Genomic DNA, 144,179 nt, shown 5'->3' on the forward strand with positions numbered 1-144,179 from the left:
TCGCCTTCTAAATCCGGCCTGCGGAAGGTCCAGGGATCAGCGTTTTCTTACATGAGTAGAATGTGTCCTTTTATTTAAAATGCATCTCTGGGTTATTTGTGGGGCATAGGAATTCATTCATATTTTTTTCCCCTTCAAAATATAGTCCGGCCCCCCACAAGGTCTGAGGGACAGTGGATCGGCCCCCTGCTGAAAAAGTTTGCTGACCCCTGTTCTAGATGGAAGTGGGTGAACGAGTATTTATTTTTAAACACAAGGATTCTTTGAAGTCCATACACTCACTTTGTGGCAAATGGTTAGCTAGGGATTGACTGTTATAGGTATTATTGGTGGGAATGGTTGGGGGCAACTGTATGTGAGATAGTGCTGAGTGTATATTCGGGAGATGTTACTGTGGAGGAAATAAATAAATAAATAAATAAATAAATAAATAAAGCTGAAGATTACTAAAATAGGGGGAACTGGTTAAATGGGAAGATATTGGAATCTTTTGAAGGTGCAGAAGGAAAAAGGGGAAGTCTTTTGCTTTTAGTGGCAATGGGGTTCCTGTTTTGCAGCCAAGCCCTCCCTTTTTTTGGGGGGGGAAACTGATCTCCATTAAATCTGGAGTTATCACACAGAGAATCATGCTCGGAGGCCTCTAGCTTCATGCTGCATTTGGGCAAAATTGTGTGAACTTGCTTTCCACCTACATGCTGGGGCAGGGTGGATTTTGCTGATAACGCCGTGCAATTCTTCTTGCTTCCATAAATATGCCAACTTTTAATTTATTTTTCTGGGTTTTTGTGTTTTGAGAAAGGGATGCAACACTAATGAAGGAAAGAAGAATTTCCCCCTATTAAATGCTACTTTAGTACATAATAGGGAAAGACAACTAAAAGGTAAAGGGTTAAAAACACAAACACACACACACACACACACACACACACACACACACCTTCCAGGTTTCTCATTCAGCCCACCAACACAGCCCTGATTCCAAACCTCCTGTTAATCTTCATTTCCTAGGCAGGGTGAGACTGCTGCCTTAGCTCAGCGTAGGTGAGAAATTCAGTTCAGTTCACATTTAGCTTCCTAATTCACAGTCTCCGCCCACCCCCCAAAAGAAAATACGAGAAACCAAATCAATGCCATCCTTTGAAATTCACACTTCTCCGAATTTTGCCAGGTGAAGTATACACAAATGCATCCTGTTGGAGGGGAATGCTTTGCAAGAATAAAAAAATAAAAAGTATATATTGGACAAAATTGCATACAGACTTGTATACGGAGATAATCTTACAGCTGAAATTTCAGGATGACTTCTTCGTTTAATGCAAACGGTTGTGGAAATGTGAAGAAGTGAAATTAAGACAGGGTAAATTAGAAATTGGATAAACTTAAATTGACAAATTCACCCACTCCAAGCCTGAGAATCTCCTGCAGTGGACACAACAGAGAGAGGCCAGTGGTTTGGCCAGTGCTCTCCATTGCTGCTTACAGCATGGGATACCTATCAGAATGTCCCCTAGGCAGTAGAGCAGTGGTGGGGGTCCTTTGCCCTTCTGAATGTTAATAGATTATAGCTCTCATCTTCCCTGACCCTTGACCACGGTGGCTGGAGCTGATTGGAGTTGGAGTCCAATATTTCCATGGGGGGAACAGGTTCCCCATGTCTGTAGTAAGCTTCCAGAGTGAGCCCCACCTCCCCTCAGGCTGGCCACTGTCCCCAAGTCAGGCTAAAACTGTTTGGGTGAATGAAGCATCCATCGTGCCTGGCTACTAACTCGCAATGCCCCTGTTTTCTGAGTGCAGATGCTCATTCTAGGGCCAAGTCAAAAGTCAGGACCACCTCCCAGTGTGGTGTAGTGGTTAAGAGCAGTGGACTCGTAATCTGGTGAACCGGGTTCGCTTCCCCGCTCCTCCACATGCAGCTGCTGGGTGACCTTGGGCCAGTCACACTTCTCTGAAGTCTCTCAGCCCCACTCACCTCACAGAGTGTTTGTTGTGGGGGAGGAAGGGAAAGGAGATTGTTAGCCGCTTTGAGACTCCTTAGGGTAATGATAAAGCGGGATATCAAATCCAAACTCTTCTTCTGCTTCTTCTCCCCCCACCCCAAAGGCCATGTTTCTGAGAGCTCTTTGGCGCTTCTTGCAAACTTGTTCAATTATTCCTTAATACATTCTTTCTTAATGCAGTGGTACCTCGGGTTACAGACACTTCAGGTCACAGACTCCGCTAACCCAGAAATAGTACCTTGGGTTAAGAACCTTGCTTCAGGATGAGAACAGAAATTGCGCAGTGGCGGCGCAGCAGCAGCAGGAGGCCCCATTAGCTAAAGAGGTGCTTCAGGTTAAGAACAGTTTCAGGTTAAGAACGGACCTCCGGAACGAATTAAGTTCTTAACCCGAGGTACCACTATACAGTAACTTTAGACTTGCTTCACATACTTCTTGCCCTCTTCCATCCTCACAATGTTATGAAGAAGCCAAATAGCACCCTGATTATGGAAGCAGTTCTTCTAGAGCAGAGGTGGGGATCCCCCCTGCCTGTGTTTCTAAGGGTCATAATTTGGCCCAGGAGGCAGTTTTTCCACACCTCTCCCCAGAGCTGACCTTGTATGTGACTCCCAGCCCAGCAGGAAATAGGTGATCTGAGTGGGGCTTGAAGTTACTGCCAAATAGTTGATCGGAACTGTTGCCAATCCCTGCTTGGATTGGCTGGTATCTTCATGCTGCAGAGGGGAAATGACATCATAGCGATTTCAGCACCGCCCACCTGTCAAAGTGGTCTGCCAAAGGTGGGGGAGCTGAGAATCTGGCCCACCAGGCTGAATAGATCCCCACCCTCCCACTAGAGTAGAGGTTCGTCCCGACTTCAGTAGCCAGTGGAAGAATTTTTTTTCCCTTAGAGCTTTGGATGCTGAGGAACTGTCCGGCATAGTGACAAAGCGTGTTCTCCCTAACAGAGAGCACGTGTTGCGGTTGGGGGAACAGGCCACCCTGCCGTGACTAGGCAGATTTGGTGAGGAACCCTAGCCTTTAAGGGGTTAATTGGGTTGCTGGGGATTTTTGATTGTTGCCAATTCAGAGGAGGGGTCAGAGGCTTTAAATATAGGGGCCAGACGATGAGACGTCCTCTTGGCCATTTTGCACCGGATCACCTGCCCTCCCTCCCTTTAATAGGGTGGTTTTCTTGATCGCTTGACCTTGCTATGCCTGTCATGGGGTTGTCTGCCGTTGGGGCAAAGGCCTGGTAGGAATTTTGCCATCTGGCTGATTGGCTGGTGCCATTTGGTTTTTGCCTACTGCGTAGCAAATCGTCACAACTTGTAAGGTTGGCGGTTAGGCATTGGTTAAATTGGTACTTGGAGGGATAAGCACCTATCCTTCCAAATGATGCGGAAAGGGAATTCCGTTAAAGGAATCCAGGGGCTTGCCATTCTTTTCGTCCTTGTCCGTGGTGCCGGACTTGGGCCGTGCAAGCCCCACAGGAACATGAGGGTGAGAACTGAGGGTCTGATTCCCAGCTTCATTTCTCACCCAATACTTGTTTCCCACGCTGGCTTCCGTTGGTGTCCGGAAGGGCCAGCTCTGTCCTTGAGGGCAAGGACACATAGTCATAACCAATGCCTAAGCAACCACTCACATTTTTTGTATTTGAATAAAGTTGTGGCCAAAATTATGCCAAAAACCTTAAACAAAAATTGATGTGTGAAGTGTGAATTATTTTGGGGGGTGGCACTGTGGGACTCAACACGCAAACTGGCAGATGGATGATATTTTATTATGTTTTATGATTTGCTATTGTACTTCATTGTTCACTGATATTTCTGTGCCCTATTGCTGTAACCCACCCTCAGGTCTAACGTTGAAAAAAAATTATATAACAATCTGATTGTTAACATTGCATCATGACATCAGTATGAGCTCCCTGCTTATGTAGGATTGCCCAGGTAATTAATTGTGCAAGGGAGAAGCACCCGCTAGGCCGGAATAATAATAACAAACAAAGTTAGAAAGAAGTAAATATTTCTACAGTCTAACCAGGTAGACTACTTGGCAGAACACTACTGACCTGAACAAAAATTGACAGCATTAAGCAGTGCCCTCCAGTTACAATCAAATCATATAAAATCAATGAAAATTAAACAGAAGTTTCAAGGTGGATTATAGTTTAGCTCTTGGAATAAATATATTTTTTTCTGAGCTGGGGGGAAGCGTGTTTGCCAGAAGATGTATAATGCAGAACACCTCACAACCTGAAATTAAAACTACAGTATATTGTTTGACTAATAGGGGGGAAAACAAGTTGATATATTGCAGGACTGGCAGCTAATGACACCAGTGGTATATTACCCAGAGATTACTGATGCCAGGGGTGGAATAGAGAATAACACAGAAAAGTGAAGAGAGCAGAGAAGACGAATTGAATGCCAGCGTATGCTAAGCAGCAACAATAGGCAGCTGTTCAGTCCTGAGTGAAGCTGAGAAAGAAAACCCATGGGCTGATCGAAGCCTCAAAGGAAGACTACAACCATGCAGAAAAAGAAGGAAAGAATGCCACAACAACCATGCTCTCTCATACCCTTTTGCAAAACACAAATTAGATGCATCCATCATGCTCCCTGCTCTCATGATTAATTGAAAAACTGTCAAACTTTCCATGGTTGCTTGGGTAACTGCATGTCAGCAGGTATTCTGGTTGAGTCCTATTTGCATTAGATATCATGGGACCATCGTGAAGAAGGAACCAGTGCCATGGTGGTACAGTTAAAAGAAAGAATACTTTGGGTTATAGACTCCGCACAACATGTCCCCATGAGCATGTTAGGATTTTTGAGAGAGGGCTATGAAACCTGCCCCCTCCAGTCATTTCTCTCCCCTGGATAAGCTCATGCCCTGAGAGGCAGAAAAGGAATTAACCTGAGCTTGGCAAAGCACATAGAAGTGGGAAAGAGGGGAACTCCTCCAACTTCCTCCTTCAGCTCTATGTACTTTCAAGGGAGGGAGGAGCTAAACATCAACACCACCTCCAGACCCTCCAAGCACCCCTCTTTTCCAGGGGTGTCCCTGATTTAGAGAAGTCATCCTGGTTTCTGATTTGATCCCGGAATGTCCACTTTTCCTTGTTGTTTAGTCGTTTAGTCGTGTCCGACTCTCCGTGACCCCCTGGACCAGAGCACGCCAGGCACTCCTGTCTTCCACTGCCTCCTGCAGTTTGGTCAGACTCATGCTGGTAGCTTCGAGAACACTGTCCAACCATCTCGTCCTCTGTCGTCCCCTTCTCCTTGTGCCCTCCATCTTTCCCAGCATCAGGGTCTTTTCCAGGGAGTCTTCTCTTCTCAGGAGGTGGCCAAAGTATTGGAGTCTCAGCTTCAGGATCTGTCCTTCCAGTGAGCACTCAGGGCTGATTTCCTTCAGAATGGAGAGGTTTGATCTTCTTGCAGTCCATGGGACTCTCCAGAGTCTCCTCCAGCACCATAATTCAAAAGCATCAATTCTTTGGCAATCAGCCTTCTTTATGGTCCAGCTCTCACTTCCGTACATCACTACTGGGGAAACCAGAGCTTTAACTATACGGACCTTTGTTGGCAAGGTGATGTCTCTGCTTTTTAAAAAGCAGAGACACTTTTCCTCAGGATGTCCATATTTTCATTGCAGAAATGTTGGAGGTTATGGAATTATCCAAACCCCAAGCTGTCTGAAGGCAATCCTGTGTAGGGAAGTTTTTGTTAATGTTTAATGTTTTATTAGGTTTTATATACCTTGGAAGCTGCCCAGATTGGCTAGGGCAACCCAGTAAGATGTGTGGGGTATAAATAGCAAAGTTATCATTATGGAATAGGATGTCCCTATTTTCATCGGAGAAATGTTGGGAGGGTTTGCACCTCATGACCAAGGGAGCAGTCCTTGGAGGTGCAATTGTCTCCACCATGCTGGTGAAGCACGTTGCTTGGCTACATACCTTCCCACATTTCTGAGATGGAAATAGAAACACCCCAATATTTCTCCGACAAAAATAGGGACGTCCTAAATAACTCATATACAGTGGACACTCGGGTTGCGAATGTGATCTGTGCGGGAGGCACATTCGAAACCCGCGTTCGCAACCCGAAATCGCTGCATCTGTGCACGCATGGGTTGTGACTCAGTGCTTCTGCGCACGCGCAAAGTGTGATTTAGTGTTTCTGCGCATGCGCAAGCACCGAAACCCAGAAGTAACCCGTTCTAGTACTTCCGGGTTCGACGCAGTGCGCAACCCGAAAATGCGTAACCTGAAGTGTCCGTAACCCGAGGTATGACTGTATCATCAGGCCCAGTCCTTGTGCATTTGAAGCGGAACTAAAGGCAGAATTCACCCAGCAAGACCAAATCTCCTAGCCACTCACACCAGTGATCAAACCTAACCTGGAATTTAGCAATTGCAATAATATTTGCAATGAGGGACCTGCTCTGCATTTTGCTGTAAGAAGGATTCCTTGGCTGTGTCCATGTCCCTCTTCTGATCAAAGTTGGGTGGCAGCAGCAACATGCAGGGGGAATTCCTGCTTGATATCCCTTAGGTCACTGGGTTCAAGGCCTGCCAGGAGAGTGAGTGCTGACGGACACTCTGCAAGGTAGTGAATGCACACGTGAATGGAGTTGTTCGTTCCCTTCATCGGAGCTAAGAGGCAGCCTTTTGTGCACCAGAGCACAGCACAGCTACTGGCGAGGCACAAGTAAACAAGTCTTTGTAGAATGCATACAAGGCCATCCATGAAGCAAATGGAAATGATTAATGGTGATCAAAGAAAGAAAAACACATATTGAGGCAAGTTCCAACAACTGAGCTTTCTGCAGGGAATTTGAATAAGCGCCAGTGCTCTCTCGGTGCTAATAAACCAGTCTGTGTTTGAAATTCTAGGCCAGATCCTCATCTGATATAAGTCAGCAGCATGCTTTCTTTAGGGTGCTTTGAAATGTAGGCCCCGCTCTAAGTGATTAGAGGTGATTCTCACAATTCGGGAGAACAAAGAGGGACATCTTTCTGCAGACTGTGGTCACATCCACACAGTACCCTTAAAGCACATGGTTCTCCCTCTCCCCCCCCCCCCCCCAAGAATCCTGGGAGCTATAGAGTTATGATTCCTGGCACCTTTAACAAACTACAGTTCCCGGGGGGTTTTGGGGGGGGGGGAGTGTTGAATGCAAGGGGTGAACGTGGCCTGTATTCTATCAAACTGGAGGGGGTGGTGGATTGCATAGAACACCATGCAGCTCAGAAAACTATTATTTCTCTTCTTTGCCGGCCTAGTGTCAACACCCAGTAAGCATATAGTTAAGCTGATCCAGTTGGCATGGCGTACTGAGAAGCCATTTTGGCACAGAAGCGGTATATAAATTAAATAAGAAGAAGAATACATAGATTATTTTATTTTATTTTATTTTATTTTATTTTATTTTATTTTATTTTATTTTATTTTATTTTATTTTATTTTATTTTATTTTATTTTATTTTATTTTATTTTATTTTTTTATTTGGCTTTCCCTTCCCAAAAACTTCTAAGTTTAGCAATCATGGACAGTCATGTTATGGATCTGTAACAGGAACAGATGGGCAGTTCCTGATTGTTCAGGGTGGTAAAAACAAAAGGGGGTTGTGAGGAGCTCTGAAAGGATCTCTCCAAACTGGGTGGACAACAATTAATATGGCAAACATAGCCATCGCGGCTAGTAACCATTGGTAGCCTTGTCCTCCAAGCATTTGTCTAATCCTCTTTAAAGTCACCCAAGTTGATAAGCCATCATGTGGGAGTGAGTTCCATAGTTTAACTACGTGCTTCTGATTCCAACCAGCCGCTGCCGCCGCCATGGCCAGTGGTTGAGGATGATAGGAGATGTAAAGGTAAAGGTAAAGGGACCCCTGACCATTAGGTCCAGTCGTGGCCGACCCTGGGGTTGCGGAGCTCATCTCACTTTATTGGCTGAGGGAGCCGGCGTACAGATGTGGCCAGCATGACTAAGCTGCTTCTGGCGAACCAGGGCAGCACATGGAAATGCCGTTTACCTTCCCGCCAGAGCGGTACCTATTTATCTACTTGCACTTTGACGTACTTTCGAACTGCTAGGTTGGCAGGAGCAGGGACTGAGCAATGGGAGCTCACCCCGTCACGGGGATTCGAACCGCCGACCTTCTGATTGGAAAGTCCTAGGCTCTGTGGTTTAACTCACAGCGCCACCCACGTCCCTGATAGGAGATGTAGTCCAGCAACATCTCAAGGACCACTGCTTCCCCACCCCGCCATACTAGTTTCGAAGTAACACTTACTCAGAAGTAGGTTCCATTGTGCTGGTGGTGCTTACTCGCCAGCAAGTGTGCGTAGGACTGCAGCCTTAACCTGCAGAGACCAAATTTCTCTTTAGCAATGAATGCGAGCACACCTGTGCTTCTGCATCCACACACCAATGCTCCACAGGTGACTCCCAGAATGCCTCTGAACATCTCAAGTGCATTCCTGATGATCAGCAATCAAACACAGCTTGATTAGAGATGATATGAAAAGCCGCCGAGATCTGCTGAGTGTCGCAGTGCACAGGATATTACAGCTTCGGCTGTTACCCAGCAGAGGTCACTACAGAATGGGCAATGCAGATGAAACGGTTTGCACAATAAACTGTTGTTGGGCTTTGCCCTCTTCCGAGTGCCTCAAACCTCTTGCCTCTAGCTCCACTTGTATGGTCAGTTACTGGGAAGTGAAGTCCCACTGAGGCCAGTGGAGACTTTATCCAAGGAAACGAAGTTCAGATCACAGCTTTGGCTATTAAAGTTAGCTCAGATTAAATCCACACGGCTATACAAATCATTTGAAACATTTACAATCTACATAAACCTATTAACTGAAGCAAATAATAAATGCAGCATGCGTAACGTATCACATAACTGAACGCAAAGCTTTTGTAACAAGAAAGCCATATTATCCCTTTTTGCAATTAGCAAATATGGGCAAACTTCACCACAGCTGAGAGAGAGGGGAGAAGTTCATAACTGGCTATTTCAACTCGACCCTCAAAGGTTTCCACACTACTGCAACACAGGACTTCTCTGAAGCATTGCAGATTTAAATTGAGCTAGGGAAACAGGCAGGATTCTGGATCAACAACAACAACAACAACAACAACAACACATCCACCAAAGGCATCAGTGTGGGATGGAGGAGAAATTCAGTTTCATACCTACCAAGTACCTGGCAAGTGCCCCAGAAAAAAGGATATCAAGTTTTTTCATGGGAAATCGTGACAGCCATTTGGAATGTGCTTTCACCCTGGAAAAAAACACTTTTTTCAGGGGGAAAGCAAGGCAAGGGTCACATGACTCACGGGGGGAGGGTCGAATAATTTTGAACCCTCCAACATTTCTCCAGTGAAAATAGGGGTGTCCTAAGGAAAAATGGGACATTCTGGGATCAAATCAGAAACCGGGATGGCTTCTCTAAATCCAGGACTTTCCCTGGAAAATAGAACCCTTGGAGGGTCTGGAAAAGCAACCGGCAGGGTCAGAGTTAAGCCCCCCTTTCGCTGCTTTGCTGAAAACAACCCTCTCCCCAAGCATCTACTATCAAGAAGAAACAGCCTTTTCTCTAAAATAAGTAGCCATTCCACGTCAATGTATATGATATGTAGTCTGGCCCTCACATATTTCTCTTTCTTGGGGAATGCGCGTTATGTCAGACTTTGCTCTGCCGCTAACTGTGGAGCAGACACAAATTCCTAAGATTTCCTCCCCAGTCCTGCAAAATCTATGCTTACTGCCCTTACCTAAAAGAGTAAAGGCTTTCGTTGAACGCCTATGTGTTTGCTAGTTGCTTTTGGTCAAAGGCAGAGGCCTTCATCAGAGGGATATATGTTTCCTCAGACAATAGTTCTGACAGCACGTTAAACATAAATACCGAGGTGTGTTGTCCCCCCCCCCTTCAAAATGTTGCTTCTGATGTGGTCCTTAACTGACATGCTCAGCTGAGGGCATCAGTTACAGCCGGATCCACCCAGAACATTTTACAGCGGCAAAATTGTGCACGTATCTTAAGGAAGGTTGTGAATCTAATTTAACTGCCGGGTTGCTAATAAAGCATAGAATGTAGGCTGACAATTATTGTTATTTTTGTTTTGTTTTTAGATTCCCTCCCCTCTTAACAATTGCATCAAGCGCTACTCATCTTCAGAGGCAAACCCGTCAAAATAATCTTACTTCTTTAAAAAAAAATATTTATTAAAGTTTTAAAGATTACAAAAAGAAAAAGGAAACACACCAAGTTAAACACAAACTTGTAAAAAACAGAAAAATAGAAAAATAAAAACAATTAAAAAAAGAACAAAAAAAAAAACCACAACAAACCTTCCCATAACTTATCTTTCATTTGCTTGTTTCCTTGTCCTCCTCACACCTCCCTTTTTTGTATTCTAGTTTGGTTAGCTATTTCAACAAATCCTTTCCATCCTTCCCAATTTTTATCCTATAATTTATCTTAATAAAATGTAACTTTACCTTTCCTTCTTTCATCCATTAACAGTCTATTTTTACTTAGTCCTTTATAATATTTCTGCTAAAGCCACATAACTTCATTCCAGCCTCCTTCTAACATTCCTTAATTTTACAATGTTTCTGTAAATAAACTTTAAATTTCTTCCAATCTTCTTCCACCGACTCTTCTCCCTGGTCTCGGATTCTGCCAGTCATTTCCGCCAGTTCCATGTAGTCCATCAATCTTACTTAAGTGACCTGCCCTTTGGTTTCACTCTGGGGGTGACTTAGCTGGATATGCAATATAGACTATGGAACTCATTGCCACAGGAGGCAGTGACGGCACCCAGCTTGAGTGGTTTTAAAAGAGGATTAGACAAATTCATGGAAGACAAGGTTTCCAGTGGCTACAGTAACTGCCACAGCAGCTATGATTATTCCTTCACTGTCTCTCCATTACCAGTTGTCAGGATTTCACAAGGCCAGCCAGCTGTGGAAGAGGTTTCCTTTTTAAATTTGCAATATTACTTGCGATTCTTTTAACAACCGGGAGTAGGAAAAACCACTGCAAACCGGTCAGAGATCTACTGGTAGATCTAAAATAAAATGTAGTTTATTGTTCAGAATGTGTGTGTGTGTGTGTGTGTGGTGTTGTTGTTGTTGTTTTAAAAAATGCTAGTTATGGTGAAAATGCCGAGAAGGCCTACTTGCAGATCTCAAGACACTTGACTAAAGTGGGGTATCACCTTGGTGACCAAACAATGAGCCGATTCCATGTTCCCACAGGTCATAACCAAACACCTGCCTTTTCTTCTCAAGTGTTTCATGTTGAAATCTCAAACCGGAGTTGAGACGGAGATCCTGAGAAAGGTACACTTTGGACAAAGAGAGGCATAATATCGCAAGAAAACAAAATAACACCCAGACCAAAAAAAAAACCGGACCTCCGTGGTTTTCAGATCACATTCCCAGGCCACAAAAGAGGGGAGGGGATTAATATCCAGAGATTTTCAAGAAGTCATGTGGTCCAGTGGGGGCAACATCAGCAACAAGTAGCGGCAGAGCTGCTTGGATGCTACAGCACAACATAACATCGTTCTGGGCGCCTCAGGATATTGTAGAGCTGGAGAAAGGGGTAACCAAGGGGGTGGAGAGACTCCCTAATAATAATAATAATAATAATAATAATATAAAAAAATTATTTATACCCCACCCTCCCCTGCCAGAGCTGGGCTCAGGGCGGCTAACACCAGTAAAATTACAGTAAAAAGATAATAGGGGAAAAATCAATTTAAAATACAGGTTAAAAATGCAATTTAAAATGCAGCCTCATTTTAAAAGTAGCCCATAGATCAAAACCATAAGGGGAGGGAAACATAAGGGTCAGACTGAGTCCAAACCAAAGGCCAGGCGGAACAGCTCGGTCTTGCAGGCCCTGCAGAAAGATGTCAAGTCCCGCAGGGCCCTAGTCTCTTGTGACAGAACGTTCCACGAAGTCGGGGCCAGTACTGAAAAGGCCCTGGCCCTAGTTGAGACCAATCTAACCATCTTGCGACTTGGGACTTCCAAAGTGTTGTCCATTTGTGGACGTTAAGGTCCTCTGCGGGGCATACCAGGAAAGGCGGTCCCGTAGGTACGTGGGTCCTAGGGTCCTGTGAAGAAAGATTGCAGCATTTGGGACTTTAGTTTGTTATGGGTGGGACAAGGATAACTGTGACTTTAAAGATGAATGGGAACCCATTACAAAGTATTGGAAGACACAACAAAGCGAACTGGACTCATTGGCTGGTTTTGAATAAACATTCACAAACTTTTTATTGATAATAATCAGCTAAATAGTTTGAGGATATATACAACTATGTAACATGCAGAAAACAGCATTTCTAGAGAAATCAAAGACTGGAACTGAGGGAAGTGGGGGGGTGGGGGGAGGGAGGAAAAAATGGGGGGAAGGATGATATGTTTCTGGATAATATGTTTTGTTTAAATTTTGAATAAAAAGTTATTTTAAAAAAACAGTTTGTTATGGGTAATAAAAGTTGTTAGGAGTAAAATTGTAGAGTACAATTCTCAGCACCCTTGACAAACTACAGCTTCCGGGATTCTTTTAGGGGAAACCAGGACTGTTAAAAGGGCTATAAGAATGTTATAAATGTATGGTGTGGATCACAGAATCGCAAAGCTGGAAGGGACCCCAAGGGCCATCTAGTCCAGCCCTCTGCAATGCAGGAATCTCAGCTAAAGCATCCATGACAGATGGCCATCCAACCTCTGCTTTAGTACCTCAAACGAAGGAGAGTCCATGACCTCTCCTTCTGAGATGTGACCCGAGTTTCCCATACTGATTCACGAATAAACGGCCAACGGCAGGCCTGCTTAGTCATGCAGATTGCTGTCGTTGCTGTTCATGTAGACAAGCCTCAAGAGGCTTGTATGGCATGTCAGCCTGCAAGCTGCAAGCCTCCTTGCTGTGCCCGAAAGGCTTTCTCTAAGAAATTAGTCAGGTTGATGGCACTTTTTTTTTTCTTTCTACTTGAATTGCTATGATAACAAGCCCTGCTAAGAGGCAGGTTAATTATTGATTGGATTAACGGGCAGTGGAAAAGATGCGGCCCTTGCAAAGGAACAACTGCCCGTTCCATTCCGCGTTGCCGCTGTTGTCACCCGCCAGTTACGGTGCTTGATTTGAGGGCCAACCCCATGCAAAGAGTTGCTAACAACACCTTATTTCCAATTCAAATGGGCTGAGGCCGTAGCGACTGCCTTGTCCGGTGCTGACTGCGAGCAAGGGGAAGCAAGCGCCGGTTTGTTCGCGGACCCCAGCGTGCCTGGGTCAGCAAATGACTTTAAGAAAACATTGCTTTATTGCTGCAGCCAGAGTCACCTGGGTTTGGCAAGGATGGGGCCGTGTTTCGAGAATGACCTCCCTGCTAACTCCAGGCCTAATGGCCAACAGCGTCGCGCCTCCTGCGGCAGTCAGGAAACAAGAACTTTTCTTGTTATTTATTTATTTACTTGCTGAAGTTTCCAAAGAGTGTGCATAAAGTTTGCAAAAAATGAAAAAGAAAAAGAAAAATCACAGCTGATAAAGTCGATTAAAAGCAATCATAAAAACAGAAGGCTTTCTTAAAATGCCTGCTGAAATAATAAAAATAGTGTATGAACTGAAGAAGAACGTGCTGGATCAGGTCATAGAGAACCATCTAGTCTAGCGTTTCCCAAACTTGGGTGTCCAACTACAATTCCCATCACCCCTGACCGCTAGCTCTGCTAGCTATGGATGATGGGAGTTGTAGTCCAAAAACAGCTGGAAACCCAACTTTGGGGAACCCTGCTCTAGTCCACGGTCCTGTTCTCACAGTGGCCAATGACATGCCTACGGGAAGCCCATAAGAAGATATTGGATTTGATATCCCGCTTTATCACTACCTGAAGGACTCTCAAAGCGGCTAACATTCTCCTTTCCCTTCCACCCCCACAACAAACACTCTGTGAGGTGAGTGGGGCTGAGAGATTTCAGAGAAGTGTGACTAGCCCAAGGTCACCCAGCAGCCGCATGTGGAGGAGCAGGGAAGCGAACCCGGTTCACTAGATTACGAGTCCACCGCTCTTAACCACTACACCACACTGGCTCAGCACTCTCCTTGCCCGAGATTCCCAGGAACTGGAATTAACTGTGATAACTCGCTTGCCTGCATGGAGAGATGACTGTACGGGAGTGTAAGAAGATGTGATGGCCTGGGATTCGGACTTGGAGGCTGAACCTGAGGAATCACAGCCTGCACAGGATTCCCCGCCTCCAGAACCAGCTGGGCCGGGGCTGTGGCTTGAGCCTGAAGGGTCCTCACCTGTGCTGGATCCTCAGGTGCAGGCACCAGCTGAGTCTGCTCTGGCTCCTGAGGGGGTGGAGGACCCATTGCCTGCAGGTGCTCCACTCCCATCCCCGTCAGAAGAACCTGAGGTTGCCTCTGGGTCCAGTAACCCTCCATCCTCTCCTGAGCTGCAGAGGCTCAGGGCAGAGCAGTGGAGGGAACTAAGTTCCAGCAGGAGGAGTGCTCGCCTCCAGGCCAGGAGAGGTGAGTCACCTGTGGACCGGGGCCACCCTATGCTTCGGGGCAGATAAAAGCCAGCCAGCCCCAGTCCCAAGTTGCCGGAGCAACGTTGTTGGTAGCCAGTTCCTGCCTGAACCCTGTCCTGCCGGATCTCCTGACCTTGCCCAACTCCCTGCCTTGGACCTAGCTTCAGCTTTGACGGACGGCCTCAATACTGCACCCTTGACCTTGGACTGGACTTGGACCTTGCCTCACGGAAACCCACGGGACCAGCACAGAAGATCAGTCCAATGACCCACCTCCAGCATCCTGCCCTTGCAGTCTCCAAGAACACATGAAGCTGCCTCATACTGAGTCAGAGCATTGATCAGCATTGCCTACACTGACTGACATCAGTTCTCCAGACTCTGCAGACAGGGGTCTTTTCCAGCCCCACCGGGAGTTCCAATCTGGGACTTTCTGCCTACAAAGCAGGTGTTCTGCCACTGAACTATAACCCTTCTGATCCCTACTGGATCAGACCAAGAGACCAGCATCCCCTCCTCACAGTGGCCAACCACACAGATGCCTTTGTGAAGCCCAGAAGCAGACCTTAGCTGCAACAGTGCTTTCCCACTTACGACTATGGAAATTACCATCTCTTGCAGCCAGTTGAATATGGGTAAGCTGGTTTCCAGGCTAGGAACTGAGACATCCCAAAGTAGATGTCAGGGAAGAAGTGGAATTTGACAACCCCAAGGACAAAACCCATGGTGGGACAGATCTTCATGAGACAAGACTGAAGTCTGTTCCATCCTATTTCTGTATGGGAAATGAAGGACATATTCATATACAGTCATACCTCGGGTTGAATGTGCTTCGGGTTGAGCGCGTTCGAGTTGCGCTCCGCCGCAACCCGGAAGTAACAGAGTGCGTTACTACCGGGTTTCGCCGCTTGCACATGCGCAGATGCTCAAAATGACATCACACGCATGCGCGGAAGCGGCAAAACGCGTCATGCGCAGACGCGCTGTCGCGGCTTACGTTGCGTTCAGGAGGCGAACGGGGCCCCGGAACAGATCCCATTCACATGTCGAGGTACCACTGTAAATACTTTAAAAGCTGGGTGAGGACAAAAGTGGGTGAACCAGGGCTAGTAGAGGGTGCAGTTGGGGAAAGAGGGGGGGCCTGGAAAAAGTCCCAAGGACCAGATAGAGAAGCTTGGAGGGCCACACCTGCCCCTGGGTCTAAGGTCCCCCCATCCTTGCCTTATTAGGATCTTTTGTTGTTGTTGACATCCGTCTGTCTCAAGAGACACCTCCAGGGATGAAGTTGAATGGCTGTGAGCTCCCTGGGGCACAAGGACAGGCAGTGTGTCTGGGGGTCCTGGGCTCCATACACAAGACCCATCTCTTGGCCTCACTGATGTGGTCCAAAGGAAAGCAGAGCAAGATGTTTGACACCAGCTTGGCTGCAGGAGTTACTGGAAAGAAGAGTTCAAGGGGCCATCCCACTATCTTACGGACTCCACTCCAGATTTGTGTAGGTTTTACGCCTTAGCCTGAAGATTTCCCACAAAGCAGCGGAGGTTTAGGATAAGAGTTTTTTTCCTTCTACTAGATGGGGATGGGCTCCCTTCCCTGGTTGATGAGCCCCATCTGCTTCTGTAATAGTAACAGTCTGAAAAAGGAAGGAAGGAAAGAAGGAAGGAAGGAAGGAAGGAAGGAAGGAAGGAAGGAAGGAAAGAATCAAGTATAAAATAACTCTTGTTATTCAAAAAGGTTTTTCTTCCTGTGGTAGAAGTTGTTTGCCGCAGGTCAGGTTGCTGTGACCCACATTATTCTTATGATCAACTCTTAAAACCTTTTGAAAAATGACCTTGTCTAGAAGGATGAAAACCAAAGACAGGTTTCTTGGCTTCCGTGTAATAAAGGGACTTCATAAAAGTCAAGGTTTCCTATTACAAAAAAAGTCGACATCCCAAAAGGGGGAAATGGCATAACTCAGAAAACAAAGCCTTTGAGATCCAATTGCATGTATTATTCAGAGATTTTACCTGAATTCAGGGATGACTCAGGCTCTGTTGAGCAAGCAGTTAACAAGTTGGGAGTTCTTAACGGATGAAGGTCTCTTAAATGCATTCTTAGATCTTGGTGTGATATTGACACCCTTAGGTGAGGTAAGGCTTGATGGAAACATGTTGGTGTGGTGGTTCTTTAGCAGTATCTAAATTTTGTTAAATAAAATAAAAATGAGTGAAATTTGCAGACAGAGTTATGTATGTTTGAAATATTTTCTACCTGGCATAAATGTTTTTTTGGAGAAGAATATCCCGTATACTAGATCAAAGCAGTCATTTTTTTAAAAACTGCTAATAGCTTAGCTTTAAATACCATGACTTTTATTAAATGTTTGCCAAATGTACTTGGACAAAGCTATTAACTCGGAACTATTAAGCATTTTAGAGCTTTGTTTCTTTTCATTTTTTTATTTCATCATTTCTTATTTATGAAGTATATGTGCTTAAGGTACAGAAACTATGCAAACAAACAAAGAAACCAAAAGTCCATGCCTCTGGGCTTAGAATTAAAAAATTCCAGTGAACAGCAAAGTTCAGGGCTGTGTGCCATATTGTGTTAGTCAAAATTGCACAACCCAGGAAGGAGTGAGAAATGTTACGAAGGGCTGCCACATGGAAGATGGAGCAAGCTTGTTTTCTGCTGCTTCAGAGGGTAGAATCCAAATTGATGGATTCAAATTATAAGGAAGTAGGTTCCGCCTAAACATCGGGAAGAACTTCCTGACAATAAGAGCTGTTTGACAGCGGAATGGACACCTTCGGGAAGTGGCGGACTCTCCTTCCTTGGAGGTTTTCAAGCAGAGTTTGGATGGCCATCTGACATGAATTCTTTAGCTGTGATACCTGTATCGCAGGGAGTTGGACTAGACCAGGGGTCAGCAAACTTTTTCAGCAGGGGGCCGGTCCACTGTCCCTCAGACCTTGTGGGGGGCCGGACTATATTTTGTTGGGGGAGAGAAATGAATGAATTCCTATGCCCCACAAATAACCCAGAGATGCATTTTAAATAAAAGCACACATTCTACTCAAGTAAAAACACCAGGGAGGCCCCACAAATAACCCAGAGATGCATTTTAAATAAAAGGACACATTCTACTCATGTAAAAACATGCTGATTCCAGACCGTCTATGGGTCAGATTTAGAAGTTGATTTGGTCGGATCTGGTCCCCGGGCCTTAGTTTGTCTGCCCATGGACTAGACCCTTGAAGGTCCTTCCAACTCTGTGATTTTATGATCCAGTTAACCAACGCATCCAGAGTTTTCATGGCTTCTCCTGATTTGGAAGTTATTTATTTATTTATTTTATTTCTTAAATTTCTATATAATCCTTCGTCTGAAGATTATAGGGTGGGACGTGGGTGGCGCTGTGGGTTAAACCACAGAGCCTAGGGCTTGCCGATCAGAAGGTCGGCGGCTTGAATCCCCACGACGGGGTGAGCTCCCATTGCTCTGTCCCAGCTCCTGCCAACCTAGCAGTTTGAAAGCACATCAAAGTGCAAGTAGATAAATAGGTACTGCTCCGGTGAGAAGGTAAACGGTGTTTCCGTGCACTGCTCTGATTTGCCAGAAGCGGCTTAGTCATGCTGGCCATATGATCCGGAAGCTGTACGCTGGCTCCCTCGGCCAATAAAGCGAGATTAGCGCTGCAACCCCAGAGTAGTACGCGACTGGACCTAATGGTCGTGGTCCCTTTACCTTTACCTTTAGAAAGGCACAAAAATACATAACATAGTAACAAACAAACAAACCCTCTTCTGTTTCAAAAGGCCATAGTTTATTTAATTAGCGAAGGGCCTGGGAGAAGCAGAACATTTTCAACTCCTACTATACTCCAGTCAACGCAACTTGTGCACAAGGATAAGAGCAGATATACTTAAAGTACATCAGGATATAACATATACATAAACGTTTCTAACAAACCATTTCACAGCACCTTTTTGAAGTCCACCTCCTCCTTTCCCATTTCAGTGGGGTAGGAGAGCTGAAAATAATACCAATATACTTCACACAACATATGTGTGTTATGGAGAAGTAGAGCTGTTTGGTTGCTGTTGTGTGCTTTATTATTTAAACAGAAGAAGAGGTGGAAATACCCCAAGAAAAGGTCCAGATGAATCATCCAAAGCTGTAAAAGTATCACCGGAAATATCCTGACCATGATGTATTTTAAAGAGAAATAATAATGAACCGATGCCATTAAAAAGAAAAAAGAAAAACCCTGTCACCTTGTTCTTTTCCTTCCTCCTGTAAACCATACAAGATGAGTAAGGCACAGTCTAGACAAATAGTAAATCACGATGAAGAAGATCTTCCTTTTCGCCACTGTGAAAACAAGTGCGTGGACTAGAGGGGCCTGATTCAACAAGGCTCTTATGTTCCTGTGTCGAAGTGAACATGTGTGAAAATACCGTACGTTTCTGTGTATAAGGCTATGTTAGTTTTATCAAAAATCATGTCCAAAATTAGGGGTCATCTTATACATGGGTAGTGCGCTTTGGGGCCGTGGGATTGGTTGTTATCGGTGGTGAGAGTCAATGTTGGTCTGGCAGGTGAGCGATTTTTGGCATTTTCCCCTAATAAAAGCTCAACAACTCTGCCTCCTCCCCGCAGAAAGCTCAACAACTTCGTGAAATCTCTCCCCCCCCCCAATTTTCTAAATTTTGAGTCCCCCAAAATAGGGGGCGTGTTATACACTGAAAAGTATGGTAATTGAAAAATGTGTGATCTCTCTGAAGCTTGTCTCAGATTGACTTGGAAATTAGCTAAGCTTTTCTGGTGGAGATTATTTTTCTTTCTTTTCTTTTGATAGCTCAAATAATTTCTCTGAGCCAGTCCAAGGGCTCAGGGAAATCGCATTAAAAGAGCGCAGGAAAAGGCAACGATGGCAAAATCCTATGGAGGTTCCATGGAAGGTGAGCTTCATCCCCACGAGATTTTGCCCCTAAAGTATCTTCATTTTAATATCATGGAACCGCGTTGTTTTATCACTTTAAGGAGGGAAGTGAGAGGATGCTAAAATGTGACACTGTAGCCTCCAAATTATGTACAGTCGTGCCTTAGAAGCCAAACGGAATCCGTTCCGGAAGTCGGTTTGACTTCCAAAAAGTTCGACATCCAAGGAGCTTCCTGCAGCCAATCAGAAGCTGCACTAGATGTTCAGCTTCCGAAAACCGTTTGAAAACTGGAACACTCACTTCCGGGTTTCGATCGTTTGGGAGCCAAAACGTTTGACTAGCAAGGCGTTCTGGGATGTGGGTGGCACTGTGGTCTATACCACAGAGCCTAGGGCTTGCCTATCAGAAGGTCAGCGGTTCGAATCCCTGCGACAGGGTGAGCTCCCGTTTCTCGGTCCCAGTTCCTGCCCACCTAGCAGTTCAAAAGCACGTCAAACTGCAAGTAGACAAATAGGCACCGCGGAAAGGTAAACGGTGTTTCCGTGCGCTGCTCTAGTTTCGCCAGAAGCGGCTTAGTCATGCTGGCCACATGACCCGGAAAAACTGTCAGCGGACAAACGTCAGCTCCCTCGGCCAGTAAAGCGAGATGAGCGCCGCAACCCCAGAGTTATTCGTGACTGAACTTAACTGTCAGGGGTCCTTTTCCTTTACGTTTTTGGCTTCCAAGGTACAACTGTATTGTGGAATTGCTTTGAGGTGCTTTCAAGGGAGTGATTCAAAAATGAAATAAATAAATAATACATTATCATTTCATTTTTTTCTTTTTCTTTTTTGCCTCTCACACTCCCCCTTTCTTTGCCTTTCCACCCCCAAACATTCAATGAATTCAAATTTCGAAAGAAGAATCTTGATGTGGCCTCTGCAACAGCTCTTTCGCCGTCAAGCCCTCATCCAAAGAAGTCATGATTGTGGGGGCTCAGAGAAATACATTGTTTTAAAGAAAATTGATATGTGATTTCCCTCCACCTATTTTATTCCCCCCTCCCAAACCTAAAAAGATGCAGCTCGACTTTCACAAAAACAATTGGCTAATAACTCAGTCAACAATATTCTTATCCCAAACAGTAGTTATCAGCCGAGACAGCTGTTATGATCTTTCACTGGGATACTTTAAAAAGCTAACAGCCCAATTCAATAACTTATTGTTTGGGTAGCCGTGTTTGTTTAGAAGTAAATCACTCATAAATGTGTAATTTCCTGCCCATACGTAATGGCGCTTGGTGACAGGAAGGCATTTGGAGCAGACTGAAAAGCCGAGATATGCCATTCTCAAAACTGACTGCCAAGCCTTGACTCCATCCTCATTGGTACAGACAGCATTTTCTCACCCAAATTTGCACCTAAAGCTGGCACGCTGACAATTTAGGTAGGCCCCTGTTTGTTTCGGGGAAGGGGCTTGGATGCTGGAGCAACATGAGATAAGCAACGTTCCTGAGCGCGACACCCATCAGCTGCCTTTTGCAATGACGCAAAAAAAATAAGCCTTTCTCTTCTTTTTTAATTCCAAAGTTTTAAGTGATTCCCTCCCAATGTGCAGAGGATAATAAACTCCTTTGCATCACATTCCCTTCCCAACACAAAGGCTAGCGGTAAAAACAAAAATACGCGGTCAAAAAGCGAGCCACATCTCTCCAGCGATGTTTTAAGGTGTTTGCAAAAGCTGTGTGAGCGTTTTCCTCTGGAACATGGGACTCAGGCAAGACTGCTCCTGTCGAGAACGCTTACAGGAAGGGAAGGGAAGGTGGCAAGCAGGCCAAGTTTGCAAGACCTGTGACCTCAGGAGATAGCCCCATAAATTCTACATGCCCCTAGGAGTTGCAGTACGGAAAAGGCCGTCCTGAACCATCCTGAGGTCAGCAGCCAGTCTACTTATCCTCACACACACAAAACCCCACTACCCTCTCTCTTATTTGCATACTTGAAAATTTCCAAACTCTATAAACTGGCCCAAGCTGGGGTTTACAAACTTTATCTCCGGTGGGCAGACATTTTGCTACTTCAGATAACAATGAGCCACAAAGATAAGAGAGTTGTTAGGAATTTGGTAGGAAAAGAAATGGAGTGAATGGCTTTGCATTGCCATTTCCACATCAATAACTGTATCCAAAGAGACAGACTTCCTTACTTTGACTCACCTTATCATAGAATCTTAGAGCTGGAAGGGGCCCCAAGGGCCATCTAGTCCAACCCCCTGCAATGCAGGAATCTCAGCTACAGCATCCATGACAGATGGCCATCCAACCGCTGCTTAAACACCTCCAAGGAAGGAGAGGACTTCTGATCCTGGTATCTTTTACATTGGGAAGATACCATTCTATCAGGGGTGGGGAACATCTGTGGCCCTGCAGATGTTGCTGGACTACAGTTCCCATTATCCTTGACTATTGACTGTGCTGGCAGGGGCTGATGGGAGTTGTAGTCCAACAACATCTGGAGTTCCTCCTGCTCCCCATCCTTGTGTTATATGGTGGTAAGCTGGCTTATTGGGGAACAGGGTATTATTATTTATTAAATTTGTATACTGTTGTTGATCCAAAAATTGAAAACCCCCCACAAAATACATAATAAAAACAAGAAGAAAAACAAACCAACAGCCCCCCCAACTCATTTAAAAAGGTAAAGAGGTAAAGGTAAAGGGACCCCTGACCATTAAGTCCAGTCGCGAACGACTCTGGGGTTGCGGCGCTCATCTCGCTTTACTGGCCGAGGGAGCTGACGTTTGTCCGCAGGCAGTTTTTCTGGATCATGTGGCCAGCATGACTGAGCCGCTTCTGGCGAACCAGAGCAGTGCACGGAAATGCTGTTTACCTTCCCGCTGGAGCGGTCCCTGTTTATCTACTTGCACTTTGACGTGCTTTCAAACTGCTAGGTTGGCGGGAGCTGGGACCGAGCAGTGGGAGCACACCCCGTTGTGGGGATTCAAACCGCTGACCTTCCAATTGGTAAGCCCTAGGCTCAGTGATTTTAGACCACAGCCCACCCGCGTCCCTATTTAAAAAGGTATCAGATGTTAATCAGCGAAAGGCTTGGTTGAAGATGAATGTTTCCACCTAGTACCTAAAGGTGTATAATGAAGGTGCCAGCTGAACTTCCTTGTGGAGAACATTCCATAGATGGGGAGCCACAACAGAAAATCCAATTCTCATGTTGCCACCTTCCGGACCTCTTGTGAAAGAGGCACATGAAGAAGAAGGGCCTCATATGATGATCTCATGATCCAAGTAGGTTCAAACGGGGAGAGGCGGTCCTGATCCATTTAAGGCCTTATAGGACAAAACCAGCATTTTGACAGTTGGGTCAGGATTGGTTTAATAAGTTCAAACAGCCTTGCCCCAGTGAGCAACCTAGGTAGGATTAGCTGGGTTTTTGGTTGCCTTCCTTCTAACTCTGCAATTATTCCATGGAGGTTGAGAGAATCGTGCAACTGAGATGGCTGCTCTTTCCGTGCCAGCTTTTCAAACTGCACTTCCTTTTCATATTTCCTGAGCAACTCGCGTAAAAGACAGCCTGGTTGTGGCTGTTTTTCAAACTCCCCCACCTCCCCGCTACGGCCAGGAAACCCTCTGACAGCCAGAAGGAAAATAAAATATCCCGGGGCTGCACATTTTTGTGACTTTAGTGTGTTGCTGGCTGCTTAATTTGGATAAAGAATGCCAAACCTTGGCATGGCATTTGCATCATTCCACATTCCAAGTTTGGCATCCGATTTGCCTTGCAATACCAGAACACAGGTTGTGTCCAGGCCCACGGCAGGCAGCCAATTGCTCCTTGCAGGTCAAAGGTGGGACATACAGGTGAGGGAAATCCCTGTTGTTTCCCCCCCTCCCCAAGACCTGGTAATGATGAGGTCATGGTGGCTTTTTTCTTGTTAACTATCTGAGGGCCGCCTTCCACTATGGGGAACCTTCTGGGGGCCACATGCAAGTCCAGAGGCAGAGTGGGTGGAGCAACTGATGCAGGCTAGCTTCTGCATATACGCAGAGACTCGTCTCTCACCTCCATCCAGGCCAGTTAGAGGAGTTAAAGGACAGAAATGCTCAAGGAGAGCATGAAGCAAGGCCGGTGGGGAGGGGGTGCCCTCGGGATAGAGGGTGTGGCTGGGGCAAGTACCAAGGGCCAGAGAGATATGCCTCGAGGGCAGAATTTGGCCCCCAAGCCAGAGGTACCCCAGCCCTGGAGTACATGAAAAAAAAGGCGTTTACGAAAATAGGAAGGTGCCTTATACCGAGTCTGACCTATCTTCCTAGTTCAGTATTGTCTGCACTGGCTTTGCAGTACAGTGGTACCTCAGATTAAGTACTTAATTCGTTCCAGAGGTCCGTACTTAACCTGAAACTGTTCTTAACCTGAAGCACCAGTTTAGCTAATGGGGCCTCCCGCCGCTGGAGCACAATTTCTGTTTTCATCCTGAAGCAAAGTTCTTAACCCGAGGTACTATTTCTGGGTTAGCGGAGTCTGTAACCTGAAGCGTATGTAACCTGAAGCATCTGTAACCCGAGGTACCATTGTACAGTGTACAATGTACAGATACGAACGGATCCTTTCCGGAGCCCTGTTCACACCCTGAAGTAAACACAACCTGTGTCTGTGTGTCTGTGCGGGTCGCAATTCGCCGCTTCCATGCATGCATGATGTCATTTAGACCGTCTGCGCATGCGCGAGCAGTGAAACCCGGAAGTAATGCGCTCCGTTACTTCCGAGTCGCTGTGGAGCGCAATCCGAAAGCGCTCAACCTGAAGCAACTTCAACCCAGGGTTTCAGACAGGGAGATGCCTGGGTTTGAACCTATGACCTTCTGCATTCAAAGAAGACACTCTACCCCTGAGCTACTGCCCTTTCCTTAAGGCACTTGAGTTGCCCATCCAAGTTGAATAGGAATGAAGCAGAGACAATAAGAACATACAAAGATACTCTCAAATGAATCAGGCTGTCACAGGTCTGTCGCTTGACTTAGTGCTGTCCATTCTGAGCAGCAGTGATCCTCTAATCCTTTTTCATGCCCCGGATCCTTAGCACAGGATCTGCCACAGATTGGAAGTGGAACGTTCTTCATTCAAAGCATAGGCTCGGTCATCAAACTAAGTCTCCCCTGTTCCAGCAGAGTAGCATCTGGAAGTGGGAGGTGTGTGTCACAATCTTTCCTTGGTTGTGTGCTTTTGTACCCAGCACCACTTCCTGTCCTTGCACATGGCAGCTTATCAGAACTTCTTATTTCCTATTTCCCTCCTTCCTCCCCATGCGTATTTTAATTTCCCATCCCCCTCCATCCTCTCCATGCGCTTCCTCTGTCCACCTGTCCTTTTTACCAATGCATTCCCAAATGAAAACTCCATGGGGAAATGGTGCAAATTGCAGAAAACCATGCAAATTTGGGGGTGGGGGAACAACACACAAACGATTCTCATACAAACACACATTTTGGGGAAGAGTATAGTAAACCCAGACCCTATGGCCTATAATAATCAGATCCCCTGGATGACATAGATGGCGATGATGTTTTTTTTTTACGAGTTGCATAGTTCACATCTAAATATATCCCCCTTTTTGTCAGCACTTCCTCTCCGCTGGAGGAAGAGGAGCCTGTCTATTGATTTCCGCTTGAGTGATGCTGTTGCTAAAATTAAAAGAAAACTCCTTTTGTATGGGAATCCAGCCCCTCCAGTTGCACTCAGGTGCAGCTCCTTCTCAAACAAAAGAATAATAAAGAAAAGGCATGACTAGTAGGCAACCTTGTCACTCAGGAGCAGAGGAAGAACTACAAGGCAATCACACATTTCCTCTGTTTCCTCAAGGACAAAAAAAAAAGGAACATCTGTCAGATTATAGGTAACAGGATCTCGCTTATTCTCACTCATATTTTCTTAAAGAACAGGCTTATTAGAACGTAGGGAAAGAGTGAAGTGGATAATTGCTTTAGTTATAGAGTGAGTGGGGGAACCTCCACCATGTGGCACTGAATGTAGCCCTCCATCCCTTTACATCAGGCCCTTGGAACCTCCCCAGGCCACCCACCCCCCACATTAGGTAAAGGTAAAGGGACCCCTGACCATTAGGTCCAGTCGTGGCCGACTCTGGGGTTGCGGTGCTCATCTCACTTTATTGGCCGAGGGAGCCGGCGTACAGCTTCCAGGTCATGTGGCCAGCATGACTAAACCGCTTCTGGCGAACCAGAGCAGCACACGGAAACGCTGTTTACCTTCCTGCCGGAGCGGTACCTATTTATCTACTTGCACTTTGACATGCTTTCAAACTGCTAGGTTGACAGGATCAGGGAACGAGCAATGGGAGCTCACCCCGTCGTGGGGATTCGAACCGCCGACCTTCTGATCAACAAGTCCTAGGCTCTGTGGTTTAACCCACAGCGCCACCCGCGTCCCTACCCCCCACATTACACAACTTAAAACAGGCATGGCTTTCTCCAAAGGAACTTGGGAACTTTAGTCTGTTAAGGGTGCTGGGAAATATAGTTCTGGGAGGGGTCTCCTAACAACTGTCAGCACACTTATCAAACTCCAGTTCCCAGGTTCTTTTTGGTGGGGGTGGGGGAATGCTATGACTGCTAAAAGTGACATGAGAGTGCTTTTAACAGTATGGCTGGATGCCTACTTTGCTCTGAATTGGGGTAGCTTCCACGGATAGAAGCAACCTTAAGAGATCAGTAGTTTTTGCAAAAAGCATCACTTGGACTGCAAACTTCACTCTTGGCTGCTCAAGTGACGACTGCGGTTAAACACCCATTATCTAACATCACTGAAGGGTTTTTTTTCTTTTTTTTTCCAAAAAGCAACATGCTTACTGTTGCTCCCCTACAGAGATGGGGACCTCTGTCCACAAGGCCTCCAATGCTGTTCGCAGAACTTTTCCTCTCCTATTTTGGTAAGGGAAAAAACCGTGCTGGGAAAAAAATCTAAAATCCAAGGCAGAGGAGAGGTGGTAACGTAACTAGTGGTTTTTGTCCCCCCCCCCCTTTTACCCGCCTGATGCACGAGCCAAGAAGTCTGCCTTTTCCTTTCTTTGCGAATGAGCTAGATAAGAATTTTCTCCAACGCTACCCTCAGTTCTTTTCTCTTCCCAGGATTCTCTTTCTCTCCTCCCTAGAGAATCTTTCTGTCTTTCACACATGGGCTCTGGTTACTGCTGCAGCAACACACACACACACACACACCCCAAGTTCCAGAGGTCCCGATGGGGACTCGTAAAAACGCGTTTACTGTTAGCTGGAGGGCTGCGTTTCTGCACATAGTATGCGTTTTCCAAGAAACCCCTTATTGTTTCCCGCTTAAAGAGTCTCCTGTTTACAGCACAGAGTGCTTAGTTCTTCGTGGAGAAATTTACAGCCTATTGTTGCACATGCCATTGTACCGAGGAGGGAATAATGAAAGGGGTGGGGTGGCGACATGCAGCAAATCTTGGACACCAGCTTTAAACTGCTGGTGGCATAGTGGAGATGCACATGGAAGACTTCTTCTGCCGGGACTTACACCTCCGGCAGGACTTGAGGCAAAGATTCAGCTGTACACCAGAAGTGACAATCTTTTTGGCCCACTCTTGGCCAGTCCTTGCTAGCATCGGGCATGGGCAAAAGTAGGTGTAGTCACAACACACTTAAGCCTAATGCAAACACACACAGACATTCAAATTTAAGTTTGCACAGGCCTTCCCTTGATCTCTCGACTTGAGTCTCCTGTTTCATAGGGTTGCGCCTTTTTAATTGCAGGTATTTATATTTCATGATTGCGCAATTGGCTTTTATACCTGTGAACTGATTAGACACCTATTTTAGCATGAAGCATTATGTATGTTGTTGTTTAGTCGTTTAGTCGTGTCCGGCTCTTTGTGACCCCATGGACCAGAGCACGCCAGGCACTCCTGTCTTCCACTGCCTCCCGCAGTTTGGTCAAACTCATGCTGGTAGCTTTGAGAACACTATCCAACCATCTCATCCTCTGTCCTCCCCTTCTCCTTGTGCCCTCCATCTTTCCCAGCATCAGGGTCTTTTCCAGGGAGTCTTCTCTTCTCATGAGGTGGCCAAAGTATTGGAGCCGCAGCTTCAGGATCTGTCCTTCCAGTGAGCACTCAGGGCTGATTTCCTTCAGAATGGATCGGTTTGATCTTCTTGCAGTCCATGGGACTCTCAAGAGTCTCCTCCAGCACCATAATTCAAAAGCATCAATTCTTTGGCGATCAGCCTTCTTGATGGTCCAGCTTTCACTTCCATTATGTATACAAACAAATAATGCACAAGTATGATGCACATGCAGGGCACACACACAGACACACACACACCCATGCCGATCAGTTGAGGAAGGAGCTTTGCACCCCCTCTTCACTCACTAAATGATGGCTCTGACAGCTCGGGGGGGGGGTGTTGGAAAATTCCATTCTACCTTTAGTTGCAGACATGGAACTGTTGCATGTCACATGTCTGTTTACATACCAGCACAGCTTGCTGGGAACTTCCGTTGTGTGTATAGCTTTTGCTTTTCCCTGTCTCTCTGAGAAGAAGACAAAGAGGCAGACGACATGTTTCTTTGTCCTGATTTATGATTAATAAATCCGTAGTTGTAGTATGCTCCCACAAGCCTCACGCCTATTCTGTGTGTGCAGTTCGCTCTGATGCCATAGTGTGCCCTGGCTTTGAAGCCTGGGTCGCTGATTTACATCGGGTCAGAGGCCGATGGGTCTTTGCAGTGGGACGGCTGGAAGGAGATGACCCAGCTGCGGCTAGCCTGTTGACCTTGCGACCCTCTGCATGCCAACAACTTGCACCCACATGGGCACACTGGGTTCTGTATGCTTTAGTGCTTTTTTCTGTCTTTTTACCCCAGCTGCCAAAGGTGGTGAGGTCTGCCCTACTCCCCACCGACCCCCCAAATATTGCTTGACATGTGGGCAGATCCCAAACCAAAGCTTGACTAGCCCTTCTGTGTGCGCAACACACTCATCTAGCTCAGCCAAGGGAGGCTACTGCCGAGTGACCAGTCAGATGGACACCCTTCAGAGTAGGTTCATAGAGGAGTCACTGGATGGGGAACCTGTGGCACTCCAGGTGTTGCTGAACTCCAACTCCCATCAGCCCTGTCCAGCAGGGCAAGGGATCAGGGATGATAGGAGCTGTAGTCTAACAACATCTGGAGGACCACAAATTCCCTGCCTGTGATCTAAGCAACTCCGGGATTTGCCAAGAGTTTGGGCCTAACACTGCCTCAGCTCTGATAGACGTTAGATTGTGATAGGCCTCCAAATCTCTGAGGCAGAGCTGGGTCCTAGGGGGGGGTTATTTAGTGGTGGTCAGCTGCCATTTAAATTCCCCACAATGCCTTGGAGTAATGCTAGACTAGAATGCATTGTGGGAAATTAAAATAGCAGCTCCCAGACCAGTCTTCCCAAGGAAACTGAGGAACATGGTTTGCATTGCATTTAAACTAAGAGATACCATTTTTGTTTTAATCCACAGAGAGAATTACTGCCCATCTTAGCTGAAGGAAATAGCCCATTGGCCAAGCAAAATTCAAGGCATTGGGGCGGGGGAATGAATTCTCCTATTATAAAATGGGAACTCGATGCATGTTAATTTTAAAGTCCCTCACTGCAACTCTTTCCAATAATTTGCAAGCAGTGAGAATTGTGTAGAAAGAGAGATCTGGGGATTTCTCCAAGCTCTTATATCTAATGTAACAAATTTGATGTTAGATAGCACTGCCTTTTCATTTAAGATATCTTTGAAATTAAGAAAGGAATTAAATTTCTGGGTAATTAAAACTAAACTGTCTTTCAACTTGCCTTTCAGTCATTCCCGCATCCCACTCTTGAGAAGCTTCACATCTGCCAGCGGTTGGAGGTCTAATGTGCAATTTAATACTTTAATTATTTTGTAACTGCAAGATCAAAGGAAGCGAGTTTTTTATTACAGTGATATTTCAGTTTATAAATTAACCACTTAACATCAGGGTTTTTAAAAAATGTATCAGGCGAATGTTGTTATGCTGGCTAGGGGGTGGTGTTTAAAATCAGTGGTCACTTTAATGAGAAATCTGTGCAGGACCTCCTAGTCTTAAGTCACTTTTTTCATTTTGCTGACATGGACCATGGGTTACAGCCAACTAAGTTTTACTCAGAGTAGACGCATTGAAAGCAATGAGCCAAAGTTGGGCATGTCCATTGATTCCAATAGGCCAACTCTGAGTAAATTGGCTACAACCCAGATTTGGGGGGGCGGGGGCAGAGAAGAACTCAGTTTCATTTTAACAACCAATCACTAGAGCAATAACTATCAACTTAAAGATTTGCAAAATATTTCAAGTTCATGTCACACACACACACACACACACACACACACACACAAACAAACACATACAAACACGCTTCTTCTTTGGCGATCACTCGTAGCCTAGTAAGATTGTCTTCCATAAACACGGTTTTAACAATGAGTCCGTAAGTGACTGTGGAAGCCAATTCTGGACCCACACATCCTTCCACAGTGAGGACATTGGTTCCTGGGCAGGAGTTGATCACGGTGTGGATTTGCTAAGCATGCCTTCCTCTTAGCACGTTTCTCGCTTGCGTTCTGAGTTCGAGTGTCTTCAAAGTCCATGACACCTTTGGTAAAGGCTATTCTACAACTGGAGCGCTCGCAGGCCAGTGTTTCCCAATTGTTGGTGTTTATACTACATTTTTAAAGATTTGCCTTGAGACAGTCTTTGAACCTCTTTTGTTGACCACCAGCATTACGCTTTCCATTTTAAAGTTGAGAATAGAGTACTTGCTTTGGAAGGTGATCATCAGGCATCCGCACAAAATGACCAGTCCAACAAAGCTGATGTTGAAAAATCATTGCTTCAACACTGGTGATCTTTGCTTCATCCAGTACACTGGCATTAGTTCGCCTGTCTTCCCAAGTGATGTGTAAGATTTTTCGGAGACACCGTTGATGGAATCTTTTGAGTAGTTTGAGATGGCGTTTATAAGTGGTCCATGTTTCACAAGCATATAGTAAGGTTATGGTAAGGTTATAGTATAGTAAGGTTACAATAGATTTGTAAACAAGCATTTTGGTTTCCCTGCAAATGTCCAGGTCCTCAAATACATACATACCCACCCACACCCACACACCCCACTCCCTGCACTCAGCAGCTCTCCTCCATTTGGCTTTACTTGAAAAAAGAATGTGGCTATATTCTTATGGGAAAGGGCAGACCTCATTCTTTTATACATGAACACAATGGCAGGATACAGGAGGCACCATAGACTATCAAGGACACAATTTTAATCAAATTGCCTAGCACCAAAAATTAACTCCCATGCCAATAGTGCATGACATGTTTGTGTGTTAGTTCCCATCCACATTTTAACGAAGCAAACCAACTGTTCTCTGCGGCTGAACAGGTTTTATAGGTTTAAATCTGCATATGGGCACCAACGAGATTTTTCTCATGACACTCAATATAAATAAACTTAAACCTGTGTGGCAAACTGTTGTTGCTATTATTATTAATATTAAATTCCATTATATATTATCCACCCTTCACTAAGAAAACCCAGGGCAGGTCACAAGAATGTAAAATACAACTTTAAAAACCGTTTAAAACAAATTGCAATCAGAAGTTGCATTACTTTACACTGAAGGTATTTAAACAAAAGTGTACAGTGAGACCTATTCAGGCCACAGTTGTTAAAATACAATCCTATACATGTCTACTCTAAAGCCCTACTGAGCTCAACAGGACCTACTCCCAGGTTATGCAAAGGACTGCATCCATTGTTAGTACATTTGCAATCTACGCATCTCAAAGCGTCACCAGTCCTTCTAGTAGCAAATACAGTTGATAACTCAAGCGGACCCTGTGCGAAAATAGCTTTTAAGCTCTCCACCTTGCTTGGGGGGGCAAGGCTCGCTCAGCGTGCCAACTTTGTGATGCTCTTGCAAGATCTCGCAGGGACACCTGAGGTCCCACAAGATAGGAAAAGCTTCACCAGTTGGCATCTGCCTGTCTTGCAACTGTGGCCCTGCAGATACCATTGGATTCCAACTTCCAACAGCTTCAGCCAGCTGTTGGGCCTCCAACAGCCAGAGCACTTTCCCCCTGCGGAATATCCTCATTTTGAGGATATTAAGAAGTTGGCACCGATCCTCATTTTGAGGATATTAAGAAGTTGGCACTTGGATGGTTTTAAAAGAGGATTAGACAGATTCATGGAGGAGACGGCTATCAATGGCTACTAACTACAATGGCTCTGCTCTTCCTTCATGGTCAAAGGCAGTAATCCTTCTGAATACCAGCTGTTGGAAATGGAAGGAGGGGAGACGCTCTTGTGCCCAGGCAGCCCTGCTTGAGGGTTTTCCACAGACATCTGGGTGGCTAATGTGAGAACAGGATGTTGACTAGATGGGACATTAGCCTGGCTCTTCTTATGTCCTTACGTTCCAGCTAGTCGCTTGCAACCTTATTGTAAGCCCAAGGTTAAAAAAACAACAGGGGTTCCAATCTGAGTGACTTCCATGCAGGCAAAAGGTGGCATCTAACCAGGTTCTACTCAGAGCAGAACTAAGAAAATGACTGGGTCTAATTTAGTCATATCTATTCATTTCAATAAGGGACGCGGGGTGGCGCTGTGGGTTAAACCACAGAGCCTAGGACTTGCTGATCAGAAGGTAAGCGGTTCGAATCCCTGCGACAGGGTGAGCTCCCGTTGCTCGGTCCCAGCTCCTGCCAACCTAGCAGTTCGAAAGCACGAAGTGCAAGTAGATAAATAGGTACTGCTCAGGCGGGAAGGTAAACAGCGTTTCCGTGCGCTGCTCTGGTTCACCAGAAGCAGCTTAGTCCTGCTGGTCACATGACCCGGAAGCTGTACGCCGGCTCCCTCAGCCAATAAAGCGAGATGAGCACCGCAACCCCAGAGTCGGTCACGACTGGACCTAATGGTCAGGGGTCCCTTTACCTTTACTCATTTCAATGAGTGGTATTCAACTAATGTGTCCCATCTTTTCATGGATGCTTGGGGCTCCTCCTAACTCTTCTATGATTCTATGATTCCAAGTCCAAGGATTTCCCCTGGTGCAATGAAACTTGCCCCCATCTCCACTCCTTTGTGCTCCCAACACCTTCCCCCAATCTGCTCCAGTGGGTCAGGGGAACTCCAAGAACAGTTTCGGGGGGCCTGTGGTGAGGGGGAAGGCGAGAGGGGGAAGGCTCTGTCATGCAAACAGAAACCCTTGCACTGGCAGAACGTTTGTGCCGTGCTACGTTGGATGCAACCCGGCGGGTCTCCTCTGGTGTTTGAATCTGACCCATTGAAAGCAAGAGTTTTAGGTTAGTTATAACATGAGTTCGCTGAGTACGACCCAAAGGAGGTTGCCATCTCTGCAAAAGTTGTCCCTGTATGACTTTTGGAGTTAAACAATAAGTCCTACAGGCAATGGTGGCAGTTGTTGTTTTTACCCCTTAAGGAAGCGTGCCTTAAGCAGGAACAGGGAACGAATGATTCAGGCAGCTCTGGTGAAAAGCTGCAGTAGCGGAAGGGAGAAGCACTGCAAGGGACATTCCTGTGTCCAAGGTAAACACCGGGCTGCTGCCTGAGCAGATGGGCTGGGCTGGGCTGGGCAGGCAGAGGAGGAGGAGGAAGACTGACTCACTGGCTCCACACGCTCACACAGGTGCAGCCAGGAGGGTGTTCACTGCCCTCCACAGCTGCCAGGCACAGGAGCAGGGCTGAGAGAAAGGGCGGCGGCAGCACTCTCCAGCAGCCAGCCTCCAAAGCCAACAGGAGTTAAAACAAACACTGCTAATCGGCAGGATGACATTCTGGCTTTGGCTGAACACAGCACTGCACAGTGGCAGCTTGTGTGGAGAGAGAGAGGGAAGCAATCTCAATCTTTCTGGCCGGGAGTGAGGAACCCAGAGGCCACATTCCATTCTCACCAACCTTCTGGGGGCCGCATCCTGCCAGAGGTGTGCGGAGTTGGACGCAAATCAGTCCGAGCACAGAAAATGTCACACACTTGCACACACCTTGGGTTGTAGTCACGACTGGTCCTACTCAGTAGGCTCACGGAAATGAATGGACCTAAGTTAATCACAGCTGCTAATTTCGGGGAGGGGGGGAACTGGCTTGGGAAGAGTCCTGGGGCCCCAGAGAGAGGGTGGAGCAGCTGCATTTGGCCCCCGGGGCTTCTAACGAACGATTATCAGGCAACGGCCCCCTCCTTCACGCTGGGAAAAGTTTCACCGGTTGCATTTTTGTTTCTCATGTAGTGGACGGAGACGCAGGTACCCCTTTGCTGACCGGGGTGGGTGATTGTGGTAGCCCTCCCTGGCAGGAATCCCGCACAGTTAGAGAAGTCACTCAGTTTTTCATTACAGTGAACACAGAGGCAAGAGTGAAACTTTGCAATGTTGGGAGAAGGGGGTGTTTCTCTTATTAAGGCGAACCTGTGACCCTCTGTGCCAAAAGCAGCCACGTATGTTGGTGAACTACATACGTTGGCAACCCAGCCAGATGGGCAGGTTACATCATCATCATCATCATCATATTATTATTATTATTATTATTATTATTATTTCACACTTCTTTTCCTGCCACCTTCTTACAACAGCAACAAAAGAGGAGATTGCCAAGCAAGCCACAACATATGGCTGGCTGTTTCATGCATCTTGGTGAGTCACAGGTTGCGCAGACCTGTGTTAAGACCGCACAAAACCCAGATAACTCAGGGATGTAAAGACCTGCTTCACATGCCACTGAAATCCGAGAGCGAGCTGTGTTTTAACTACCCCCTATGCCTAAGCCAGCTGCAAGGGCGGGCGACCCATCAACACCTTGTGTTGTTTTGCAGGACAGGGAGAAGAGAAATCTGCCTGGATTCGGAGACCCTAACCTTGACCTAACCTAAACAATAAGGAAAACAGCAAATATCTATAATTCACTGCCATGCTTGAACAAATGGGAAGAATGAGCCAGTCTTCAGTGGCACTCCCTGCCCCATATGAGACTTGCGAGCAAAGGAGAATTTCTTTTACCTTTCCATTGATGTCCCTCTGGCTCATCCACACTGCTTCAAGGGAAAGGAAATTTGTGCAATTATGGGGAGAAGAAATCTTTTGTCGGCGTTGAATGGCAGATGGATAGTTTCACAGGGGGAATGTCTTTTACAAAAAGGAGTTACCATACCAGTGTTGAGTTAGACAGAGAGAGTACTTTAAAGCAAATTTTATGTCTGTATGGGAATTCCTTCTTTAGGCTACGGGTGCATTCAGTTCGATCTGTGGCGAGACCAATTTCAGGGAATTATTTGGATAACTCATCTGCAATATCACCATAACCTTGTTTCTTCAGACCTCCTTCCACTCGTCAAGCCCTCAGATTTGGTCTGCAATATCTGTTTTCCAGCTCCTGGAGGTAGGCATCTATTGAAAGGACAGTCCATTGCATTCCCGCCCCCTCAAAAAGACTTTTTAAAGAATTCTTGCACATATCAAACGCTTCAGAAGCTGTCTTAGTTACTCCTTGTATATTTCCTGTCAGTTCTGTCACTTTTCCTTCCGAACATTTTATTGCTTCAGAAAAGTCATCTTTAATTTCTATTTTGAGATCCTGTTTTAATCAAGATATCTGTAAACTGATCTCAAAGACAACCTCTGGGCTATCTTTTGGCTGCTTCTGTTTACCTGCTGCTTTGCCCCTTATACCCAATGCCCAGAGAATTGTTTTTTATCACCTGTTCTTGACTGCCTGTCAGGCCGATCTCTCCCCCCCCCCCCCCCGGAGGTGACAGCCGAGGTCCTAGCTGATAAAGATCTCCAGATTACACACCTGTTAGCCAAATTTGCTCTGACAGCTAAGAAGCTCAGTTCTGGATATGTCAATGCTCTCTATTTTAAAAATGTTATGCTGTAAACTTTTTATAGAGTATGTCGTGCGATTCCAGAGGAAAGCCTTGCCTTGCCCTCTGCTGTACACTGTAAAGGCCTTTGGCTATGCACTATAAATTGATTGACTGATTGACTGCTTCTGTATTTTGGGTGCCATTGTTAGGTCACTATCTGAAAACTTTCTGTGAAGCAACCACAGCCCATCCGTTCTTCAGCTCAGAAATACGTATCCAGACTCCTTTCTTTAGATTTTAAATAAGTACCTTGCATGTCCTAGAACAGGCCCACTTGTTTTTGCTCTATTTTCTTTTGGTTTAGTTGGTCTTATTTCATCATTCTGCTGGATCAGGAGAAGAGCTAAGGGATTAAGCTGTCATTTTAGTCAGCACCAGCTCTGCCACCCATACCAGTTAGAGTAGAAAATACTGAGCTAGACGAATGAGTGGTATGATTTGGTATAAGGCACCTTCCTAGGTTCCAATTGCCCCCATTTCTGGTTTCAGTAAGCCACTGGGAGTTGAGATGCTCAGATAGGGCTAACCACTGCTTGCCTCCAAAGAAGAATCAGAATCTACTGTTTGAATTCTTCTGGATTTCAGTTCTGGTTTGGAAGGAAAGCAAAGCCCTGTACTCAAGACAACATGGCAAAATGCTGATTATTCAAATGAGGAAAGGAGGGAGAAAGGAATCTGAGGAGGGAGAAGGTGAGTCTAAAGCCCTTTCACTACATCTCTAAACCCTAAAGGGGGTTACTTTTTATCTCAGTGTAGGTAAAAAGGTAAAGGTACCCCTGCCCATACGGGCCAGTCTTGACAGACTCTAGGGTCGTGCGCTCATCTCACTCTATAGGCCGGGAGCCAGCACTGTCCGCAGACACTTCCGGATCATGTGGCCAGCGTGACAAGCTGCATCTGGCGAGCCAGCGCAGCACACGGAACGCCGTTTACCTTCCCGCTATTAAGCGGTCCCTATTTATCTACTTGAACCCGGGGGTGCTTTTGAACTGCTAGGTTGGCAGGCGCTGGGACTGAGCGACGGGAGCGCACCCCGCTGCGGGGGTTCGAACCGCCGACCTTTCAATCGGCAAGTCCTAGGCGCTGAGGCTTTAACCCACAGCGCCACCCGCGTCCTCTCAGTGTAGGTAAATAAAGCAAATACTGTGAAACAGCTATGGGTCTCCTTCTCCAGTGTTCTCTCATTCAAAGGCCACTAAATCCGGTAGCATTGCCTAAATATTTTCAGATTACTCACAATGTGAAATGCAGGGTAATTAATGTCCTTCCTATGGATTACAAAATATCCTTTTGTTGAATAGCTCATGCTTGCAACACCTGGAACGGAAGCAGCAAACAACAAACAACCCTGGCAAAAATGAACCGGAATTTTTTATTACAGTTCTTCTACTATTATCCTCATTTTGCTAAAAAATCTAATCCCTTTATGTGCCTTTTAAAAAAACAAAAAACTGCCACAACCCAGACTCCCTCTTCTGTAGATCGGATAGCTTGATTGCCTTTTCCTGATACTTGGCTGCCAGTAAGGAAAACGTCTCTCTAACACTCCCTAACACTTGATAGGGCAACATTAGATTCTCGAACAGAAGTTCCAGATTTGTCACAGTCATTTCGTCTCTGGTTTGTATTCACTTTCTAGGCAACAGCAAGACTGATGAACACAAACGCAATTGTTTGCTAATCACTACTTAAGCGAATGTATCGATTGTACTAAAACATTATTCTGAAATTCCGGCCATCTGCTGCTTTGCCTTTTAATGTGATAGTGACATCATCTAATTGGCATTTCAGGTCTTAGTTAAAGATTCACCACCGAGATTACAAGCAAGGCACCCGGTTACCCATATATAAACATAATTATCACATGCAACAGAAGATTTAATACCTATTCTTTCCCTTTTTTAAAAGCCACCTGTGGCTTGTTAAGTCATAGGTTAGGGCAGGGATTCTCAAACCATGGGTTACGAGAGGAGAAATACAGCATGAAAAGTTAAGTCATCATGGATGCACTGACTGATTCTATGGCTCCTTTAAGCAGAAAGACCCCGTGTGGTCACGATTCTTCTGCCCCTGAACCGGGCGATAAATATGGCAGCAATACAGTCTGGGGTTCGTGGAGGGAAAGGCAGCACTCTGGCTAACAGGCATGGAGGAATCTCAAAAATACCACCTTTGTCCACAAAATACTGTTATAGGATTTGGGCGGGACAAGGGTGCAGCAGAATGAGTGTAGCTCTCCTCCTAAACCGTGGTTTTATTTTGGCAAGGTGGGGATTTGTAGAAAGAAAAGCAGCTGAAGAGGACAAGCTAGTCCCTTTGTTAGGATACTGGCTCTGGCCCAGCCTGTTATGTATCCCTTTGCATGACTAAAGAGCAGAAGGGAAGTGGTTGCCACGGAAACAACTAGCTGGACATGGTTCCAGAAGAGGATTCCAGTTGTGGAAACCCCTCGCCACCCAGGTGTGTCTGGCACTTTTGTTATGTAGTTTCTGTCATACAATGAAGAGGCACCTCTTTACACCCTGGCCTTTGACCCCTGAAAGAGATATTTTGGGGGCCAGCCCATTTCTCTCGGTTGATTGTACACCTTCAAAACTTATTTCAATACAGTCATACCTCAGGTTACAGACACTTCAGGTCGTGTGTTTCCGGGTTGCGCACTGTGCCGAACCTGGAAGTACAGGAACAGGTTACTTCCGGGTTTTGGCGCTCGTGCATCTGCAGAGGCGCTAAATCGCGCTTTGTGCATGCACAGAAACACTGAATCGCGACCCGCGTGTGTGCAGATGCGGTGCTGCGGGTTGCCGACGAGACTCCCGCACGGATCACATTCGCAACCCGAGCGTCCACTGTACAGTGGTACCTCGGGTTACAGATGCTTCAGGTTACAGACGCTTCATGTTACAGACTCCGCTAACCCAGAAACAGTACCTTGGGTTAAGAACTTCGCTTCAGGATGAGAACAGAAATGGCGTGGCAGCGGCGCAGCAGCAGCGGGAGGCCCCATTGGCTAAAGTGGTACCTCAGGTTAAGAACAGTTTCAGGTTAAGAACGGACCTCCAGAACGAATTTCTAAACCCGAGGTACCACTGTATTTAAATTGCAGCAACCTGCCCTGGGATCCTGCAGTAAAAGGCAGGCAAATAATCAAACAAATAAACAAGTGACGTTGTGCAAAAGTGGAAGTTATGGGAAATGGTTAAATTTACTCAATTTAGAATCACAGAATCATAGAATTGGAAGTGACCCCGAGGGTCATCTAGTCCAACTCCCTGCAATGAAGGAATCTCAGCTGAAGCATCCATGACAGATGACCATCCAACCTCTGCTCAAAAACCTCCAAGAGAGGAGAACGGCTGCAGAACCCAGCTATTCTTGGTGCATAATTTTAAAAGAATGGAGTTCATCCAGACTCTGGCCGTATAACTAGCACATTTCTCTCTCAAACACAGTAGGGCAGTGGTGTTCAACCAGTGTGCTGTGCCACCCTGGGGTGCCTTGAATTATGGTCAGGGATGCCACGGGCAATACTGGCCTCTGTCCCTCTTTCCTTCCCTCCCTCCTCCGATGGCCTCTCGCATCTCTGCCTCCCAAAGTCTTGCACAGCTGTTTGTTACAGCAGCCCTGGCTAGAAGCTCAGCAGACGAATGGTGCCTCTGGGGCTGGCCAGGGGGTGCTTCCCAGGCCCCTGTGGGGCAGTGTGAGGAGGCACCTCCCTTTGGGGTGGGGTGGGGGGCAGTTCAGAGACCAGGGGCGGCAGCAGCAGCGGCTGCCCAGAGGACTCCCAAGGAGAGGAGAGAAGAGACTGAGGGAACTCTCCTCAAGGGAGGGTGTTCGAAAAGGGGTGTGGGGCTGCAAGGAAGGGGTGACCTAACTGGGCTCCTGAGCCCCACAGGGATGCCGCAGACAGAAGGTACTTGGTCAAGGGAGCCGTGGACCCAAAAAAGGTTGAAAGCCTCTGCAGTACGCTGCAGACAAACAAATAACCTGTATGGTTCCTGTCAATATATGGTACCTGCAATATATATTGCACAACTTTGTAAACCAAGAAAATCTTTAATAAAAATACTACACACACACACACTCTTACATATATACAGTGGTACCTCTGGTTGCGAACGGGATCCGTTCTGGAGCCCTGTTCGCAACATGAGCAGAACGTAACTGGCGTCTGCGGGTCTGCGGGTCACGATTCGCCACTTCTGTGCATGTGCGTGACGTCATTTTGAGCGTCTGTGCATGCGCAAGCGGCGAAACCCGGAAATAACCCTTTCCGGTACTTCCAGGTCACCGCAGGACGCAACCTGAAAAGCTTTAACCTGAAGCAAACGTAACAAGAGGTATGACTGTATATACACACACACACACACACAGTGGATGCTCGGGTTGCGAACATGATCCGCATGGGAAGCACGTTCGCAACCTGCAGCGTTTGCAACCCGCAGCACCGCATCCTCGCACGCGCGGGTCGCGATTCAACTCTTCTGCGCAAAGCGCAATTTAGCAATTCTGCGCATGCGCAAGCGCTGAAACCCGGAAGTAACCCATTCTGGTACTTCCGGGTGCGGTGCGCAACCCGAAATCACACAACCCGAAACGTCTGTAACCCAAGGTATGACTGTACACACACACACACACACACACACACGGTACCTGTCAAGCTTCGCCTGTGATATGCTCACTAGATGTTCTGAGGCTCGCCTACTTGCCTCTTACCTGCAGCACAGAGCTAATATGTTGTGCCAGTGGCGTAGCGTGGGTTGTCAGCACCCGGGGCAAGGCAAGTGATTTGCGCCCCCTAACCCGTGGATTTGCGCCCCCTAACCCGTGGATTTGCCCTAACCCCAGAAGTTGCGCCCGGTGCGGCCGGCCCCCCCTGCACCCCCCACGCTACGCCACTGTGTTGTGCTTATTATATTCTGCTGAGAGCCGCCCAGAGTGGCTTGGGTATAAATAATAAATTATTATTATTATTGTTAATGTTATTATTATTATTTCACGAAGGGCGTTTTATGCTCTCTCAGCTGGAAGCCTCCCGGAGGAAACGGGGACTTGCTATATGCCAAGCACTCCGATCTCTTTCTGCAGTTCCGTGTGTAGTTTGTGAAGGGTGCTGGGAACTGTAGTTTTCTCTCTCTGTGTGTGTGAGGGAACCATAGTTTCCAGGATTTCGGGTCGGGGTGGGGAGAAGAGGGAGAAGCTGTGTGCGTGATTTAAAAGTCTCAGGGACACGCAGCCACAGGTCCATATTCCAGTCAGAACACCTCCGGCATATAAATATATAAGAGAGAGGCAGCTCACCCGCTCTCCTCTCTCTCTCTCTCTCTCTCTCCCTCCTCCTCGCTCCCCTCTCCGGCTGCATCTCCGAGGCGAAGGCGCTGCTTCCTCCTCCTCCTCCTCCTCCTCCTCGCCCCCCATGGAATCCATCGAGGACTTAGCGGTGGGGCCCTGCGACCACTCCCAGTACTTGAGGCCTTTTCGCCTCCGCTACTGCCAGGTAAGCCCGGTGAGGAGGGTCTGCGGCCCAGCGGGGAGGAAGCGCCGCCATCGCCGCCATCGCCGCCGCTTTCTTTCCGCCCGGACTAGGCCTCGCCGGCCGCCGCCTCCGACGCAAGCCCGGCGCTTCGGAAACGGAGGCTCCGGCGTGAGGGGGCGCCTTGCCTCCTCCTTTGCCCCCCTCTCTCTCCCCCCCCCACTCCCGCGGCTGGAGAGGTGCCGGGGCTCAAGCCTGGCGGGGGTTACACAGTTGTTTTCCCCCACCCCCTGCCCCATAAGGTTCCCTGAGGTTCATATAGAAGTGATGGGGGGGGGGGGAAGGGGGTAAGCACTTTGCACATGGGCAGAGGACGTGGGCTTTTTCGTGGCTGAGGGGGTTCCTGGTTGCCGAAAGAGAGGGGCTGCAACTCCCTCCCCCCCAAGCATTGTTTTATATAGATTATAAACTCGGATGTGCAAATCGTGTAATCGGACTTTGGCTTAAATTGCGATGTTCAGCTATCTCTCTATCTCTCTATCTATCTCTCTCTCTCTCTCTCTCTCTCTCTCTCTATCTCTCTCTCTCTCTCTCTCTCTCTCTCTCTCTATCTATCTATCTATCTTTGTTGCTTTGTTAACAGTGTTCAATAGGTTGTGGCAGTTTCACGGATGATTTGTGGGGGTTTGATTCCCCCCCCCCGTGTGATTTACGTTGCTTGTTTTTGTTGTTTATGGTTTGTAAGCCGCTTTGGGGTTCGTTTGAAAGAAAAGCGGCGCAGAAATAGAATAAATCGAATCTGCTGAGTAGCTCTGGGCATGTGCAGAGTTCCGTACCTGCAAAGGGGGGGGGGGAGAGACAACACCATTTTTACTTTAAAAATTATTGTATGTTTATTTTCCCCTGAGGGGACTCTAGGCGGCTTGCAGATAAAAATAAGAATCACTAAAAGAATAGGGGGGAAACCAAGTACTGATCAAATTAAAACCATATACATATATATAATCTGTTAAAACCATACCAATAATTACAAGAAAAGGAGCACAGCACCAGCCCTTTAATTAAAAGCAGAAATATAATAAGGACCTTGAGGGTCATTTAGTCCAACCCCCTGCAATATGGGAATCTCATCTCATTCATATATGGTGGCCATCATTTTCCAAAAGCTTGTTGGAACAAGAAGGTTTTCACCTGCCAGCAGAAGATCAACATAGAGGGAGCCGGTCTATCTTCTCTAGGGAAGGAGTTTGGGAGCAGCCACCACCGAAAAGGCCCTGTTTCGTGTCTCTACCAAATAGCTAGTGATATTGTGCACCAAGTGATTTTATTTTTGGAAAGGAAATGCTTCCCATTCTGAGACTGCCCAAGTGTGCTGTGAGCTTCCATGCCCTGAGCACACACCTTTCTCTCAGCTTTCCTGCTTATGGGTACTCAGCAATGCTGGTGGGGAGCTGTATCCTCTGCCCCACAGCTTCTGGAGCCTGAGGAGTGCCTTGAGGTAAAAAGGCAAGCAGTGACTCCTCTGCTCCACACACAACAGATGCAGCCATCTGTGCACAGGCAGCATTGTGTCATCAAACACAACGCACACTCCTAGCAAGAATGGCCCAGCTGGAATTTTCTGTCTGCCTTTGCTGCATTCGTTTCTGGCAACTACCCTAGATGGGAACAGTGAAATTCTGATTATTACTGCCCCATCCGCACTATGCATCCAAAAGTGCATCATACCACTTTAAACAGTTGTGGCTTGCCCCAAAGAATTCTGGGAGCTGTAGTCTGTCAACAGTAATGAGAATTATTAGGAAGACCTTTACAGAGCTACAGGTCTAGAGTTCTCTGGGAAGAGGGACTATCTGTTCAGCCATTCTGAAAATTATAGCTCTGTGAGAGGAATAGGGGTTACCTAAAAACTCTCAGCAGCGTTAAGAAACTAGACTTCCCAGGATTCTGGCATGCCTTTTTGTTTTGTTTTGCCCAAAGTTGCTGAGTTGTTTTTGTGTGTGTGTGTTTTTGAAAAATCTCAACCAGAATGGAAAAGGAGTTTCTGAGCTACTTTAAATGAAAATCGTCTAAATCTACTACCAACATGGGTTGCCTTAGGTCCGGATTTTCAAAGACATTTCAGCAATTTTCACCCGGACACTGCTTAAGGGGCCTGAAGGCCCACTATGTCAGGACATATGATATAACAACCCTAGTTTTACAACCATGATAGATGGGGGGCATTTTTTTATTTGTTATTTTTTTAAAAAAATCTGCATAATGATTGGGAAAATGTATTGCTGGGGGGGGGGAAGGTTGATCAAATCAAGAAGCATATCAAAAGGCCTTCATAGAATCATAGAATCATAGAGTTGGAAGAGACCACAAGGGCCATCGAGTCCAACCCCCTGCCAAGCAGGAAACGCCATCAGAGCACTCCTGACATATGGTTGTCAAGCCTCTGCTTAAAGACCTCCAAAGAAGGAGACTCCACCACACTCCTTGGCAGCAAATTCCACTGTCGAACAGCTCTCACTGTCAGGAAGTTCTTCCTAATGTTTAGGTGGAATCTTCTTTCTTGTAGTTTGGATCCATTGCTCCGTGTCCGCTTCTCTGGAGCAGCAGACTATAAATAAATAGGTAGACACTATTTAGATACAAAAAAGAAGTCTCATTCATCAATGAACGTGTTCTTCTTTCCAATTAGACATCCCCTTTATAAATAAATAATTATCTCACTGCATTTCGGAATTGCAGATGGGAGCATGGTGCTAAATTATGAATATCATTATAATCAATTAACATTTCAGTAATTTAGTTAATTAGTTATTCTCAATCAATTTGTTGTTGTTGTTGTTTAGTCGTTTAATCGTGTCCAACTCTTCGTGACCCCATGGACCCGAGCACGCCAGGCAATTTATTATACTTATTTTAAAGACAAGTGTTACTATCCAGAAAGAGGACAGAATCAGCTTGATGCCTCTGGGAAGCCCCCAAAGCAAGGCATCATCTCAGCATTATGTGTTCAGATTCCTGCCTTGCAGAGGGTTGGACTGGATGACTCTCACGGTCCCTTTCCAACTCTACAGTTCTGTAATTTGTATGACTCAGAGGTCTACTGTCCCAGTATGTGGAAGATTGATGGCTAACAGCGCTCTTAAATGTCTTGCACAGTTTTCACAGCTATTGCAATTTCAATATAAAACACCTTGCTGCAGGGTCAGTGTTCTTGCAAATGGAAAAATACAAGCACAGCGCCGGGTTAACACTGGTGGTGGCCACCAGCTTTAATAATATATTGTCACTTATTAAATGTTCCCTTCTTCTGAACTGATGAACAATTAAGACATTTTAACAGAAGCTCCCTTTTTACTCATACAGTCTTGGTTTAAAATAGTGTTGACGAAATTTTCCTCAAATTGCTGGAAATTCAAATGTTCTCAATTTCCTAGGCTGATGATGAGATCTTCTCTGCTGGTGTGTTTGAATGAGCCTACCTGTCAATTGTCATTATTCCTCATTAGCTTCCAGTGGAGAATAACCGAACATTTTAACATACATTTTTTTTAAGGCTGCAGTCTTACTAGCGAACAATCCCCACTGAACTCACTTGGAAGCATTTCCAAGAAGACAAGCATAGGATTGGACTGCACATTTATATTACTAGCCTTAGGCATGGGGCAGGCTTGATATTTCGGCATCTTTCAAATACTTATAGGAAGTACAGCTCTCCATGTTTTGGGGATCTGCCAGGAGGAGGAAAAAGGAACAGGTGGATCTCATGGTTTAGGGTTGACTATTCAGTGGTGAATAGGTCCAGTCGTGACCGACTCAGGGGTTGCGGCGCTCATCTCGCTTTATTGGCCAAGGGAGCCGGCGTACAGCTTCCGGGTCATGTGGCAAGCATGACTAAGCTGCTTCTGGCAAACCAGAGCAGCGCACGGAAACGTCGCTTACCTTCCCACCGGAGCGGTACCTATTTATCGACTTGTACTTTGACGTGCTTTTGAACTGATAGGTGGGCAGGAGCAGGGACCGAGCAACGGGAGCTCACCCCGTTGTGGGGATTCGAACCGCCGACCTTCTGATCGGCAAGTCCTAAGCTCTGTGGTTTAACGCACAGCACCACCTGCGTCCCTTTGTTGTAATACTTAGACACTTTTTTTTAAATAGATCCTATTCCTCAAGGCCATTTTAAAAAGGTGGTAAATGCACAATATGCCCCCCACACACACATTTTCCTTTAAGAACATCGTAAGAATAGACCAAAGATGAATCTAATCAAGAACCCTCCTTCAGATGCTTCTCGTAAGCATCATCGATATCTCTTGGAAGCTAAGGCTTAAAATAACATCATGTCTATATGGCTACAAAAAAATAGCAGCAGGGGTACACTGGATGTGAAATGGAGAAGCTGAGATATACAGATATTTTAAGGGAGGGGGCCTTAGCTCCTTCTTGCAGAAAGTCCCAGGCTCGTTTCCTGGCTTCTCCAGTTTGAAGGATCTATGAAATGTCCTGCTTCAAGGCCTGGGAGCTGCTACTAGCCAAACGCAATGCTGAGCCAGTGGTTTGTCTTAGCATAGGGCAGCTTCATATGTAATGTTCTCCTGAATTCAGAGTTTATGCTTTGCTATAAAACACAAAATAAATCAGTGTATTGGTGTGCATTGTAAATTAGCACAAGGATTAAAATTAATGAAAAGTTATTTGGAGTGCTAATCTGTGAGCATGTTATTATCTTAAGCTAGTCTAATGCTCTCTCTCTCTCTCTCTCTCTGTGTGTGTGTGTGTGTGTGTGTGTGTTTTATATATGCATGTCCCAGTGTCATCAATATTCGCTCTTTAGAAAGGAAATGAACCATTCTCTAATTTAAAGTCATCAGGTCCAGGCCCTAAATTGGGATCCTGTACCTTTAAGAGTCAAGGCCTTTTTCTTCATTGCAACACCCTAATGGGAACAGACACACCTGCAAAAATCTTGCCTTTTCAGGGTCTGGACCTGCCGGACGTTAATTTCAGTTATCTGTCATATGAATATTTTTGCGTACATCTCTACGCATTCTCAAACCCTCCTTGTTTAATTTTCCTTTAAATTCCTGTACAAAATGAAAGCAGTTGAGCTATATCTGAGACATACAATGCAATTTGTGCACTTTTCTTTAAAAAAAAAAGAACTCTCTAAATTGGTGGAGTTAGTATTGTACTAAAAAAGAAAAAGAAAAAAAGGTCAGATACTGAGTGCAAATAGAGTGTATCATCCTAGAAGAGGCTTTTCAGTGCTTCTTAAGAAACAGCAAGCAATCTGCTCAAAATCTTTACAGAGAAGGTGAACTGTCATAGAAGTTAGCATTCCCACCCTGAGAAATCTGAAGGAAGGCATATTTTCTAACAAGAGTTGCAGTTTGCAAAGATCCAGTCCCTGTGCTTTCAAGGATCACAGAGAAGGAGGAAATTTCATCAGCTGTGAGGGTATCAGCCACCATGACAGAGTTTTGATGGTTCCTAAGAACTTTTATTTTTATTTTTTTTTATAAATATTTATTAAGGTTTTTAAATATAAATGCACACGTAATAAACAATCTTACTTCTTTTACAACAATTTCAACACTTCTTTGGACTCCCTCACGTCTCCCGCTCCCATTTACATCGTTAAATTTTTTTTCCAAACAAATTATCAACTTGTTTACAATCTCATGTCCACTCATTCAAATATAATCTAGCACTTCTTCCAAAAAAATTTTATATTTTCTTTAGTCTCACTTATCATCAAATTTAAATCTAGTTTAGTGGTGGCCAATTTTTTATAATCTAGCATCCTTCTTAACATTCAACCAAATTACAATGTTTTTGTAGATACATCTTAAATTTCTCCCAGTCTTCCTCCATCTTCTCTTCTCCCAGATCACGGATTCTGCCGGTCATCTCGGCCAGTTGCATATAGTCCATCAGCTGCATCTGCCACTCTTCCAGTGTGGGTAGATCTTGAGTTTTCCAGTTTTTTGCAATAAGAATCCTTGCTGCCGTTGTTGCATACATAAAAAATGTTCGATCCTTCTTTAACACCTTCTGGCCGACAATACCCAGAAGGAAGGCCTCTGGTTTCTTTGTGAAGGTATACTTAAATACCTTTTTCAGCTCATTATATATCATTTCCCAGAAGGCCTTCACCTTAGGGCATGTCCACCAGAGGTGAAATAATGTTCCTTCACTTTCTCTGCATTTCCAACATTTATTATCAGACGAATGGTATATTTTGGCAAGTTTAACTGGGGTCATGTACCATCTATATATCATTTTCATTACATTTTCCTTCAGAGCATTACATGCGGTGAAGTTCAGCCCAGTGGTCCACAACCTTTCCCAGTCCTCAAACATAATGTTATGCCCAATGTCCTGTGCCCATTTTATCATAGCCGATTTAACCGTTTCGTCTTGTGTATTCCATTTTAGCAGCAAGTTATACATTCTAGATAGTACCTTGGTCTTTGGTTCTAACAATTCTGTTTCTAACTTCGATTTCTCCACCTGGAACCCTAACTTTTTGTCATTTTTAAAGACTTCTTTAATCTGAGCATAATGTAACCAGTCTCGCACCTTATCCTTCATTTTCTCCAAACTCTGCAATTTCCAATTGTCTCCATCTTTTTCTAATATTTCCCAATATTTTGGCCATTTGGCCTCCATATTGGGTCTTTTTCGGGCCTTAGCCTCCAGAGGTGAAAGCCACCTTGGAGTTTTATTTTCCAATAAGTCTTTATATTTTGTCCAGACATTAAACACTGCTTTCCTGACAATATGGTTCTTAAAGGCCTTATTGATCTTAACTTTGTCATACCATAAGTATGCATGCCAACCAAAAGCATTGTTAAAACCTTCCAGGTCCAGTACGTCAGTGTCTTCGAGAAGTAGCCAATCTTTTAGCCAGCAGAAAGCTGCGGCTTCATAGTACAACTTTAAGTCTGGCAGGGCAAAGCCCCCTCTTTCTTTCGCATCTGTTAATATCTTAAACTTAATTCTGGGCTTTTTGCCCTGCCAGACAAATTTAGATATATCTTTCTGCCACTTCCGGAAGCACTCCGTTTTATCCACAATCTGTAATGTTTGAAACAAAAACAACATTTTTGGCAATACATTCATCTTAATAGCAGCAATTCGGCCTAACAAAGAAAGCTTCAATTTTGTCCAACTATCCAAGTCTCTCTTAATTTCAGACCAACATTTTTCATAGTTGTCCTTGAATAGACTCAGGTTTTTTGCTGTTATGTTTACCCCTAGGTACTTTACCTTTTTAACCATAGTTAATTCTGTTTCTCTCTGAAACCGTTCTGACTCTATATCTGTCAAATTTTTTCCCAGCACCTTGGTTTTCTGTTTGTTTAATTTAAATCCCGCCACCCGACCAAAGTCCTGAATCAATTGTAATACTCTTTTCGTACTAGATTCTGGCTCCTGCAGGGTCAAAACTAGGTCATCTGCAAAAGCTTTAAGTTTGTATTGTTTCGCTCCGACCTGAATCCCTTCCACCAACCGGTCCCCTCTGATCATATTCAAGAGCACCTCCAGAACCGAGATAAATAACAAAGGGGAAATCGGGCAGCCTTGTCGTGTTCCTTTTTCAATTTTGAACTCTTCTGTAACCACATTGTTAACTATCAGTTTGGCCTTTTGTTCTGAATATATTGCATCAATTCCTAAGAACTTTTAAAAATAGATAGGTTCCCCCAGGCTCTGGGAACCGGTAGCCTTAATTTTGTGCTTTATCCCAGGTGGAAATCCCCCATTTCTATTTTACTTTTACTAGCCTTTCTCCTGTGCAGTTTCAACAGACGAAACTGTTCCCACCATCTGGTCTCCATGCCAGGAAAAGCTTCACCTGCCACAGAGCTTTAAAAACGCACTGCAAAAAAGGTCTGTAAAGAGGGGAGGTGGGAAGCAGCAACCTTCTTGCCTGAGAAGCGGGGGGACACCGAGTTTTTGCAGTTCTGTAGCAATGCATCTTAACCACCTGCTCATGTTTAATGTTCATATTTTACACTTAGCATGAGGAAAGTTCGCTGCTGAACATTTGCTCTGCAGTTCTGCCTTAAAGCTGCAGGTGTGCAAGAAAGTTCTGTCCAAATTGGGAGGCTTATATGCAGATTTGCTTTTCAATTAAAAAGCATCTTCTCACTGCCTTCCTCAAGACCTTGCTTGTCCTCAATCATGTCCCTTAAACATTGACCAGGGTTTCATTAATACATTAACGCCCGAGTTTAAAGCAACTTTTAAAAAGTTACTTTCCTTCATTGGCGGGGCGCTTAATGGCACACCAAAGTCATGAGCACAGATAGAGATGGCATTAATTATTTGCCTCACGTTTTCCTTGCTGGGTCAGAATCCCCTTAAAACCATTTCAGATGGAGTCTGGGAGAGAATCTTGGAGCCTGGGACAGAGCAGCTGGCCTGGACATGGGCCGATGCCCCAGTTGACAGGTTGTTGGATTAGAAAGAATATCAAAGGCAGCAAGCGAGATTAGGGATAAGTGAACATCTGACAGCAGTTTCCAGCAGGGGAGAACAGATGATAAACAATGGGAATGGGGTACTTGCTTGGGGAGAGGAGAGGTGAGAAGGCCATGGGAAAAGTGTGGCGGCAATCTCTAAAGCTCCAGGTTGCTGCACCTCATGAATAGAACAGGAAATAGGATTTGCAGGGACAGATGTGATGAGTGGTGATGAATACATTACAGGCAAAAGAAGGACCAAACTCCACAAGGTGAGTGATGTCCTTTCCTTGAATCTGCTTGGCGTAATTATGGGAAAGTTTTTGCCTTTCAGAAGGTAGAAAGAAATGACACCAATGCTTGCTTGCTTAATTGCATTATTATCAGTGAAATCCTTATACTTCTAATAGTGTTTTTATCAGGAAGCAATAACCAAAGATGGGTAGGGAAGATTGGTGGGTTTTCATCGGTTGTAGGCTGTGCTTATTTGCAAGTTTACGCATTAAACTGAAACAACAGCAGTGTACAGTCTGAAATAACACAAAACAAGAAAACAGCAGATAACAGCTTAAAACAGCTTAAAACTTGCTCAATTAATCTATTTGAGATTTCCACCTCCTGGTTTAAGTGATGCCCAGGAGGCAGATTTTTCCTTTTCTCTTTGCTATCATGGTGTCGTTGCCAAAGGAGCAGTTTCATTTGGTGTATGTTCCCTTCTAAGCAATGCTTAAAGGCATGAAAACCCTCTTGGAGGGCTGCGGACCTTATAGTGGCTTCTGTGCATGCTCAAATAAACATAACACTGTGGTGTGATATTCATCTGCTGCTTCTGATTCATCTTGATTTGAAAAAACAACACAAAAGAGTTTTCTGCTCATTAGTTTATAGCAGGTATAGGCAAACTCGGCCCTCCAGATGTTTTGGGACTACAACTCCCATCATCCCTGACCACTGGTCCTGTTAGCTAGGGATGATGGAAGTTGTAGTCCCAAAACACCTGGAGGGCCGAGTTTGCCTATTCCTGGTTTATAGCTTTTATTTCAGTTTCTTACACATGTCTAAACTACTTAACAAGAACATTATACACTATGGGGTGTGTGGATGGAGAGGCAGAGATATATAAATGCCTTATCTTCCAAGATATCAGAGTGGGCTAGATCCTCAGCCCATATCCCAGGTCTTGATGCATCAGCTTTGTGAAACGAATTTTAGGTCTGGTTAGTGCATGGCTGGCAGGCTGGAGACAGTATGTGTTCTGCCTTGAGTTCCATGGCAGAAAGGAGGAGTGTAAATGAATTGAAAACCAAACCAACACCAGAGGAAGAACATTAGGAACATTAGGAAGAACTTCCTGACAGTAAGAGCTGTTCGACAGTGGAATTTGCTGCCAAGGAGTGTGGTGGAGTCTCCTTCTTTGGAGGTCTTTAAGCAGAGGCTTGACAACCATATGTCAGGAGTGCTCTGATGGTGTTTCCTGCTTGGCAGGGGGTTGGACTCGATGGCCCTTGTGGTCTCTTCCAACTCTATGATTCTATGATTCTATGATTCTAGGTGCCTGCTGAATCGGAATAGTGGTCTATGTAGTCCATTACAGTGGCGGATGAGATGTCTGCAAGGAGCCTGCAAGCCGGACATGAGCGGTGTGAGAAACTCCGATATATAAGCTTAAACCTAGGTTACGGTCACCACAATGGAATGTCTATTTGCCAGTGGGTTAGACTGGATGATTCTACGACTCTGTGATCTCAACTATATTGTTTGCCTGTAGCTTGCCCTTAGAAACCATTCACTTGTCCCAGTACGCAAAAAGGAGAAACCCACACAGTGGAAACAGAAATGGACTAAGGCAGAGGTTTTAAAACCGTGGTTGCCAGCCTGGAGCCCAGAAATCTCCACATGGGTGCCATTGGCCGTGTGCCAGTAGCAAAACGCACCTGGTGCCTGGGGAATTTCAAGCACTGGATGTGAGTGCAACACCCTTTACTGCCAGCAACTGCCAGAGGCACAATCGACATAATGCTTGGGAACTCTCTTCCCCCAGCGCTGTTCCAGGATTCTGTGGAACTGGGAATGGTTGTCATATGAAACAAAAGTCAAGTCTGCTTGCTTGCACCCTTCTTTAGACTCTATGGCACAGTGCCCTTTGTGTGCTAACAAAGATGAGGTGAAACCACTCTCTTGGAATATTCTTACTATTTTATTACAGTGGTACCTCGGGTTAAAGGGATGCCACAGAGCCCAGGACTTGCCGATCAGAAGGTCGGCAGTTCAAATCCCTGCGACGGGGTGAGCTCCCGTTGTTTGGTCCCAGCTCCTGTCAACCTAGCAGTTCAAAAGCACGTCAAAGTGCAAGTAAATAAATAGGTACCACTCTGGCGGGAAGGTAAACAGCATTTCCGTGCGCTGCTCTGGTTCGCCAGAAGCGGCTTAGTCATGCTGGCCACATGACCTGGAAGCTGTATGCCGGCTCCCTTGGCCAGTAAAGTGAGATGAGCGCTGCAACCCCAGTGTCGGCCACGACTGGACCTAATGGTCAGGGGTACCTTTACCTTTACCTTTACCTTTACCTTTACCTTTACCTTGGGTTAAGAACTTAATTTGTTCTGGAGATCCATTCTTAACCTGAAACTGTTCTTAACCTGAAGCACCACTTAAGCTAATGGGGCCTCCTGCTGCCACCGCACCACTGCTGCACGATTTCTGTTCTCATCCTGAAGCAAAGTTCTTAGCCTGAGATAATATTTCTGGGTTAGCGCTAACCTGAAGCGTCTGTAACCTGAAGCGTCTAACCCAAGGTACCACTGTATTTGGTAAACTTACCTAAAAAGGCCTCCAAGCAACATCAAAAATAAACAAGCACTGGAAGGGTGCTTCTGTGCTCTCTATTATGAATTGGTTTCTAAAAGTCTTATTTATAGCGACATCAGAGAAACTAGCCCACCAATGCCGGGTTCTCAGATGGGACTTTGCGGCTATCTGGTTTTTTTAAAAAAGCTTATTTAGCTTATTTAGCGACGCAGTCACACGGATGGCGAACTCCGTCCAAATATGATATCATCTGGTGCTGCTTTTGATAATACAAGTTTTTGACCCATTGTTTGTGTCCTATCTTAGAACACTGCAGCATTGCCTCTTTTGAACAAGTTTCTTTCAATATTTTTATCCCTTTTGTCTCCTCAATCTATACCTGTCCATACTCAATTGTTGGTTTTCTTTTCTTTTCTTGAATTGCTGGACTACACTGTTTGTCCTGTTGGTTATACCATTAATATTTTTTATTTTTTTTAAAAAAGAGAAAATAAACAAGCACACATCACAAATAGCTTCTGGCCCAGCTACTGCTTTCAACCTTTTAGTGTCTGGGACCGCCACATCTTTGAGGTTTCCTCTTCCTATATGGCCCCTCCCCTCAAATCAAGAATGCCCTCAAGTTTTCTGCTTTGTTTGCCATCATTGCGGGAGGTAGAGACAGGCAGCGCAAGAAGCAAGGCATTCTCAGTCACTGCCCCAGGGTTGTGGGATAGTCTGCCAGAAGATGTCTGCTGGAGCATGCTCTTGCTAGCCTTCAGGAGGGGCTGCAAAACCCAGCTTTCAAGGAAGGCTTTCAGATGCAGTTGTTGAATAATGTTTCTATTGATGGCTTCTAATCTGCCTGGTGTCTTGCCCTGTTTTGTGGACTTTGTTTATTTGTTGTGAGCAGCTTCGAGCCTAGGTGGGGCTGGGTGGAAAACCCCTAAGTCTGAATGCGCTTACCAACTCCAGGTGGAAGACAAGCCCCTTAGCCTCTGTTGCAAAGTGAGTCTGTGTGATTCAGGTGCGCACTTGCCTTCCAATGAGCTGGGCTATCTGTGGCAATTAGCATAGGGAAAATATTGTTGTGAGTTTGTGGGTACCAGACCCCTCTAGTCTCTGGATCAGGCAAGTGTTGGAATTTAAACAAGCCAAGCTATCATCCCATGGTGAGCCATTAAGGGAGATTAGAATTATATAAATGTAGAGTTGGCAGGAACCCAAAGGGTTTTCTGATCCAACCCCCTGCAGTTCAGGAATCTCAGCTAAAGCATACATGGCCATCCAGCCTCTGCTTTAAAACCTCTTAAGGAAGAAGACTCTACAACAGACTTCCTCAAACTTGGCCCTCCAGATGTTTTTGGCCTACAACTCCCATGATCCCTAGCTAGTAGGACCAGTAGTCAGGGATGATGGAAATTGTAGTCTCAAAACATCTGGAGGGCCTAGTTTGAGGAAACCTGCTCTACAACCTCCTAAGGAAGACTGTTCCACTGTTGAACAGCTCTTACCGTCAGAAAGTCCTTCCTGATGTTTAGTCAGAATGTCTTTCTTGTAACTTGAAGCCAACAAACTGAAAGTCATTCCAGATAAGACTGAGGGAGACTTTGCTTTTTGGAAAAGCTTATTTTTCTCCCCTATGTCACCAGCTGCCTCCTCCTCCTCCTCCTTCTTTCTTCTTCTTTTCACCCTGAGTTCTTCTAAGTCCATGACACCTTTGATTAAGGCTATTCTCCAACTGGAGCGCTCGCAGGCCAGGGTTTTCGAGTTGTCAGTGTTTATACTACATTTTTTTTAGATTTGCCTTGAGAACATCTTTAAACCTCTTTTGTTGTCTGCCAGTATTTTGCTTTCCATTCTTGAGTTTGGAAAAGAGTAGTTGCTTTGGAAGACAATAATCAGGTATCCAAACAACATGACCAGTCCAACGAAGTTGATGTTGAAAAATCATTGCTTTCCCCCCTATGTAACCAGCTGCCACCTGAATGCAGGCACACCCCTCCTCCCATGGCGGCCTTTCCCAACTGTGGCTGCCTCCACGTTGCGGCCTTTCCCAACTGTGGCTGCCTCCACGTTAGGGTGTGGAGCCCTCCACGTTAGGGTGTGGAGCCCCCCAAAGGGCAGGGCTGAGAGTGGTCACTCTGATGCCCCATTGTGTGGGACAACCCTGGACGACTGACTAAACAATCCATGGCCTTCTAAACTGGGAGGTGGTGTTCTTGTTTGTTACTATGTCATGCATTTTTGTGTTTTTATATTGTAAGATGCCCTGTGATCCTCAAATGAAGGGCAGTGTAGAGATGGAGATGATGGTGATGATAATAGGCTCAGTGCAAGATGGCCAATGGGTGGCGCCCTGTCCCTCAACAGGTAAAGCCAGAGTTTGGAGAAGAGAGTTTTTGGAGCAGTGATGTGACTGAGAAGCACAGCATAAACGGAATCTACATTGGGTGACCAGATTAAGATTACCAGATTTCCCCCCCCCCCAATGAATCCAGGGACACTTTTCAATTTCAATGGATTTTGTATGGGGACTGATTTGTAAATCCGGGGACTGTCCCTGGGAAACGGGCACGTCTGATAACGTTAGACCAGATGCATGACACACACACACACACACAGAGAGAGAGAGAGAGAGAGAGAGAGAGAGCAGGGCTCCTGTATCTTTAATAAAAGCATAGAAGAGGGAATTTCAGGAGGTATAGTTTGCAGTGCACCTACTGAAATTCTATCTTCTGCACAACTGTTAAAGGTGCAGCAGCCCTGGCCTGTTGGCCACCTGGTATCCTTAAGCCTACAGATGACTGGAGAGAAACCTAAACCTCATTTAAGCAATGCTGGAAAACGCAAATATCATTACATATGCTTTACCAATGGTCTGGCTAGATCTGGCGATTCTGTTCCTTTTGAGAATTGAAAGCGGAGTTGCCGTCTCAAATGGGGCTTTTTCTTGCACGTCACTGAAGTGATGAGAGGAAGCACCAAGGGTAGTTCCTCCTTCCGTGTTGCTCTTTGGGGTGGTTCAGACTGGCATGCACACTGCACGGCTCCTCAACAGCTAAATGTGGAGACATCACCTGTTCTCCAAGAATTCTCAAAGATAATAGACAAAGGCTCTGAAATTACATCCCCAAGCTCCTTTGGTACACTTGGATGCAGCTCATCAAGCCCTGGAGATCTGCTGTGCTAGTGTTTTATTGGCAGGGATCTCCTAACATCAGGAAGCGTTCAAAACTGTGAGACACATGCAAAACTCCTTACATTCTAAAGTGATACAGGTCATACTACCACCCCAGCAGTCTACCACCCCATTCTTCCTCAGGTGTTGAGATCTAGGTCTGAAAAATGGTGGTGCTTGAGACTGTGAACTCACATGACATTTAATATGTGATGGAACATTTGTGCTTCCCTGCATATCACGGATGACAGGTCTTCTCAACAGCTGCTAACCATGATAAAGATTAATCAGAATAAATGTTATGCTTCTAAATACAAGTTGCTGGGGGTAGGGATCATATAATCATAGAAGTTCAGAGTTGGAAGGGACCCTGAGGATCATCTAGTCCAACCCTTGCAATGCAGCTGCATATTGGTGTTATCAGCACCTTCGCACTCTGCTTGTGAACTTCTTATATCTCAGGGTTAGGATCTTTTTTGTTTCGGATATTATCTCCACCTCACCCATCAGGCCAGCTTTGACTGGTGGGTGGGGCTATACACCTGTCAGTCACCTGGTGTCAGGCGATTGATAGGTGGGAAGTCCTGCCCTTCTGTCAAAGTTCATCTGCAGGTTGGGGTCAGCTTCAGCAGTGCGTCCCCTGCAGGCAGGGGTCAGCAACCTTTTTCAGCCGTGGACTATATTTTGGAAAGAAAAATATGAACAAATTCCTATGCCCTACAAATAACCCAGAGATGCATTTTAAATAAAAGCACACATTCTACACATGTAAAAACACCAGGCAGACCCCACAAATAACCCAGAGATGCATTTTAAATAAAATGACACATTCTACTCATGTAAAAATACACTGATTCTCGGACCGTCTGTGGGCTGGATTGAGAAGGTGATTGGGCCGCATCCGGCCCACGGGCCTTAGGTTGCCTACCCCTGCCTGCAGGCAGCACCCTGCAGGATTCAACTCTATCCATCAGGTGATGTCACCCAGTGATATCAACTAACTGGCAGGGGTGTGTGGCCTTGGGAAATCTGCAATCCCAATTCCAGCCATATCTAGTTAGCTGCTGCAGGAAAACAGGATGCTGCACTAAATGGACCGTGAGTGATCTAAATGGAGTGATCTAACAGTGTTGCTCTTAAAGGTAAAAGGTAAAGGGACCCCAACCATTAGGTCCAGTCGCAGACGACTCTGGGGTTGCAGTGCTCATCTCGCTTTACTGGCCAAGGGAGCCGGTGTACAGCTTCCGGGTCATGTGGCCAGCATGACTAAGCCACTTCTGGCGAACCACAGCAGTGCACGGAAATGCCGTTTACCTTCCTGCCGGAGCAGTGCCTATTTATCTACTTGCACTTTGACGTGCTTTCAAACTGCTAGGTTGGCAGGAGCAGGGACCAAGCAACGGGAGCTCACACCGTCGCGGGGATTCGAACCGCTGACCTTCTGATCAGCAAGTCCTAGGCTCTGTGGTTTAACCCACAGCGCCACCCGCGTCTCCTTACCTGGCCCTTAAGTGATGGGCGTGTGTGAACTGGCTCTCAGTGCAGAAGTATTCTTGTCCTTCGCCCAGCCACTCTATTTATCATCAATAGGTAATGAAAGTTTACCCGTGAACTATTGTTGTCCTCTTTCATAGCATCCTGTCTACTCCAAGTTTAACACATGCACACGGAAACACCAAAACTCGCCATCCTTTTAAGCATATGTTTTGTAGGTTCACGATTGGAGAGAGGGAGAGGGCCGCTCGCTATGTTATGTAAGACATAATTTAAAATCTGGGGCTTGGTAGCATCTGTCCATTTTGTATTGATTTTTGCAGGGGACTGGAGGGAGGTGAAAGGTCCTCGTGATTTTTGTAAGAAGTTCCTGTGAGAAAGTCTTCGGGGGAAATCTAAAGATTGTGTGTAAGCCTTGCCTTCCATTAACCCCCTGCTGCTGCTGCTCTTCATCAAGTTATTTTAATGACTTTCAAAGCAAGTGAGCGGAAAATGGCTTCTCTGGAACTTTGAGGAGGCTGAGCTACTAAAACGGTTGTTGCTTTCAAAGTGAAACATACCAATGGGAGGATAGCTTGTTAAAAAGACTTTTGTGATTCTGTTTTAAAATACGGAGATATTTTAAACAAGGCATTATAGTTACAACACCCACAAAAGTGAAAATCCTCACCTGCTAAATGCTCTATATTAGTGCTTCTCATTCTGGTGGTTCCTTTTTCTCTTTTTAAAAAAACAAGAAGGCTTGGGAGGTTGCTAGAGAGGAATAATGATCTGACCCTGGCAGTTTCTGTCTTCAGGTTTTAGTGGAGAGGTTGGTTGCATATTCTTCAATTCCCCCAGGTTCCACTGGGGGAGTTAGTATAGAGCTTCTACTTGTTCATTTTCCTCTGCCTTCCCTATAAAATATCATCTCTCTTAGCCATTATTTTGAGTTGTGAATTGCACAGAGTGCTTTGGCGCACCAGTGTAGTAAACATGGCTAAATGGTGTTTATTTTAAGGTCTCTTTCTCCACACTACAGTCACATCGCTGCTTGCTTTCCCCTTCTCATAGAGGGAAGGGTTGGGCCAGGATTGACTGTGGATGTTTCGGTAGAAAGCTGGCTATTGCTGGAAGATTTTTCCCTTGGGAAATAGAAGTGGGGTACCCAACTCAGTGCACCCTAGTTTACCTGCAACCTCACACAATTATTTTATGAGCATCATTCAGTCTTCATTGTGCGGCATGTAGGAAGTGTTGGACTGTTCCCAGAATGCATAGCTGGGGCCTGTCTTTTTTTTATTATTTTTAAGCAAATTAATTATTGGGGAAAGGGCCGTAGCTCAATGGTAGAGCATTTGCGGAAGATCCGTGGCTGCATTCCCCTTCAGAAACCTCGGAGAGCCGCTACCAGCCAGTGTAGACGGCACTCAGCTAGGTGGACCAAGTATTCTCACTCTGTGTAAGGCAGCTCCCTATCTGCAATGCGCTCTACGTGGGGCTACCTTTGAAGGTGACCCGGAAACTACAACTAATCCAGAATGCGACGGCAAGACTGGTGACTGGGAGTGGCTGCCGAGACCATATAACACCGGTCCTGAAAGATCTACATTGGCTCCCAGGACGTTTCCAAGCACAATTCAAAGTGTTGGTGTTGACCTTTAAAGCCCTAAATGGCCTCGGTCCAGTATACCTGAAGGAGCGTCTCCACCCCCTATCGTTCAGCCCAGACACTGAGGTCTTCCTCCAAGAGTCTTCTGCTGGTTCCCTCACTGCGAGAAGCAAAGTTACAGGGAAACAGGCAGAGGGCCTTCTCGGTAGTGGCGCCCGCCCTGTGGAAAGCCCTCCCATCTGATTTCAAGGAAGTAAACAACTATCTGACTTTGAGAAGATAGCTGAAGGCAGCCCTGTTTAGGGAAGTTTCTAACGTTTGATGTTTTATCGTGTTTTTAATATTCTCTTGAGAGCCGCACAAAGTGGCTGGGGAAACCCAGCCAGATGGGCGGGGTATAAATAATATTTTTTATTTTTATCATCCCTTATTTAAAAATGAGCCATATAACACTAAGTGGTATAACGTCCACCTTTCAGCTCTTTCTTTTGCTGAAGCGCCAAGTTGCCCCCCCCCCCCCGGAATCAATTTGTGCCAGTTCCAGTTGCCTCACATCTGCATCCCAGGTTATAACCTTAAATGCAGTTGCTGACCTAGCAGTAAACTGAAGGTAGCAGGAAAAGCCGTAGCTTTGACCCCTGAACCTATCAGCTTTCCTAGTGCCAGCGACATATCCTCCCCCCTTTCAGGTATCAAGTTCAGCATACTGCTGTCTGCTTGCTTGAGGAAAAGAGTGGGCTTTATAGGCAGAATGCGATTGCTTTGGATGACAAAGCAATATACAGTGGTACCTCAGGTTAAGTACTTAATTCATTCCGGAGGTCCGTTCTTAAACTGAAACTGTTCTTAACCTGAAGCACCACTTTAGCTAATGGGGCTTCCTGCTCCCGCCATACCGCCGGAGCACGATTTCTGTTTTGATCCTGAAGCAAAGTTCTTAACCCGAGGTACTATTTCTGGGTTAGCGGAGTCTGTAACCTGAAGCGTATGTAACCTGAAACGTATGTAACCCGAGGTACCACTGTATAGAGGCATTCTGTGGCTTCCTTCTAAGGCGCTTAAGATGGTAGTTTCCTTCCTTTCTGTTTTATCTTCACAGCAATCCCATCAGGAAGGTTAACTCAGAGATCGTGACTGGCTCAAAGGCCACTCGTTTAGCTTTGTGGCTGGGTCGGGGATTTGAACCCAGGTCTCCCTGGCCCAAGCCTGAAACTTTCTCTCCATTTCCACATGCTGGCAGAAATAACTCATCTATTTAAAATTTGGCGGCATTGGTTGCCTCATCACAAAGTAAATCAAGGGTTTATAAATCCTAGGAGTAAAAGCTGTGTCAGTTTGTGCCTACAAATCGATCTCGCGATGCTGTCTTAAAAATAAAGGGAAATTTTGCAGATTTTAGCTTACCTGTCCTCGGAGCTGATGGGTTTGAAATAAACATAGTGGCCTGGCCCCCTGTATCACATGAACAGCTGAAGAAGTGAATGTTTGTTTTGCCTCCTAATGGGTAAAAACGACACCTTTTGAACAGTAAAACTATACTGCCATCACCATCTGGATGCAGTTTCATTACAGTCTCCTGCCAAAATATAACCCTCGCTTTGAAGACTAAAATGGATACGGTTTGTAAAAATTACAGTGCGACTTTTGGATTGTGTACCATTCTTGGGAGGGCGGGGGGAGATAGTTTCTACTCGTCCCTGGACTGGTTGATTTAAATGCCTTTAGTTCAAGGTAGCCAACTTACAGCTGAGATACAAACAGGATTCATTCTTGGTGCCTGAAGCAGAAAATACCAATTAAACCCTCTTTGGTGGTATAACATTAATACAACAGCAAGTGAAAATAATAATGGCAGCCTTAAATCTGTTTACTGAGGCTGGCTGCCTCACCTTGCCCAATGGTAGAGCCGGCCATGTTGCTTACCAACTCAGGTGAGGAGAGAGCTAGATGCAGAGGTGAGTGGGGTTTTTCTTATAGCAGCCTGATTTCATCCATCCCCCCTGAAGTTTGGGGTTGTCCTCAAACACCTCAGAGCTCCCAATGGACACTGGGAAGCGCAGTATCACAGCTGAAGATAACAGTCTCATCCAATTATTCAGTACCAACAGTCATCTGTTTACTGATCACATTCGCATCCCACTCTTCCTCCAAGGAGCTCAGGGTGGTATTATATGGGGATTATCCCATATTGCCCTCATGGAAACCCCGAGAAGTTTAGATTAGGTGGACAGGCAAGGTTGTCAAGAGAGGTAGGCAGATGTTTGAGTGAGGGGCCAAGTCTAGTGCTGTATCTGCCACACCAGACTTCCTCTCCATAGTTTTGGGAAACGTCTTTTGAAAGGGGAGTCATATTTTTCGCCCACTTCAGGGGGTGTTGGAATGCCATTCTTCTTGCAACGGGGCGTAGAAAGGAGCTCAGTTCAGTTTGTTCCGTAGAAATCTGTGCAAGCCCAAACGTGCTGCCTCTGTTTTGCGATGTACAATTTATGTTGTACAATAATTCCGATTTCACAATATCGCATGGAGAATAGACTTGTGTGCTTCCTTTCAAAATCCCCTCCTGGTTTTAAGCGGCAATTGGCACAGAAGGCAAAGCCTTGTTTTCTCTTCCTCGTTAATTCTGTTTACACGAAGGCCATGCTCAAAGTGATGCCCTAAAACCGGGCTAATTGAAACAATGCAGGGGTGGAGGCATGCAAATGGAAATGCACACTAACGAATCGCGCCAAGTTCAGATTGACCTAGAGGTAAAGAGCGTGCCAGGGCATTGCCATAGCCACTGGAGATGTTAGCTATTGACTTCACATGACAGTAGCCGGCATTAATAATGCAGCTAGCAAAAAGAAAAAGAAAAAATCCAATCCAACAACCCCAAATTATGAAATCTCCCGTCATCTTTTCTTGCAAACCACATGGATGTGAAATCAATTTCCATTAAGCTAAAATGGAAAATGGATAAACAAAGTGCGAGCGAAAAGTGCAGCAGACAAGGAGATGGTTCATGTTGAGAATGATGGCTAAGCATCTTCCTCTTACAGATAGGTAGCCGTGTTGGTCTGCCATAGTCAAAACAAAATAAAAAAATTCCTTCCAGTAGCACCTTAAAGACCAAGTGTGCATGCACACGAAAGCTCATACCAAGAACTAACTTAGTTGGTCTTTAAGGTGCTACTGGAAGGATTTTTTTTATTTTGTTTCATCTTCCTCTTGTTTTTGTGCAGCTAGCACAGCTTGGCTTAGGGAGAAAGGTTGTCTGCCTTATACTGAGTCAGACCCATTGGTTCATCCAGTCCAGAATGGGGACCCTGTCTGCACTGATAGTAGTCAAAGCTTTCCCAGCCTCCCTACCTGAGAGGTTTTTAACTGGAAATGTCAGGGGTTGAATCTGGGCCCACCTGAATGAAAAGCAAGTGTTTTGCTACTGAGCTTGGAGACAGTACATGTTGCAGATCATTTTCAAATGTAGATAGCTCAGTTTGTTACAGCCTAGTGCTGATAACACCAAGGTTGCAGAGGTTCCATCCCCATATGGAACAGCTCCATATTGCTGCATTGCAAGGGGTTAGGTTAGATCATAGAATCATAGAGTTGGAAGAGACCACAAGGGCCATCAAGTCCAACCCCCTGCCAAGCAGGAAACACCATCAGAGCACTCCTGACATATGGTTGTCAAGCCTCTGCTTAAAGTCCTCCAAAGAAGGAGACTCCACCACACTCCTTGGCAGCAAATTCCACTATCGAACAGCTCTTACTGTCAGGAAGTTCTTCCTAATGTTTAGGTGGAATCTTCTTTCTTGTAGTTTGGAGCCATTGCTCCGTGTCCGCTTCTCTGGAGCAGCAGAAAACAACCTTTCTCCCTCCTCTATGTGACATCCTTTTATATATTTGAACATGGCTATCATATCACCCCTTAACCTCCTCTTCTCCAGGCTAAACATGCCCAGCTCCCTTAGTCGTTCCTCATAAGGCATCGTTTCCAGGCCTTTGACCATTTTGGTTGCCCTCCTCTGGACACGTTCCAGTTTGTCAGTGTCCTTCTTGAACTGTGGTGCCCAGAACTGGACACAGTACTCCAGGTGAGGTCTGACCAGAGCAGAATACAGTGGCACTATTACTTCCCTTGATCTAGATGCTATACTCCTATTGATGCAGCCCAGAATTGCATTGGCTTTTTTAGCTGCCGCGTCACACTGTTGGCTCATGTCAAGTTTGTGGTCAACCAAGACTCCTAGATCCTTTTCACATGTACTGCTCTCAAGCCAGGTGTCACCCATCTTGTATTTGTGCCTCTCATTTTTTTTTTTTGCCCAAGTGCAATACTTTACATTTCTCCCTGTTAAAATTCATCTTGTTTGTTTGGGCCCAGTTCTCTAATCTGTCAAGGTCGTTTTGAAGTGTGATCCTGTCCTCTGGGGTGTTAGCCACCCCTCCCAGTTTGGTGTCATCTGCAAATTTGATCAGGATGCCCTTGAGTCCATCATCCAAGTCGTTGATAAAGATGTTGAATAAGACAGGGCCCAAGACAGAACCCTGTGGCACCCCACTAGTCACTCTTCTCCAGGATGAAGAGGAACCATTGATGAGCACCCTTTGGGTTCGGTCAGTCAGCCAGTTACAAATCCACTGAGTGGTAGCATAGTCAAGTCCGCATTTTACCAGCTTATTTACAAGAATATCATGGGGCACCTTGTCAAATGCCTTGCTGAAATCAAGGTAGGCTACATCCACTGCTATGATCCTCAAGGTCCCTTCCAACTCTGATTCCTTGAACTAAAAACCTGATTGCCATAGAGGGAGCACCTTCATACCTTGCCTTTAAAGATCTAATGGCAAGATCTTTTTCTGAGTTTATGCCGGGCGGTGGTGGTGGGGAGTAGTATTTTGCAGTCTTTTGGAGCAGGGCCTTCTCAGTTGTGGCATCCATGTTATGGCACCCTCTCCCTAAGTAGGCCAACCAGTTTAGCATTGTTTGTGGGTAACAGACAGGTGGAAACATGTTTATTTAAACAGGCCTTTGGAAATGGGTTACTACGAAAGAGATGCTGCCGGAGGCTTTCCATTGTTTTAGCTATTTGCGCGCTGGGGGGCGGGGAGAGAACGTGCATGCAGAACATGGATCCACTTGATTACATCACATTTAAATGTTCAAATGCACAAACTGGTTGCAGTAAGAGAAATAAACAAGCCTGTTGTTTACTTTGCAAACCCTGAAAAGTCGAGCAGTTCCTAATGAGGGGCTACGTTTTGCATCGGTGGAGGCTACTGTCACAGAGCAAGCCAGCAGTAAATCACACACTGCTCAAAGTTGGCGCTAACTCTTCATTAGCAAAAACATGATCTTCCCAGACTTGGCTGAGTTTCAGGCCTAATGAGCACAGCTGCCCATCCCCGGTAGGTCTTACTCCCTGAATCAGTTGCCGAGACTGAAAATCCCCAACTCTCCACAGCTATCTAAGGCCCCTCCACTTCAGGGCTTTTTTCAGGCAATCAGAGACTGCACCTGCATGCAGCCTGCCACTGCTACGCCCATTTCAGCCCTCTTCTGATTCTGGGAGACATGGGAGAGGGGAGCTTGTCTTAGCAGGAGGGGGAGACCCCCGTGACTCTTACCCAGCCTGATTCATCTCTGCCTCTTGACCTCCCTCTTCCCACTTGCTTGCTTCATATTCTGATTCTGATTCTAGACTTCTCTCTGCCACAGACTCTCCCAGCTCACTAAGCCCTGTCACCTCTTCAGCTTCCGACATTTCCTCCTCCCAGTCTGTTCCCTCTTCTCCTTCTGACCACTCGTTGTCATCCCACCACCACTCCCTGGCCTCTGAGCCTTCGTCCCTTGATGGTTCCCCAGCTGGTGCCTTTCCACCATTCCTCTGTGCCCAGCTAGTCCATGACAGCTACTGACATGCCCCCCCCATAAGTTGAGACACAAGTAAAGGGATCTTAATTCTCTCGCTAACATTTCTCAGTTGTTTCTCCCAAGTAGCAGGCAGAGGTTGGGATGCATAATAATGGTTGCAGTAGTTGCAGTTGTAGGGCTATGTTAGGGGCCCTACAAGACCCCCCACACAAACCAGTGGATTCCCATTTGTCCATCTCTTCATCATACTATGAATATGCAGGTTTGTTGAACAGGAGAAAGATAAATCAGTGCCACGAACTTGCCCATTTCTTGATAAAAATCACTATAAGCACAGTTGGATTTATTGTTCTGCAAAGTACACAGAGTCATATAACCATTGGCAACTGTTTACCTGGAATTAATAATTAGCAGCCTTCTTAGCAAAGAGCCAGGCATTTGGCACAATAGAAACGCGGCTGCATAGAGCCGAGTTCAAATTGTATTACACAAGGACAATGGCAGCAAATGGCAGTCATTTGAGTTTCTGCCACAGCAAACAATGGGATGCTGGACACTTTCATTTGTTTATTGCATTATTTATTTGGACAGGTGCAAGCTGGCCATGCAAAATTGAATCTTGCTCCTAGATATTCCTTTGCAAAGCTTTGTTGGACCAGTACATAGGGATAAGCGAAAACATGCATATCCTAGCAGACTCTAAATCTATTTATGTCTTCATTATTGTAGATTAAACAGTCCACAAAAGTGGAAAGCTCTGTCTCTGTAGTGTGGTACTAAATGAAACTGTTTGGGCCAGGTACAGTTATGAGTTTTCTGGAAAACTTAAGAATTGAGAATTTTTCTGCAAATTTTTACATTACCTTATGCAAATTTGAATAGGATAATTTACGTTGGAAAGCTTCCAGCTTTCTTCGGAAAATCTTCTGAAGGCCTAGCTTAGTGATCTAATCTAGCACGTATATTTTTCTTGTATTTGGTAAAGAAAGATAAGCACTTTGAAATTGTGCCAGGCTTATGTAACACAGCAAGCCTGCAATTTAACACAGGGATTATGTTCCAGGGATCGCACCTAAAGCCAAAATCGCATATAGTGAAAACACATTGGGTTCAATGGCAGGTGGGATTGCCAAAGTCTGTATTTGCACCCAAAAGTAATCTACTTGTGTTTTCTTCGCTGCTGCATGGAATAATGCATGAACCAGACCTTTGGCTTTAGTAAGTAAAGCATTTTTAACTTACTTAAGGTCTGTTCATTGGCAGAGGGATAGAGAGAGGTTGGGGCAAGAGCTTTAAAGCAGACTAAACGGGATTTAGAAAAGAGTTTAACAACTTATATTCCATGCTGTACTGTTGCCTAATTCTGAGAGTGTTTTTAAACCTGCTGAGTGCTCTCTCCCACTGGAGAGTGCAAATCCCCGCATTTTGAAAGAAAATACACCCCCCCTGCAATTACCTGAAGCCTATTTGGAAGGTTGTGGGGCTTTTGTGAACTACGTGGGATGGGGTGAATCTGTGCAGGGAGTGATCAGGCTTGAACCCCACATTGTTCAGGAGGGACCCCCTGTCTGCCAAAGAGGCTTTTCAGGGGTCACAAGTGATATCTGGGCAAAGGGGGGTGGGGGGAAGCTTTCCCTCTGTGAATACCCTTATTACAACTAATCCAGAATGCAGCAGCTAGACTGGTGACTGGGAGCGGCCGCCGAGACCATATAACACCGGTCTTGAAAGACCTACATTGGCTCCCAGTACGTTTCCGAGCACAATTCAAAGTGTTGGTGCTGACCTTTAAAGCCCTAAACGGCCTCGGTCCAGTATATCTGAAGGAGCGTCTCCTCCCCCATCGTTCTGCCCGGACACTGAGGTCCAGCTCCGAGGGCCTTCTGGCGGTTCCCTCACTGCAAGAAGCCAAGTTACAGGGAACCAGGCAGAGGGCCTTCTCGGTAGTGGCGCCCGCCCTGTGGAACGCCCTCCCATCAGATGTCAAAGCGATAAACATCTACCTGACATTCAGAAGACATCTGAAGGCAGCCCTGTTCAGGGAAGTTTTTAATATGTGACATTTTAGTGTATCTTTCATCTTTGTTGGAAGCCGCCCAGAGTGGCTGGGGAAACCCAGCCAGATGGGCGGGGTACAAATAATAAATTATTATTATTATTATTATTATTATTATTATTATTATTAACGTATCTTAGGATCCAAGCCTGCATATTTAACTAAATGCATCCCCCCCCAATGACATCTCCTTATAGATTTGGTCAGTTTTAACTGCTTTTAGAGCTGCTTACGTTTGAGGAGAGTTTCTCCTAGGATGAGCAACCACTTTGTAATTAGCCCTGTGGAAATGTCATATAAACCAGCCATTGGACAAACAGTCAGTGTCAACAGCAGCAAAAAGCCTAGTTTAACTTTTCGAAGTTCAGAAGCTTATTATCCAAGGCAATGGTGCAGTCGCCTAATCCCCACCAACTGTTCTGTGTTCAGTTGCCCTGACAAATTCCGTATATAAGCCTTCAGGCCTGCCTTTGTTGTGTTGCATCTTCACCCACCCAGCGACTCAGTTTCATCCTTTTTCTTTTTCTCTCACCTGGCTTAAGGTTTTCAACATGCTGCCAAATGAGCCTTGTTCACACATTGCGACAATTTATTTATGTGAAGTATTTCTTAGCTGCTGTTCATCAAAAGATGAACCAGGGCGTTGTGCAAAAGTGTGAATGAAATTCTGCCTATGTACAGATACGATTTTAAACCAACAAATAAACATAACACAATGAAACAAGGAGCCTTTTGCCACCCGAGGCCCTTCTCCCCCTGCTTCCTTTGAGGGAGTTGAGCATGGTGGCAATGCAAGAATGGCCTTTTCGGTGGTGGCTCCCCACTTGTACAGTGCTCTCTCCCGGAAAGCAAGCCTGGTGCTAAATGCTAAAATATTGCTGTAGATTCAGGCCTTTGATTATTAATCTGAAGGGCAGTGAGTGAGCGGGTTTCGGCCTGTTTCGGTGCTCATTTTCCTAAAAGGATTTGCCCTTTTATAATTAATCTTGGATGAGCATGCTTAGCTGTTGTGCTTTATATGGGTTTTTTAAGCTTTATGTTGTAAATTGCTTTGGAAAACTCCTTGGTGTGAAATGGCAAATAAATGAATAAAAACTCAAAGGCTGAAAATAGGTTGTAGCGTAATTCCAGAAAATACAGGGGTAACATGTGACTTATTTCCTTCATTCTCATAAGGACTAGATGGTGAGAAATGAAGCCTAGAGTAGGTACATGGCGTGTTTTATGTGCAACCATGATAAGGTGCAGGAACCTTGCCCTCTCTTTCCATTGGTCATCCAGCTGGGAATTTTTAAAGGAGACCAAGTAGGTCAACAGAAGCTAGGATGGTGGTTCTAGACCCCGTGAAGTCCAGTATCTCTCCCCCGGTGGCACCAGTTCCCCACCCTCACCCCCCAGCCCCAGCATTGCTTTCCCTTTACCACCATAGTTGGTAGGCAAAATATTCTAAACTGATCAAATGTATTTATTGTAACACTAGTTCTATGCCACCTCTGTGCCAAATACAAACCGTTTCCAGCATAAGCTACAATAGCATTTAAACCATACACATGTATGGAACAATTGATTGATTGATTGATTGATTGATTGAAGACCATCATACTGTACTAATTGTTAGGGATGGCTTTTTTGTTTTGCAGAATGGCATTTCAAAGAAATGGGATTTCATGAGGACACATGACAGGTAAATTTTGCAGCATTTTTTTCTTTTACATATTCCTTCAACCAATCAATTTTCTCTCACATCTTATCTGTCTGTCTGTCTATCTATCTATCTATCTATCATCTACCTACCTACCTACCTAACAGTCTTATAGCATTTTTGATTGTTCCCATTCATCATTCTTTGTATACCAAACCCTCTAAGGTGAGCCGGTTGTCCTATAAGGCCTGGCATAAACTACGAGTTAGAGGACATTTGGTGAATTCACAGCAGAGGCAAAATTCAAACCAGAGATTTCCTGAATTATAGTTCAGTCTCTTAACCAGTTTGATCTAATCCATGCATCCATTTGGTTGTGTACAAACAGCAAATCTCTGTGAAAGGTCTGGCACTTATACCATCCTCTCAAAGGGGAACAGTGTATCAGGAAGGAGGTTTCAGCTAGACTAGAGATTTATGTGTTTGGGTTTGGGCTGATATGTTGGTTTTATCCATACAGGGAAATTCAAAACATGGCCATGCATTCAAGCATACCATCCACCCCCCCCCCAATGTTCGTTCTGACGCAGTACATTTTCTATATGAACCATTCCTCATTCCCCTCCTAATAGTTTGAATTGGCTTTCTGGGCCAAATCAGATGTGATATTAATAGACTCATAGATTGGGGCTGCATCACACGGAGAGGGTAAGTTTAACCCTTCCCGGCTGCATTCCTATTGAAACCCCCCACACTGCTGTTAGCCATATACTGTATTGAAAAAAAGCTTTCCCCCGCCTCCCACGCAGCTATTATTAAATTTCAAAAGCCCTGACGTGTTTCCAAGTGATGCATTTAGTGTCACGTCTAGTATGACCCTTGGTTTAGACTGTTTGTATGCCCACAGAGGAAGGGAGTTCCAAGCCAGGGAACACACTTCAAAAACATCACTGTTCAGCTTGGAGAAGAGAGGCCAGTCTCCAGAGGTTTCCTTTGGGGGATTAGAGAGATCAGTGAATTGCTGGAAATGCAGTACCTCGCTACGCCTTGCTGTTCTCGAACATAATAACTTCATAAATTGTTTCTCCAGCATATAACACTTCATAAGTATTGCGGCTATGATACCTAGCAGCCTTTTAAAGGAGGGGGGGATTACAGAGAAAAGCTCACTAAATATGTTTTCTAGAAGGGTTGGGTGGGGTTTTTTTTTTTTTTGCAATTATAGTTTTTAAAGGACTTTTTCACAGGACGTTTTTAAAATAGCTGCTTGCTGTTTTACATGATTGCATAAGGTGCACGTGCCACACCAGTCATCTCTGGTCACAAAACATTTGTTGCCTTCGCATGTGCAGCAGCTGTCATCCTGCAACTTTTTTTGTGACTACAGAGCACAGCATTCAACCGTGAGCGTGCCAAGCCATCTTGCTCTGCACTCCAGCCTTTCTACCATCGTAGGAATACAAAGGGCTTCTTCACCCCAGGCCCCTAAGCTTGTCATCCGGAACCGCTAATGCAGAGATCAATTTTATTTTGGGGTAGAACTCACTGTGGATGCCTCCTGCGCTGCAAGCCTCTTGCGTTCTTTTTTTATTTATTTCTTGGCTTGACCAGTTTCATAATCTGCCCTTTCTCAAACGTGCAGCACGCACGGGGGTCGCCCGATTTGCTTATCCTGGCAACATACCCAGGTCCTTCAACCGTTCCTCATAAGACTTGGTTTCCAGATGTTTGATCATCTTGGTTGCCCTCCTCTGCACACCTTCCAACTTGTCAACATCCATCTTAAATTGTGTTGCCTGGAACTGGACACAGTATTCCTGGTACGGTCTAACCAAAGTAGAATAGAGTAGGACTATCACTTCCTTGATCTGGATACTACTGTTGAGGCAACCTAGAATAGCACTAGCTTTTTTTCTTTTCTTTTCTTTTTGCTGCTGCATCACACTGTTGACTCGTGTTAAGCTTGTGGTCCACTAAGACCCCTAGATCCTTTTCTCATGTTGAAAGCAGTCAATTCCAGGCATTAGAGGAAGGATTGTGGGTGACGGGTGAACTGTTCTGGCCTCTAATACAGATGCTCCATGCACTGAACAAGCAACATAATGCTCACATATTAACTCATCTCCCTTGCTATACAAAGCTATACATGCCACCGGCATTGAAAACTCATGTTCATTTCATTGGCGCCTATGCAAAAGACGTTGCTCCTCTCGGTCAAATTGGCTGTGGCTAATGATGTTGAGATTTGAATTACTGAAACCATTGTACTACTTTTTTTACAGATTCATTCATTAGTCTTTCCACGTTGTTTACTCCTCTTTTCCTTTCCTTTTTAAAATCACAACTGGAGATCAGTTGCCTTTGCGGTCTCAATTGTGACGCAGTGCGTTAAGCTGTGGGACCATGCTAAAAGAAAGTTTCCTTTTTTAGTAGTGATGCATTAAGATCGCAAAATAAGATATTTTGAATGCGCTCATAATATTCTAAATTAAAGTAATCACTAAAGATAACAGGATTCCAAAACTACTTGGCCTTCAATCCCAGGTCCATGCATGTGGTAGAAACTACTGAGCATTTTTTTTTAAAGAACCGAGCTCATTAAATTAGCCAATGTGAGCATATACCAGATCAGTCTTTCCCAAGCTGGTGACCTACAAGTGTTTGGATGAAAACTGCCATCAGTACCAACCAGCACTGCTGTCCTAGATAAATACACCTTTCTAAGATAACATTCATAAGGTAGTTTTAAAGCACATGCCCACCTCTGAAGAATTTACCATATTTTTCGCCCTATAGGACGCACTTTTCCCCCTGCAAAAATGAAGGGGAAATGTGTGTGCGTCCTATGGGGCGAATGCAGGTTTTCGCTGAAGCCTGGAGAGCGAGAGGGGTCAGTGCGTGCCAACCCCTCTTGCTCTCCAGACTTCAGGAAGCTATCTGCAAGCCGTGGGAGAGCTGCACGAAGTCACGCAGCTCTCCCATGGCTTTGCAGAGAGCTGCCTGCACCCCGAAGCCTGGGGGCGCGCTGAGCACCCCCAGGCTTCAGGCTTCTCGCAGCTCTCCCAAAGCCGTGGGAGGGCTGTGCGAAGTCACGCAGCTCTCCCACGGCGTGTGGAGAGCTGCCTGCACCCTGAAGCCTGGGGGTGCGCTGAGCTCAGCGCCCCCCAGGCTTCGGGCTTTGCGCAGCTCTCCCACGGCTTGCGGAGAGCTGTCTGTTCTGGGAGCTGGGGTCGGGGGAAGCTCGGGCCTTCCCCGCCCCAGCCCCGCGCCTGGGGGGGGAAATAAAAATTTTTTTCTTTATTTCCCCCCCAAAAAAACTAGGTGCGTCCTAAGGGGCCGGTGCGTCCTATGGGCCGAAAAATACAGTATATTATAAACTGCCCCTTGCTCTGCCCTGTAATAAATAATAATAGTGTTGTTAACTGCAGTTTGTTAAGGGTGCTGGGAGTGGTAGCTCTCTGACAGAGGCTGTGTGTGCACCATAAATTTAAAGCACATGATTATGCCCAAAGAATTCTGGGAATTGTAGTTTATCCTTTACAGAGCTACTGTTCCCCAGCACCCTTTAAATGTATGCAGGTGTGTTTCAAATGCATGTTATATATGCAGCTGAAAAGAAAGAAGTCATAAGATCCTTTTGCAGGTTTGGGAGGTGTGAGTCGCACTTTTTTCACGTCAGCCCTCAGGCATAGCACCCTTAACCTTTGTGGGCTTAATGATCACGTACAGAAGAGTGCCCGCAAAAACGAGAGGCAAGCCTCAGACTGAGGCAAGGTAAAGGGAGTTTTTGCAGAGTCAAACGAGGAAAAAAAAACCTGTAACATGTTTCCATAAAAACTTCATGCTTTAAAGAATTATTATAGGAACCTTCCCACTGAGAGCCAGTGTGGTGTAGTGGTTAAGAGCGGTACTCTCGTAATCTGGGGAACCGGGTTCGCGTCTCCGCTCCTCCACATGCAGCTGCTGGGTGACCTTGGGCCAGTCACACTTCTCTGAAGTCTCTCAGCCACACTCACCTCACAGAGTGTTTGTTGTGGGGGAGGAAGGGAAAGGAGAATGTTAGCCGTTTTAAGACTCCTTAAAGGGAGTGAAAGGCGGGATATCAAATCCAAACTCTTCTTCTTCTTCTTCACATCTTTCAGGAAACCTGTAAACCAGAGCTTCCCAAACTTTTTTCATGTTGGTGACACACTTTCTAGATGAGCAGTTCAGTTTTACTAGCAAACCGGAGGTTAAATTCACTCATTTTCAGCCCTGGGAGGAGCACGGGGAGCGTGCATATTTTATGCATCATGTCTGTTTGTTTTTAATTGCGACTTTTTGGATGCTGCCACAAAATACCCATATTTTAACTTTTCGAGTACTAAATTTAAACAACAGCTGCACACAAAGGAATTCAATTCAATTCACACAAGACCCTGCAAAATAGCCAGTGCATGTGATAACCCACCTGGGAACTCAATTCATGTTGAAAGCATTGAATACACTGGGCCTGCAACTTGCACTCAGTTTACATATATGTGATCGCTACCTTACATGGATGGAGGAATGAATAAATAACAAAAGGAGAGCAGGGGAAGCCTGCCATTCCCTGTTCTCCATTGATTTATTCCCCCCACCTGTGCACCCAGCAGGTTTTCCTTGTTTACTGGGCTCTCAGAAGGTCACTAATAAGCGGCCAGAGCCCTCATGATGCCCTTCCCGGAGCCCTGTAACTGAACAAATCAGGCTTTTCTATCGGACATAGTGGGAGGAACCAGCCGCAGGACCTCTCCATGCAATGGGATTTGGCAGCCCAGTGATTACATGAGCCAAAATGATAAAAAGAGTGGATCTTTAAGTAACGCTAAATATTTTCAACATATTCTGAATTTGCAGGGGGGGGGGCAGGGCGGGTTGAGTTCAAAGGAGACCAAGCAAACATGCTGAATGAAAACCAAACAAGGGGAATTGTTACAAGAGGGAGGCTTGTTCATACTTGGGCCTCGAAGGCTTACAGGGAGACAAGAGTGCTCTTTATAAACATGTAAAGAGATCTTTAAAAACAGACAGGTATCAATTATCTTCCTTGGCCACCGCGAACAGAACAAGTAGACATCTGAAGCTGAAGACAGAACATTTCAGGTTAAACATTAAGGAAAAGCTTTTTGAACAAGCTGCAAAGGGATGTTGTGCAATCAACAGGGTTTGGAAGCTGATCGAGTCTGGACTTGACACCTCTTTATCAAGGACGATGCAGGGAATAATGAATTTCATCCTGCCTTTGTAGAGAGGAATGAGCCAAAGAACCAAATATCTTTCAACTGAGATAACTATCTGATTTGTATGTATCACATGTTCATAATTATCCTTTGGATGGGACCTTAATTGGAACATAGGGAGCTGCCTTAAAATGAATCACATGCGGCTCTTGGGTCTTCTCAGCCTTTGGGCTTCCCCCAAGCCATGCCTCTCCCCAGGCCACACCCCTTTTCCCTAGGCCACACCCCACCCCGCCCCACACACTTCTCAAGAGCTTTTGCCTGTCTGGAATGTGCCCTTGAAGCGTGATGGTGCCTCTTGCTCACCTGGAAGAATGGAGGTGTGCGTTTATAGAACCATCTGCTTTTTGTGTGTGGTTGAGACAATGCCTCTTTGACAAAGGTGAGATTCTCATCCATCGCACCACAGGTTGGATGGAGGCTAGCAAGTAACACAGCCTGCTGGGTTGGCCCTCCTATAGTGTATAAATTTATTTTCAATTAGAGTCCAGTCCTAAAAGCCAGGTCCATTGGATTATTACACTACTCTGAAATTCAGGGGAATGGACTTTAAAGGCCAGCCATTGCCAGCATGGCAAGTAACTCTGCAGAGCCATGCTGTTGCCATAGATTTGGTTGGCATCAAAGCACTGGCAATGACCACTCTTGGCAGATGTGGATGTGCAAAATTGTATCATGGCACAAAAATATGGATGGGTGGAAGACTGAAAGATAGGGCAGTGCTTCCAGATTTCTGAAAGCTGAGAAATACCGTATTTTTTGCTCTATAAGACACACTTTTTCCCTCCTAAAAAGTAAGGGGAAATGTGTGTGCGTATTATGTGTGTGCTCTTCAGGGCAGGGGGAGCCTTCATCCCTCTGCCCTGAAGAGACTTTGCGCGGCTATCCCAGAGGCCAGAACAGTTCTGGCTTCTGTTCTGGCTTCTGGGATTCAGAATATTTTTTTTCTTGTTTTCCTCCTCCAAAAACTAGGTGCGTCTTATGGTCTGGCGCGTCTTACAGAGCGAAAAATACGGTACCCTTTTTTCTGAATTAAAATGGGAAGCTTACTTCTCCTTACTCAAAATTCAAGTAGATGGATCAGGTAGCAGGTGATGTGAAGACCTTGTCTGAGGCACTGAAGAGCCACTTCCAGTCAGAGTAGACAACAGAATAGACAAATGAACAAATAAGACAAATACCATGTTCCTACTTTTTCATGGCACACTAGCGTGCACAGCTTAGGAATTACTCTTAGAGAGTGTTTAGGGTGTTTTGTCAACAGACCACATGAAAATCATTTCTGCTGAGGGTGTGCAGTGGTTCTTTGTTAGCCTGCATAATGAGGCAAACCAAGGTGAATTGAGTAATGATATCATGTTCCTTGGAATGCACCATTAACAAGATGCCGTGAGTGCGATCAGGGACCCTCTAAACTTCCAAGTCACTTTGTGGCCTTGCTTTATCCAGAAAGTTAGATGCACAAAGTTTTCTTCCATCCCTTTTCTGAGAAGTTAAACCAGACTCATTAAACCAGACACTAGCATTCAAAAGGAGACGGAGTAAAGAGGAAAAGAAGGGATCTTTTGCTTTGATGGACTGGTCTAGTTTTTATCCCCAGTGAATTATTGTCACCCAAATAACACCTCTAATTGGAACACCACAGAGCGGATCCAAAACAGACACAAGGTGAATCTTGTGTTCGCGGCACACCCTTAGTTTCTAAAAAGCTGTCTCCACATGCACGGCACAGATTGCAACCAGCAGGCAGGAGACCGGGTCTGCCATCGTGGCAACCAGTGCAAGTTGTTCTGTGTGCCATCGCAGTTTTGGATTCCTTCAGGGTTAGGGTGTTAACGTAATGCATTGGGGGTGGGGATGGCAAAGCAGTTTTTACAAATAATCAAAGGTCATTGCAACACGTGTCACAAGTGACACCCCCCAAAAAAGCTGAGTGAAGCTATAAGCACAATAGACTTCAAATTTTATTTAAATATTCCCTGCGCCTCCGCCTTAAAATGATTTGGAACAGTGAGGTCTCCTTGCCTTGCGGATCCTGGGATGTGGGCCAAAGTATCTCACACAGAGAGACAGTATATTGTACTTTAAAATGCTGTGACTGATGCGGTGTATTGTATACAAAATGTTGGCCCGACAGCCCACTTCCCTTTTTTGTTGTTGCTTAATTTCTTACACTCTATATTTTATCCATTATTACACACAAGCCCATGTTGCTGAGCGTCTGTTTGTTTTAAAAAATGTCCTTCGGCACCTCATTCTTTTATACGCTGATTAAATAAAACACCGTAGGCAGCTCAAGCCAATGTAATAATCTGTAGCTGTGGATTATGTTTCAAAGATAGATGCTTCTGGGATTGTTAATACGCCTTAAAAATTATTGCTACTCCTCATTCTCTTGCAAGGCTGATGGTTAAAGGAGCAGGGCTTGTTGCTTGTGGCATCACAAGGAATATCTTGCTAAAGTAACTCCCCTCCCCCCCCCCAATTCATGCTGTTGTTGTTTTAACCCTGCAGGTGCATAAATACATACATATAAAAAAACAATTTCCTTTTGCTCTTCTTAGTTCATATTTCATGCATGTTTTGTACAATAAAGGGGTTCTGTGGTGTTTCAACACAGATACATGGACACACACGCAATGTGAATGTTTAACTAGAAGAGTTTTGGAATCATTTAGGCTTCAGTTAACATTAATGAGGGGCAGGAAACCACTGTAATTAAGTTATTGCAGGGGTTGCATTAAAAATTTTGATTTGTTTTTGGCATCCGTCTGTCTCTGGAAACACTGCAAGAGTATGCCTTCAGGGGTGAAGTCAAACAATCGGAGTGTTAAGAGTGCCTGCTTTGGGAGGAGAGACATGCTTTATTGCAGGTTATATTATAATTTTGATTATAGCATTGCTATTCCTACTTTATGTTGATGCAGGATTTCAGATAAGGAGGTGTTAACGCTTCAGTATTTTTTATTCATGTATCCAGAAGGTATTTAGTGAAATGGAAAACTGCAGGAGGAAGGTATCAGGAGTCCATGGCCCAACCTTGAATGCAAATTATGCCCCCCCCCCCACTTCTTTGCTGGATACAGTGATTTGATATATTGGTTTCTTGAGTAACTATGTTGTGCATAAACCATAGTTTCCTTTATTCAGATTAAAAAACAGGAAACTGTAGCTTGTTCTCTACAAACTGAATGGTTTAAACCAGAGTTTCCCAAACTCTGTGTCGTGACACGTTAGTGTGTCGGCTGTAGTGTGTAGGTGTGTTGCACAAACACTCCCGGCGCTCCTCCCAGGGCTGGAAGGAGGTTAGTTTAACTTCTGGTTTGTTAGTAAAACCGAATTACTATGTCAGAAAATGATGTATGTCTTAAAAGTGTGTCACTAACATGCAAAGTTTGGAAAGCTCTGGTTTAAACTTTCTCCCTTCAAGTGTGGAGAAAGAGGGGGATTTGTTGTTCTGTTTGAATTAGGCCTCTAGTACCCCATATAAATTAAAATTGAGGTCCTTAAGACCCCAAATACCATCACTGTTATAAATTTACTCCTGCACAATAAGCTATAAACCTCAATATAATCTCGTAGCACTTGCATCAAACAGGAGTCATTGCCAAATATATCTGATACTGGATTGTGGTTTAAAAAAGAAAGGAGCCCTTTGACCACAACGTCAGGATAGTAGTGTTTTGCATCACCGCAGAAAAGTTAAAATGTACTTGCCATATCTACGATCATAATGCATTTTTAAAAAATGTACATTGCATGTTGAATTTCTTTTTTTTGGGGGGGGGGTTGCAAAAACCATTTCTTTAGGGATAGCCTTTTAGACCTCTCTAATTATCTTCCTTTTTGAGGGGGAGAGAGTCCACTTGGCTATTAGTATGAAAGGCTGAGTGTTTTTGTCAAGAGCTTATGGCTTTGCGTCTCTGAGGGGCTGCATCTTAAGTAGCCATTTGGAATGGTATTGGCTTTTGGGGGGGGGGAGCGAGATGCAGCATGCTTTGAAGGAGCTCTCAATGAGCCAACGAAAGATTGTGCAGGCGTGCCCACATTTAATCCAGGGCCTGCCTGCATTAATGGTTAAAGCTCTGGGAAAGGAAAGGGGTTGCACCAGAAAATAATCAAAAGGCTGTAGCTTTAGTGCAACTGCCCTGGAGTAGAGTGGCTGTGTTTTCTCTTGCCTAAGCTGCTTGATCTGCCTGCCTGATTAAAGGAGGTTAATGTCACTCCATTTATCACATTGTACGTTTATGGTGTGTTGTTCTTAGTAGCCTTCTTCAAAAACTGTGCATTAGTTGTAGTTGGGAAGTTAGTGAATATCTGTTTTGCTTTTTGTGTTTTGGCTCATCTTCCTCTTTTTTTCTTTTTCTCCTCCTCCTCCTTTTTCTTTCCTTTTTCCTTTTTCTTTCCCATAATGGCTTATGTTCTATGCCATGTACTTGGATTTTTTTTGTAGTTTTTAAGCTTTTTTCATTATTATTATTATTATTAGTAGTAGTAGTAGTAGTAGTAGTAAGGATTTTTCTTTTGTAATTTTGGTTGTTTATATTTACAGTGGTACCTCGGGTTACATACACTTCAGGTTACAGACTCTGCTAACCCAGAAATAGTACCTTGGGTTAAGAACTTTGCTTCAGGATGAGAACAGAAATCGTGTTCCAGCAGCGCAGCAGCAGGAGGAGGCCCCATTAGCTAAAGTGGTCTTCAGGTTAAGAACAGTTTCAGGTTAAGAACGCACCTCCAGAACAAACTAAGTACTTAACCCGAGGTACCACTATATCTGTATTTGTTTAAAGCAAAATAAAAGGGTTTTTTTGTTTTAAAAAAAGGAGCTGGTGAGAGAGGAAAGAGGAGATCTCCTGGCTGCGTCCCATTTTAACTGAGCGGGCCACGCCTCCAGACCAACCGGGTTGGTCAGCCTGGGCATGAAACAGCCAGAGCCCCCAATCACACAGGGCTGACCACACCCCTGAAGGGGTCTTGAGTGCCCGCAACCCCACCTCCTCCTTAAGGCGTGTCAGGGAACTGCCATTGGAGCTAGAGGGAGAGGGAGGGTTGCAGAGGGATTACGGAGAGCGTCCCAGGAGGGAGAGACGCAGCACATCTATTGGGGAGGGAAATCAGCATAGCACCAGTGGAGAAGGGGGGCAGATGGGGGAATCGGCGAGGTGGCTCCATGACTCTTCGCCGGAGACCAGCGGGGAGAGCACACCCTCCCAGCGCAGAAGGCTTCCGCGCAGGGAGAGTAGGCAGAGACTAGGCATCAAAGAGCTTCTTTGCTGGAAGAAGTTCAAGAAACACCCACTGACGGATTCTGCCAGCGACTGAGACAGCCACGGTGTGCTGGACCCAGGGGAAAGGTACCGTGAGCGTAGTCTGAGTCCACACGAAGAGGGGCAAGGTCCGAGGCGGAGAGCCGGGCGGGGAACAGGAACGCTGGAACAGGAGGCCGAGCAGGGTACAGGAACACCGGATGGTCAGGAACAGGAGGCCGAGCAGGGAACAGGAGCACAGGAAGGTCCAAAGCCAACAACAACGTTGCTCCCGCAACCTGGGGCCGGGCTGACTGGGCTTTTATCCTCTTCTAAGGCCAGGGGCAGTCCCGGCCCCCAGGAGCCCCGCCTCCTCTGGCCTTAAGGCGAGCACTCCTCCTGGGAGCAACCAGTTCCCTTCACCTCTCTGCCCTAAGCCTCTGCAGATCAGGAGAGGCCAAAGGGTTACTGGGCCCTGGAGGAGGCTCACCTGTAGCCACTGAGTCCTCAAGCCCCTCTGGGGCCAGAAGGGTTTCACCTGGGGCCAGCTCCCGGTGCTCTGCCACAGGTGCAGGCTCTTCAGCATCTAGGCCTTGCCCCAGTTCAGCCGGCCCTGGAGGCGGGGACTCCTGTGCAGGCTGGGATTCCTCTGGTTCATCCTCTGAATCGGAATCCCAGGCCATCACACCATGCCCCCTCCCAGGCCCCCCCCTCAACCGAGGGTCCGGACCCGGCTTGCCGGGGTACGTCGCATGGAACTCTCGGAGGCAGGCAGGTGCGTGGACGTTGGCCGCTGGTTCCCAGGAACGGTCCTCCGGTCCGTACCCCTTCCAGTCAATGAGATACTGCAGCTTTCCCTGCGGTATCGGGAGTCCAGGATGCGTTCCACCTCGTACTCAGGCTCTCCCTGAACCAACACTGGCTGCGGTCGGGGACGGTTCGGGTGGAACTCGTCGGGTGGGGCCACCGGACTCAGAAGGGACCTGTGGAAGACCGGGTGAACCTTCAGGGTTGCGGGTAACCGGAGACGGAATGCCACAGGAGAGACTTGGTCCACGATAGGAAACGGGCCGGTGAAGCGGGCGTCCAACTTCCGCGAAGGTCGAGAGGGGTGGAGGTGGCGAGTGGAGAGCCAAACCAGGTCACCGACGCGAAGTTCCGGCCCCACCTGGCGGTGGCGGTCGGCCTGGGCTTTGTACGCTTCCTTGGCCTGGTGCAGTTGCTCCACCAAAAGCTGTTGCTGGGACTGGAGCTCTTGAAGCCACTCCGTCACCGCCGGGACCGCGGATGCCAGCAGCACATCTGGAAACAGCCGTGGATGATAACCGTAACTGGCCTGGAACGGGGTCTGCTGGGTGGACGCATTCACCGTGTTGTTGTAGGCGAACTCCGCCAATGCCAGGTGGTCGACCCAGTCATCCTGCTGGTAGCTGCAGTAACACCGGAGGTACTGCTCCAGCACCGCGTTCGCCCGTTCCGTCTGGCCATCGGTCTGTGGGTGGTAGGCTGACGAGAGGCAGACCTCTGTCCCGAGGGTCTGGTGTAATGCTCGCCAGAACCGGGATGTGAACTGAACGCCCCGGTCGGACACCACGCACTCAGGTAGGCCATGCAGGCGGAAGACATGCTGAAGGTACAGCTGAGCGGTTTCCTTGGCTGTGGGTACAGATGGGCAGGGGGCGCAGTGCACCATCTTGGTGAAATGGTCGGAGAAAACTAGAAGGCAGGTACAGCCACGAGACGGGGGTAAGTCCACTACAAAGTCCAACGAGACCGTGTGCCAAGGGCGTGGTGGAACTGGCAATGGCTGAAGTAGGCCGGGGGGTTGCCCGGTAGGGCCCTTGGCGCGCCGGCAGACATCACAACCAGCAACGTAGCGAGCCACATCAGCCTTCAGGCGCGGCCACCAAAACTCACGACTTACCAGATGGGTGGTCCGATACCGTCCAAAGTGCCCCGCTGCTGGGGCATCATGGGCCATCCGGAGAACCTCCAGCCGCAGTGGCCCTGGCGGGATGTACAGACGACCGTGGTGCAGCAGAAGGCCCTGATGCAGCACCAGCCCCGGATACTGTGGGCTGGACCCTTCAGCCAGCTCCCGGAGTCGTTCCTGGGCCCAAGCGTCGACCCGCTGCTGTTCCCGCACCCGAGCCTGCAGTGGCTCCGCCTCCTGGGTGGCCAGGAATGCAGCTGGAGGTAGGATCGTGGTGGGTTCTGCTTGCTGTACCGTGTCTGCGTTGTCTTCAGGTTTCCGGGACAGGGCATCCGCCTTCTGGTTCTGAGAGCTAGGGATGTAGCGGATCCGGAACTGGAACCGGGAAAAGAACAACGCCCACCGGATCTGTCTTTGGTTCAGCTTGCGGGTGGTCTGGAGGTACTCCAGGTTCCGGTGGTCGGTTCTCACCTCCACCAGATGTCGTGCCCCCTCAAGATGGTGGCGCCAGACCTCAAAGGCCAACTTGATGGCCAGTAGTTCCCGCTCCCACACAGTATAGTTACGCTCCGCTGGTAGGAGCTGGCGGGAATAGAAGGCACAGGGTAAGAGTGGCGCTTCAGGTCCATTCTGTTGAGACAAGACGGCACCGAGAGCCGTACTGGAGGCGTCGGTCTCCACCACAAAGGGTCGAGAGGGGTCAGGATGTTGTAAGATTGGCGCCCTCTGGAAACAGGCCTTCAACCCCTGAAACTCCTCCTCTGCCTCCTTGTCCCAGGAAAACGGCGTCTTTGGGCGCAGTAGCCGGGTCAACGGGGTGGTGCGATGAGCATAATCTGCGATGAAGGTCCGGTAGTAGTTGGCGAACCCCAGGAAACGCTGTAGGTCCTTGCGGTTCCGGGGTGCCGCCCATTCTCGAACCGCTGCCACCTTCCCAGGGTCCATCTGCACCCCATCTGGAGAGAGCCGGTGTCCAAGGAAGTCCACAGTCCGCTGATGGAACTCGCACTTGCTGAGCTTTGCGTACAAACGGTGCTCACGCAAGCGCTGCAGCACGGTCCGGACATGTCCCTCATGGCGAGCCGGGTCACGGGAGTAAACCAGTATGTCATCCAAGTACACCACCACGTACTTGTCTAACAAGTCCTGGAACACGTGGTTGATGTAGCGTTGGAACACAGCAGGCGCGTTGCACAAACTGAAAGGCATAACCAAGTATTCGAACTGCCCGTACCAGGTCCCAAACGCTGTCTTCCACTCATCCCCGGCTTGGATCCGAATCAAGTTGTAGGCCCCCCGGAGGTCCAGCTTGGTGAACACCTGTGCCCCTTGCACCCGCTCCAGCAACTCCGAGATAAGGGGCAAGGGGTACCGGTCTGGGATGGTAATTTTGTTCAGGGCTCGGTAATCATGGCAAGGGCGGAGTTCCCCACATTTCTTCTTAACAAAGAGCACTGGTGCCGCGGTAGGCGAGGTGGAAGGCCTAATGAACCCACGCTCCAGGTTCTTGCGCAAGAAGTCCTGCAAAGCCTCACGCTCTGGCTCTGTTAAATATAAGCGACTCACTGGTAAGGGCGCTCCGGGCTGGAGGTCTATGCCGCAGTCAAAAGGCCGATGCGGCAGCAGCTGGTCTGCCCCCCGTTCCTCGAACACGTCCGGGTAGTCCTGGTACACGGCTGGGAGCGTGGGTGCTGCCTCCTCCATGGGCGCGGCCGCCAGCGTCTCGGATTGAGCATGGGAACATGGATCTGGGAAGTGCACAGTCCGTTTGACCCAGTCAATCTGAACGTTGTGAGCTTCCAGCCAGTCCATCCCGAGCACGAGGGGGAACCGGGGCATAGAGGCAATGTCCAAAGTTCGCAACTCCCGGTGCTGCTGGAGACACAGGACCAGGGGCTGGGTCTCCTGAGTAACGGCTCCTGAACGTAGAAGCCGTCCGTCAATTGCTTCCACCTGGACCGGTTCTGGCTTGTTCCGAAGTGGCACCTGATGATGGGCAGCAAAAGCAGTGTCCATATAAGAACGGGTTGCTCCTGAATCTACCAAAGCATGGGTAAGAATCCAGGGCCCACCTGGAGGGTATAAACGTACCGGAACCATAAGATGTTGCAAGTCCATTGGTGCGGGCCCATTCTGCGCTGTTTGGGACCCCCGGTAGCTAGGGCCATCAGCTACTGGGGTTTGGCGGTTTCCCTGCGGCTGGCGTTTCTCAGGGCAGGACCGAGCGTAGTGTCCACTTCCGCCACAGTAGAGACATAGATTCCCCTCCCGTCGCCGCACCTTCTCTGCGGGGGAAAGGCGTGGCTGCACTGCCCCGAACTGCAGAGGCTCCTCCGATAACTCAGTTGTGACCGTGGGGCTGCCAGAAGAAACTGGTGCCGAGAACTGGAGGTGTCGGCGGCCCTGGGCCTGGCGACGATCCTCCAGCCGGTCGTCTATCTGTAGACTCCGTTGAATGAGAGTGTCTAGCGTGGTGGGGCGTTCCATTGTGGCCAGCTGGTCCAGTATCTCGTCCGAAAGCCCTTCGAGATACTGGTCCCGCAGTGCCGAGTCGTTCCAGGTCAAGTCCTGTGCCAACAGCCGAAACTCCGTGGTATATGCGGCCACCGTGGACTTGCCCTGTTTCAACCGCCGAATCGCCCGGTTGGCTTGACTCCCTTTCTGGGGGTTGCCGAACGTGGCCTCCAAAAGATTGCAAAACCCCGTATAGTCTGCCAGCAAGGGGGAGTCTTGCCTGAGTAGTGGCAATGCCCACTTGGCCGCCTGGTCCTTTAACAAACTAATCAAAAAGTGCACCTTGGTGCGGTCATCAGGGAAGTTCCGGGCTCGCCCCTGAATATACAGCTTGGCTTGGGCGAGGAACATGGGAAAGCTGGCCGGGGCCCCATCAAATTTCTCGGGCAAAGCCACTGGGTACTTGCCAGGAGCCGGGGCGTCGGCCCCAGGAGCCGGTAGGGCTTCCAAGCACTGCTGAAGTGCCGTAACCGCGTCGCTGAGCTGCTGCACGGTGTGAGTCAAGGCCCGGTTCTTCTGGGCCAAAGCCACCAGCGCAGCCGCCTGGTCAGCCATGGCCTCTGGCTCTTCCCGAACGCACCCCAATGAAGGGGGAGTGCGGGTGTGGCGGGAGCAAACTGTGCTGGACCCGGGGGAAAGGTACCGTGAGCGTAGTCTGAGTCCACACGAAGAGGGGCGAGGTCCGGGGCGGAGAGCCGGGCGGGGAACAGGAACGCTGGAACAGGAGGCCAAGCAGGGTACAGGAACACCGGATGGTCAGGAACAGGAGGCCGAGCAGGGAACAGGAGCACAGGAAGGTCCAAAGCCAACAACGACGTTGCTCCCGCAACCTGGGGCCGGGCTGACTGGGCTTTTATCCTCTTCTAAGGCCAGGGGCGGTCCCGGCCCCCAGGAGCCCCGCCTCCTCTGGCCTTAAGGCGAGCACTCCTCCTGGGAGCAACCAGTTCCCTTCGCCTCTCTGCCCTAAGCCGCTGCAGATCAGGAGAGGCCAAAGGGTTACTGGGCCCTGGAGGAGGCTCACCTGTAGCCACTGAGTCCTCAAGCCCCTCTGGGGCCAGAAGGGTTTCACCTGGGGCCAGCTCCCGGTGCTCTGCCACAGGTGCAGGCTCTTCAGCATCTAGGCCTTGCCCCAGTTCAGCCGGCCCTGGAGGCGGGGACTCCTGTGCAGGCTGGGATTCCTCTGGTTCATCCTCTGAATCGGAATCCCGGGCCATCACACACGGGTGAGTGGCTGTCTGGACAGAATAGGGTTCACCCAGGTAACTCAGCCAGGTGTGGCGACGACTTACGCACGAGCAACCCCTAGAACCATTACAAGGCAGAAGTGGCTTTGCTCAGGGGAAAGGACTACAGGCTACTCCAGAAGTATTACCCTGCTGGGAACTGCTTGGATCAATTGGCTGTCTCAGAGGGTGGAGCATTGCAAGATGACAAGAGAGACCGCGCAACCCCTTGTGATAGGAGCGCCGTCGTATCACAACCCCTTGATGAGCAGCATAGTTTCTGGAGCAAAGTTCCCAGACAAGCAGTCAGTCAGGGTCAAATCTGCTGGTTCAAGCTCTGGGATCCCTGACTCAGTGACTCGAGCAATTGCAGCGCTCCTCTGAGCTCTCTGGTGTGAGCACTGATCTCCTGAGTATGCAGGATTCATTGGGAGGCGGGGAGGAGCTGCCCCGGCCAAAGGGATGAGCTTGGGAATATTCTCTTGACTCGAACGGGCGAGCCTTTGCAAGTGAGGGAGCAGTATATGCAGGTCAGAGGCACCCTCACTTCCCAAGGAGTTTTCTCTTCCCATCGGCTCTTTCTGTCGTCTCTCAGCATCCCAATGGACCCGAAACAAGGTTTTGTTGACTGTATTCTCCAGGGAGGGAGTAAGAACAAAAACAAATTGTATGCATTTCTGGCATGTTTGCACATGAGACCTATTGTTCGGGGCCTTTTGATGTCAATTTCAGATTAAATTCTTGTGTATGCTTCATACATTCCAAGGAGACTCTTTTCCTGCCGTTGTGTTCTGCTTAGGCATTCCCATAACACAACACAGTGGCCGGATCTAATCTTTCGTCCATTATGGTGCCAAATATGTTGTCACTACAATACGGGGGCGGGAGGAGGATATAAAGTCATTTCATTTGTTCAAATAAAGCTTTTAATAACGCTTGTGTATGCACTTTCCAATGGTGAAAGCCCCCTCCTCGTTATCCGAAGAAATCCAGGACAACTGGAATCCACGTAGCTCCAAAATGGTTACTGTGTTGTCAAATAAGGGTTTGACGTCCATTAAAATGCAAACATGCCTCTGCGCCCCGCCCTAAGAAAAACCAAACACTTGGCTGTACAGTATTCCTAATTGGGTGTTGCTCCCTTGGAGCATCTCCCACATCAAAATGACGTACACACACACACACACTTTCGCTACCTAGCCTCGCCCCCCCCCATGCCTAGTCTTCACTAGCCTCCCCAAGCCTCCCTCATTGGGGAGAAAGCAACAGATGCTGAGGTCTCAGTGCCAAAGGAGACACAAAATAATATTTATTTATTTATTTATTTATTTATTATACACTGCCCATCTGGCTGGGCCTCCCCAGCCACTCTGAGTAGCTCCCAACGGAATATTAAAAGCTATTAAAAGCACGATAAAACATCAAACATTAAAAACTTCCCTAAACACGGCTGCCTTCAGGTGTCTTCTAAAAGTCAGATAGTTGTTTATTTCCTTGACATCTGATGGGAGGGCTTTCCACAGGGCGGGTGCCACTACTGAGAAGGCCCTCTGCCTGGTTCCCTGTAAGCTCGCTTCTCGCAGGGAGGGAACCACCAGAAAGCCCTCGGCGCTGGACCTCAGTGTCCGGGCAGAACGATGGGGGTGGAGACCCTCCTTCAGGCATACTGGGCTGAAGTATTCAACCACAAGGCCAAGGCCCCTCCAAAAAAGTCAATGAAAGCTGGTATGAGCAGGCCCATTACTTATTTCAGCTTGTGTCCCCCCCCCCATTTATCTTCTCATTCGTCTGATATTTTGGGCAGCCTAACGAAGTTTCGCTGCAGCTATGTTTGCATATTACGCTAAACCATGGTTTAGTGTGATGCGCTTGAGCTGGAATGAGCCCAAGCAAGTGTCAGACTTGTGCAGTCCCCACGCCTTCCTCTCACATAGCCAGGAGAAGGACTGGGCAGCATTTACCTTCCGTTTCCCTTAAACGCAGCTTGTCATAGTGTGAGAACTGGGGGCAATGGTTTACAATTAGCTGTTTGAACAAGCCAGTTTCCATAAACCATGGTTTGAAGTTGGCCTGGAGTCAGTAGCAAAGCTGCATGCTCTGGCACCAGGGGCAGAGAGCAAGCAGGGGCGTGGCTGGTGCGCATCCTGGGAGTGTGGTGTGGGGGGTAGCATGTGTTGGGGGCGGCCATGATGGTACCCCCCCGATGGTGCCGGGGGTGGTGTGCTCCCCCTGCCCCCCGTTCCTCCACCAGTGCCTGGAGTTAGTGATAAGCCTCAACCCCCCCCCCCAAGTTCACAAGGGCTTGCCACTTTTAAGGGAAACTGAAAGTAAATTATCTGAAGCCTGGTTCTCTCAACCGCCTTAAATATCTGACAGTAAACAAACATATCCAATTTAGAACAAGAAAACCCCTTTCCTCAGTGTTCAAGGAAGCTAAACTATTAATTGAACTAACAACTAATTTGGCTTTTTGCAGAGATTTTTTGTTAAGTTTCACAAATCTTCCGTGTTTCAACGTTCCCTGTTGTCTCAAGATGGCACAGAAAGGAGACAGTTGTAATGAAAACACTATTCCATTCAAGTTTAATTTGATCTTGTTCCTTAACTTTGACAGCTTGGTTCTGATTGTTCCATCTGTTCTTTGTATGTCTTTAAGTGACTGAAATGGGGGGGGGGGGATAATAACCCATTCTTCAGTGAGTTGACACATGCTACTTCGTTTTCAAGTCATCGTTATTCTCTCTTTCTGCCTCTTTGTTGGAATATAAATTCTAATTTTGTGAGCCTCTTGAAAATGTATTACTCGTGTAGTATCCAATCATTATGGCCGTGATAAAAAGCAGGAACACATATTAAAAACCCTTGAGAGGCACATAACTCCTTTGTGAGATCAGAAATGCAAAATTTCTGAAAACTATGCAGCCATTTATGGGGAGAGTATAGCCCCTCCCCCATCTTTGAGAGAAGTTGAAATATTGGCAATAATTTCTTTCTTATGATCCATAAACTTCCTTTATTACTTTGTTTGCGTCCCCTAATCCCAGACTGCACTCCAAGACTTAAAACCTGAAGATCTTCTGCATTCTACAATATTTGGAAATGCTTTTTCCAGCATCGCCTTAAGAGTGTTGCTTGCTTAGCCATCCAGTCGGAAGCAGCAGCAATGTTGCAAAATTTCATTTTAAAAGCCTTCGTTCCTCATTCCGAAAGAGAAAATACTTCATCGGATGGTTTTAACTCTCCCCTCGAAATTTCGCATTTTGCCATTTCTGGCCCGTCTATGTGTGGAAAATATTTTTCCTAGCTTTTTCTCAGGTTCTGTCATTGGCTTCTCACTGGCCATTGCGGGCAAAATGAGACAGGATGTGCCTCTTGCCATGGCAATATTCATGACTTCCTCTCCAAATGTCCTGCATCCCTGAGAGATACTCTGCAGGCTACCTGTTGTGTAGGAAGGCGACATTTTCGTAGGGCAGTTGCCTCTACCCCTGTTTGCACTCTGCAGAATTCAACTAGAATCATAAGCAAGCAAATTGTATTGCTTGTGTTGACACCCATTTAATTCTGGACAGCTTGGGGGACCTTTGGGAGAGTGAATGGACTGCAGTTATTAGAGACCCTGATTCATGCATGGTCAGGTCCTTAGGCTATTAGCGATTTGGCTCATAGAAAGCAATACCCCATGTCATAGTGGGGGGTTTTTATAAGGAAAAAACACTGGGGGGGAAACACCAAAAAAATAGCCTTTGGGAAACAGATAGAAGAGGCAGGACGGGGGAGGAGGGAGGAAGCAGAGGAAATAATATCTTTGAAGTGCAGTGCTATGGAGGCTGCTTTTAATTTTTATTAGGGGGTGGTTAATTTTAATAATATCAGACATAACCACATTTCACATTGTGCAAATCTCACAGATGAAGAATTAAAGACAAGTTTCTCAGCACTATGGCATTGTATAACTCCTTGATAATCACCTCTCTCTTTTATGTTCTCCGTAACCCTTCAGTCGCCTTGAACAGATTCCTGGGTCTTTGAAACAGGGCAAGGTATCAGTCAAAATTAATATTCGGTAGTCAACAAGTTATCATGGAACTCTAATATATACATCAATTAACAAATATGCTTGACAGTTAGTTGGCATTAAATCCGGCTAGAAAAACCAGGATAAAATCTCTTCCATATAAAAAGCATGGAAAGAAATTGTAAGAAGCTTTATACCTCCAAATTTCCAAAGGGAAATGAGGAAGAACAGGTTGTGAGGGTGGAATTTCGTCAGCCCTTCATTTTGTCCCATCTGTGCTTGGGGAGGAAAGTCGCTCTGGGCTCAGTGGATCTTATTTTTATGTAGAGTTTTATGACTGGGCTGGGTTTTGCATAGATCATGTCACCCTCAGATACACAATTATTTGTCTGCCTTTCAGAAACTGCCATAACTTACACTGGACCCATATTATAGGGAGAGGAAATGTGTGTGTGTGTGTGGTGTGTGTGTGGTGTGTGTGTGTGTGTGTGTGTGTGTGTGTGTGTGTGTTGCTCACAGCATAATTTGTGTTAAGTGTCGTAGCCTCCAATTCTTAGCCATTTTGCATGTGCAATGCTTTTAGGCCTTTTAGACTACTGGTGGAGGGCTTCTTGAGATTGACAAGATAATTCCAAGGCACTTAGAATTGGTTATGGGATGTTATTTAGAGTCAGTTGGGGAAATGAATTTAGAAAGACGGAGAAAAGGAGAATATTAAAAGCTTTTTATAGCCTCAAATAGTGTATACCTCTTTGAGTTTTCTTACAATCAAGCATTGTGTACATTTTGTGAATTTTGATTGTTACTTATTATTAACATGTGATAGGGAACAATTTGATTAATGAGATGAAGCTTCTTGATTATTTAATTCTTCTGTGATTATTTGCAAACCTTTTTGACTACAACTGTCTCTGATGCTTGCTTGTCTCTGATGTAAAATAACTGCCAGAACCACTTGCCCATCTTGATAATAAGTTTCTGTTCACTTCTGTGCGTCAAAGCGACGGCACTTGCTCCAGAGAAGTTTCGCAGAAATCAGCAAAGATGGTCCCAAATGACTAATTTACACGCCAGTCATACACGCGCCATTTCTTTTGTTGATGACAACTGCTTCAACATGCCGAAAATGTTGGGGGTCTGGCATATGATGGAAGTCTCAAACAACCAAGCCTCTGTTTCATACCCTATAAGATGTACTGATTGTATAAGAGTTGGGGGTCTTTATGCAGCCAAGAAACGATATCACTAGGCACAAGGGAATTGCAAGGTCTGCAGAAAAAGCATGAAAATATTTAGGAAAAAGAACCAGGGGCAGCTGCTTGGAAAAGCCGCCCCACGAGGACGGAGCATGCTCAGTGAGCATGGAATGCTGGGAGCAGGAAACAGAAAGGCGGAGTCCTGGAAGTGGGTGTGGCTGACCGGAACCCTGGACAGGAGCCACACCATGACATTTTCTTGCAGCCCCACTTAGGGTCATTATAACTAACATTTCCATCTGCACCCAGTACTACTGCATGCCATGTGTCCAGACGACTTTACAGCTTTCTACCTGAGTTGGTGTGCAGAAACATAGAGTCATGCCAGAGACTTATCTCCGAAATTAAATTATGAATTTAACAACTTTGTCCTTGTGTTCTTGTGGCTAGCTCATCCTGCCTTCCAAGGCCAAGCCCCTAAACCCATTAAAGCTTACGGATGCCTCCTTGCTTGCAAGTGCATTGATCTGTGTTTCCTCCTCCCTTGTACTTTTGTCTCCTTCTTCAGTGTGGCCATCCTGATCTTTAATACTTCTCGGCGGTGCTTTGTTGTGGTGAAGCAGTTCCGTCCAGGTAATCCCCTTTCTTTGCTTTTAGTTCTTGCTCTCCAATGAAGCACAGCTTTTGAGGGGCTTTAGCAGTAAAAAGCAGGTGGCCCTTTGAATACCTGTGGCGTAATATTTTGTGATGGAGATGGGGGAAGATGCACTAGCCTTGCTGGTGAATTGTAGAATCATAGAATTGTAGTATTGGAAGGGGACCCCAAGGGCCATCTACTCCAACCCCCTGCAATGCAGGAATCTTTTGCTCAATGTGCGGCTCGAACCCATGACCCCAAGATTAAGAGCCCCATGCTGTACCAACTGAGCTATCCCAGGCCAATAGGGTGCACTACACTTACTTACAAACATGCTTTAGACTCCCAACCATTTAGGCTTCGAAACGTGTGACCCACTAAAGAAAGCAGCTGCCTTTGCAGAGTGCTTGATAGCTCAGTTGGTTAGAGCCTGGTGCTGAGAATGCCAAGGTTGCAGGTTTGATCCCTGTATGGGACAGAGGCATATTCCTGCATTGCAGGGGTTTGGACTAGATGATGATAATTACTTTGTTTGTTTGTTGTACCCAGCCCATCTGGTTGGGTCTCTCCAGCCACTCTGGGCGGCTTCCAACAAAGATCAAAAATACATTAAAATGTCACACTTTAAAAACTTCCCTAAACAGGGCTGCCTTCAGATGTCTTCTAAAAGTCTGGTATTTGTTCTCTTTGACATCTGGTGGGAGGGCATTCCACAGGGTGGGCACCACCACCGAGAAGGCCCTCTGCCTGGTTCCCTGTAGCTTTGCTTCTTGCAGTGAGGGAGCTGCCAGAAGGCCCTCAGCGCTGAACCTCAGTGTCCGGGCAGAACGATGGGGGTGGAGACGCTCCTTCAGGTATACTGGGCCGAGGCCGTTTAGGGCTTTAAAAGTCAGCACCAACACTTTGAATTGTGCTTGGAAATGTGCTGGGAGCCGATGTAGGTATTTCAGGACCAGTGTCATATGGTCTCGGCCGTTCCCAGTCACCAGTCTGCCGCATTCTGGATTAGTTGTAGTTTCCGGGTCACCTTCAAAGGTAGCCCCACGTAGAGTGCATTTCAATAGTCCAAGCAGGAGATAACTAGAGCATGCACCACTCTGGTGAGACAGTCTGCGGGCAGATAGGGTCTCACCTGCGTACCAGATGGAGCTGGTAGACAGCTGCCCTGGACACAGAATTGACCTGATCATCAGTGGACCTTCCAATTCTAGGAGTTTCCTTTTGCTTTGTTTTTGTTCACCTGGGACACCTCTCCCTCCTCCTCAGCCCCCCTCTTTCTGCACCAACTTTTTAAAAAGGACCCCCACTCTTTGGGCCAACTCCAATCCTTTCATGGCAGCCTACATGTAGGTGTGACCTACCCCTTATCCCCACGGCATGGCAGATTTCATCTGTTTAATTTATATATTGCCAAGCTGCCATTAAAGGCTAAGAAGCAAGGCCGATAAAAAAAGGTGGCCTTCCTGAAACAAAGGCTTCTCGTCGCAGCAGCCTGCCTTTTGGCAGTCTGCACGCCAACATAGACCGGATCAACCGTGCAGAATCCAGCGCTTTGTGTTTCCTTTGATGGTATTACATGGCTCTTAGCATTTCCTTTAGGAGAGTATTACCGCAACAGCTGTTTCTAGATTAATGCAAAAGGTCTTTTGCAAATTCCACCCCGCAATCCACTCTGCACCGGGGGGGGGGGGTGGAGAGTATGTGCTCAAAAGGGGCTTTCTCAAACAAACACGCGTGCTTTTCATAACTCTGCCGAAACAGCAGCTGAGTTGACAGGCTGAAACACTCGTCATTGCACACATGGTACATCATGTACAGCCCAACATCCCAGCGAGTATCAATGAATCCTGTGAAACATTGGCTGGCAGACGGAAGTTGCCTTGAGACAGAAGTTGCTCCCAAAAGTAGAAGTAATGCTGGAGTGAGACGGAGAGAGAAATCTTGCAGGAATCTAAGTTTCTAAAGCATGCGGGGTCTCTCCTGTTCTGCTAATTAGCACTAATTGGATGTCCACACACAAACTTCTAAGTGCAACTTCTAAGTGCAACTGTAATAACATGCATCTTATAATAAATACATAGATGCCGGAGGTGTTTGATTGGTGTGTTGGCTTGACTATCTCTTGTTAAGGTAAGCTAAGTGCCAGAGTCTTACATTTTACCTTTCCCCTCCCCCCTCCAGCTGTCTACATGTGTGAGATGGAGCGGCTTTGCCCTCAAGTCTTTGAACGTGAAAACCAGGAGAGCTGGTGCCCTCTGCCAGGTCACTTGCCTGCTTCAACGGGAGTGACCTATGAGCTCTGCGCTGGCATTGTAGACAAGCCAGGGCTCTCTTTGGAAGAGACAGCTTGCATGGAAGTCCTGGAAGAGTGTGGGTATGAGATCCCTACAGCCAGCCTGAAGAAAATTACTTCGTGCAGGTAAGTCGATGTGGGCTTGGTGGCTTTCGGAGAGCAGCTGGCAGGGTAGACCTTGATGAAATCAGACAAGCCGAACATTACCCGAACATGCTGTTAGTGTGGGAATGTTAGGGATAGTAGGAAAGGATCTACTGAATAAGTATTATCCTTCCTTCACTCACGCTAGTAAGTGATGTAGCACAGCAGATTCCCCTCCATGTAGCTGGAAGCTAATTTGCAGATTCATTTGAATCTCTTAGTTAAGATTCTTTCCTGGTGTCCCCTTTGTATAAAAATTTTATTAATTTTCAATACAATATACATTTAATACCATATCAAAGGTTTATCACAAATTATATATTATGGAGTTCCTTCAGCTTTTCTGCCAATCATCCGTAATTAAATCTTAGTTACGCATTTCCTAAATTTAATACTGCCTTTTTATATACCTTTCTAATCTTATTTTCTTTTTTACAATACTCCTCAACCTTTCACAGAGCTTCTTGAAATCCCACGAACGTTGTTTGTTCATCACATATATTTTTCAGATATTCTACAAATTTTCCCCAGTCCTCAATGAACTTATGGTCTCGTTGATATCTGATCTTCCCAGTTAATTTATCCAGTTCTGCATAGTCCATCATTTTCATTCTCCATTCTTCCAGGGTCGGTAATTCCTCCTGTTTCCATCTTTGGGCCATTAATATTCTCGCCGCTGTAACTGCATATTGGAAAAGTTTACAGTCCTTTCTATTTATTTCATTTCCTACTATTCCTAACAGAAGAGCTTCTGGTTTCTTTACAAATGTATATTTCAACATCTTTTTCAATTCATTATATATCATCTCCCATAAACCCTTCACCTTCTTACATTCCCACCACATATGGTAAAATGTCCCTTCTTTTTCTTTACATTTCCAACACTTATTACAGGTTTTATACATTTTCGCTAGTTTGACCGGTGTAATATACCATCTATATATCATTTTCATAACATTTTCCTTTAACGCAGTACATGCTGTAAATTTTATATTTTCTTTCCATACTTTTACCCAAGCATCTAGTTGTATATTATATCCAAAATCTCTAGCCCAATGTATCATAACCGACTTGACTTCCTTGTCCTTCGTATGCCATTCCAACAACATTTTATACATTTTTGAAAATTTTACAATCATTATTTATTATTTCTATTTGAAATTTTGAATCTTTTTCAACATACCCATTTTCTCTAAGATCCTTTTTAAACATTTCATTTACTTGAAAGTAATGCAACCAATCATATACATACTTTTTTACTTGTTCATAAGGTTTCATTTTCCATTTTCCTCCTTTCACTATCAACTCACCATATGTAATCCAATTCCCTCTCATATTGATTTTCTTTACACTCATAACCTCTAACGGGGATAACCAGTGTGGAGCTCTTGGTTCTAGTAGGTTTTTATACCTATCCCATATTTCAGTTAAAGATCTCCGGAAGATGTGGTTCTCAAAACCTTTATGGTTTTTCTTCTTCTCACACCATAAATACGTGTACCATCCAAATCTGTTATCAAATCCTTCCAAATCTAACAATTCTGTGTTTTCTAATTTTATCCACTCTTTCAACCAACAAAGACATGATGCTTCATAATATAATTTCAAATCTGGCAGAGCGAAGCCTCCTCTTTCTTTCGCATCTGTTAATAACTTAAATTGAATTCTCGGCTTCTTGCCCTGCCAGATATATCTTGAAATTATTCTTTGCCACTCTTTAAAGATCACTACCCCCTTAATAATTGGGATAGTCTGAAATAAAAATAACATCTTTGGAAGCACACTCATCTTAATCGTTGAAATTCTACCCCAGAAAGATAACTTCATCCTTGCCCACACCTCCAGGTCTTTTTTTATTCCATTCCACATATAATTATTTTGAAACAAGTCAATATTTTTGGGAGTTAGACACATTCCCAAATATTTCACTTTCTTCACCACTTCTATCACTGTTTGATGCTGCATTATTTCTGACATACTTTGATCCATATTATTTACAATTATTTTAGTTTCTTTCTTATTGAATATAAACCCTGCCACCTGCCCAAATTGTTCCATCTCCTCCAAGACTTCTTTTACACTTTTTGTCAGTTCTTCTAATGTTATTACCAGATCATCGGCAAAGGCTTTAACTTTATATTCGTTCTGACCTACTGTCACCCCTTTTATTAATTCATTTTGTCTGATTGACCTTAAAAAAACCTCTAGCACCAGTATAAATAACAATGGCGAAAGAGGACACCCATGCCTAGTACCCTTAGATATCCTTACTTCTTCCGTAGTCACATTGTTTACAATCAGCTTTGCTTTCTGTTCTGTATATATTGCCTTTATTCCATTAGAAAAATCTCCTGGTGTCCCCTTTGATCCCTCTTAAACGAATAAAGACCCAAGAGTCTTTCTGAGTAAAGTAACAAAAAGTTTATTCACATTTCAGTTCACGATTTGATCCCTGAAAGGCAGGCTTTACTTAGGAGTTGCACAAAGAAACTGTGAGTTCATCTCATATGGAGACTGAACTCATGTGCTGTTGGCTGAGAACCAGCAGACAGCAAAATTACATTAATAGAACAAAATGGCTGCAGGAGAGCAGCATGGCAGCAAAAGATCACCAAGCAAGTGAAGACAGAATTAGAGACTAAGAAAATGGCTGCATGACTTGGCTCTTTTATGGAGTCAGCCAGAGCCACACCCATCTCCCAGGTCACATGCAGGGGGAGGACACTCCAGACCAGTGGAAGAGGAAGTTACACTGACTGGATGTCCCCCTGCCTGTATCCACTCTAGGAAAACAAGGAATGTAGCATTTGACTGCACCAATGGATTACATCCCACACTTAGGTACTCTGACAACCCTTTGAGCCAGATCATGGGCTTGTGTTCTTTAATGCTCTCCACCATAATCTCTCAAAGGTCTCTGGCAGAGATCTTTCCTAGCCCTGCTCCTGAGATCTTTCTTTCCCCTTTAATCTGGAGATCTGAAAGACTGAACCCAAGACCTGCAGGCTAACTGTGCTATGCCCCTTCTCCAGTCAGATAACAGCCATCCTAAGCCCAGCTAAGTCATCAACAACCGCCATAAAACAAACAAAATAGAAAGCTGGAGAAGGCAATAAAAGCTTTGACCCTTCCTCAATAGTAGCCTGACAAGGGAAGCCTTTACCTGCCTTCACCTGTTGCTTCACTTCCTTGGGGGTTGAAGAGGAGGTGGATTGCAGAGGAGAGATAATATCTCTTCCTGCAATTAGTTTGCGGGGAAGTCTAACCATGCCCACCTAAGTTCCGGACAAGTTATTTCCCCTTTTGTTTTTTTCTTCAAAGCTGCACAAAGTTACTCAGGGCTGAACTAAAATGTCACGTTTGACACGGCTCCACCACTGGAAGTAATAGCTCCATCTTGTGTCCCCTTGTCCCACTCCCATAGAGCATGAGACTCTTAATCTCAAGGTCGCGAGTTCGAGCCCCACTCATGTTGGGCAAAAAGATTCCTGCATTGCAAGGGGTTGAGCTAGATGACCCCCTTCTCAGTAGGTGGGGAAATGATGTGGGGGAAACTACCTGATATGGGGCATTTTTTTGGCACAGACACAATCACACTGTTGGATATATAACAACTATTATTGTCCCCTTAACATCTGGTCATTTTTTCCTATATTATTATTATTATTATTAGCCCAAGACCTCTCCAGTCTTACCTCCTGTCCTAGTGGATTGGAAGAATGCAGTGCCAGAACAACAAATCATGCAGAGACACACCAGGCAGCCTCCTTAGAGAAAGTACACTGAGCTCTTAGGAGAGTTGCATTTTCAATTTGTTTGTTCCGCACAGCCCACCGGTGTGCCCCAGCAGATCATTTAGGAATTGCTGGAGTGGATCATTTTCCAACCCTTGGGACATTACATGCTGATTTAAATCAAAATTATTAGATGCAATTTTGGATACATTTTGTAATCCCAACTATTTTAGAAGGATTTTTTTTTTTTTTAAAAAAGCACATTGAAATTCCACCAGAACAAAGAGGGGAAGCCAACTGTGTGTATGCAGAATGCGTCTAGTATTTGGAATTAAGGAAATGTCAAGAATTAAATAATCTAAAATGAAAATGTGCTCGGAGCCTTCTGCCTCCCCAGATTGCAGCTTTGTGGGGGGGGGGGAGCATCTGTTCCCCTACTTGGAGGTGCATGTTGAAATGTATGGAGAGTTGGGACTTTCAAAGAAAGGAAAACTTTATTTGCTTTTCCTCTTGACAACTCTATTGAAGTGGACACTGACATGCTTTAAGAAAGAAGAAGAAGAGGGGCAGGGGACTGGGAATTAAATTCAGATCCACAGCTGTCAATCCTGGCAAATGTCATTTCCTGCTGGATTAAGGAGCTTTTGCTAGGGGGAGGAGAAGAGGAACAGAGGAGTTGTCTCTTACAACTCCTTGGAGCCAGATTATGCGATTGGTTTCCCAGATGAAAAGGTGCTTTCTTTGGTGTGAAAGACAGGCTGCAATCCTAGGCCTGCTTACTTAGGAATAATCCTCACTGGACTCAAGGGGGCTTACTTCTGAGTAAACACGCTGGGAATTGCCCCCCCCCCTTGCATTTGTATTATCATTCCATCAATCTTATTTGGAGTGGGGGGGATAATTATGGATGCATCTGGGTTTGCTCTTTTGAGGCCAAGAGAAGAACAGGAGGTCCCTACAAAGATTGGGGACAGGCAGAAGAAGCAAGACTACACCAGTCACAGCCCCCTCCCCTTTTACATTTGAGTTTTGCCTCCCTCTCTGCCAATACCTTAGGCCTTGGAGGGTCATTTAAATGGCAGTCCATGTTATGTGCTGCGTAGGGATGGCTGAACCAAAATCACAGATTTGTAGAGTTGGAAGAGGCCACAGGGGTCATCTAGTCCCACCATAGCTGTCAACCGTCCCTTATTTGGCGGGAAAGTCCCTTATCCCACTGCTGTCCCTTATTGATGATGTCCCTTAAATTTCCCGGGTTTCAAAGGAAGCAGCTCCTCTCCCTCCCTCCCTCCCTGCCGGCCAGGGAGGAGAGAGGCTCCAACTGTGTTGCTTGGCTGCGTTGCTCACCCAATAAGGAGTCTATAAGAATGACTGGGGGGTGGAGCTTGCATGCCTTGTGCCCATCAAATCGGCCGCGTTGCCTGGGGACTCGCCTTTGCTCAGCGCTTCCCAGTGGAGAGGAGACGGTGGTTTTCCTTGCTGCATCCCCTTTGCTGGGTTGCTGCGCTGTGGGAACCACTGCTTGAGGCTTCGTTTGGCTGCTGGCTGGGTTTTCTGCCTTTGGCTCAGAGGGGCTCAGAAGTTGAACATACCTGTGCTGGGAAAATCCCTTATTTTGGCTGCTGATCTTTTATTTCCAAGGCTGCTGGTCCCTTATCTTCAAACCTGTAAGTTGACAGCTATGTCAATGAATCTTTTACCCAATGTGGGACTCGAACCCACAACTCGGAGATTAAGAGTCTTGTGCTCTAATGGCCGAGTTATCCCTCAGGGTCAGTTCCTCATTTTTCAGATCTTAAAAGTTTTGTTTGAAAGAACGTAACATGAAGCAGACGTAACATGAGGTATGACTGTAGTAGTAATAATAATAATAATAGTTTTCATGGAAAGTCATCACCATTTTAGTGCAATTTCCCCTGAGCTAATGTATGTCTGTACACCGTTTTCACTAATATGAGGAATGGCAAGCAGAAAACAGTTTACTACCCAGAAGTTTCTTATCTAGCACATTTCCCAGTACATTTCCAAGCCCATTTCAAAGTGTTGGTGCTGACCTTTAAAGCCCTAAACGGCCTCAGCCCAGTATACCTGAAGGAGCGTCTCCACCTCCATCGCTCTGCCCGGACACTGAGGTCCAGCTCCAAGGGCTTTCTGGCAGTTCCCTCACTGTGAGAAGCGAAGTTACAGGGAACCAGGCAGAGGGCCTTCTCAGCAGTGGCGCCCGCCCTGTGGAAAGCTCAAGGAGATTCACAGCTTTTAAAAGACATCTGAAGGCAGCCCTGTATTGGGAAGTTTTCGATGTTTTACATTTTATTATGTTTTTATATGTGCTGGAAACTGGCCAGAGTTGCTGGGGGAACCCAGCCAGATGGGTGGGCTATTATTATTATTATTATTATTATTATTATTATTATTATTATTATTATTATTTCGGACATATGGTTTCACTTCATTTGTTTTTAATTTTGCCAATGGGGTCTTTTAATGTTTTCCCATAAAAAATACAGTATACTGGCCATACCTGGTAGAGTTAATGTTGTCTCATGCTGTACTCTCCATGGTAATCTTCGCATAAATACAATTTTAACCTTACTGCTCTGGTTAATGGCCACAGTACAATGACATGCTTTGTAATTAGAGGGAATCACCTGCCAGTACACCTGTCTGCAGATAGTATAATATAATATAATTTTGTGTCAATTGCTTCTATTCTTTGTGTGTGTGTTTTTCCTGCACCTGCTACTTATAACCTCAGAACTGTGTAAAGGTCCAAATCAATTACCTTGGGAAATTACCTTAATCGCTCATCAGCTTACCCATTGTGTGTGTGCACGGAATTGGCGTGCAGTACAAAGAGCGTCATGATTTTGGATTTGCTTATAAAAGCAGTATAATACGTTCCTCAGATGCCGCATAGTGCATTTGCTTGAATTTCCTTTTATTAATGAATCGATTTCATAATTTGACTGGAGGGTTTGTATGCTTAAAAGCACAGGATGATCAATAAGTGTCAATTTTTGAACACGGATTCAGAAATGTAAGAGTAGATTATTTCACTATAATTATTATTAATTTATTATTTATTAAATTTCTGTACTGCCCTTCATCTGAAGATCACAGGGCAGTTCACAACGTAGAAATACAAAATGAGAACACAAAATTAATTGAAATAATGGATGACAAATAAACCTATTGCATCATGTATCTGGATGGAGAGAGAGAGAGAGAGAGAGTATCTCACTTGGAAGAGTGGCAGAACTGTGATGGATTAATTAGCAGCAACATTTTGAACTGGAAACCCCAAGACTGTGTGTTATAAGAACATAAATATATCAGTTCGGATCAGTTCAAAAGCCCATCTAGTAGCCAGTCTCAGGGTAAGGTCCACAGCAGCACCTCTGCAAATGTTACTGAACCTCCGGCTGGCATGACTAATAATCTTTTGCAGACGTTCCCTCTATGAATTTCTCCCACCCAAGTTGGCGGGCATCGGCCTCATCCAGTTACAACAAGTTCCATACCTTTAAATCCTGCATTTCATTTTGTCTGCCCTGAATCTACTTCAAATTAGTTTTGTTGGAGGAGCCTACGTTTCCGGTATTAAGAGCTAGGGAGAAGATTTTTCTCTCTTTCATTCGACACCATGCATAAGTTTATAAAACTTTTATCATCTCCTTCTTGGCTCACCAAAAACCCAAAAATAATGTAGCATTTCCCCAGAGGGGATTTCCTCCAACCACCAGATCATTCTGACCACCCTTCTCTGAACCCAGCCAACTGATTTCTTCATACAACTTCATACCGTCATACAACAAGGAGCGTCTCCAGCCCCATCGTTCTGCCCAGACACTGAGGTCCAGTGCCAAGGGCCTTTTGGCGGTTCCCTCCCCCCAATAAAATATTTGAGGGGGGGCAACTGATGGGCATTGCCATTCAAATGGTGTGCATGCGCTACATTGGTCGATCAATTACGTTGGATGGGGCTTACCTGCCCACCCCCCAAAATTTTATTCAAGTTGGCACCCCTGCAAAAGATATTTGGGAACTGACTGTTTTTGAGGAAAGGGCTGGTGCTGTGATGTTTATATTGTTATTGTCTGTGTTTTTAATGGATCTTTTTATGCTATTTCAATTCTCTTAGTGTTTAATTGCATTTTCATGCATTTCTGTGTTTTAGCTTGTTCTAGTATAGCTGTGTAAGCTGGGTGTAAATGTGTAAGCTGGATGGTAATATTATTATTATTATTAATAATAATAATAATAATAATAATATACTACAGATTACAGAAGTGCAGGGCTGCCATTCAGCAACATCCTGTGTTTCTCACCCTGTGTCGTTCTCCTCTCAGTTGCAGAGTGCCCCTTATTTTGACAGGTGTTCATGTAAGGTTTCCTTAAATATGTACTGGTTTCTCCCCTCTCCCTCTCTCACCCCTAAAGATCTGGTGTTGGTGTGTCAGGATCAAAGCAGACCTTGTTCTACGCCGAGGTAACAGACGAGATGAAAGCCGGCGAAGGTGGAGGCCAGCCACAAGAAGGGGAGCTGATTGAGGTGGTGGAAATACCTCTGCAGGACTGCATGAATTTTGCATTTGACGAAGCTCTCCCTAAAACCATGGGCTTCATCTTCAGCTTCATGTGGTTCCAGACCAACATTGTCCCAAAGCTGCTAGAAAAAGAATAACCATTGCTGAGATTTCTGGAGGGGTGAGGTTGGGATTTTTTATTTCATTAAAAAAAAAAAAACAACCATTAAACCATTTATAAGATTTTTTTCCCCTTTCTGAATGTATATATTTCAGGAAAGAGTCGCAAAAATAGAAATTAGGAAACTGCTGCTTTCTCCCCCCTCACCCTGGGCAAAGTGGGCGTTAAGCATTTGACATCATTTGCAGCTGCAGACATAAGTCCTCGCCCACCATTGGCAGTGAGTCTTGACAGCCATGAGTTCATTATTGACTGGTTGAACGTAACACTGGACAGCATAGAAGCTGCTAAAGCTGGGAGAGCAGAATCCTAATTTGCTAGGACAGACACGCATTTGCAGCAGCAGCTGTCTGGGGAGGGCAATTTGGAATGACAAAACAGTGAGGAAGGGAAGGATTAAGCCCTTGCTTCCCCCCCCCCTCCCCTCCCCGCCCCCTGGCCTCTGTTTCATGCACTGCAAGAGGGTCTTTTATTCGTTTTTTTTAAAAGGTCCTTTGGATTACTCTACATATACATGCATGTAATGTGTAATTACGCCGTGCAAACCCCGCTGGCGGGAAAAGCATATTAAAGGATAGAGCAATAACCGCCACAGGCACTCCCTTGCACTCCAAAAGTTTGACTTTTGGAGTAAGAATTACTAGCCTTTCAGGTGACACATGAAAGCACACACTTCTGCATAAGCCGATGATCTGGCTGTTCCTCCCCATTAGGAGGAGACTGGCGCAGAGCTGTGACTCACGCAGGGATGCAACAAACAGCCCCCACGGAGAGAAGGAATTCTGCTATGTCTCTGCAAAGGGAGGTGAAAGCTCATTGGAAGGAGGCAAGGGCGGAGCACTCTCTGTGGGCAGTCACCCTGGCTTTGCTTTAAGGTACCAAATGTGTTTTGTCTTCTCATTGATGAGCCCTGGTCCAGTTTGGGAATTGCTGAGTCAAAGTTGGCTGCTGCAGAGGAGACCAGTCAGGGGACCGGATATGGCTGGTGGTCTCTGTTTTGGCCAAGCCACACATACCTGCCATACACCCAACTTCATATATGACATCAGTTAAGGACGGGGCTTTGCTAGCGCCATAGATTGGCATCACACACAACCTCCTCAATCTGTGCTTGCTAACCAGCTGGTCGTTGGTTGCTTTGGAAGCCCGGCACAAGGCTCTCCGCAGCCCCGGGGTGAACACTTCTCAAGTGCCAAGCACAGAACTTGAAGGACATGCTCAGCCCTCTGCAAGTTGCTTCTCGCACACCCTAAAATCAGCTGGTTTTGGGGTGCCTGGGAAACACTGCACCTTTTGAACTTTGACAGGTGTCAGTCAGCTGGAGTCACAGCGACATCATTTGATTGACATGTGTTTCCTCCCACCTATCAAAGTTGGCCCACAGGCATGGGAGAGATAAAATCTGGCCTTTGGACCAAGGAGGTCCAAGGTTCTTCTGTGCCCCTTGGGAGCCTCTCCTGGCACTTATATTGTGTCCTCAAACCTGATTGCAAGTTGCACCGGCTTCTCTGTGACAGCTCTGCCAGCTTACCGTATATTTCACTCCATAAGACGCAACTTTTTCCTCTTAAAATCTAAGGGGAAATGTCTGTGCGTCTTATGGAGCGAATGTGTGGTCCATAGGGCTGGGGGGACGGGACCGGGCTGCCCCCGCCAGCCCCAACCTGCTCTTTGAGGCTGGCGGTGGGGGAAAGTGTGCTCTCCAGGCTTCCAAAGAACTCCCGCTGCACTCCGGAGGCTTCGGGTTGCCGTCAATGAAGGCGACTGAACGCACCTTGAACACACCTTGTTTTAGAGGGGGAGAACAAGAAAAAATAAAATATCCCCCTCTCTGCGCAGCTCCCCTTCAGCGAAGCGGCAGGAGAAATAGAAGGGGCTCCGTTTCTCCTGCCGCTTCGCTGAAGGGGCACTGCGCAGAGAGGGGGAGAAATTATTTTTCTTGTTCTCCCCCTCTAAAACAAGGTGTGTCCTATGGTTGGGTGCATCCTATAGAGTGAAAAATATGGTAATTGCATATCTGAAATGTCCCCTGCAATGAAATCTTTCTCCTACTCATGAATCTGACTACTTTGGGGCACATCTTTGCTTGATTCCCTCCCAACGAAAATAATTTGTGTTCCACTGTAAGGTTATTATGGGGTGGAGGGTGCATAGTTCAGCTAGAAGCGTCACATAGCAGGTGATAGGGAAGAAGACCCCCTGCCAGAGATCCCAGAGGATGACTGCCAATCAGAGTAGGCAGCATTGGGTTGGATGGGCAGGTTGTTGCTGATGCTGGAATTGGCTTTGAGACGTGCTCTGCTTTTCACCATTTTATGTTGTGTACCGATTTGCTGTTTTATGGTCTCTTTTTAAAACCTTAAGCCTATTTGAGAAATTGATTCACATTGAATATTTCTGTTACCTTGGGCTTCTAAAGCAGGTGTGGGAACCTCTGGCTTCCAGATTTCTCCCTGCCCTTTGGCCATGCTTGGAGGCCCAAAGATTACCCACCTCTGTTCTCATGGGATCTTGTTTTCTGATCCTGCTGCTCTTTTTAGAATTGGTCCATATCACTGTCTAAATTTACTTTTTAGTCATCATTTTAATACTTGGTCATGGCGTTTTTAACATTGGTGCTGCTGCTGCCGCTTTAAATTCTGTTGTAAATGGCCTCTATAACTACAGCTATTATTTTCATTAATAAGACTGCGTAGAAAGGCTTGGAAGATCGCAGAAGCTGGAGATCGCTTTAAGAGGCTATTTATCATGTTGTTTTGTATATCAGTTCGATGTTGTTTTAAATCATGTGGTTTTTTTAAAAAAAATCTTAATTTGTTAGCCACTTTGAGAATCTGATTCAGAGGCAAACGCTGTCTAATAAAGAAAAATAAAGTGTGATGAAAGCAAAGTGTTCTGGAGTAGCGCATGATTCTGACAAATTAAATTGCATTGCCTGTTCTCATTTCCAAATGAATCCGCATGCCGCTACGTAAAAGGCTGCTCAAGCCTTAGAAATGCAGCCTTCAGTAATGCTGTGAAAGGTGACATCACTGTCGATGGAGAGCAAATCAGCCATCCTCCGAAGAGCAGGGAATCTAAAATAGGAAATCTCCCACCGCCACCTTAAATGTGCCGTTCCTCGCAGTGTTAGCATTAATTACCATGGCAATGCTATCTGTGTCAGTGGGGCGATTTAAAATGCATGTTCCGAGGCAGCTAATCTCAGGAGGTGCGCACATTCTGCAGCAGTGCTGCTGATTTAAAGCCACGCGGATGTGAACATATTTGGGGGCCGATAGTGCTGCTGCGGACGCAGGTGGCGCTGTGGGTAAAACTTCAGCGCCTAGGACTTGCCGATCACATGGTCGGCGGTTTGAATCCCCGCAGCGGGGTGCGCTCCCGTCGTTCGGTCCCAGTGCCAACCTAGCAGTTCAAAAGCACCTCCGGGTGCAAGTAGATAAATAGGGACCGCTTACCAGCGGGAAGGTAAACGGCGTTCTGTGTGCTGCGCTGGCTCGCCAGATGCAGCTTGTCACGCTGGCCACGTGACCCGGAAGTGTCTGCAGACAGCTGGCTCCCGGCCTCTAGAGTGAGATGAGCACACAACCCTAGAGTCTGGCAAGACTGGCCCGTACGGGGAGGGGTACCTTTACCTTTTTAGTGCTGCTGCAGGCAGCGGCTTCACACAGGACTCCCATCAAAGCTCACCACCATATGCCAGATCACATTTGCACCTGCAAACCTACTAAGGAAGCACTTTCTCTGTGGCGGCAAAGCTCTGGGCAAACAGATCCTTATCCACAGCCCTTGCTTCTGCTGCTGCTGCTGCTGCTCTTGTGTGTGAAGGATGATATAGGCAAGCTGGCTTCAGTGGACAGAGCAACAAGCTGCAGAAGACCAGATTGCTCCTGAGGTCACCTGGTCCCTGTTGGGCTGAAAGCTGCAGTACCCCCTCTGGCCTAAGGTGGTGGCGGCACTGCAGCGCCACACAGCTAAGGCTACTGAATTGCCCAGGAAGCAAAAAGGAAGCTGGACAGAGGAAGCAGCGCTCAATGTGAGGGTGTTTTTTTTGGGGGGGGGTTATTTCATGATCAAGGGGAGCTTACCTCTAAACATAAATCCAGGTGTGTAGATCAGGCCCTATAATGCTGCCCAGAAATTTATTTAACTCAGTTAATGTGGAGCACAGCTGTGTGTTAAATGGTTGCAGTTCAAAAAGAAGTGGGACCAGTGAATAGATTTGCTCCTTATGTCTGAGGGGTGAATGGGAAGAATAGACAACTATTACTATTTCCCCTTCTTCTTGTTGGTCCTCTCTGCCGCCAGTCCATCCTTCATCCGAGTCAGTTATGTTGAACAACAACAGGTCCTGGTCAATTCCTGTGGTGGCCCACTTTCCCCTTTTCTCCAGGATGGTGAAGAAACATTGGTGAGCATTACAGTGGTACCTCGGGTTACAGACGCTTCAGGTTACAGACTCTGCTAACCCAGAAATAGTACCTCGGGTTAAGAACTTTGCTTCAGGATGAGAACAGAAATCATGCTCTGGCGCCACGGCAGCAGCGGGAGGCCCCATTAGCTAAAGTGGTGCTTCAGGTTAAGAACAGTTTCAGGTTAAGTACAGACCTCCGGAACGAATTAATTACGTAACCAGGGGTACCACTGTATTTGGGTTCCGCCAGTCAACCAGCTACAAATTCACCTAACAGTAGCACTGTGTAGCGTACATAAATTGTGTGATTTTGCTGCAGCAGACAGCAAGATGAGTTACGTACTTTTGGGCAGGAAAAGGACTGCAGCAAAACAGAAACAATACTGCATGCGAGAAATACGGGGTGGAAAAGGATGCCTTCTTACACCCTTATTGGTGGTTATTTCTGGTGCAAAGGAGACACCCGGGAAAGAAGGCCAAGATGAAAACCAGCAAAAGCAATTCACATCAGCAGCATTTATAACAAGCAAATCAGGGTTGCCGGTTTTGTTGGGGACAGGCAGCAAGAAATCAAGACTAAAAAACAGAGATAGAAGGTGTGATTGTTATTGCTAAATTCCAGAGACCTGTGTTTTGTTAACCAAAAGTGGTGGTTTGGAAAGAGCTCGTTGTTTAAGAAATCAGAGACAAATCACGTTGTGCAAAAGAGGCACTTGGACACCCTTGCACACCGTTGCCTCAAATTAGCATTCTTTTTTGAAAGTGTAATTAGATCTAATTAGATTTGCATCTGCTGGGTTTGGGCAGCAGACCATGATGATCAAGGAGCTCTGTGACTGCAGATCTCCCAAGTCACATCTGTAAATAACTTTCCACCTTGCCTTTCCTTCCACCTGCCACGCATACAGCTTCAAGCTCTAAAGGTTCTTTTAATGCAATAAACCTGTTGGGCAAAATCCTTTGGGGAGCTGAGGCACCATTGAAATGAATGGGAGCTACACCAATGGGGATATAAATGAGTGGGTTGTGCCCATTAGCTATATTCATTACTTTTTTAATTAGTTATTCGAAATCTCCACATTGCACTTTGTTTTGCATATCTAATCTAATCTGCTGATCACACACCAGCCAGCCACCATTCTTTAATAAGGGCAAATGTTTTCCCCATTCTAATTAGCATCCTAATTGGGCTCATCTTGAACTATGTTTAATATTTATAGCCTTGCCCTTGAAAATATGCTGTCAGGGAACTGCCATCGGAGCCAGAGGAGGAGGGAGGGCTCCAGAGGGATTCCGGAGAGCGTCCCAGGAGGGAGAGAGGCAGCCCATCTTCTGGGGAAGGAAATCAGCGTAGCACCAGTGGAGAAGGGGGGCAGATGGGGGAATAGGCGGAGACCAGCGGGGAGAGCACGGGTCCTCCGCTGCCCACACCCTCCCTGCGCAGAAGGCTTCCGCGCAGGGAGAGTAGGCGGAGAGTAGGCAGATTCTGGAACCCTTACTGGAACCCTTACCTACACCGGAAAGGCCCTGGGAGGTGGTGTCCATTGATTTTATGACAGATTTGCCCAAGTCAAGGGGGAAGACAGCAGTCATGGTAGTAGTCAATCTACTGACAAAAATGTGCCATTTCATAGCTTGCTCACATGCGGTGACGGCAGAGGAGACAGCCAGGTTGTTTGTGGATCACATTTTCAGGCTGCATGGGGCTCCCTCGGAGGTAATCTCGGACCAAGGGAAACAATTTACTTCCAGGTTCTGGAGGAAGCTCATGAGCTTGCTACAGGTCGAGGTGAGCTTCTCGGCGGCGAGGCACCCAGAAACCAACGGACAGGCAGAAAGAGCGAACGGTATACTCCAGCAATACCTACGCTGCTACGTCAGCGAGAGACAGAACGATTGGGTAGAGAAACTAGCTTTGGCTGAATTTGCGTACAATAACGCTGAACATGTGTCCACGGGGATCAGCCCGTTCATGACCAATTATGGGTGTCACCCCAGGGCCTTCCTGGGGAGGGGGGAGGAAGGGTGGAGTGTACCCGCAGCGGAGCAGTTTGTAGAAGAAATGGAGGCCTTGCACCAGCAACTCAAGATGAACTTGGAGCGGGCCAAGGAAGTTTACAAGAGGCAGGCGGACAAGCACCGTCGGGAGGGGGAGGCCATACGGGTGGGAGACAGGGTGTGGTTGTCAACCCAAGGGTTACCCCTAAGGGGAGGGTGCAAGAAGTTGCAGCCGAGGCGGCTGGGGCCTTTTGAGGTAACACAGCGGGTGAACCCAGTGGCCTTCAAACTCAAGTTGCCTGACAGCATGAAGATACATCCGGTGTTCCATAGGTCCCTACTTTCACTGTACAGGGAGGGGAGGGAATTTCCGGGGCGGGAGGGAGGAGTCACCACCCACCCGCTGGTAGAGGAGAGGGAACTCCGCAACCAAGCCACGGAAATACTCGATTCAAGGTGGCGAGGTCGCCAGGTGGAGTACTTGGTGGCTTGGGAGGGAGAACCCAGGTCAGAAAACACGTGGGTCCCCGCTGAATCAATCAGTGATGACTATCTGGTGGGGGAATTCCACAGTTTGTTCCCGGATAAGCCAAAACCACTAGCAAGATTCTGGGAGGAAGAATTTGGAACCACAGACGACGAAGGGGACTTTGTGAGTTTTCCTGCCTCCGAACTGGAGGGAGGGGAGGTGTCAGAGGGAGAAGGATCAGACTGGGAGGTCCCCCCTGCGGGAAGAGATCTGAGCAGGTGGGAAGACGGTTTTGGATCCTCAGAGGATGGTGACAGCTCCTTCAGGGGATTCCCCACATCGTCGGCCGAGGAAAGAGACGAGGTGGAACCGGAAAATGGCACCAGGGGTGGAGGGGGTCCTGGGGAGGAGGTGGATGTCAGGGAACTGCCATCGGAGCCAGAGGAGGAGGGAGGGCTCCAGAGGGATTCCGGAGAGCGTCCCAGGAGGGAGAGAGGCAGCTCATTTTCTGGGGAAGGAAATCAGCGTAGCACCAGTGGAGAAGGGGGGCAGATGGGGGAATCGGCGAGGGGGCTCCATGACTCCTCGCCGGAGACCAGCGGGGAGAGCACGGGTCCTCCGCTGCCCACACCCTCCCTGCGCAGAAGGCTTCCGTGCAGGGAGAGTAGGCAGAGACTAGGCGTCAAAGAGCTTCTTTACTGGAAGAAGTTCAAGAAACGCCCACTGACGGATTCTGCCAGCAATTGAGACAGCCACGGATGAGTGGCTGTCCAGACAGAAAGGGTTCACCCAGGTAACCCAGCCAAGCGTGGAGCCGATTTACGCACAAGCAACTCCTAGAACCATTACATATGCATAGGCTTTTTTCTGGGCTATATAATCAGGAATTTGGGGTTCAATCCCAGAGCCCTGTTTCCACACATAGTTCATGGATGTGGCTTCCAGGCTGACTATATAAATTTATCCAGGGTGGCCTGAGTCCTGTTTCACAGATGACTGTCCTCTGCTTGGAGGGCTGTCAGCCATCGTCCTCTGTTTCAAGAGAGCCCTTTATGTGAAAGGCAAACTGGTCCAAGACTGGTTTAAAGACAATGAACTTTCAGAAAAGAGAGCAGGAGGAGCCTTGAAGTTGCCCGTCAACGGTAAGCAGGTTCCCAGGTCACGCTTCCTCACCATGGTGAGATGCATGGGGTTCTTTCTATTTATATTACAGGAATTGTTTTCCAAATTTCTGCATTTGCACACTAAGTGAGCCTGTGCAAATTTTGTACAAGTTTCTCTCCCCTCTTCCTCGCAATGTGTAAGGTATAATCTCTGTGACACAATACAGTGAATTTGTGCATGTTGCTCTAATCGCATTCAGTTGACAACCGCTCACACACAAATCATTTATCGGAATGGGCACAAATGTGGATTTTCCTGCAAGCAAAAGAATCCAGGAACAGCAGCTCATCACCTATGTCAGCTTTACAAGCAAAGATGAACTGTTTGCACTATTTGTTTCAGCTGTGGAGTGGATAAGTGGCCAATGGCAAGCATGCTCTCCGAGCCTGACAATCCCCTATATCTCCTCCTATATCTCCTATATCTCTCTTCTTGGTTGAGAGAGCTAGGCTCCAGTGGCAGCATAAGTCCTTTTCCCACCTTAGGACAAATCAGAATCAGAACAAAATATTGCAACTTGAACATAATCACTTGTGGAATTCTGATTTTCCTCCTATAGAGATTTTTTATATATGTAGGGGCTTCTTTCCTTCTTTTAATGAAAAAGCCACACTATTCCCCCAGGAAATTATGAAGGGTAGCATACCCCGTCATACTACAACTCCCACCAGCCCTAGGTAGCGGGACCAGTGGCCAGGGATGATGGGAGTTGTAGTCCAACAACAGCTGGGGACGCAAGTCTGAGAAATGCCGGCATAACCCAACGCAGAACTTTCAGCCATGCAAACTCGATCACCTTTACTGACACCCAGGATTCCCACAGCCTGCGCTGCAGACGTTTATGCAAGGGTCAAATGCGAAAGGTGAGGGGGGAATGTTTGGGCCTCCTTTTGCTGTCGTGAAAATGATCAAAAGCACAAATGTGTGTGTACATTCACTTGTGTACGTGCTTCACTGAGTATATTAGGCAGGCACAGATGTTTCCCTCCGTCAAGCTTCAAGAACCCACGATGCAAAGCGTCGACTCCCGGATGGCCGTGTATATGTGCAGAACCAGGAAATAATTACATAAATCCATTTAAACTGCAAAGCGGGCCAAAACGGCCCCTTCTTCTTGTTTCCAAATCGTTCTCCAACAATGAGGAAGACTGAGAGCCACCTTTGCCACCGTTCATGCCAGTCTGGTAAGTGTTGCTGGTTTCTTTAAGGCTTTTGCAAAGGTTTCCAGAGGTTTAGAGGGTGTTCAGATGGTGTTCCCCACCATACACGATTTCACGTATATGTGCAGTACCTGGGAGTGTAACCCCAACATAAGTGGGGAGCTTGAAAGCAAAAGAAGACGTCTGTAGTGCAGGGCTTGGGGACCAGTGGACCTGCCTGATGCCATTGGCCTCCAAATTCCATCATCTCTGATGGTTGGCCATGATAATAATAATAATAATAATAATAATAATAATAATAATAATAATAATTTTATATGCCATCCATCTGGCTGGGGTTCCCCAGCCACTCTGGATGGCTTACAACACCTTAAAAATGGTAAAGCAATAGACCTTAAAATTTTAGTTGTTTATTTCCTTGATATCTGATGGGAGGGCGTTCCACAGGGCAGGTGCCACTACCAAGAAGGCCCTCAGCCTGGTTCCCTGCAAGCTCACTTCTCGCAGTGAAGGAACCACCAGAAGGCCCTCGAAGGTGGACCTCAGGGTCCAGGCTGAACAATGGGGGTGGAGATGCTCCTTCAGGTATTCTCAGTGCTTTTTTCGGGGGGGGGGGGACGCAGGGGTACACATACCCCTAAACATTTTGTGAATCGTTGTACTTCTGTCCATTTACTGTATTTAATTTTCCAGATTTGAAGTATAAAATGGTGGTTTTCGTGAGTCAAAATGAGAGTATCCCTAAACATTTTTGAAGAAAAAAAGCAGTGATTATACTGAATTCAGAGAAGTGCGAATATCAGAGGAGAGCTGAGTTCGCATATCGGTCTGAGAAACGCAGATTTTGTAATTCCACACTGAAATGCAGACCAAACAAAATTCTCCCATCTGTAGATTCAGGGCATCTCAAGAACACCACTGATGGAGTCAGATGGGCACTTATAGATTGCCAAAGGGGGGGTGCATCCCTCTCCAAAAAGAAGAAGAAGATGCAGATTTGCATGCACTGACTAATATGTAGCCTTGAAAATTTAGGCGTAATTACTAGAATTTAAACACAGTGGTGCCTCGCAAGACGAAATTAATTCGTTCTGCGAGTTGCTTCGTCTTGCGATTTTTTCGTCTTGCGGAGTGCAGATTCCCTGGGTATTAACGGCTTTAAGAAAAAGGAAGCAAACCCGCAAGACGTTTTCGTCTTGCGAAGCAAGCCCATAGGGAAAATCGTCTTGCAAAGCAACTCAAGAAACGAAAAACCCTTTCGTCTTGCGCGTTTTTCTTCTAGCGAGGCATTCGTCTTGCGAGGTACCACTGTAAAGATAAAACACACCTCACCATAGCAGCAAACCTGCCTGCTCGCTCAGTCTGCAGTCTAGGTGGTGACGGTTAATAGAGCTTCCTGCTCTCCTTCCTTATAGCTTGGAACGGACAGGCTTTCAAATAGGGGAAACCTTCACAGAGAGTGGTCTGTCTTCTGATAACTCTTAAAGGAGAGAAGTGCCTTCTGTTAAGGAAGCCCCAGGCCACTCTGATACAGAATCGCCACTGTGGGCTATCACGCCTCCAAAAATACACCCGCGACACACCCAGCAATAAAATCTGTCGAAAACGGCACACCTGGTGCTGTCTGCAATCTTCTTCCAAACAGTTGGCAGGTGTGAATTGGCCGCTGCAAGGTCATGTTTTGCGTGCTGGGTCCCTGACTTACAATGAAGAATAAACCAGCCTTGCTAAGATACATAGACCGCAGCTTTTCTTCTTTACTCCCCCCCCTTCTTTTTCTAATTTACAGGACAAGGATAGAACTTCTCGCTGTAAGTCTGATGGGCCTCTCCATTGGTTGTTTAGAAAAAAATATTTATGCCCTGCCTTTCCATTGCAAATGTCATCCAGGTTTAAAAATTTCAAAAATCAATCAGTTGACAATAATAATAAATCCAAGTAAAGCAAACAGAAACAGAGGATCAGTTGCACAACAGAAGTGGCTTGTAGCGGGGACAACATAATGGGGAGATTCTCTCTGGTTTCTTAAAAAAATCTGTAGCATCTAGAAAGGGGATCAGGAACGAAACTCTTCAAGATTCCCCATTTATCCTGATTAAAATCAACCCCGTCCCCACACTTGCTATTTGCCCCATGGTGGTGGGGGGAATACCTTATACAGTGGTACCTCGGGTTAAGAACTTAATTCGTTCCGGAGGTCCGTTCTTAACCTGAAACTGTCCTTAACCTGAAGCACCACTTTTGCTAATGGGGCCTCCTGCTGCCGCTGCACAATTTCTGTTCTAATCCAGAAGCAAAGTTCTTAACCCGAGGTGCTATTTCTGGGTTAGCGGAGTCTGTAACCTGAAGCGTCTGTAACCCGAGGTACCACTATAAATGCCCACATGACAGCTGTAAGCTTTGAACAGCAGCGGAAATGCCAGCTGTTGATTTTAATTGGAAAACACAGAATCACAGAATTGTAGAATTGGAAGGGACACCAAGGGTCAGGTTGTCCAACCCTCTGCAATGCAGAAATCTCAGATCATCCATGACTGATGGCCATCCATCAGGAGAGTCCGCCACCTCTGTTCCACTGTCGAGCAGCTCTTACTGTTAGAAAATTCTTCCTGATGTTTAGTCAGAATTTCCTTTCTTGCAACTTGAAGCCCTTGGTTTGAGTCCTGACCTTCTGAGCAGGAGAAAACAAGCTTGCTCCCTCTGACTAAACAGCAGGAAGAGTGACTTGGCTTGTTGTTGTTTAGTCGTTTAGTCGTGTCCGACTTCATGACCCCATGGATCAGAGCATGCCAGGCACTCCTATCTTCTACTGCCTCCTGTAGTTGGGTCAAGCTCATGTTGGTAGCTTCGAGAACACTGTCCAACCATCTCATCCTCTGTTGTCCCCTTCTCCTTGTGCCCTCCATCTTTCCCAGCATCAGGGTCTTTTCCAGGGAATCTTCTCTTCTCATGAGGTGGCCAAAGTATTGGAGCCTCAGCTTCACAATTTGTCCTTCCAGTGAGCACTCAGGGCTGATTTCCTTCAGAATGGATAGGTTTGATCTTCTTGCAGTCCATGGGACTCTCAAGAGTCTCCTCCAGCACCATAATTCAAAAGCATCAGTTCTTTGGCTTTCACCTCTCTTTATGGTCCAGTTATCACTTCCATACATCACTACTGGGAAAACCATAGCTTTAACTTTATGGACCTTTGCTGGCAAGGTGATGTCTCTCCTTTTTAAGATGCTGTCTAGGTTTGTCATTGCTACAGACACCTAATTGGTTCACAAGCCCTGGCCAGAATTGACCGAGAGCTTCCTGGCCTTCTATGCTTGCTCTAGACCTCATGAGGACTAGCTTCTTTGTGGCTCCTCCCTACTTGCAATGTTGCTTTCCTGCTGGCCTCCCTCAAAACAGGCCTGCAGGCCACTGGGAGGCTGTATTGCTCTTCCTGCCCGCCTCCTGTCCCCCTGCCACCTCACGCCACACCAAAGGCTTCCCAGGTGGGAGGAGCCACCTGCCGCATCCAGAGCACGCTTTTGCCCCTTGACCCCTGAGCAGGTGTGCTGCCATGGCAAACGCCGCTTTTGGCACCCGAGCCAGTTGGGTTTTTTTTTTTTTTCAGTGTGTGTGGGGGGAGGGGTGCCCTTTGTCGACACATCCTTCAATTGCTTTGAACCCGAGAGCGGCTGCCGTGCCAAATTCTCCCTGGGAAAGGGAGCGTTCCAACTGACTGTCTCTCTCTGTAGAAGCTGCAGCTGTTCCACCTGCTCCTGTGAGGCGAGAGGGACGGGTCCTGAGCTCCAGAGTGGCCCATAGAATTGCAGATGAACTTGGCAGAAGGACACAGCCTCGCAAGATGTAGGCAGCAGCAACAACAACACATGCTCCAAGCTGGGGGCGATTCAGAGGTTCATCAATGGGGGAAAGGAGCCAAAGGCTTGGGCAGGCCAAGTCCCCCCCCCCACAGCCCCTGCCAACACAAACGCTTCTCCTCCCATCCTCAGACCACTCGAAATGTCCCTATTTAGGAGTTACCGATACATCAGTCCCCCATTATTATTCCTTAACTATGCATTATGATTCATAGTACAAACACCCGACCTCTAACAATATCCATGAAAGTAAATGCATCTATTCCAGGGGTCAGCAAACTTTTTCAGCAGGGGGCCAGTCCACTGTCCCTCAGACCTTGTGGGGGGCCGGACTATATATTTTTTTTGGGGGGGGGATGAATTCCTATGCCCCACAAATAATCCAGAGATGCATTTTAAATAAAAGGACACATTCTATTCATGTTAAAACACCAGGCAGGCCCCACAAATAACCCAGAGATGCATTTTAAATAAAAGGACACATTCTACTCATGTAAAAACATGCTGATTCCCGGACCGTGCATGGGCCGGATTTAGAAGGCGATTGGGCCGGATCCGGCCCCCGCGCCTTAGTTTGCCTACCCATGATCTATACAGTGGTACCTTGGTTCCCAAATGGTTTGGCTCCCGAAAAAACTGGCTCCCAAACGCCGCAAACCCAGAAGTGAGTATTCCAGTTTGTGAACGTTTTTCGGAAGCCGAACGTCCAACATGGCTTCCATGGCTTCCGCTGGAGTGCAGGAAGCTCCTGCAACCAATCGGAAGCCGCGCCTTGGTTTTCGAACGGTTCTGGGAGTCAAACAGATTCTCAGAACGGATTAACTTCGAAAACCAAGCTACCACTGTAGTTGCATCTGAGATGAGGAGGTAATAACTTTTGTTAGGAGACTCTCAGGCATTGAGCTGCAGAGTTCACTGCTAGGTAGACATGGTGTATAATCTGATGATAACTCTTCTCAGTATGTATGGCACATTCTTATTATTTCATACCCTCCAAGTGTCCCTATTTTCCAGGGACAGTCCCGGATTTGCAGAAGCCGCCCTTGTTTCTGATTTGATCTCGGATCGCCCCGCTTTCCCTTAGGACATCCCTATTTTCATTAGGGAAATGTTGGAGGGTCTGGAGTTAAGCAGCCAAGGAGATAAGTAATTATACAACCTTTAGAAGACATCTGAAGGCAGCCCTGTATAGGGAAGTTTATTTTAATGTTCAGTGATTTATTATGTTTTTATATATGTTGGAAGCCACCCAGAGTGGCTGGGGCAACCCTGTCAGACGAGTGGGGTATAAATAATAAAATCACCATCATCATTATGGAATAAGACGTTCCAATTTTCATCAGAGAAATGTTGGAGGCCATGAAAGGATGATAGACCAGATGGGCCTTTGGTTTGGTCCAGCCAGGCTCTTATGCTCACCTGGGCACCTGACACAGCAGATGAGGAGAGAGAACTTGGGATGGCAGCTGAAGAACCAGTTGGCACCCTTAAAGGTAAAGGGAACCCTGACCGTTAGGTCCAGTCGTGACGGACTCGGGGGTTGCGGTGCTCATCTCACTTTACTGGCCGAGGGAGCCGGTGTCTGTCCACTTCCGCAGACAGTTTTTCCGGGTCATGTGGCCAGCATGACTAAGCCGCTTCTGGCGAACCAGAGCAGCGCACGGAAATGCCGTTCACCTTCCCGCCGGAGCAGTACCTATTTATCTACTTGCACTTTGACGTGCTTTCGAACTGCTAGGTTGGCAGGAGCAGGGACTGAGCATCGGGAGCTCACCCCATTGCAGGGATTCGAACCGCCGACCTTCCGATTGGCAAGTCCTAGGCTCAGTGGTTTAACCCACAGCGCCACCCCGTTGGCACCCTTAACCCCTGCCAAAAAGTGGAAGAGCTTCTTTTCAGATTGCCAATTGCTGGCCTCCACGTTTATGTCTTGCACAGTGTCTGTGGCGGAAAAAGTGAACATTTGTCTATTTTATTCTCCTTTCGTTATTTCTTTTTTTTTAATGCATTGTTTGGTCTGGCTCCCTTTATTGGCTCTTTGCAGCCTGGCTGCTATTGTTTTTTTAAAGACTCCATCTTGCTTGCGTGGCTGTTGGCCTTCATTCGTAGCAACATTTATTTAATAAGTGGGGGGAATAACAACTGGCCAGGGGAAAGAGGAGATTTAAAGCTGCCCTGCTGCCAGGTGGCGATTCGTGGCTTATCCTGGCGCCTGGCCCTTCGTCCGACCTCAAGATGGATCGGCAAAGCTTTTTAATTCAAGTCTGTAAGCGGGATGATCAGCGGTCTACTTAGTTAGCCTGTGGCTTCCACGGTAGCAGTCTGCCGTGCAGTGAGATATCATCCGAAAGGCCAAACCGTCTTAGGAGAGATAAAGAAATTGAGATGCCAGCATAACCTTCTAATAGCCCTCTGAATATCTCTCATCTCGCTGTGCATTGTGGCATAGCCCTGGGAGACTACTGCGTGTCATGAGACCTAGGATGCATAGACACCATGCATTTAAAGCACACCCACATCCCATAAAAGATTGTTGGGAACTGTAGTTTACCTTGCCCCCCCCCCAAGAACTGCAACTCCCAGCACCCTTTGCAAAGTACCATTCCCAGGATTCATTGGGGAATATGACTGTGTGGAAAAATGCTGTAATATACTGCTTACACATGGTTGTGTCCGCCTCTTCTGCTGTGAGAAGATTTATTCGCTTTGCTGATAGAGCGTGCACGGGTCTCTAAACGTATCTGAGGCTCGTGTCACTGATTGATGCTGTTTCCAAGGGAGACCGGTGATCGTCCGGCTGCCGGCCGGTGGCTGGAGCCAGCTGGGGGCCTGCCTGATGCCCCCGTCTCCCTGGCAGTATCCCAACATATATCACCTCCAATATCAGAATAACTCTGAATACCACTTGGTATCTGGTTGGCCACTGTCAGAGGAGGATGCTAGACCAGATCGACCATTGGTCTGATCCAGCAGCCAGTTTCTTCTGGGGTTCCCATTGTTGAGAGGAATGGCAGGACCTTTGTGTCCCATCCCTCAGCTTCATAGAGTTGTAGAGTTGGAAGGGACCAATGTGTTGCAATGCAGGAATCTTTCATCCAACATGCGGCTTCAACCTACCGCCCTGAGATTTAGAGTCTGTTGCTCTACTAACTGAGCTTGTTGTTGTTTAGTTGTTTAGTCGTGTCCGACTCTTCGTGACCCCATGGACCAGAGCACGCCAGGCACTCTTCCACTGCCTCCCGCAGTTTGGTCAAACTCATGTTTGTAGCTTCGAGAACACTGTCCAACCATCTCGTCCTCCATCGTCCCCTTCTCCTTGTGCCCTCCATCTTTCCCAACATCAGGGTCTTTTCCAGGGAGTCTTCTCTTCTCATGAGGTGGCCAAAATTGGAGCCTCAGCTTCACGATCTGTCCTTCCAGTGAGCAACTGAGCTACTGGAACCATTATTGAATTGAAATATTGAAACTGAAATACTTTATTGTCACTTATACAACTTGTATACAGTGAGATTACACGAGCACCCCCACTCAGCTCTCTTAGTCTTAATTCCCCTCATTTACTGACGCACACAAACCCGAAATTCAGTTGCCCTGTTGTTATCTTCTCATTCAGCAGCCTAACAGCCCACAGATAGAAGCTGTTATTTACCCTGTTGGTGTGACTAATCATGCTTCTGTATCTTCTGCCCGAGGGCAGGAGATCAAGAAAGTGCTGGCCAGGGTGTGAATCATACCTGAAAATTTTCCTCACTCTCCTGAGGCAACGTTCTCCTGCTATTTCATCCAGTGGATTCACGGGACAGCCCATAATTATCTGAAGCGTGCCACCTCTGGTGAAGATCTCTTCCCCAACGCTCCCTTCTGACCGTGCCCTGTGATTCTGTTCAATGTCATGTCCAGGCCTGGAAAGTGAGTGGGAGTTCTGGGTTCTGAGTATCCCTGCAAATCATCAGCTTCGAGGTTTTAAGCACAATAATCTCATGTGTCACTTATAATTGGCTTAACCTCCATTACATTTTTCTTTTCTTTTCCACTGTCGGTGTTTTCAACAAAGGCCGCAAAGGAAAAGATAGTCGAGGCTCCTTGGCTTCACGAAAGCCGGAGAAGGGAGTGCATCTTTGCACAAATCGTTCTTATTTTCTCCCCTGACGTCGAAGCGCCTCTTTGTCTCTGCCTCTATGCAGAGGTCTGCCAATAACATTGCCTATGGCTCACATGTACATATAAATTTTAAAAGGACTCTGTAACGTGACTCTGGTTCAGCAGGAATTAGAATCAATGGATGCCATCTGGGCAGGTTAAAGCTGCCTCTCTCCCTCTTTTTGAGCCGACCCTTTTATTTGAGTTCACAAAAGTGTAACAGCCCCTTTGTAGGCAACTTTGGGGAATCCTGATCCATTGCACCTGCAGCAACAGCAGCATCTGATAAAGCCCTGGCTGGACCAAGGTATTCAGTATCATAAAGTGATACAGTACTTAGCACATCCGCCAGCCATCTGTATGCAGATTAGCAAGGGCTCCTATCAGATTAGCCATTGCAAATATCCTGTAATTTTAGCATGGTTGCATGTACACAGAAACCAGCATTTCCCAGCTGACATTGATGCACACGTCGGAAATTTGAAGGTGGGATTTGGGGGCGGGGGGGAGGAGGGACGGCCGGAAATGCATTCCGTGTGAGCTGAATCAGCCCTTCTTAATTATGGGTTTTGTCTTTCATCCCTGGCTAATTTTTTGCATCTCCCTTGCAGAATTAAACTGCTAAGATGCTTATGGATTTTATCTGGTCGGCAGTAGCAATGCCAGGCTTGTTTTGCAATATTCCTTTTTTAAAAAATTAAAAAAATCATCCCTGATCTCAATTCCCTGAAAGTTACCCTCCGCTGACTATTTAATATTTTAGTTTAAATCATCTGTGGGTGATGTGCACTGCCTTTCTTTATTCTGTCTCCCAGAGACCCAAAATGTTCAGTGCTGCATTGCTAAGCGCCAAGAGCATTTCCCATAAATGCGCCTTATTAAACCAGTCTGAATTCTGGTCCTAAGAAAGCTGCTTATCTCTTTCTTGAGGCTTAGACAACTCAAATGCCTTTTAATTATTAAAGGAACTGAATGATTGCTTGCTCCAAACCAAAATAAGTCACCGGGCTGGCGGGGGCGGGGGCGGGGGGGCAGGCAGATGAGTGGCAATGTCCTTGGAGCTTTTTCTTTTTGAAACAGATTTAATGTCATAGTGCTGCTCAAAGAGTAAGTTGTTGCTTTCCTCTGGTTGTTGCTGGGCAGAAATAAAAATAGTACTTCTTTAAAATTAATTGGGAAGCGGTGGCAGGGGGTTCCCAACCTTTTTTGGCCCCAGGGGCTAATTTGGAAATTGGAGTGGGGGGGGGACAGTATTGTGGGCATGACAAAATGCCCATTTCACAGAAGCAAAAGGTGATGCTGAGAACCTCCCGTCCCACAAGAAACAACAGGAAAACACCTACAGCAACACTCACCCAACGGCAACTCCACTCTGCGTTTGTGTAGGGTTTACTCCAGAGATTTAGGACCAGAGTTTTCCTTCTCCTAGATGGGCTACCTTCCCAGGTTGATGAGCCCCATCTGCCCCTCACTTCCTTCTCAGCACGTGCAGAAACAACCTTCTTGACTGTTGGACCCACTATTGGTCTTGTCTGCTCAATCCGACAGAGTCAGTCTTTGCATGCAGGGCCAGAGGGTTGGAGACCCATCGGAGCCCCTCACCTGGTTTAGCCAGCCAGTCAAAGCCATTCCTGAGTTGTGGCCGTTGTCAGATGCTGCTGCCAGCTTCTAGGAGCCACAGGTGAGAGCTGAGTGCAGAGCAGGGACCAAAGGTGCACAAACTAGGGTTACCAGACGTCCCCGGTTCCCGGGGACAGTCCCTGGATTTGCAAATTTGTCCCCGGACAAATTCCGTCCCCAGAATGTCCCCAGATTTGCAAATCTGTCCCTGGGAAACGTGGCAGCAGCAGCCTCAGCAGCCCGGAGCCAGCCTGGTAGCGCAATTGGCTCTGGCTGGCTTCAGGAGCTGCTCGCTGCCACCGCCACTGCCGAAGGGGAACCAGGGACGTCTGGCGGTACAGATCTCCTGCCCCTTTCCCCATTTGTTTTGACAGATCGGGGGAGGCTCGGGAGTCACAAGCGGGCAGACACCGCCCAGGAGGGGCACAAGGCGCGTGGTTTCTCTGCCAGGCAAGGCGCAAAGCCCTTCTTTTGCACCCTGTGAAACATAAATGTGCACAGTTTTTTTATATAAAAAAACTGGGCAACAGCTGCCCACCTGTGACTCCCAAGCCTCCTTCGATCAGTCAAAACAAAGGGGGAAGCGGGCAGGAGATCGGGGGAGGCTCGAGAGTCGCGGGCGGGTGTTGCCCAGTTTTTAAAAAACTCTGCACATTTATGTTTCACAGGGTGTGAAAGAAGGGCTTTGCACCTTTATACAATATGCGTGTGTGCTTGGGCCCAGGGTCTTTTGCCTTATCATCCCCACTACTGACTCCCTGTTGCTATTCAGATTCAAAAAAAAAGTATACCCAGATTAATTGAAAAAAATGTGGTAACCATAGCACAAACTACCCCAGAAGGAGCACAACGTGTCCCCCACCAGAGCTACGACCCCTCCCCTAAAACCCCATGCACCCGGAGAACAAGTGAGGGCAACATACGTAATCAGCTAAACATTTTCACGAGAGACACACACACACGCAAATCACCGAAAGGGAGAAACGTTTTCATTCCTTGAATTAAAAATTATGTCAGCTCATCTGTCAACATAACTATGCAAATGAAGCGGTGGCGTGACATCACATGAGATGCTGTTGATGAGGAAAAGGATTTGCTTCATTCCCTCGCCCCCAGTTTGCAGACTGAGATTTTACCCAAATTTAATCTGCTTCCCAAATCCGACCTAGTGCGCTAATGTAATCCTGAGGGATCCTGACATCCAAGGCAATCATTTCACTTACAAGCTGGCGTGTTCTTGGAGCCAAGAAGGGTTGGCCTGCCATGTGGCTCGGGGCAGCAGGAAACAATGGAGCGTGCCCTTCTTCACTGCCAGGATAGACAGGATAGACATCCAGGATAGACAGGATAGACATCCGAACTAGGTTTATCCAACCCATTTTATATAAGTTTCCTGGGCGTTCAGAACAACACATCTCCCTATCATAGGCGCCGACTCCATGGGGCCTGAGGGGGCCCGAGCCCCCTCAAAAATTCGTTTGGGGGGGCTCTGCCCCCCCAATAATTTAAGAAAATTATTAGTTATATTATGCTTTGTAAAATCACAAAATTATGTTGGTATTTTTTATTTTCCTTGTTTGACGATAGTTACCTTTTAAAATACATTCAGTAATGAGTTAAAACAAAGCCACTCCCGATCTAGAGAGGGGGTGGGGTTGCGGGCTCTCGACCCATCAACAATCTCGCGGGGCTGGCGTCAGCCCCGCGAGAAGCGGGGATTCCCCCTAGCTCATTAATATTCACCGCCCACGGCGGCAGCCAATCGGCTGCTGCAAAGGGCGGGCCCTCACAGGTTCACTTAAGGTCGGGGCAGCCCGGGGCTCGCCCCTTTCATTGCCCCAGCAGCAGCGGTTTGGAGGTCTTGCGCCCCCCCCAATATTTTTTATGTCGGTATGGGCCCCCGCCCCCCCCAATATTTTTTATAAGTCGGCGCCCCTGCTCCCTATTATTACAGGACGAGAGCCCAGAAGTCACATATTCAGCTGACAAATTTTGCGCTGCCATGACAGATATCCAACGAAGAATGGTCTATGCTACAACTCAATCCTAAACTGAAGGCCCATATTGTTAGATCTGTACTTCTGAAGCCCACCGCATATAGCTGTGTTAACTGATCTTTTATTTTTTCTTATAAATTTTTACTCACCCATTATCTACGCTTAAAGGTAAAGGTAAAGGGAACCCTAACCATTAGGTCCAGTCGTGGCCGACTCTGGGGTTGCGGCGCTCATCTCGCTTTACTGGCCGAGGGAGCCGGTGTACAGTTTCTGGGTCATGTGGCCAGCATGACTAAGCCACTTCTGGCGAACCAGAGCAGCGCACGGAAACACCGTTTACCTTCCTGCTGGAGCGGTACCTATTTATCTACTTGCACTTTGATGTGTTTTCGAACTGCTAGGTTGGCAGGAGCAAGGACCGAGCAACGGGAGCTCACCCCATCACGGGGATTTGGACCGCTGACCTTCTGATCGGCAAGCCCTAGGCTCTGTGGTTTAACCCACAGTGCCACCCGCTTAATTAAGTTTAAATCTACGTTTGGTTTTTGCTCCCATTTATTTAACAATTATTTGCTTAGATGCATACTGTTATGCTAATTATTTAGATGTTTTGCTTATGCTGGTCTTTGAGCGTAATAAAGTAAAGGCTTGGCCTGGGATTTCCCACCCCACTTCATTTATTTATTTTCCCCCTCAGGCTAGAAATGATCTGAAGGGAAGCAGGCAACTTCGAGAGGGCTTACAAGACAACCAGGCCCAGGGAGCGTTTGCTGGCTGTGGTGGGTGTTTCTCATCACATCTGCCATCTCAAGTGCTGCGTTTGACAGGAGAAACTGTGGAAGCTCAAAAGTGAAAACCGCAAGAGTGGCTGGACTGGACTGACTTGACTTTGTTTATTTTGAGGAGGCTGCTGCCGCCGCCATCAATTTCTTATTAGACCAGAAATCTGATGCAGGAGAGCAGGGGAGTCGAAGTTAGATGGAAGGGGAGGAAAGGAGAGACCAAAATTTGGTCAGAAGCTCAACATCAAAAAAACTAAGATCATGGCCACTGGTCCCATCACCTCCTGGCAAATAGAAGGGGACGAAATGGAGGCAGTGAGAGATTTTACTTTCTTGGGCTCCATGATCACTGCAGATGGTGACAGCAGCCATGAAATTAAAAGACGCCTGCTTCTTGGGAGAAAAGCAATGACAAACCTAGACAGCATCTTAAAAAGCAGAGACATCACCTTACCAACAAAGATCCATATAGTTAAAGCTATGGTTTTCCCAGTAATGATGTATGGAAGTGAGAGCTGGACCATAAAAAAAGCTGATCGCCAAAGAATTGATGCTTTTGAATTATGGTGCTGGAGGAGACTCTTGAGAGTCCCATGGACTGCAAAAAGATCAAACCGATCCATTCTGAAGGAAATCACCCCTGAGTGCTCACTGGAAGGACAGATCGTGAAGCTGAGACTCCAATACTTTGGCCACCTCATGAGAAGAGAAGACTCCCTGGAAAAGCCCCTGATGTTGGGAAAGATGGAGGGCACAAGGAGAAATGACAGAGGACGAGATGGCTGGACAGTGTTCTCGAAGCTTGTTATTGTTTAGTCGTTTAGTCGTTTAGTCGTCTCCGACTCTTCGTGACCCTATGGACCAGAGCACGCCAGGCACTTCTGTCTTCCACTGCCTCCCGCAGTTTAGTCAAACTCATGCTGGTAGCTTGTGGTTGGTAGCCTTGTGGCAAGGGGGTAGGTTTGAAACAAGTGTTTTTTGGCAGGGGAGGTTTAGCAACCCTTGGGATCTGGTGCTGTTACCGAAGGAAAAACGGGGTGTTGGAATGAAATGCATCTTTGAAAGTCAAAGAGAATTCAAAAGGTGCAGTTTTGTCTAGCATGGTAATTGCCCAGCAATAGGGAGATGACTGGATTTCTGCCTGTTTCCAAAGTGTCATAGAGAGAGAGGAGCCCTGACAGAAATTTAAGCGTTCCCCATATGTTTATTTTTAAAGTATTTATGGTTATTGCTTTGGGACAGATAAAAGGAAGAACTTCTCCGTGCAGTGCGTAGTTAAACTTTGGAACTCGCTGCTAGAGGAGGCGGTGACGGCCACCAAAAGGAACGGATTTAAAATAGGGCAAATTCATAGAGGATAACTGTACCAATGGCTACTAGTAGGACCGGCCCAATACATTTTGGTACCTGAGGTGAATCACAAAATGCCTCACCGCAACTAGGAAAGAAGGGGTATGTAAACACATCAGGAACGAGTGGGGGGGGGGCAAGCAGGGAATAAAGACAGGGGCGGCCCAAGACCTTCTGGTGCCTGAGGCAAGATGTGGCACTGATGCTTCCTGCCCACTCCCCACTTATCTGGGCCCATGCTCTGGAGGGGGAGGTGTGAGAGAAGCTTGCCACCCAAGGCAGGTTGCCTCAGGTCACCTTATTGGCGGACTGGCCATGCTAGGGCAAAAGCTAGCTTATGGGATACAGGGCAGACCACATGGCACACCTTGAAGGTCACTTTCCACCCCTCAGAATTGGCCGCCTGAGGCTGCTGCCTCACTCTGCCTCATGGTAGGGCCGGCCCTGGCCACTAACCAGAATGGCTTTGCTCTGCTTCCAGGGTGAGAGGCAATCATGCTTCTGAATACCAGATGCTGGAAACCAAAAACAGGGGAGGGAATTCTCCTGTGCTTGGATCCTACTTGCTTCTCGTTTAGGTATCTGGTTGGCCACTGTGAAAACAGGACGGTGGTCTAGATGGGTCTGATCCAGCAGGGCTTTTCTTATGTCCTTATTGTGCGCCAAGACTCTCTGGTATATCATGATTCCTGTGCCATATGATGTTCTGTGACAAGCTACGCCCTGGCACCCTGCCACAACCGGGGCAGTTCAAAGTACTTTGATGACAGCATATCAATAAATGATCATCTTCTGCACACAGGTCGTTTCTAGCTAGGGATGCAGGAGAAATTCGGTTCGGTTTGCATTTAAAGGTGAAAAGACCCAATTCACGCTTTTTCCAAAAACGACACATGAACCAAAGCACAGCTGTCCTTTGACATCTGCAGTGTTGTGCAATGAAGTCATTTGAACGAAGATGCCCATAAGCAGAGTAAAGTGAGTGTAAAAATGCACATATTGCTTGAAAATAACATGCCAAAAAAAAAAAAATGCATTAGAGTAGGGAAAACTGCTTTGCAAAAATTATTATTATTATTATTATTATTATTATTATTATTATTATTATCCGACAGCAGCCCTGTATAGGGAAGTATTTAATGTTTGATGTTTTACTGTGCTTAATGTTTCAATTTGTTGAAAGCCGCCCAGATGGGTGGCTTATTTATTTAATAATATAATAATAATAATAAAATTTTATTTATATTCCACCCTCCCCAGCCGAAGCCGGGCTCAGAGCGGCTAGCAACAATAAAAGTAACACAGCATTCTAAAATCAATTCATTTTAAAATCAATTCAAAATCAAATTAATGGCAACCATTGGGCTAGAGTTCTGTGAGGATTACCAAAGGAGGAGGTCAGGCTGTGCCTTGGCCAAAGGCCTGGTGGAACAGCTCTGTCTTGCAGGCCCTGCGAAAAGATGTCAAGTCCCGCAGGGCCCTAGTCTCTTGTGACAGAGTATTCCACTAAATCGGGGCCACAGCCGAAAAAGCCCTGGCTCTGGCTGAGGCCGGCCTAACCTCTCTGTGGCCCAGGACCTCCAAGATGTTTTTGTTTGAAGGTCCTCCATGGGACATACCAGGAGAGGTATTATTATTATTATTATTATTATTATTATTATTATTATTATTATTGAAACTCCATACAAAAATGTGCGTATTAGGATAAATTTGCTGCATTTTTAATGAACATTTTTAACCATCATCACCACCATTGCAGGTTGACGTGGAAACGAACTCACCTTAAATGAAAAAAACGAGAAAGTGAAATTGACAGATTCTCCCCCCCCCCCCTACTTCCAACCCAACCTCCCTCATCACCTCTTCTAAAAGGCACAAATCCGTACTTGGAAGTTGCGGCTTGAGGGCCATTCCAGAGCCTGCGTCCTACTGTTCCTGGAAGACCAGAACAGGCATTTCCCCCGTGTTTCTTTGAAACATTCTTACTCACCCAGAACAAGGAGCGGACATGCCTTCCACTTCCTGTTCAGACATGCCCTTCAGAAAGCATCCCTTTGCCTGCACAACCTTCCACCCCTTCACATTCCTCGCTGTGAGCGCATGCCAGGAGATGCGCGGACTGACAAGTTTTACTGTCTCCATCCATCCTCTCTAAGTCTCCTTCCTTCCTCCCTCTGCATTCTCCAGCCCTCCTGGGTGAGTCATGTGTTGCAAATGCACTGACATCTCTCTCTCTCCCTACCCATCCCAGTTTGTTCTTCCTTCTCCTCCTTGCAAAGTTTTCAGGGATTCCCACCCTCCCCTTGAGGGAGAAGCGACCTTCACTGCTCTCCTGCGTTATGAAAATGGCAGGATGATGGTCAAAATGCATAAGAGAAGGTTAGGTCTGTCCAACCAAGGTACCTAAAGAAAATTATGCTCTACTTAAAAAAAAAAAAAAAACTAAATAAAATGAAGGAAATGCTGAAAGAGTTGCAGTCCCAAACTTGGTATGCTGGGAGAGAAGACCAGTAAGCAACACTCGGGCAAAGATCAGGGCAAGTAAAATCTGAGGTTGCATCCATCCATTTTAAATCACATGGCTTTCCCCAAAGAGCTCTGTGTGGGGTAAGCTGAATCTGTTAATATTAAACTTTTAATATTAAACTTAACAAGTCACAGTCCTGCAACTGGAAGATGTTGAGCCCAGATGTACTCTCTGCACTCTTAATCAATCAGTCAATTAAATTTATATACCGCCTTTCATCTGAAGGTCATAGGATGGTTTACAGTACAAAAATACATAACATAATAGCAAAAACAAGAACTCACCTGCCCAACACATTTGTTGTGTACTGAGTTGAATCGGATCCGAAAGGCAGCAGTCTGATTGGTCCTAGAACAATAGGATCCAGAATGCAGCAGTCTGATTGGTCCACAGGAGCCACCCAATCCAGCTCCAGGTGGAAGTGAATCCGCAACCTGATTGGCCTACAGGAGAATCCCAGAATTAGCCAATCACATGGGGCCCATTGTGTAAATAATGTATGTAAAGCAGACATTTTGGGGGAACTGGCATTCCTCACTACTATGAGCTGAATAAAGAGCATGAACGACTCCGATTATATTTCAACATTTATATTCGTTTTATAGCAGTTTAGCTTATTATTAGTATTAATACCCCACCCATCTGGCTGGGTTGCTACCATGACTTACCCCAGAGGATGCTGGGAAATGTCGTTTTAGTGAGAGTGCCGGGTGTCCACACTGAAAGAGCCTTAGCCCTCCACTCACCAGCATTGCCAGATTCAAAGACAAGGGCCATTCGGAAACCTTTAAAGCTCTTGACGCAACAGTCGGCAAGGCAGAGGCAGCTGCTTCTGCCTGTCCCTTGGCCAGACCACTTCCCTGAACTGATGCAAATGATCAAGGCTCCAGATAAACCACAGCACATGGGCATAAGCCACAGATAACTTATCAGGAGGCGTAAAGGCTCTCCAGGTTTCAGTCTAGTAACCCTACCTTGCACAGGCTTTCGCTTATCAGAAGGATGCTCCCTCGGCTGACCCGCTCCTTCATCCTGATCTGCTTGCACAGAGATTAGACTATATCTGGTCTTCATGGAACATTTGTTCCGATTTGTTGGCAGAGGACGTAAGGCCATCAGAAGAGCCTCACAGGGGCCACCCAGATACCTGTGGGAAACCCTCAAAGACAATCCAAGCACAAGAGCCCTCTCCCCTCCTGTGGAGGCAGAACACGGCCATTGTGGTTCGTAACCATCAACTGCCTTCTCCTCCCTCAATTTGTCCAGTCCTCTCTTAAAGCCATCCGAGATGTCCGACAGTGGAATGGTCTCCCTCAGGAGGTTGTGGGCTCTCCTTTCTTGGAGGCTTTTAAACAGAGTTTGGATGGCCATCTGTCACACATTTTTTTCCTTTCTTTCAATATATGTTTTATTAAAGATTTCTTAGTTTACAAAAATATGTGCATTGTCTCTTTTTTTCAGTTTATTTGTAGTGTTACATAGAGTGTTAGGAAGAAAAGAGGGGGAGGGGGAATGGTGAGTGGGGTGGCAATGCTCCTATTCTTCTATTTAGTGTACAGTGGTACCTCGGGTTAAGTACTTAATTCGTTCCAGAGGTCCGTTCTTAACCTGAAACTGTACTTAACCTGAAGCACCACTTTAGCTAATGGGGCCTCCTGCTGCTGCCGCGCCTCGGGAGCACGATTTCTGTTCTCATCCTGAAGCAAAGTTCTTAACCTGAAGCACTATTTCTGGGTTAGCGGAGTCTGTAACCTGAAGCATATGTAACCCGAAGCGTATGTAACCTGAGGCACCACTGTATATGTGAGGTTTTGCGTCAGCGTTACTTGTGTGGGTTCTCTTACTATTCACTCGTTGTATTTCCTTAGTGGTGAGAGAGGTTGGGGGTGGCCTAGGGGTGTGGTTGGCTGTCTTTGGTTGGCTGTAGTGAGATTTGTTTTTGTGTGTGAGTGGGGGAGGGTGTTTGGCAGTGCGGGGTTTAAATACAGTGGTGCCTCGCAAGACGAAATTAATTTGTTCCGCGAGTCTCTTCATCTTGCGGTTTTTTCGTCTTGCGAAGCATGGCTATTAGTGGCTTAGCGGATTAGCGTTATTAGCGGCTTAGCGGCTATTAGCGGCTTAGCGGCTTAGAAAAAGAAAAAAAAACTCGCAAGAACTCGCAAGACGTTTCGTCTTGCGAAGCAAGCCCATAGGGAAATTCGTCTTGCGAAGCGCCTCCAAAACGGAAAACCCTTTCGTCTAGCGAGCTTTTCGTCTTGCGAGGCATTCGTCTTGCGGGGCACCACTGTACAGTATAAGCTAAACAAGCTATAGCTTACGGCCTCACTCTCTTGGGAGCCCCCAAAAAATGTAAAGGGGGAAAAGATCTAGATGTACATTTCCAAAATATAAGATAAAAAACAAATAAAATAAAACCTACATACAGCAACAGTTTTGTGTTGTGTAGGCTCCTGTGATGTAAGTAATGGGCCCTGCCTGCTAGCCTGCTCCCTGTATACTTCTTCTTAATCGCATTTCAGTTCAACAATTACTTTGATAAAATACATATTTTGTTATGTGCAAATGGCTTTAGATACCTATTAAGTCCATAAATTACCATATAACATATATTCAACACAAAAAAACAGAGACAACTTGTTGTTGACAAAGGACAGCTGGACATATAAAGGGTCCCATTACCTTCAGCAGCTTAGGGCCTCATCAAACCAAAATCTGGCCCTGGTTTTTGGATCAGGTGAGCCAGATTGATTTGTATGTTGCCGGTGGATTCTTGTTGTTGTCTTGCTGGGCTTTGTATGTGATAAAGAGGAACCATACCAGGGTGAGAGCATCTTCCTCTATCTGTCTTTAGCTGTGATACATGCAGTGTGGGGGTTGGACTAGATGACCCTGGGTGTCCCTTCCAACTCTACAATTCCATGAGTCACTTGGGTGGCCTTGACCACTTCCTGGAGGAATGAGTTCCATAGTTTCAATATGTGCTGCATTACAGGGTGGCGCTGTGGGTTAAACCACAGAGCCTAGGACTTGTCAATCAGAAGGCCGGCGGTTCGAATCCCCACGACGGGGTGAGCTCCTGTTGCTCGGTCCCTGCTCCTGCCCACCTAGCAGTTTGAAAGCACGTCAAAGTGCAAGTAGATAAATAGATACCACTCCGGCGGGAAGGTAAACGGCGTTTCCGTGCACTTCTCTGGTGAACCAGAAGCAGCTTAGTCCTGCTGGCCACATGACCCGGAAGCTGTACGCCAGCTCCCTCAGCTAATAAAGTGAGATGAGCACCGCAACCCCAGAGTCGGCCACGACTGCACCTAATGGTCATGGGTCCCTTTACCTTTACCTTTAAGAAGGTCTTTTATCTGTCCATGCCCACAAGTCCTAGTACAGTGGTACCTCGGGTTAAGTACTTAATTCGTTCCGGAGGTCCGTACTTAACCTGAAACTGTTCTTAACCTGAAGCACCACTTTAGCTAATGGGGCCTCCAGCTGCTGCCGCGCTGCCAGAGCATGATTTCTGTTCTCATCCTGAAGCAAAGTTCTTAACCTGAAGCAGTATTTCTGGGTTAGCGGAGTCTGTAACCTGAAGTGTATGTAACCTGAAGCGTATGTAACCCGAGGTACCACTGTATACTTTATACATGCCATTTATCAGCTTCTGTCATGTCACTTCATATTGCCTTTTCCCAACTCTACAGGACTTCTTCCCCACCCCCCTTTTACAGTGGTACCTTGGGTTACAGACTCTTCAGGTTACAGACGCTTCAGGTTACAGACACTTCAGGTTACAGACTCTGCTAACCCAGAAATTGTACCTCGGGTTAAAACCACCGGAACAAATTAAGTACTTAACCCGAGGTACCACTGTACAGTGGTTGGCATTTCCAAATTTATCATACCTGTTGCAGCACAAAGCGGGCAAACTGTTAGCCCAATTGTTCCCCAGAACTAAATCAAAGCAGCATGCCTTCGTTTGGTGAAAGGCCACTTGAACACTTGAATGTTTAGCTGAGCCCAACCCATCCCCACACTCCCTGCGCCAGGCTGTTAGTCGATCAACTTCATTGCACCTGCTGCACAGGGCAGCCTCTGTTTGCTTTAGACCAAGGTCATGGAATGAATTGCCTTCCCCCTGCCAGGTTTGTCTGAAGGCAAGGGAGATGATGAAATGCCCTTTTTAAAAAAGCATTTATCCAAAGTGCACACCGCAACAGCATAAAAGGTCTTTATTTTCAGAAAACATGCCTTCCACCATGAAATGAAAGCGGTTAAAAAGGAAGCTGGGTTTGTAACGTGCGTTTTCCTCGACAGGAGAGAAAAGTCTTTACCCGGTGCTTAAAGATAGAGAGAGGTGGCACCAGGCATGCATTTCTGGGGAGAGCATTCCACAAACGGGGCCACCACTGCAAAGGCCCCTTGTTGTGTTGCCACGTTCCAAATTTCCCATAGATGGGGTACACAAAGAAGGGCATCAGATGATGACCACAGGGTCCAGGCTGGGTCCATGTGTGGAGAGGCGGTCCCCATGGTACAGGAGTCCTGAGCCCTATAAGACTTTATAGGTCAAAACCTGTACTTTGAAACTAACTGGTAGCCAGTGCAGTCATACTAAAATTGGTGGTGTAAATTTGGACCACTGGAAGGACAGATCGTGAAGCTGAGGCTCCAATACTTTGGCCACCTCATGAGAAGAGAAGACTCCCTGGAAAAGACCCTGATGTTGGGAAAGATGGAGGGCACTAGGAGAAGGGGACGACAGAGGACAAGATGTTTGGACAGTGTTCTCGAAGCTACCAGCATGAGTTTGACCAAACTGCGGGAGGCAGTGGAAGTGCCTGGCATGCTCTGGTCCATGGGATCACGAAGAGTCGGACACAACTAAACAACAAATATTTGGACCATCCCGCTATCCAATTCTGTGCCAGTTGTGGTCTCTGAACCGTCTTCAGAGGCAGTCCAGCATTGTAGTCATCCAATCCAGTGGTTATCAGAGCACAGACAACAGAAGTTAAGACAATTGCGGCCCAGATAGGGGCGCAGCTGGGTCACTAGCCAAAGAGGATGGAAGGTGTGGGAGGCACCAAGGCCACTTGGGCCTATAGTGATACTGATGGATTCAGGAGTGCCCCAAAGCTACACACCTGCCCCTTCTGAGACAGTGCAATCCCATCCAGAGCAAGTCACATCCATCCATCCAGTCAACTGAGCCATGTACCAGCAGGGCTTCTGTGGTTTAAGTTTCAGTTCACTGACTCTCCTCTGGCCCATTACTGAGGCAAGACATTGGTCTAGTGCTTCTACTGCCACACCTGCAGATTTAACGGAGGAGATCTTCATCCCAGCAGCATCTTGCTGACAGTATACTCAAGAACTCCTGATGACCAACACCAGGAATAAAACTGAACCCTGAAGAAGCTCACATTGCAGGCTCCGTGCAGCTGGGTACCACCCTCTGAAAATGACCATGCATCAGAAGGCAAAAGACCCTGTGTAAGAAGCAGGGAAGGGAAGATCTTCCAGGGTGGGAGGCTGGGAGAAGAAAGGGAGGCTCCCAGGTGAGGGTTCAGATCTGCCTCTGACAGAGGACTCCCCCCCCCCTTGTTGCTCCCCTTTCCCTTTCCCTTTCCCTTTCCCTTTCCCTCCCTCTTCTATGTTGTTGTTTAGTCGTTTAGTCATGTCCGACTCTTCGTGACCCCATGGACCAGAGCTCGCCAGGGTCCATGTTACTTTCTTCTATGTTACTTTCTTTTTTTCATTCAGATTAATCTGTTTTTATTGTATTCTATGCTTAAAAGTTCCAATAAAAATAAACTGAAAAATTAAAATGGCCATCCAGGTAGGATGGGAACAATCACAAAGCAGTACCACCCCCCCCACCCCCAAGTGAGGTTCCAGCCCCAGCAGAATACCATGGTGGGTGGTGTTTGAAACCCAGGAGAATTAACAGGGACACACTCCCCGCCCCAGTCTCTCTCTCTTTCTCCCATCAAAGGGTGACCAAGGCAGCCTCCCTGCCAAAACAGAGCCTAAACCCTGATTGAAACGTTCTAGAAAATCACCAAGCCCAGATATCCATATGACTTATATCAAAACCACAATAACAATAAACCAAACCATAAAAGACTCCAATGAAACTTCGGCAGTCAAAACAACACAGAAAATTGAAAAAACAATTTGAATTGAAAAAGAAAATAGGACACATCTCCCTGGGGATGGAATATTGCGAGCATGGGGCTGTGTCCAAAATATGGGGCTCTGTCCAAAAGTGTCTCTCGCCCCCCCCCCTCAATCGCATTCTCTCTTCCTCTGTCCCCCAGGACTTGTGGGTTTTATTAAGGGCTTCTCACAGTACTCATGATCTTCAAGCACTGCCCAGACTTTTAGCTAGCAGCTTATGGGGAGCAGGGCGCTGGTCTAGACTGGATCTTCCAGCAAGGGAGTGATTATATTCTTGTTCCACTATATGCTGTTTTGATTTTACAGGGGGCTCTTTTTCTATTTGGCTTGCATGTTAGGTTGAATACACTCCATAGATGTTGGTGTGTGTGTGTGTGTGTGTGCGCGCGCGCGCGTTTAGTGCCACTCAATGCATTTAAACACGGCAGAAACCAAAGCCAGTAATGAGAAACTGGTTGCGTTTTACAGAGAGTGTGCCGCTGGAGTGACATTGCATGCCGTGAGAAATCATGTGAAACGGAGCCTCGAGCAAGAATGCTTAGCTGTACTATTTTGGTTTCCTCATCTGTTGCATCACACCTGACCAAGTATTTTATTTCATAGCTGTCATTGTTCATCAGCGGCTGAAATTCATACTGCAATAATGCATCTGAGCTTTGCTTCTCCTTCAAGCGCTCTGGGATACTGGTGCAAAATGCATATTTCAGCGTTTATTTTTTTTTGCTTGCCTTCTGTAAGCTCAAGATCAACCGAGCAACTGAGAAGTTACCATTTCTCTCCATGGCAGCTTCCATCTACCAGGCTCCTTTCAGCACCCTCAGTCCCAGCTTTTAAAAACTTTGAAGCTGAAACAAGAGGAAGGCGGAGAATGATGAATTAGAAAGAAGTTTAAAACTGGACCAGAAGGAAATGGGACGGGGGGGTGCCTTCCACCCCCCCTGAAGATTACCCTCTTCCCTTCAATCTGGGCATTTTTAGACTGTTACTATTTTGTAGGGGACGCGGGTGGCGCTGTGGGTTAAACCACAGAGCCTAGGACTTGCCAATCAGAAGGTTGGTGGTTCGAATCCCCGCGGTAGGGTGAGCTCCCGTTGCTCGGTCCCTGTTCCTGACAACCTAGCAGTTCAAAAGCACGTCAAGTGCAAGTAGATAAATAGGTACCACTCCGGCGGGAAGGTAAACGGCGTTTCTGTGCACTGCTCTGGTTCGCCAGAAGTGGCTTAGTCATGCTGGCCACGTGACCTGGAAGCTGTATGCCGGCTCCCTCGGCCAATAAAGCGAGATGAGTGCCGCAACCCCAGAGTCGGCCATGACTGGACCTAATGGTCAGGGGTCCCTTTACCTTTACCTTACTATTTTATAGGAGTGGGATGCGGGTGGCACTGTGGTCTAAACTCCCCAGCCTCTTGGGCTTGGTGATTGGAAGGTCGGCGGTTCGAACCCCCACGATGGGGTGAGCTCCCATTGTTCGGTCCCAGCTCCTGCCAACCTAGCAGTTCGAAAGTATGTCAAGTGCAAGTAGATAAATAGGTACTGCTCCAGCGGGAAGGTAAATGGTGTTTCCATGCGCTGCCCTGGTTTTGCCAGAAGTGGCATAGTCATGCTGGCCACATGACCCAGAAGCTGTATGCCGGCTCACTCGGCCAATAAAGCGAGATGAGCACCACAACCCCCGAGTTGGTCACGACTGGACCTAACGGTCAGGGGTCCCTTTACCTTTATATTTTATGTCCTATAACATACATTTGCCAAGATAATGAGGCAGAGAGCTTGCAAGGATGGATCACTGTGGGCTGTGGAAGAGCTTCTGCAAGTTTCCAGAAGTTCTCAGAAAAGTAACTTGGAGCAGGACTTCCAGTGTGGCTGCCCCTGTTCTGTGGAAGTGCATTCCTGCCCAGACATGACAGGCAACCACGATCTTCACTCTGTAGAAACAATTGCTGACATTTCTGTTCAAACACCCCATCTGGGTGAATAAGTCTCTGCCGTGGGCAGGGCCGGATTTAGGTTTGAAGAGGCCCTAAGCTACTGAAGGTAATGGGGCCCTTTATATGTCCAGCTGTCCTTTGTCAACAACAAATTTTCACTGTTTTTTGTGTTGAATATATGCTATATGTGGGGCCCGCTACTTACATCATAGGAGCCTACACAGCACAAAACACTGTATGTAGGTTTGTTGTATGTAGGTTTTATTTTATTTTATTTGTTTTTGATCTTATATTTTGGAAATGTACATCCAGGTGTGTGTTTTTTCCTTCAATTTTTTTTGGGGGGGGGCCCCAAGAGACTGGGGCCCTAAGCTATAGCTTGTTTAGCTTAAACATAAATCCAGCACTGGCCGTGGGTGTCAGTTTTGCCTTGCTTTTGAAATATATCTGCTTTGTGTCATTTTTTACTGTTTTAGCTGTTTTTATTGAATTCTGAACATCTCCTTGAGACACGTGTGAAAGGCAGTAAAATAAACAAAGCAAATGACCAAAAACTAAAGCTTCACTTTAACGGTCTTTTAATCTAATAGCAATGTTTTAAATCTTTCTTTTAAGTGGAGACTGATTTTGACTTTCTAGGAACATACTACTGCAGGGTTAGCCAACTCAGTGCCCTCAAGAGCTTGTCAGATGCTTAGAAAGTTGAGGTAATTTTGTTGAGGTAAGTTAAGGTAAATGTGTCTCAGTTTTCTTGAGAAAGCTGAGGTAAATCTGTTTTAGTATTTTAACTTTTGCATGTTTTAAAGTATGGTTGTGGTCTCTCTCTCCCCCCTCCCCCCCATTTCATTTTTTTGCTTTTCTGGAAACCCCTCTGAGGATTTAGTTGGTTGGTTTTTTAAAAAAAACAATCAAGCGGTGTGTAAATTTTATGAAATAAAATAATTATAACCTCCCAGCAACCCCCAGCAGCAAAGTCTATGGCCGGGGATGATGGGAGTTGTAGTCCATCAACATCTGGAGGGCTCATTGGTTGCCCTTGTACTATGGCAAAGTCTAGCTCTCAGTTGCATAAATGTGTGATTTGCCTGCCATCCTCCTGACTGCTTTTTTTTTTCCTTGAAAGCATGTCAAGACCATTTTGTTTCAACTTTTATCTGAAGTTGATGGAAATCTCCTTTCGCGGAGTTATTGCCTTTCACTCTTGCCTTGCGTGGCATTTTATGGCTGGTGATATGCTTGCTGTTTCATGAACTTTATTGTTTGTTTGGCATTGCTGATTTTGTGTGTGTATCTGTCATGGATGCTTTATCTGAGATGGCTGTATTGCAGAGGGGGTTGGATTCAATGACCCTTGGGGGGGGGTCTCTTCCAACTGTACAATTCTACGATTCTATGAGAAGACTCCCTGGAAAAGACCCTGGTATTGGGAAAGATGGAGGGCACAAGGAGAAGGGGACAGCAGAGGACGAGATGGTTGGATAGTGTTCTCGAAGCTACCAGCATGAGTCTAACCAAACTGCGGGAGGCAGTGGAAGACAGGAGTGCCTGGCATGCTCTGGTTCATGGGGTCACAAAGAGTCGGACAAGACTAAACAACAACAACAATGAATGGGAGCCAGACCCAGTGGTGGAGGAAGAGGAGTGCAGGGAGAGGGCACTGCCGCTGGCAGTGCGATGCCAGTGGGGTGCCATCATGGCTGTGCCCATGCTGGGTGCCATGCCCCCGCAGGCAGTGCACCACGCCCCCAGGCGGTGTGCCACACCCCTGGGGCAGCTTGACATGCCCCCAGGACGCCCACCACACCCCCAGGATGCGTGCCAGCCCCGCCCCCACCTGCTCTCCACCACCCCACCCCCCGGTGCCAGAGCATGAAGCTCCGCCACTGGCCAGACCCACTCGTCACCTATGAGACACAACCTATTATTATTATTATTATTATTATTATTATTATTATTATTATTATTATTTTCTATTGGACTTTAGCAGCCCCATCTGATTTCTATTTTGCGGTGTGACTCCCTCTGATCTTTCAACGGGAAGAAAGCTCCACCCATGTTGACGCATTCCTGCTTAAACTTCCCCATGTCTGGGTTATCTTTCTCTCGCCGCCCTGAACCCCTCCGCCAAATGTGCTTTGCAGAAGCTGCCTGTGCCTGAGCATCAATGCCACCTCTGGCTTAGCCTACTGCTGCATTTGCAACTCCATCTGCAGGCGCCACAGAGCCGGCATCCTGGTGCAAACCCCTTATCTGGAACATAAATTGAGCAAAAAAAAGGCAAGTAAGCTAGTCATTTAAATAGAAATATAAACCCTGTCTCTCTCCCTCCCTCTGTCTCTCTCTATATGTAAGGCCAGTGAAAGGAGCACTTTAGTGGAAGAAAGAATTATACATATGCATACTGCTGAATTTTTCCAGTTAGCCAACTAATGGAGATTTCATTGATTTCTCCCCACCTCCCTCCCTTCCATTTACTGTAAGGTAACTTGGAGCAGGACTGTAACAGGAAACTTACAAATGCTCTTCGCGGGAGCTATATTTAGGCAGACGCACTGACATGATACTGCAGAATAAAATAAACATGCAGGAGATGGCTGCTCCTTGGGGACTCGCTGCTTCGTCCTCGTGACACACGAGGAATGAGCACATTATTCTGTGGCCTCCTGGGTGACCTTTGCTATAGGAATGTAGAGAAGTCAAGGCTGTTGTGCGAATGAGCAGGTAGGTGCCCACCTATTCTGCCCCCTCCCCAAAGGCCTGGGATGAAGGCTAAAGCTGCGTCCGTTTCCGCCGATTGCAATTTAAGGGGGTGGAGAGCCAGCTCTAAGAACGCCCAGCCATGCAGGGTTGTCACCGAACAAGGCATTGCCCAGTGAGCTGCGCATGGGATAGGAATGCGCATGGCGGTTGTTGGCATCCGTCTGTCTCAGGAGACACTGGGGGAATGCGCCTTTGGGAGTGAAGTCAAACTGCTGGAAGGTTGCAGTACCTCCCCTGGCTGTAGAGACTGATACAGGAGAGACATGTTTTGTTGCAGCCGGAGCAGATGAAGGAGTTCGGTTGTGCTTCCGCAGATGCACACGTTTCTTCTCTCTGTGCTCTTCCCACGTTCATTTCTCTTCTGGTCACTGCTGTGGATGCAAACCCTATCTGCAATGCCCTCCAACATTTCTCTGATGAAAATAGGGACACCCTATTCCAGCCTTTCTCGACCTGTGGGTCCCCAGATGTTGTTGAACTACAACTCCCATCACCCCTAGCTAGCAAGGCCAGAGCTCAGGGATGAGGGGAGTTGTAGTCCAACAACATCTGGGGACCCACAGGTTGAGAGCTGCTGCTCCATAATAATAATAACAATAATCATTATATTCTGACTGGGTTGCCTCAGCCACTGTGGGTGGCTTCCAATCTATATAAAAACAAAATAAAACATTAAGCATTAAAAAAAAACAACTTCCCTATACAGTGGTACCTCGGGTTAAGAACTTAATTCGTTCTGGAGGTCCATTCTTAACTTGAAATTGTTCTTAACCTGAGGTACCACTTTAGCTATTGGGACTTCCTACTGCTGCCGCACGATTTCTGTTCTCATCCTGAAGCAAAGTTCTTAACCTGAGGTACTATTTGTGGGTTAGCGGAGTCTGTAACCTGAAGTGTCTGTAACCTGAAGCATCTGTAACCCGAGCTACCACTGTACAGGGCTGCCTTCAGAAGTCTTCTAAAGGTTGCATGGTTATTCCCTCAGCTCAGGGGTTGCATAATTTCATATCCTCCAACATTTCTCCAATGAAAATAGCGATGTCCTAAGGGAAAGCAGGGTATTCCGGGATCAAATCAGAAACTGGGACAGCTTCTGTAAATCCAGGACTGTCCCTGGAAAATAGGGACACTTGGAGAATCTGTGACTGCCTGTCTCCAGGCCCTGCAGTCGTCTGTAAGGGATTCCCACAGGGTGGGGTTGATGTTACCAGCCTTCATGTCATGTTTGCAGACATCTTTGTAACACAGAGTTGGTGTGCCAACGGGCCTGGAGCCAGCTCCCCACAGGGCATATCCTTAGGGGTCCTGCCATCTTCCATTCTGACCGAGCAGTCAAGCATATTTATTGCATACAAAAAGTCTCAGGTTCAGAGATCTCCAGGTGGCTCATGCCAGGGTATCTGCTTGGCCACTTTGAGAAAGAGATGCTGGACGAGACACACCTTTTGTCTGATTCCACAGGGATGCTCTTAAAGGAGTTGAGCCATGTATTTGGGGAGGGGCAGGTGAAAATATAGCAACTGGGCCAGGATTAAAGAGGACTTCCCATCCCTAAATATGGCAACCAGTCAGACCCTCCGGGACCATGGCATTTCCAAGCACAATTCAAAGTGTTGGTGCTGACCTTTAAAGCCCTAAAGGGCCTCGGTCCAGTATATCTGAAGGAGCGTCTCCACCCACATCGTTCTGCCCGGATGCTGAGGTCCAGCGCCGAGGGCCTTCTGGTGGTTCCCTCACTGCGAGAAGTCACGTTACAGGGAACCAGGCAGAGGGCCTTCTCGGTAGTGGCGCCCGCCCTGTGGAACGCCCTCTCACCATATGTCAAAAAGAACAACAACTACCAGACTTTTAGAAGACATCTGAAGACAGCCCTGTTTAGGGAAGCTTTTAATGTTTGATGCATTACTGTATTTTAATATTTTGTTGAAAGCTGCCCAGAGTGGCTGTGGAAGCCCAGCAAGATGGGCCAAGTATAAATAATAAATTTTGATGATGATGATGCCCTGAGACAGAAGAGTGGCTTTCAAACTCTACATATATCTTCAGCAAATGCACTTGTGGAAGCCATGTACCGGGCTGGATTTCAGGCTGTGTGAGCAGGGCACACACACTGGGCGCTGAGCCAAGGTGGTACCATCTCAAAGCCAGGTAAATGAAGCATTGAGAAGGAGGCAGGAGGCTTCCCTACCTTTGGCAAAGAGGCAGAAGGGACCTTCTAGGACCCTTTGGGAAAGCAACTCAAGGTCTGGAGAGAGCACCAAACTTTGGCCTCGCAAAGGGCACCATAGTACCCAAACCTGCCACTGCAAATATGCTACAGGGGGTTGGATTTGGGGGGGGGGTGGAGGACATTTTGGGGACTCCCTGACCTGCTGGGCCTGGCTGCTGTTGCTCATGTGACCTGAGCCTTCCCAATACCCTCCCACTGTTGCACATCATGTTGGGTCAGGAGCAGTGATGCTGCTGGGCTCCAGCTCCCATCAGCCTCAGCCGGTGTGGCCAATGGCCAGGGATATGATATGAGTTGTAGCCCGAAACATTTCTGGACAGTGCCAGGCTAGGGGAGACTGGATTGAAGATTTCAGACACCCCAGAGCAAAGCTCTCCCCAGACTAGCTGAGGAGCAGCCGGCTTTCCCTCCCGCAGCGAGTCTCGTATCTTAAGCTTTCCAAAAAACTAATGCAGCGAATTAGCATGAGATGTCTAAACAAAATGCCAGACAATTAGATGTGTTTGCTGATACTGCTCTGTCCTTACTATATTTAGCCATCGGAGCACCAGGTGGGCCAACCAAGGACTGGCCCATTAAAAATAATCTAATGAGTGACCTCACTTCACTGCTTCCAGAAGATCTTGCACTCCCTTATGGCCCACCAGCAGGCATTTGGGCATTGCAGCCCACACTGGGTAGTGACTTGTTTACAATTTCTCTGTTTTCCAGTATTGATTCCAGAAAGGCACACATAGGTGATCCACGAGGGGGGAGCCAGTTTTCCCTACACTATTCTAACCGCCTTTGAGATGACAGAAAACGGAGCTTTTTTCCCGCCCGCCCGCCCGCTCGCCCCCCCACATGCAGCCGTTCCATAATATAGAGGGGTGGGAGGGGGAGAAAGGCATGGGGTTCAAATCCCTACTTGGCTATGGAGGAGGAGGAGGAGGAGGAGGAGGAGGAGGAGGAGGAGAGTTTGGATTTGATATCCCGCTTTATCACTACCCTGGGAGTCTCCAAGTGGCTAACATTCTCCTTTCCCTTCCTCCCCCACAACAAACACTCTGTGAGGTGAGTGAGGCTGAGAGACTTCAAAGAAGTGTGACTGGCCCAAGGTCACCCAGCAGCAGCATGTGGAGGAGCGGAGATGCGAACCCGGTTCCCCAGATTACGAGACTACCGCTCTTAACCACTACACCACACTGGCTCTCAGTGAACCACTCACTGCCTCTCAGCCTAACCTACCTCACAGGGTGGTTGTGGGGATTAAATGAAGGAGTGGGGGGGGAGAGAAATCATGCATACCATCTTGAGTTCCTTGGAACAAAGGGGGGATATAAATGCAATAAATTGCGCATGCACACCCCACACATCTAGCTTGCTTTGGTTGAGGGTCCTCCAAAAATCAGTGAAGTGTGGATTTTGAAGCACGGCTGTGTTTCAATGTGGGTTTGGGGCGCTTCACCTTTAAAGGCAACCTGAACTGAATTGTTTTGAGACTTCTGTTTTGAGACACACCCACAAACCCCACACACATTTGGAGGGTGAATGTGCTAGGTCTTTTTTTTCCGGGCAGGTAGAAACTTCATGGCCTCAGCCCCACATCCTCCTTCCCACATCCAGCAGACATGGGCTGGGGAGTGGGGGAAGTCCCCCTGCACACCATTTCAGCTTGAGGACCAAGTGTGGGGACCTTGTAGTCCTCCAGGTATTCTTGGACTTCATTTCCCATCAGCCCCAGTCGGCGTGGCCAACGGCCAGAGATGGCAAAACTGTAATTCAGCAACCTCTGGAAAGCTGCAGGTTCCCAATCCCTGTTGCAGATTCTGCTGTTTGGCTAGAAATGCAGGTGCTCCTCAGGAGTAATCACATCAATCGATCTGAAACACACATGCACTACTCACCCTCTGCAAATACACCCAAAAGCTTGCAAATACTTTCAAAAAATGTTTTCTTTTTAAAACATCAGCTTTAAAGCAGCAGCGCTTTCCTGAGAATTATAAAGGTAAAAGACTCCTGAGCATTAAGTCCAGTCGTGGCTGACTCTGGGGTTGCGGCGCTCATCTCGCTTTATTGGCTGAGGGAGCCGGCGTACAGCTTCCGGGTCATGTGGCCAGCATGACTAAGCCGCTTCTGGCCAACCAGAGCAGCGCACTGAAATGCCGTTGACCTTCCCACCTGGCGGTACCTATTTATCTACTTGCACTTTGACGTGCTTTCGAACTGCTAGTGGTTCATGAATGTTACTTTTTTTTGCTTAAACCTACCCATCTGCAATAGATTGTGGTGTGTGCAGTAATTTTGCATTGCACAGCTAATGCCAGCCTCCAATCAGTTAAGAACTACACAACTCAAGAAAGGGTTAATTAATGTCCCATTTTCTTCCTAGTGAAATGAACCAGCTTGTGGAGAAAGGGGGGGGGGAATACGAAGCACAAACCTTCTGTTTAAAATTATAGCTGTAAGCAAAGGGTCCATTGAGCAGGCCATATTAGGCAAAGTGCAATCTTTTCTTGTAAAAAGTAGAGGGAAACGGAGCTCTGCTGTCCCCACTTGCAATCAGCCCACTTAGATATCTGGAATAATGAAAACAAGAAGGGCTGAGCTCCCCACTCTTTTGTGTTGGGAAAGAAGTCCACAAGCCTTCAACAAGAGGGTAACACAGAGTGAGATGCCCTTTGCTCACTGAGGGCTTAATCGGTGCATTCGTTTAACTTAAAGCAAATGCACAAGTTGTCTTTTCAGCTACAGCTTCGCAGTTCTCAAAAGGGACATCAAGGGAAGAAAGTACAGTGGTACCTGGGGTTAAGTACTTAATTCGTTCCGGAGGTCCATACTTAACCTGAAACTGCTCTTAACCTGAAGCACCACTTTAGCTAATGGGGCCTCCTGCTGCCACTGCGCCGCCGGAGCACGATTTCTGTTCTCATCCTGAAGCAAAGTTCTTAACCTGAGGTACTATTTCTGGGTTAGTGGAATCTGTAACCTGAAGTGCATGTAACCTAAAGCATATGTAACCTGAAGTGTATGTAACCCGAGGTACCACTATATGACCCAGCTTCATGCCGGGTCATGGCACTGAGACTGCGTTAGACGTCCTCATCGATGGCATTCACTGGGGGAGAGATGGAGGGAGGGCCACCCTTTGGGGTTGGAGATAATGTATTTCAGTGGTTCCACTCCCACTTTCAAAGTCTATCCTGCTTGCTGGTTTCCCACACGCATCTGAATCAGGAGAGGCAGTTGGGTGCTAGACCAGTGCTTGGAAGTGGGGGGTGGACGGGAAGCAGGCCAATATATTGATCCTGAATCCTGATACGACAGGTGTGATGTGCGTTCTGAATTCTTGGATCCAAGAGGCTGGGAGAAGGCCTGTTCTAGACTGCCCTTCACTCCCCTATAAGGAGTTTTGGGATACTCCTGGATCCAACATGGTCACTGGCGGCCTGCTTAGAAGAAGGGATGGAGGAGAAATTAGAGTCAATTCACATGAAAAAATATGGTTCCGGAATTGAAGTATTAATAGAGAATGTGTAAAACATGCAGGGGTAAGCAAGAAAATAAAAATAGAATCAATTGAGTAATTATTAAATTATAACAACACCACAAATTGGAAGAAGTAAAATATTGAGATCACACATGGGTGAAGGGGAGTGGGGGGGTATATGGGAACCTATAATATCATTTATAATATAATTTGTTAATTGTGTTGTATATAGCAAAGAGAAGCCTAGAGTAATTAGATATATTTTAATTTAGGTAATCTATGTAATAGGCTTATGTTAGAAAATGAATATGGATTTTGAATTTGATGTTTGTAAAAAAAAAAAATGGTTTTGAAATAAATTTTTAAAAATAGAGTCGATTCACATTTAAAGACGAACCTACCTAATTCACATCTGAGAACCGAAACCCCTTCATCCTTTCAAAATTCGCAACTATCTGAATTTTGTGGCGCAGCTCTCCAACCAAGTAAATGTGCGCAGAAATGCACGACTATGGTGTTGTGTGAAGAAGTTCTGACTCTTCTGAATCTACTACCCCTTTCAAGTTTCTCTGGGAGGATCCTGAATTCCATCTCCGGAATCAAAGTGTGGACCACGTATGCGCCTGGGCAGGGGCGTGTCGGCAGCGTACAACCAATAAGTGCACCTCATTGTGTAGAAAAGAGGTTTGTGTGGAAACACCCGGCCATTCGCACTGGGCTTTCCCCTTTCTTCCTACCTGCGGAAGGTCCTCCATTTAGAGCCTCACATGCAATGCGTTAAAAGTCTGCTATTGTATAATGGGAATAAACAACGCCTGCCGCCTGTTCTTCATCCACTCGGCATTCGCTCTCAAGTGTGTTCTTCTCCAGCCAGCCTCAAATGTACAATTGCACATTAAAAAGTGGCTGCATAAACAAAAAGTAAGCAACCTTCCTCAGGAAGAGGGCGAAAAAACATAAATTACCAGCCCTTTAAACAAATGGTAAAGACTTTCCTTATTAGGCTTTAGGGTCTCATGTCTGTGTACGTACACATCCCTTGTTTTTTTTCCCTTTTCTTAAAAAAACCTTGTCGTTCCAGAGACTGCAGATATGCATTTTTTTTATTTTTTAGTGTTCGTCCCTCCCCCCCCCTTTTGCACAGATCCAAGAGCCTGTTCTAGAAATCCCCAGGACTGCCTGAATTTGAGAGTCAGTTCAAGGTACTACAGTACAAGGCAAAGTTATGATCTGGATTGATTCGTGGGGAGAAGGGTTGGG

At 46.5% G+C, this 144,179-nt stretch overlaps 1 protein-coding gene across 1 annotated transcript; it reads left to right on the forward strand.

The window, feature by feature from the left end:
* Positions 1 to 40,604: 40,604 nt before the first annotated feature.
* NUDT14 (nudix hydrolase 14) lies at positions 40,605 to 101,488 on the forward strand. The gene is made up of 5 exons (XM_081866404.1): positions 40,605 to 40,925; positions 67,976 to 68,019; positions 89,940 to 90,004; positions 92,190 to 92,427; positions 100,620 to 101,488. The coding sequence occupies exons 1-5, from the start codon at positions 40,845 to 40,847 to the stop codon at positions 100,861 to 100,863; spliced, it is 672 nt and encodes a 223-aa protein (XP_081722530.1). The 5' UTR covers positions 40,605 to 40,844; the 3' UTR covers positions 100,864 to 101,488.
* The last annotated feature ends 42,691 nt before the right edge of the window (positions 101,489 to 144,179 follow it).

This window comes from Podarcis erhardii (genome assembly GCF_964252035.2).
Source record: "Podarcis erhardii genome assembly, chromosome: 1".
NCBI lineage: Eukaryota > Metazoa > Chordata > Lepidosauria > Squamata > Lacertidae > Podarcis > Podarcis erhardii.

Coding starts and splice junctions, on each gene's coding strand:
- NUDT14 (XM_081866404.1), top strand. CDS start 40,845: ATGGAATCCATCGAGGACTTAGCGGTGGGGCCCTGCGACCACTCCCAG. Junction 40,926..67,975: donor TTCGCCTCCGCTACTGCCAG/GTAAGCCCGGTG, acceptor TTTGTTTTGCAG/AATGGCATTTCAAAGAAATG. Junction 68,020..89,939: donor TTCATGAGGACACATGACAG/GTAAATTTTGCA, acceptor CTCCTTCTTCAG/TGTGGCCATCCTGATCTTTA.